We start from the raw sequence: 144,179 nt of genomic DNA on the forward strand, positions 1-144,179 counted from the left end.
TTATGCTTTCCCCTGGGTCTTAGGCTCAAAGCACTGACCATAAGGTTTCTGTAATGAATGTCAATAAATCAGAAGTAGGTTTGCAACTTACACACACACACACACACCTGAACTCAAGATTGCTAAAGCACACACATTGTCTCCGGATTTTGTTATCAGAAATTGTTAAAATATTGCAAAAGTGCTAATCTTTTAAGCATGTTTTATTTTAAGTTTTTTTAAAAAAAAAATTCCTGTGTGTGTGTGTCCTTTATAAAGTTTATATCGCCGCTATGTGATGTTACATTTTATGACACACTTGGCCCAGCCTGACAAGATCTCATTTAGGTCAGATCCAGCCCTTGTAACAAATGAGTTTGACACCCCTACTTTATATCTTATGCAAGTCCAATAAAACAATGTCTTCAAGAGGAGAAAAAGAAACAAGTTCGAGTGATCTGGATCAGGGGTCCGCAACCCCGGGGCCGTGGGCCGGTACTGGTCCTTGGCCTGTTAGCAACCAGGCCGTAAATTGTATCATTATTTCATTATATATTACAATACAATAGAAATCATGTACACAATTGTATCATTCCAAAACCAAGCCCACCCCCCAGTTTGGAGATCCAGTTTGGTGTAGTGGTTAAGTGTGCAGACTCTTATCTGGGAGAACCAGGTTTGATTCCCCACTCCTCCACTTGCACCTGCTGGAATGGCCTTGGGTCAGCCATAGCTCTCTTATCTGGGAGAACCGGGTTTGATTCCCCACTCCTCCACTTGCACCTGCTGGAATGGCCTTGGGTCAGCCATAGCTCTGGCAGAGGTTGTCCTTGAAAGGGCAGCTGCTGTGAGAGCCTTCTCCAGCCCCACCCACCTCACAGGGTGTCTGTTGTGGGGGAGGAAGGTAAAGGAGATTGTGAGCCGCTCTGAGACTCTGTCCTTGAAAGGGCAGCTTCTGGGAGAGCTCTCTCACCCCACCTACCTCACAGGGTGTCTGTTGTGGGGGAGGAAGGGAAAGGAGATTGTGAGCCGCTCTGAGACTCTTCGGAGTGGAGGGCGGGATATAAATCCAATATCTTCATCTACCTCACAGGGTGTCTGTTATGGGGGAGGAAGGGAAAGGAGATTGTGAGCCGCTCTGAGACTCTTCGGAGTGGAGGGCGGGATATAAATCCAATATCATCTTCTTCTTCTTCTTCTTCTTCTTCTTCTTCTTCTTCTTCTTCTTCTTCCCCCCACCCCGGCCAGTGGAAAAATTGTCTTCCACGAAACCAGTCCCTGGAATGACCAACTAAAATACAATGTTCAAACCACTGTTCAATAATGTCTTGAAAGTCCTGACTGACTTCGTCCCAAGTCCAGTGAAAAATAAACAGGAGACAAGACCGACAAGAAAATATAGGTAAAAGTCTCATAGTGAAAGGATTTGCCGATGAGCTTTTTCTTGTAGCAGGAACTCATTTGCATATTAGGCCACACCCCCTGATGTAGCCAGTCCTCCAAGAGCTTACAGTAGGTCCTGTACTAACAGCCCTGTAAGCTCTTGGAGGATTGGCTGCATCGGAGGAGTGTGGCCTAAGATGCAAAGGAGCCCCTGCTGTAAAAAAAGCCCTGTGAGATATATCACTTGGTCGAATGCTATGAACTGAGATGTGTTCTGGAAATGGGAACCAATTTTCCCCCAAAGAAGTAGTTCTGGGATAGATATCAGAAAGGGCAATTTTATCTATGATTTTTCTCCATAATCAGTTGATCCCTGATTTCCGTGAACCATAAGGAAGTCAAGGGCATAATATTGGATTTCCAGAAGTGAAGCTACGGAATCCTTTGGTGCAGTTAATAGAAGATCTCAGGCTTGATTTTATCTAAAAAAGAAAAAAAAGGTAAAGGTACAAGTACCAGCCATTTCCAGCTCTGGGGTGACGTCACATCACAATGTTTTCATGGGAGACTTTTTATGAAGTGGTTTGCCTTTGCCTTCCCCAGTCATCTACACTTTCCCCCCAGCAAGCTGGGGACTCATTTGACCGACCTCGGAAGGATGGGAGGCTGAGTCAACCTTGAGCCAGCTTCCTGAACCCAGCTTCCACCGGGATCGAACTCAGGTCATGAGCAGAGAGCTTGGACTGCAGTACTGTAGCTTTACCATTCTGCGCCATGAGGCTGCTAAATTTAATTTAATCTAAATTGAATTTAATCCAGAACCCAGTTATTTGTCTTTTTGGCAGTCCATGGGATCTACATAACTCTTCTCCGGTAGTGAGGATAAAATGAGGAGCAGGGCTTTTTTTGTAGCAGAAACGCCTTTGCATATTTGGCCACACCTTCCTGATGTAGCCAATCCTCCAAGAGCTTACTGGGCTTTTCGTACAGGGCCTGCTGTAAGCTCCCGGAGGACTGGCTACATCAGGGATATGTGGCCTAATATGCAAAGGAGTTCCTGCTTAAAAAAAAAAAAAGCCCTGATGAGGAGAAAGATTCATACCGTTTTCACACACAGCTTACCTTGCAGTCACAATCCTGTTCCCTCCGCAGCGTCTGTTGGATTTCCCACCATCTGTGCCGGAGTTACAGGAAGTGCCGCGGCTTTTGCGTAGCAAACGTAAACTGGGTTTTAGCGGTTTACGTTTGCTACACAAAAGCTGCAGGACTTCCTGTAACTTCGGCGCAGATGGTGGGAAACCAGACCAGACGCTGCGGAGGGAACAGGATTGTGACTGCGAGGTAAGCAGTGTGCGAAAATGGTCATAAGCTGCCTTGGCTCCCCATTGAGAAGAAAGGTGAGATAAAAATGAAGTGACTAATACATAATATGCCAAAAATACTCTCCAAACAGCTTCAAGGCAAAAGTTAGAATAATTGGTCGGATCAATGAGAATCTAAATACCTGCATCCAAACCATCAAACCTGGCAGTTAAAAAGGATCTTGGAAATCCTCCCCCCCCCACCCCTTTAAAACTCACATCTTAAACCACAAGCCAATCCAAAGGAGCAGAAGACTGTCATCACAGGGGAAGGACAAAAGAAACAGAAAAAAAATATCAAGGGGAAAGTGGTGAAGATCAATCAAACAAAGGAGAGAGGATAAAATGAACAACTGGCATATTTTAAAAGGAAAATAAAAATTAGTCATCATCAAGAAGTCTGGGGAAAGAGTCACTTTCGCCTACCTAGTTTGTATTTCAGCTTTTTTTCAAAGAACCCAGGGACATATATGCAGCTCTCACTGCCTCCATGTATTTTTAAAATGTTGTGCATCGCCCACAGCCTGGCACTAGCTGGGATAGGGCGATTCATTATTATTATTATTATTACTATTATTATTATTATTATTATTATTATTATTATTATTATTATTATTATTATTATTATTATTATTATTATTATTATTATATCCCGCCCCCTCTGCAAGCGGACTCAGGGCGGCTAACAGTCAGTTTAAAACAGTTCAAAAATACAATTTAAAACAATTAAAACAGCAATTAAATACAGAAAATACATAAGATACATTTCATAGTGCTGTTAACAACTTCAGTAGGCGGGCTAACTTCAATTGGGAGGGTAAGAACATTTAAGAGCCAGTTTGGTGTAGTGGTTAAGAATGGCAGACTGTAATCTGGAGAACTGGGCTTGACTCCCCACTTGGGTCAGTCACAAGTTCTCTCAGAGCTGTCCTCTCAAGAGCAGTTCTCTCAGAGCTCTCTCAGCCCCATCTGCCTCACAAGGTGTCTATTGACACCCTGTTTGGTGCAGTGATTAAGTGCGTGGACTCTTATCTGGGAGAACTGGGTTTGATTCCCCATGCCTCCACATACTGATGTAACCTTGGGTCAGCCACAAGTTCTCTCAAGGTTGTTCTGCTCTAGAGCAGTTCTGGGAGAACTCTCTCAACCCCACCTGCCTCACAAGGTGTCTGCTGTGGGGAGAGGAAGAGAAGGAGATTGTAAGCCGCTCTGAGCGAAGGGCAGGGTATAAACCCAACTCTCCTCCTCTCCCCTCCTTCTTCAAAATAAGAAATCCCTTTTGGTCAGGTCAGTAATCCATCAAATCCAGCATCCTGACTCACACAATGGACAACCAGTTGCTCTGGAGAACCAACCAAGAGAACATATGGACCTTCCTCTGATGGTGCTCCTAGCTCTGAGGGTTAGAGGTTTTGTGCCTGTGAAGATTGATTTAGAGGTTTAGTGCCTCTGAAGACTGGCATTTGTTTTTTTTTAACCACTGTGTGACACAGAGTGTTGCACTGGATGGGCCATTGGCCTGATACAACATGGCTTCTCTTATGTTCTTATGTGACACAGAGTGTTGGACTGGATGGGCTATTGGCCTGATACAACATGGCTTCTCTTATGTTCTTATGTGACACAGAGTGTTGGATTGGAGGGGCCACTGGCCTGATCCAACATGGCTTCTCTTATGCTCTTATGTGACTCAGAGTGTTGGACTGGATGGGCCATTGGCCTGATCCAACATGGCTTCTCTTATGCTCTTATGTGACTCAGAGTGTTGGACTGGATGGGCCATTGGCCTGATCCAACATGGCTTCTCTTATGCTCTTATGTGACTCAGAGTGTTGGACTGGATGGGCCACTGGCCTGATCCAACATGACTTCTCTTATGCTCTTATGTGACTCAGAGTGTTGGACTGGATGGGCCATTGGCCTGATCCAACATGGCTTCTCTTATGTTCTTATGTGACTCAGAGTGTTGGACTGGATGGGCCACTGGCCTGATCCAACATGGCTTCTCTTATGCTCTTATGTGACTCAGAGTGTTGGACTGGATGGGCCACTGGCCTGATCCAACATGGCTTCTCTTATGTTCTTATGTGACACAGAGTGTTGGACTGGATGGGCCATTGGCCTGATCCAACATGGCTTCTCTTATGTTCTTATGTGACTCAGAGTGTTGGACTGGATGGGTCATTGGCCTGATCCAACATGGCTTCTCTTATGTTTTTAAGATTCCACCAGGGAAGTCTAGGGTCACTACTTTAGAGGCAGGCAATGGCAAACCACCTCCGTTCATCTGACCTGACCTAGCTAGACCATGGAAGCTAAGTAGGGTCGGCCTTGGTCAGTAGCTGGGTGAAAGACCACCAAGGAGGTCCAGATTCCAGCAATAGCAAACTCACTTCTATCCATTTCTTGCCTTGAAAATGCTACAGGGTCACCAGAATTCGGCTACCACCAGACTGCTGAAAATTCAGAAGGCTGAGCCCCAGCTGAAATCGATGCAGCAAAAGTATTCTACAAGGGAGCCACTGCAACAAAACAGGTCTTGCTTATGAGTTTTACAACAAAAGGGAAGCATCCACCATCACCTGCAGATCTTGACTAATGCGCACTGTAGTCATTTGGTTGTTGAGGCAATATACTTCACACTTGCATACAAATAGTTTAATTAATTCCTCTGCAATAAAGTCTGGGCACTTGCGAACAGAGCCCCCAATCAATATAGAAGAAGAAGAATTGCAGATTTATACCCCGCCCTTCTCTCTGAATCAGAGACTGAGAGCGGCTTACAATCTCCTATATCTTCTCCCCACACAGCAGACACCCTGTGAAGTGGGTGGGGCTGAGAGGGCTCTCACAGCAGCTGCCCTTTCAAGAACAACCTCTGCCAGAGCTCTGGCTGACCCAAGGCCATTCCAGCAGGTGCAAGTGGAGGAGTGGGGAATCAAACCCGGCTCTCCCAGATAAGAGTCCTCACACTTAACCACTACACCAAACTGGGTCTCTAAATATAAACATAATTAGAGCCCTTCTGGATCTGAACAGTGCTCTGTCCTTTCGAAGACACTGTTCCATGCAGCAGCCAACCAATTTGCTCTGGATGCCAAACGAATAGGGCATTAGAGTATGACATTTCGACCATGTTGGTCTCTATGTGATGATCGTTTCACTTCCATGCATAAGGAAAGCCATGGAACGTCTACTCAGAGGAGGGGCTGTGGCCCAGCAGTGGAGTATCTGCTTTGCATGCAGAAGATCCCAAGTTCAACCCACCGCTTCTCCAGTTAAACAGACGCTGGGGTCGGAGATGCAGAAGACCTAAGCCCTAGGAAATCAGTGCTATTCAGAGCAGACAAGACCGGCCTTCATTGACCAACGGTCGGGGGTGGTTTTGTAGAAAAATAGGTGGTGGAGATCATTAGCATAACTCATTAGCATATGATGCCCCCCCCACCAGCCCAAAGCAAGCTTACACAAGAAAGGAGAGCCCTGGGCGAGCGAGGCCTGCTTGGACTGGCTAGAGATTCAGCCAGCCCAAGCAGGCCTCTCTCACCTGGGGCTCTCCTTGGTCGCCACCCCCCACAGTGAAAAAGCCAGCAAGCCACCTGCTGTCCAAAATCACATACAAAGTGGAGAAAGGGGGGTGGGGGCTTCTCCAGGGGTCAATGGGGGCTGCTGGGGTGTGTGGCAAAGTTACTGGTGGCTGGCTGCTCTCCTAATCCAGGGATTGTTATGCAGCTTCACCTACTATTCGATGGACAAGGTAGGTGGGGAGGAGGCAGGCCTGTAGCTACAGTAGAGCCCCAGAGGGGCCAGGCCCTTCCTTTCAAGCCCTCTTCCAACTCTATGACCCCTCCATTGGAGGGCCCCCAAGCTGTCCCCTTTGCTCACTGTCACTCTGAACAAGTAGTAGTAGCAGCAACAGCAAACAGCAAGCCTTTATTGGCATAAGAAGTAGTAGTATTGCTGCTGGTCTTTTCACTTTTTACTAGGGTTGCCAAGTCCAATTCAAGAAATACCTGGGGACTTTGGGGGTGGGGCCAGGAGACATTGGGGGCGGAGCCAGGAGCACAGGTGTGACAAGCAGAATTGAACTCCAAGGGAGTTCTGGCCATCACATTTAAAGGGACAGGCAGCACACCTCTTAAAATGCCTTCCTTCCATAGAAAATAATGAAGGATAGGGGCACCTTCTTTTGGGGCTCGTAGAATTGGACCCCCTGGTCCAATATTTTTGAAACTTGGGGGGCATTTTGGGAAGAGGCACTAGATGCTATATTCAAAATTTGGCACCTCTACCTCAAAAAACAGCCCCCCCCGAGCCCCTGATACCCGCGGATCAATTCCCCATCATTCCTTATGGGAATTGTTCATGGAGGTGCATAATGGCTGTGGGGGTGGGGCTTCCCCTGCCGGCCAGCTGGCTGGGGGAGGGGGGAAGCCTGTAAAACCGGGGGATCCCCTGCTGGGACCTGGGGATTGGGAAGCCTACTTTTTACTCTCCCCTTTCCTAGCACAACATGCAAAGTGGGCGGGGGGGGGGGAGCTTCTTGCTACTGGCCTTCCAAGCGCCCAACTTCAGTTCCAGAGGTCGCTGTGTCTCCGAGAGAGGGACGCATAATAAAGGGTTGGGGGGAGCAGAGCTGCTGTGACTCCCCAAATGAAGGGGAGGGGTTAGCTTGTGGAACTCAAGACAGCTTACAGCAAGAGCCCAGGGCCACCAAACTGGGTGCGCCCCGGCCCCTCAAACGAAAAAAGATCGTACAGTGGGCCCCACCAAACATGAAATTCTGGCTATGGCCCTGGGAGGAGGAGGGGGAACCCTCAGAAATAGGGTTGCCAAGTCCAATTTAAGAAATATCTGGGGACTTTGGGGGTGGAGCCAGGAGACATTGGGGGTGGAGCTGAGAGCCAGGGTGTGACAAGCATCATTGAACTTCAAGGGAGTTCTGGCCATCACGTTGAAAGGGACTGCACAAATTTTTAAACGCCTTCCTTCCATAGGAAATAATGAAGGATAGGGGCACCTTCTTTTGGGGCTCATAGAATTGGACCCCCTGGTCCAATCTTTTTGAAACTTGGGAGGTATTTTGGGGAGAGGCACTAGATGCTATGCTGAAAATATGGTGCCTCTATCTCAAAAAACAGGCCCCCCCAGAGCCCCCGATACCCGTGGATCAATTCCCCATCATTCCCTATGGGAATCGTTCATGGAGGTGCATGATGGCTGTGGGGGCGGGGCTTCCCCCGCCGGCCAGCTGGCTGGGGGAGGGGGGAAGCCTGTAAAACCGGGGGATCCCCCTCTGGGACCTGGGGATTGGGAAGCCTACTCAGAAAGGTTCAGGAGCTGTGCTCCTGGGAGCTCCTGCTGGATTCAAGGCCTGGGCCTGTCTAAGGTAGCTTCATGTACGTCAAGCAATCGCGTTGAGATCTGCACATCTGTTAACATCACACGGTTGTCACCCATTACAGATCAGAGAAGGGAAGGCACCTTCTTGCTCCGGTGTCAAGCCATTACATAGAAAGACATATCTGACTGTTAAAGAGTTAAAGTCAGGAGGAACGAATCAAGTGTGTGTGTGTGTGTGGGGGGGGGAGGCAATGTCAGGCCATCCTTAATGTCTCTTCATTGCTATAATGATATCAGCGGCAACAAGTCCAGTCGCTGACCTCATTACAAGGGTTTAATTGCATTGTTACACTGTTTCCCTTCTTCTCTCTGGCCTCTTTCTCTTTATGACAGCTTTCGAGAAGAAATTCAGCTGGAGGTCAAACAAAATTAATTACTGCTTTCTTAATCTGGGCTCATCTACATTTGGAAAAACTTGGGAGGGGCTTTCAACTTTTAAGGGTATTTGCATCTTCGGGTTTGTGTTTCCCCCCCCCCCCTCAAGACCCGAAGTTATTAATAAGGAAGGCTTTTTCTCAAGGAAATGTAACCCCAGTTGCAATGAAAAGGCAGATGAGTTTGTCTGGGTCTAGGGAAAGAAAAGAGAATAAAAGAGTGAAGGAGGGAAAAGGAGTAATCCCAGTACATCCAATCTGAATTACTTTAGGAAGCGATGTACCATAAAGGGGCCAGACACTATATTTCTTGTAAGCACTGTGCCAGTAGAGCCAGCCCCAAGTTTGTGTGTGTGTGTGTGTGTGTGATTTTTTAAAAAATAAATTTTATTTTATTAAATCTAATCCAATACAAAGGGAGAATAGGGAAAATAAATAATAAAAATATAAATCTAACATACAAGGATCCAATTTATACCATTGGATGCATATAACAAACAATTTGATGATGATGATATTGGATTTATACCCTGCCCTCCACTCTGAATCTCAGCGTCTCAGAGCAGCTCACAATTGCCTTTATCTTCCATCCCCACAACAGACACCCTGTGAGAGGGATGGGGCCAAGAGGGCTCTCACAGCAGCTGCCCTTTCAAGGACAACTCCTACGCGAGCTATGGCTGACCCTAGGCCATTCCAGCAGCTGCAAGTGGAGGAGTGGGGAATCAAACCCAGTTCTACCAGATAAGAGTCTGCACACTTAACCACTGCACCAAACTGGCTCAATTTACAAAAACAGTACATAATATGCTAGGTATTAAGAACTGAAAAATAGCCTATAATACTTCTATTAGACAAAAAAAGATTTTTTCCCAAAGAATTAAAAAACCAGGGCCTAAAGCAAATCATAATCTATAGCCAAATCAGTATCATTACTGAAGAAAGGGTTATCCATTGTCTTTCCCATTATATAACGGCCCCATAATTTATCATACCACATTTCAATCATGGAGGTATGCGGGGGTTTCCAATTTTTAGCAATCATCAAGAGAGATATTGCCAGCATTGTCAAGATTAAAGATTTCTGATCTTTACTCACCAATTTATCAGGCCAGATATCAAATAAAGGAAGTTTAAAATCTACTGGAATGGTTAGATCAAATATAAGTTGGATTTGCTCTACTACTTTATTCCAAAAATTTGACGCCGTTGGACATTCCCACTACGTATGATATGGGGAGCCTTTCGTTTTACAATTCCTCCAACAATCTGGACTTGAGACCCTAGAGATTTTACTCATCTTGTGTGTGTGTTTAAGGTGTTTTTTTTTTTTAATTTTCTAATTTAAAAAGTCAGATGCAGAAGGGGGAAAGGAGAGAGAAGAAAATATAAATCCATAAAAAAGTATCAAGTATTACAAATGGTTACATACAACAAGTGAAATCAGCTATATTAGCACGAATATATGCTTCAGATATAGAAACAGATAATGAAACATCATTATTAGTGTTCAGGAATAAGTTTTCTCTTTAAAAAAATACACAAAAAGTTCCCTAATATCAGCAATAATTGATATCACCCCAGAGTCGGAAACGAGTGGTGCTTGCAATGGGGGACTACCTTTACCTTTAACAATGAAGAGGTTATATATTTAACCATCAGACACACTTCCCACCCCCCCGTTGTAGGCAAAATGCAATAGATTATCATGGGCCCCAAGATTTCAATTCCCCCCCTCCATGTGGAAAAAAAAATGTTTTCTTCAACCCTAAAAGTTCATTTTCTTCTTCTAATTTTAAAAGAAATTAATATATTTTTGTGGTCCCCTAAAAATATTGTGCACTCTTGGCACGGTGTTTGCTGTGCCTTATAAGGATGTCATTCCCCAGCTAGGAGCGCGGGAATTCCCCGTTGTTGAAGAAATCTTGCCCCAGATGCAACATGCTAATGTCACACAGAAATGACAATATCATGTTGTCAATGTCATGTAGCCACACTCTGCTTTTTTAGGCAAGACTCTATCATCCGAGGGCAATTTTACCATAGAGTTTTGCCAAAAAGTGTTGCCACATAAGAAAATAAGAGAAACCATGAGAGCCAGTGTGGGGTAGTGGTTAAGTGTGTGAACTCTTATCCGAGAGAACCAGGTTTGATTCCCCTCTCCTCCACTTGCAGCTGCTGAAATGGCCTTGGGTTAGCCAAAGCTCTCGCAGGAGTTGTCCTTGAAAGGGCAGCTGCTGTGAGAGCCCTCTCAGCCCCACCCCCCACTTCACAGGGTGTCTGTTATGGGGGGAGAAGATATAGGAGATTGTAAGTCGCTCTAAGTCTCTGATTCAGAGAGAAGAGCAAGGTATAAATCTGCAGTCTTCTTCTTCTTCATGTTGGAACAGGCCAATGGCCCATCCAGTCCAACCCTCTGTGTCGCACATCATAGCCAAAAAGAAAACAAGTGCCATCAGGAGGTCCACCAGTGGGGCCAGGACACTAGAAAGTTTCACGCTGTGGCTAATAGCCACTGATGGACCTCTGCTCCATATGCTTATCCAATCCCCTCTTGAAACTGTAGCCGCCATTACCTCCTGTGGCAGTGAATTCCACGTGTTAATCACCCTTTGGGTGAAGAAGAAGTACTTCCTTTTATCAGTTTGGTGTAGTGGTTAAGTGTGCGGACTCTTATCTGGGAGAACTAGGTTTGATTCCCCACTCCTCCACTTGCACCTGCTGGAATGGCCTTGGGTCAGCCAGAGCTCTCTTTTCTGGGAGAACTGGGCTTAATTCCCCACTCCTCCACTTGCACCTGCTGGAATGGCCTTGGGTCAGTCATAGCCCTGGCAGAGGTTATCCTTGAAAGCGCAGCTGCTGTGAGAGCCCTCTTCAGCCCCACCCACCTCGCAGGGTGTCTGTTGTGGGGGAGGAAGGTAAAGGAGATTGTGAGCCGCTCTGAGAATCTTTGGAGTGGAGGGCGGGATATAAATCCAATATCTTCTTCTTCTTCTTCTTCTTCTTCTTCTTCTTCTTCTTCTTCTTCTTCTTCTTCTTCTTCTTCTTCTTCTTCTTCTTCTTCTTCTTCATCATCATCATCATCATCATCATCAGTTCTAACCTGACTGCTCAGCAATTTCATCAAATATCCACGAGTTCTCATATTGTGACAAAGGGAGAAAAGGACTTCTTTCTCTACTTTCTCCATCCCATGCATAATCTTGTAAACCTCTATCATGTCAACCCTCAGTCAGCATTTCTCCAAGCTAAAGAGCCCCAAGCGTTTTAACCTTTCTTCATAGGGAAAGTGTTCCAACACATGACATGCCTGACTTAATGCCATCACTTTCGTGCCACATCAACACATTGCGGCATGCTTTCCCACTTCCAGAAAGTCCCTCGACCTCCCCGCCAGCTCTATCATCGTACCTGACAATGGATAAGATGGCCTAGCAGGCTGTATGTGCAGGAACAATGAAGACTCAAACCTCACTCCCTCAAGATTCAAGTCCACTGCTCTTAGCCAAAATACTGCTGGTTTGAGTAGTGGAAGAAAAAGTAAAAAAAAAAAAAAGAAATGGTGTTGCTATGTTACTTCCAGGGGAAACCCAAAAGTGACATGGGATGCCTCTAGGAAACACCAGAAATGCTATGGTTTTACTATAAGAAGCTTGGCTCAGTCACTCTGCTGTGTGATTGAGAGAACCTGGCAAAGCAAGCTCTGTCTCCCCCCCCTTCCTCCCCAAGGGAGGAGTCTCAGCCAATGGAGAAAATAGATGTTTTGCTCTGTAGCTCCTGTGCAATTGTGCAAGCCTTGCAAAGCAAGCTGTGATGCAGAAAGAAGCAAGAGAGAGGGAGAAGGAAGCAGATGACAGCCAGTTGCTCAGGGGCCTGATAGGAGCTACAAGCATAGACAGCTTCAAGAAGGGAATGGATAAGCATATGGAGCAGAGGTCCATCAATGGCTATTAGCCACAGCTTATTGTTGGAACTCTCTGTCTGGGGCAGTGATGCTCCGTATTCTTGAGCTGGGGGGGGGGGGGGGACAGTGGAAGGGCTTTTAGCCCCACTGGTGAACCTCTTGATGGCACTTGGGTTTTTTGGCCACTGTGTGACGCAGAGTGTTGGACTGGATGGGCCATTGGCCTGGTCCAACATGGTTTCTCTTATGTTCTTATGAGCCCTTCAGGAGCCTGATTCGGCCCCTGGGCCACATGTTTGACACCCCTGCTATAAGCAGCAAATGTTGTTTCTCTTGCTGCAGCCAACGACTTTTCATGTAAATGCACTGAAACATTGTGGCATCCGAAACCCAGTCGAGTCTGGGCAACATGTTTTGATTCACTAAAACTAATTTGGGGGCTTTAAGAATGAAATTCCAGCTGTATCTTCATGCATGAAAATGGTGTTAAATTAAATCAGCTACCCCCCCCCCAAAAAAAAAAATTAGATAGCATATTACAAAGCTGAAGAAACTGACAACAATATTTAGGAGGCTTAGTGGGGGCAGAAGGGTAGGCAAAATTGATCTGGCTCACTTTCTCACTGGTATCTTGTAAGCTGCTTTGAGACTCTGAGTGAAGGGAGGGGTATAAGTCCAACTCCTCCTCCTTTTTTTCTCTTGCAGCCCCTTCCTTCCTTCCTTCCTTCCTTCCTTCCTTCCTTCCTTCCTTCCTTCCTTCCTTCCTTCCTTCCTTCCTTCCTTCCTTCCTTCCTCCCTCCCTCCCTCCTTCCTTTCTTCCTTGCATCCCCAAATCAAACATGGAACTCCATGCAAAGGAACAAAAAAAATAAGCTGAATTTCCCATGATTTCCTCATCTCCATAAGCCAGTGGTTCTAGCTCAGCATGTGTTGCTACAATGCAAAAAAAGAGAAAAAAGAGATGGATTTCAACAGCATCATTGGCACCAGGGGCAAAATTAAGAGCTAATGATATATGACAAAATATTATTACATGGGGAAAAAAAGATCCTTTTCATAGTATTGGAGGGTTGTGTGTGTGTGTTTTTCTCCTCCCCTAAGTTCATCTGAAAAAGCTAGTAGGAATTAAAAACAACAACAACAACCAACTGTTCTTCAATTAGATGCATGGCCAGGTCAGACACATTTGGTCAAGCGATGGAGTTCTTCCATGTACCTGCTCTATAATTTATTGTAAAATTAATGTTTTAACACGCAGGGCCATTGCCAAATAAATGCAACTGTTAACCCAGGGAAGGAATGGGAGAGAAATGAGACTTGACTCTCTTCTTTTGTGCACGCGGTAACCCATAGAGATTAAAATCTTTTTAAAAGTGAGGTTTGCAAAAAACGATTCATTCGGAAAGGCTTAAAAATAGACGGATGGCACTGACCAATGTGGTCATGATCTGCTTCATAATAAATGAATTAACTTGGAAGGGAAAATATGTAATTTGGCAAAGGGAAGCCTCTTCAGCCATGGTTTTTGTGAACTGGCCATCTCCCCATGATTTAGCAAATCTTTAAGCAGGAAAGGAGGAAACTCAAACGGCTTAAAACGAACACAACGTTTGCTTGTGGCGCAGAGAGCTTTGCTGAGGAATACAACAGCCCCACAAAGTAGGACAATGATCCTGCAGAGAGCAACAACAAATTCAATTACTGACTCACTATCTGTTTGGGGTGCCACCAGCTCTCCAAAGTTCTCTCAGAGCTGTTCTCTCGAGAGCAGTTCTCTCAGAGCTCTCTCAGCTCCACCTAACTCACAGGGTGTCTTGTCGTGGGGAGGGGAAGGGAAAGGAGATTGTAAGCCACTCTGAGACTCCTTTGGGGAATGAAGGATGGGGTATAAATCCAGTCTGCTCCTCCTCCTCCTCTTCTTCTTCTTCAGCTTTGAACAGCATTCTGACGACTATACCCAACATGAAGATTTCCCCCAAGCATTATGTCTACTTTGAGTCTTAGTTGAAAACAACCTAAAAAATTTGCCACTCTCTTTTCCTGCTCAGGGACTCTTAAAGTGACAATTTTTTTTGGGGGGGGGGGGGACAGGGCTTTTTTGTAGCAGGAACTCCTTTGCATATTAGGCTGCACCCCCCTGATGTAGCCAATCCTCCTGGAGCTTGCAGTAGGCCCTGTACTAACAGCTCTATAAGCTCCTGGAGGATTGGCTGCATCAGGGGGTGCGGCCTAATACGCAAAGGCGTTACTGCTACAAAAAAAGCCCGAGGGGTATAGTGCTGGGGGGAATGATTGCTTCCTCCAAGGCACTCTCTGCATTCTGTGGCTATTTTGAAGGGAATTTAAAGCGGAGAGATTTCACATCCTCATCTTTGATCCCTTCTTGTATTTTAGTAACTCTGCTGACTGGAACACACCCCTGTCTTCAGAGTCAGCCATTGACCTTTATGATCTCAAACTTAGATGGTTCCAGATTCATGGCCAGATGCAAACATTTCCAAGTATTACTGATAGAGATTATCCCCCCCCCCCAATCTAGAAGAGACGTTTTTAAAAAATAGAGGATTTCCATTTAGGTTACTTTTTAAATACCCAAATAAAGATCTCTAGGGGATTTATTTATTGATTATTATTTATTTATTACCTTAAATTTCTATTCCGCCCTCTCCGCTAGCGGACTCAGGTTGGCTCACAGTCAGTTCAAATCAATTCAGACATTATATTTACAATTAAAATCAATAAAGTACCTCCCAGGGTGTCTGTTGTGGGGGGAAGAAGATAGGAGATTGTAAGCTGCTCTGAGTCTCTGATTCAGAGAGAAGGGCGGAATATAAATCTGCAATACTTCTTCTTGAGCCGGCCCTGGCTGCCGTGGCAACTTCTTCGTGTGATCGCACCCGTTGTTTATCGAAGCAGTCTTTAGTGGCGCTCGTGCTTGCCAATCAGTTTGAAAGGGCAGACTTTTTTATTATTACTTTCAGTCTTGGAAGAAGACACAAACCTGTTTGGTGGGTGTTCCAGTCCTTCCATACCAAACCAGACAGCCCTGGTGATGGATTCCCATCTGATGACCATCGCAGCTGACCCTCTGGAGGTGCTTCTGCTGCTGGAACCACCATGGACTTTAGGCTGCCAACCTTCAGGTGGGTCCTGGAGTTCCCCAGAATTACAACTACGAAGCTGCCTTATACTGAACCAGACCATTAAGGACAATATTGTCTACTCAGGCAGGCAGCAGCTCTCCAGGGCCTCAGGAAGAGGTCATTCATATCACCTCCCACATGGTCCTTTCAATTGGAGGTGGTTGGGATTGAACCCTGGGACCTTCTACATGCCAAGCAGATGCTCCACCAGTGAGCCACTGTGTCTCCCCAGGCGACCAAGATCCATTCCCCTGGAGAAAATGGCAGTGAAGGGTAGACTCTATGGACCCTAACTCACCCCAAACTCAGTCCTCCCTAGGCTCCACTCCCTAATCTCAAGAATTTCCCAACCTGGAGATGGTAGCTCTATGTGGACTCAGGGCCAGCTAGGCAACGTTAACCTTTGGTGCCCCCCCCACACACACTGATATAGGGTTCCCAAGTCCCCCACTGCCTCTGGCAGGGGACTTTTTTCACGCACAGAACGCATGCACGGTGATGTCATCAAACCATCGCTTGCTGGCCGCTCTAGGCATTTCTGGGAAAATTCTATGGTTTCCCTGACCACTTTAGCAATTTGGGAAGGAAAAACTCTACTGTACCTTTTGTACCATAGAGTTTCCCCTCCCAAATCGCTAGAGTGTCCAGGAAAACCATCGTTTTCCTGGACATGCCTAGAGCGGTCAGCGAGCAATGGAGCAGGTGTGATGATGTCACTTATGGGTGACATCATTGCGCCGGTGATGTTGGGGGAAATTCCCCCCACCACCCCAATGTGGGCTTGCAGGTTGGGAACCTCCAGGACAGGAGAACCCCCTTCCGGCCCAGGATCTTGACAGCCGTACACTGATAACATCACTGAGTCACATGGGGGCACCCAATTGGATGCTCCCAGAAGGCCAACACCCTAGGCTATCACCCTAGTGGCAGAGCCGGCCCTGTGTGGACTCCACTGGTAATGGCAAGTGTTTGGGAGGTGAGGACAAGGGTCACATTCTCCTATGCCACCACCAGCGAGGCCTAGGTAAATTTCAGCACTGTGTCAGCCCTCTTTGTGAGTCGTGGCACATCCCCTTCCCAGCTGTAGCTTGGTCTGGGTACCGTTTGACCCCCTCATTCTACAGCCTGTATAGGCCAGGTCAAAGCAAGACACAGGCTCCGTACAGCCAATTTGAGCGGTTCTGTTTTGCCCTCTCAGAACTCCCGACAACCCCCCCCCCCAGCAATTTCTCCATTCAAGATGTCTCTCTAGGAGACGGCAGAAACAAGCACGGCGCTGCCCCCAACAGGTGGCAAATGGAACAGGCCGCAGAAATACCTTTCCTTTTTTCATGTCGCCGCCAGGCATCGGACAAAGCTTAGCCTTTGTCCACGTTTCTGCCACCCATTCTCATTATGTCGCAAAGTAAGCCCCAACTTTGAAGAAACGCCTGATTCCCTCTCTGTTGTGGGCGGTGGAGGGAGGGGGGGGGAGTCCAAGAAAGGAATAAAAGAAGAAGGACTTATTCACATATCCGTGTAAAACCTCACAGTCTGAGCCGGAGGGGGGGCAGTCCCCCTTATTCAGGAGAGGCGCAGCACTTCTTAAGGTTTTAGAAACCTCTCTCTATAAAAAAAATTGGCTCCTCAAATGGTCATTTCTTCCTTCTCTCGGCTCTCCCATCAGAACGTTCGAGCCAAGCTTCTTGCAAGCTAAATAACTCTCAGAAAATAAGTGGAAATTTGCTGCAAATCAGTCCCTTTTGTGCATGGCTGCAGGAGCATGTTGAAATGTTTGGACACTAATACCCATTCATTTTCTTGGCTCCATAAATAAAAGCCGCCAGCTATGTGGCGGCCGTGAAATGGTCTTCTTCGGGGCCCAGCGGGGAACCCTATCCTTATTACCACTGCAGGGGGCAGGACAAGCCCGAAATAGCACGACAACTAAATCAAGACATTTTCAATGTCTAACAAAATGACTGTGGTTTAGACCGAAGCAAAAGGTGGGGGAGGTGGGGGGGGGGAGGAAACAACAAAAAAAATTGGACGGCTTTTCTACTCGGTGTAATACCTTTGTTAAAAGAGTTCGGGGGTGGAAAATAAGGTTTGGCGAACAACAAAAATTGCAAACGCAGCTTTCTGGATATGATTTCCCCCCCCCTTTAAAAAAGGACGGGGGGGGGGGTCTTCATCTGGTGCTACTATGCGCCAAGGAAGGTCACCTGGTCGAAAGGTTACAAGGAGAGGACAACTGATGTAGGGACTTGTTGCCCATTTATTACAAAGTTCAGTAGACCTCTGGATACCAGTTCTGAGAGACAACATCAGGGGAAGGGCTCTGTGTCCTGTTTGCTGGTCTTCCAGGGCAACTGGTTGGCCATTATATGAAATGGGATGTTGGATAAGATCAGGGGTGTCAAACTCATTTGTTATGCAGGCCAGATCTGACATAAATGAGACCTTGTTGGGCCGAGACGTGTCGGGCCGGGCCGTGCGTGTGCCTATTTAAGATTAGGCAGCAGAGATATAAACTTTATAAAGGACACAAACACAATTTAAAAAAAAAAAAAAAAAAAACTTAAAACACACTTAAATCATTAGCACTCGTTGGCCTTAAAGGTGCTTTCTTTGTATCTCTCCCATGGGATCCAGGGAACTGGGCAAAGGAAACTCTGGCTCTTTCCTTCCTTCCCCAGAGGACCAGGAGGGGGAGGAGCCTCAGCCAGTAAAAGAGACAGAGGCTTGACTCAGAAGCGCTGCTGTGCAACTGAGAGCCTGGCAAAGCAAGCTCTCCCTCCCCCGTCCCTCCCCAAAGGAGCCTCAGCCAGTGGAGAAAATAGCTGTGCGATTGAGCAAGCCTTGCAAAGCAAGCTGTTATGCAGAAGGAAGCAAACGACAGCCAGTCGCTCGGGGGCCTGATAGGAGCCCTCTGGGGGGGGGTCTGATTTGGCCTCTGGGCCGCATGTCTGACACCCCTGGACTAGATGGACCACTGGTTTAACCCAGCAAGGTAACACTGATGTTTGAAAGTTTACTATAAGCAAAAGTGGTTGGAAACGCAGAGCAGGAGCACCTAGAAGAGACTGTAAAAGGAGCCAAAGGGAACAAAATAACTTTCCAGTTGTTGTGCCAAGGACTAAACAAAAGCAGTGGGCAGAAAACCACCAATGGACATTTTGCACATTCGTATTTCAAACAAGAAGAGGGCTGGGCGCAGAATGTGGGTCATCTCCACACAGCCATTGGACCACAGTTGAAAAGATGCTCTCAGCCAGACCACTGGCTACACCAGTTGATCTTGCCTTGGCTCAGATATGACACATAGAACCCAATATATATATATTTAAAGTGGAGATGGGAAGGATTGAATCAGGGAGCTTCAGCATGCAAAGAATATGCTCTGCCCAGCCCTTCCAAACCATATACAATCAACAACTGCCCATACACGTTCCTTCCCAGTTGTGATTCCTGCCTTGTGGAATGGCCTGCCCAAGAAAGAAGAAGAAGAAGAAGAAGAAGAAGAAGAAGAAGAAGAAGAAGAAGAAGAAGAAGAAGAAGAAGACGACGACTAGATCAGGGCCAGCCCTAGGGCCCACAGTGCCCCAGGCAGCCTTCCCCCCCCGCCCCCCCATCCCCACTCTCCCTGCTGCCCCTTCACAACCCAGCAGCAGGGAGACGTGATGGCAAAGGGGAAGACAGAAACAATTTGGGTGGGGAAGGAGGCGGGAAGAATTGGCAGCAATGGGGGGAAGAAACAGCGATCGGGGCAGGGAGGGAGGTGGGGAGAAGTGATAGGAAGGCAATGGGGAATACAGCAGCAATTCAGGGAGGGAGGAGAAGAGGAAGAGCCGGCCCTGAAGTACCCTGCCCTTCTCTCTGAATCAGAGTCTCAGAGTGGCTTACAATCTCCTGTATCTTCTCCCTCCACAACAGAGACCCTATGAGTTGGGTAGGACTGAGAGAGCTCTCACAGCAGCTGCCCTTTCAAGGACAACTCTGTGAGAGCTATGGCCGGCCCAAGGCCATTCCAGCAGCTGCAAGTGGAGGAGTGGGGAATCAAATCTGGTTCTTCCAGATAGGAGACCACAAACTTAACGACTACACCAAACTGGCTCTCCCACTCTCATGGCTTTCAACAAACTATGCAAATCTGAACCATCCAAGAGGGTTTTTCTGTACCCAGGACAGAATCAAGACCAAACAGACGCCCTAAGTAAAGTCCAATGATGGTGCCTCTCAGCCCTTCTGTTGCTTAACTGACAAGACATTAAGACTCAATAAGTGTTGAAGGTGAAATAACAGTGTCCTAACATCCCTCTTAATGTATGTAAATGCTGCCACCAAGAATTTAATTCCAAACACTTTATTTAACATTCCCTACTGAGCTGTGCCCAAGCTCCAAGGTTTCTTCATTGGACTAGGTAGCCCTAGGGATGAGACTCTTGTATTTTAAAATCGTAGGACTCCAGGTTAATACAAAACAAAATAAAACTTTATTAGTGTATCAGTTTCAAGATGTTTATAGCTTAATTCTTCAGAGAATAACAATAACCTCTGATTGAGGTGTCACTCTTTCACTTCACACACTCCTCTCATCCCCCTTTCTCTTCCTAACTCAACTTTCTGACAGCTTCTGTCTCTCACACTCCTGTAATATTCTGACAATATTAGGTTTTGGCTCACTATCCCCTAATATCCCCTCTAAAGCAAGGATGTCAGTCTCTGTTTTGAGGGCTGGATCTGACATAAATGCGACTTTGTTGACCAGGCCATGTGTGTCATAAAATGTCACGTCAGGTAGCAGAGATATAAACTTTATAAAGAACACAGACAAACACAATTAAAGATTTTTAAAAACTTAATACATTAGCACTTGTTGGTCTCATTGGTGCTTTTTTTGTATCTCTCCTGTAGGATTGAGGGAACTGGGCAAAGGAAGCTCTGGCTCTTTCCTTCCTTCCCCATGGGACAAAGAGGGAGGGCAGAGTCTCAGCCGATAGAAGGAAGAGAGGCTTGGCTCAGTAGCTCTGCTGTGCAATTGAGAGAGCCTGGCAAAGCAAGTTATTCCTCTCCCTCCTTCCGCCCCAAGGGAGGAGCCTCAGTTAATGGAGCAAATAGAGGCATTGCTCTATAGCTCCTGTGCGATTGAGCAAGCATGGAAATGCAAGCTGTGATATAGAAGGAAGCAAGAAAGAGGGAGAAGGAACCAGATCATAGCCAGATGCTTGAGGGCCTGATAGGAGCCCTCTGGGGGCCTGATTCAGCCCCTGGGCCACATGTTTGACACCCCTAAAGCATTCTACTTTTCTTCCCTAGAATCCTAATGCCTTTCACAGCACTAGATGGGATTCTAAACCAAAAACAGCTTCTCAGACTCTGCAAACTGCTGACTGACCACAACTGACTGTTAACTGCTGTCCCTCTGCTGAGAGTTCGCTGCTGACTAATTTCTCTCTCTCTGGCTGATTCTACTTTCATGTTTGAGTCTGATTTTCTGAGCACTGAAATTGCCTTCTGGAAATCCAAATTATTTTGTTCCATCTGTGTCTCTCTGTCTATCTTTCTCTTGCTCTGTCTCTGTCTGTCTGTTTCTGTCTCTGTCTCCCTCCACACACACTTCTTAGCTCCGCCCACACTCTCTCAGTCACCAACCAATCACCTCCCTCACTTGTTCCCCCTTTTTCACCCACCTTTCTCTACTGCAACTTACCAACAATTAAAGGAACACACAGATATAAATTCAAGTCATTACAAATAGATTCAACAGTATTCTTCCAGGTCATCCCCCGGGGCCAGACCCCACAACTGTATCACATATAAACTTTAAAAAAAAAAAATTAAAATAATATTAAATAGCAGTAAGCAATATAAATAATATAATCCCCTCTGTGGTGCCCCTTTTCCGTTCACACCCTAAAAACATGCTTATTTTGCTTAATGGCTAATCCAAGTCAAGCTGTACAAAATGGTTCACAAACTTACTTGGAAAAACGATCAGGAGCTGTGGTAAAACTTACCGCAAATTGTACAGAACTTACTGTAAGAAGGATCCGATTGTGCAATTTTTGTCCCTCTTAACATGTTGTGTTAATACTCCAGTTCTTTCCGAGAGTTCTAGACTTCTGAAATCCTAATGCGCTGGCTGCTGAATGTCTTGTTTTGTTGATTCCGTGACTCACTCTGTATTATCCACCTTGAGTTCCTCTGAGAAAGGCATGCCATAAAAGTAATTTAAAAATAACATAAAATGACCTCATAGGGGCACCTTCTTTGGGGGTTCATAGAATTGGACCCCTTGGTCCAATCTTTTTGAAACTTAGGGCGTATTTTGGGGGAACCACTGGATACTATACTGAAATTTTGGTGCCTCTACCTCAAAAAACAGGGCCCCCACAGCCCCAGATACCCATGGATAAATTCTCCATTATTTTCGATGGGAATAAGTCTCCATAGGGAATCATGAGCATCCAGGAGACATTTCCCACCCTCCCCCCGCTTTCTGATGACCCTGAAGCGGGGGAAGGGCCTCCAAACCGGGGGATCCCCTTCCCCCGCCTGGGAATTGGCAACCCTATCATAGGGTGGTTTCAGACTGGGAAATTGACGCGCTAGTATCTCGAGGCAAAAAAACCGGATCCAGTCAGGTCTGTTTGAGATCAGGCAGCTGCCATTGAAGCAGAAGGATCCTGGCAGCCATTGGTAGCTGCGCATTCACACAGCTAGCGCGGCTCAAGTACTCACTGCTGCAGAAAGGGTGGTTTTTCTTCAAAAGTCCCCCATGTGTGCAATCACGAGGGGAAGCACAGAAGTGCACCTCTGAGAGGGCCTCGTAAAGAAAATCAACTCGGTGGCGCCGAAACGGCTTGGCGCAATCACACAGCTCTTCCACCCATGAGTTGCACCGGGCGATCGTGTGAGCTCTCTGCAACATTATGGCTGCATTCATATAGCTCAACATTAGGAAGAACTTTCTGACCGTTACAGCATTTCCTCAGTGGAACAGGCTTCCTCAGGAGGTGGTGGGCTCTCCTTCCTTGGTTTTTAAACAGAGGCTAGATGGCCATCTGACAGCGATGAAGATCCTGTGAATTTAGGGGGAGGTGGTTGTGAGATCAAATCAGTCAGTCCTAAGGGAAATCAACTCAGACTGTTCCCTGGAAGGTCAGATGCTGAAGCTGAAACTCAAATACTTTGGTCACCCAATGAGAAGGGAGCACTCCCTGGAGAAGATCCTGATGCTGGGAAAGACCAAAGGCAAAAGAAGAAGGGGACAGCAAAAGATGAGATGGCTGGACAACGTTACTGATGTAACAAACATGAATTTGAGCAGACTTCGGAGGATGGTGGAAGACAGGAGGGCCTGGCGTGACTTTGTCCTTGGGGTCGCAAAGAGTTGAACTCCACTGTGCGACTGAACAACAACAGTTGTGAGTTTCCTGCGTTGTGCAGGGGGTTCGACTAGATGACCCCGGAGGTCCCTTCCATGATTCTATGATTCACACCCACTAAATAATGTGCTTTGCAACTGGATTCTGTGTAAGAATAACAAGATCCACTTGCCGTCTCCACATGAAAGCACACATTGTTCCTGCAAACTAGGAGCCCGTCTAGGCATTTGATAGTATCATCTCATTTTGGGAACAGGGCAACATGTAGGTCTTATATGGATGCATGGGAAGGAGGCTGAGTTAAAATGATCTGCACATGGAGACCAGTGTCCCCTCTGCATTGAGTTAGCATGATCCAGCCCACAACTTTTTAGCCTCCGGCTCACACATTTTTGTCTTCGCTCAGAAAAAAAATGGCCCCAGAGCAAACTATTTTGTGCAGTAGCTCACAACTTCGACGCCAGCAGCTCACAAGGCAGAATTCTTGCTCGCAAGACTTCGCAGCTTAGAGGAAGCATTGATGGAGACTCATACATCTGATTGGATGCCAGAATGTTTTGTGGGAGTTTAGAATCTCAAACATGTGCTCTGTTGTGGCTGCAGTGGGAATTGGAACGTAAAGTTTTTAAAGCTGCCAGCAAGGTTTAGATGTGATCTATTAGGTCAGATGCTGAAGCTGAAGCTCAAATACTTTGGTCACCCAATGAGAAGGGAGCACTCCCTGGAGAAGATCCTGATGCTGGGAAAGACAGAAGGCAAAAGAAGAAGGGGACGGCAAAAGATGAGATGGCTGGACAGCGTTACTGATGTAACAAACATGAATTTGAGCAGACTTTGGAGGATGGTGGAAGACAGGAGGGCCTGGCCTCTTGGCTTACCTTGGAGTTGAGTGATCGGAACAGAACTGGGAAATATGGAGCTAGGGTTGCCAATCCCCAGGTGGGGGCAGGGGATCCCCTGGTTTGGAGGCCCTCCACCTGCTTCGGTGTCATCCGAAAGAGAGGGGAGGGATGTCTGCTGGGAACTCTATTATTCCCTATGGAGACTTATTCCCATAGAAAATAATGGAGAATTGATCTGCAGGTATCTGGGGTTATGATGGTTGTCTTTTGAGGTGGAGGCACCAAATTGTCAGTATAGCATCCAGTGCCTCTCCCCAAAATACCCCCAAGTTTTAAAAAAAAAAATGGACCAGGGGGTTCAATTCTTTGAGCCCCAAAATAAGGTGCCCCTATGCTTCATTATTTCCTATGGAAGGAAGACATTTAAAAAGGCGTGCAGCCCTTGAAATGTGATGGCCAGAACTCCCTTTGGAGTTCAATTATGCTTGTCACACCCTTGTTCCTGGCTCCGCCCCCAATGTCTCCTGGCTCCACCCCCAAAGTCCCCCGATATTTCTTGAATTGGACTTGGCAACCCTATGCGAAGCTGATAGAAAATTTGCACAGAATCTGACAGAACATGGTATGAAAGTCTTTGGAAGGTCTATGAAGCAGTGGTGACAGAGTCAAAGTAATGCTACTTCCCTGCTACTCTTTTACAGCCAGTTCATGACCATCCCAGTCGTTTAAGATATCGCAGTATCTAATGACTAAATCAGAGCTTTCATTGTCTCAGGAGCAAACAATTAGTTATGATACTTTTGCCAAGTTTCTTGCTGATAAAATATGCTGGTGGTATAGGTCATAGACAGAGGGACAAATGCCTAATAGATCACATATAAAATATATTTATGGAACATTCTGACAGTTTCCCTGATGGATGTTGGCGGGAACCTGGGATATTTGAAGGCTACTACTTGTGCCATGGATCCTTTCCCATCCTGGCTACTAAAATCATCTAAGAACTACATCAATGAGTCCTCAGTGTCTATCATAAAGCAATCACTAACTCAAGACACCTTCCCTTGGCCGCTTAAAGAGATGGTTATCCATCCAGTGTACCCTACAAACATTGATATGGTCAGTTATCACCTGGTCTCTAATCTACTGTCTGTATGTGAAGTGATTGAGAGCAGTAGTGGTCTAGTTCCAGGTCTCCTTAGATAACTCAGCTGCTCTAGACTTTTAAGAACATAAGAACATAAGAGAAGCCATGTTGGATCAGGCCAACGGCCCATCAAGTCCAACACTCTGTGTCACACAGTGGCAAAAAATTTTTTATATACACACATACACTGTGGCTAATAGCCACTGATGGACCTGTGCTCCATATTTTTATCTAAACCCCTCTTGAAGGTGGCTATACTTGTGGCCGTCACCACCTCCTGTGGCAGTGAATTCCACATGTTAATCACCCTTTGGGTGAAGAAGTACTTCCTTTTATCCGTTTTAACCTTTCTGCTTCAGGCTGGACTTCGAGACAGTAAAGGCTTTAGTTGATTATCCCCATCTGAATGTAGACAAAAGCAATGTCTCTCTTGTGGTTCCTACTGGATTTGTCTGCAGTCTTTGATGTAATGGACCATGCCATCTTGTTGAGGCATTTGGAGACAGAAGAGGGTATCAGGGGATCTGTGTTGGACTAGTTCAAATAATTCCTCATAGACTGGAGTAAGATGGTTTCTGCTGAAGACCAATTGTTGAAATTGTGGGACCTGTCCTGTGGGGTTCTGCAGTCTTATCTCCTACGCTTTCAAGATATATTTTTGTTGTTTAGAAAACAAAGTAGAGATATGAAGGGTATACAGAAATGAAAAAGGGGTTGCATATCACAAATATGTATATAAATAATATAACACAGGGTGCATGAAACAACAAGCATTTCTTCCCGTTCATTATACTTTTTAAAGCACTATCTATAAAATACAATAATACTTCTGTTGGGGTACATTTATATTCAATATTTTGGATCTCAGATTCCATAACAAATCTACATCATTGATTTCATCTTTACTACATGTTTGGTATATTTTTGCCAAATCTACCTACTTAGTGTAACTTTTAATAAGTAATCTATTAGAGTACAGAAAGAAATCTCATAAGAGATTTCAGAAAGAAAGTTATCTCATAATAAGAAGGCAGAGGATATTTCTGCTCAGAATCCACTTCTTTATAAATTTATATCTAAGATGTTACATTTAAAACTCATCCTCATTCTGCTTCGACATATCAATACAATAATTTGTGTTTTTTTTTAAGTTGGTCAAAAGTGTTGTACATTTTGTATGAGAGTTTATTCCATTAAGATTTACTGATACTATTTTTTAGTTTTGTGGGAGAGTTCAGTCCAATAATACTTACTGATACTATTTTCAATTTATCCATTTTCTCCCAATGTTGATGCCACCACCATTTCTACTTCTGAGTGCTTCAGTTCCTCTATTTAAATGTTCTACTGGACCATAGGAACACAAAAAGAAGCCTGCTGGGTCAGACCAATGGTTCATCTAGTGCAGCATCCTGTCTCACACTGCGGTCAACCAGTTCCTCTGGACAGCCAGAAACACGGCAAAGAGGCTGAGGCCTTCCCCTGATAAAAACATCAGAAGAGCCCTGCTGGATTAGACCAGTGGTCCATCACGTCCAGCATCCTGTCTCACATTGTAGCCAGCCAGTTCCTCTGCATGACCAACAACAGGGCACAGATGTCAAAGCTTTCCTTCTGATGTTCCCTCCTGGCTCTGGGATTTAGAGGCTTGGTGTCACTGGATTTGGAGGTTACTGCTGGAGGAAACAATAAATGCAGTGTGTGTGTGGGGTGTGTGTGTGTGTGTGTGTGTGTGTTTTCTTTCAGCTCTGTTTAGTTCAGAAGATGCCTCCCTATCATGACATGGCTGATCTGGCGTGTTGTGGGCAGGCCTCATTTGGACAGAAGCTCACAGGAGCAGAACTCCAGAACCTTGAAATTTTATTGTGCTCTTTTTTACCCACCCACCCACCCTCCAAATACCTGCTTCTGGGCTCCATAGTTCAAACCCCCTGGGAGAATTTTGCTGAACGCTAAGACTTGACAACCTTTCTAATATCTTTTTTTCCCCACAAAAAAGGGGGGAAATAACCAAAACATATAAAGCAGACAGATGGAAAGCTTCATCATGCCACTGTGGCCACACAGGAGAAAGTCATTTAAAAAGTATGATGGGAGTAAGGTTTTGCGATGAAAATTATAGCTCAAGAAGCATTTGAAGGTAGATTCTGAGCTGATATAATTTAGTATACCTTCAGGTGATGTCAGGGGTGTGTGGCATATGCAAATGAGTTGTGCAAATGAGCTCTGGCACCTCTTTTTCTACACAATGACCCCTGGTTGTGGGGATCATGTACTCCCAATATTCACGATAGGCAGCCCCCCTAGTTCACACAATATCTGCAGAGAGCTATAGATTGTGTGCAATTTATGAGAAACCCTGATGTATTTTAAAGAATATGACTAAGCTTCCCCCCCCCCCTTTTTTACATCTTAAGGTTTAACGAGAGCAATAAACATTTGCTTATCTGCTAATAATAAGAGAGAGAGAACCTCAGTGATTCCAAGCTGGCACACGGCTCTGCTAACGGCATGTGGTGTCAACTGGAGCTAATTAATATTTTTATAGGTGTCTCCTCTCCGCTGTCATTTAAGCAGAAACGGTTCCAGGGTGCTTACATCAAAGCCCACTGGCAATTCAAAGCTGTTGCTTGCGCCTCAGCTCTGACTGATAACAAGGAAGCCATTTTTATAAGATTGTAAAAGCTAAATGCAGAAGTGGCTCACGCAGAGACACACTGTTCCAACCCCCCCCCCCTCCCTGTGTCGCTCTCACAGTTCATGCCTAATGTTCAGAGGCTTGTCTCTAGCAGCAAGGTAGCCAGAGAGAACGGGCCGGGTGGAGAGAGGGGCAACGCAGACAGATAAACTGGAACACCGCTCTGCTTATAACCAGACAAAGCACACAGTGACCCAGACATACTATGCTTTTTTTCATTCCTCTCTCTTTCAAAGGCTTTTTAAAAAGGCTCTATCAAGCATTAGCTCATAGCGCAGATAAGGATTTCCCCCCTTAAAGAAGACCAGAGTGAAATTTTAAAAAGGGAGCCGGCTAGAGAGAAAGAGAGAGAGAGATGAAATAGCCCAAGTGGTGCTAATATGTGTTTTGAAGCATATCGAGCGGCCTAGTGCAGTGCCGAAGCCTTGGGCTATATTTGCAGGTGGTCTGGAATCTCCTTTTTGAAAGGTTAACCTATAAAGAGCGCGCAAGGCGTTCTCTCTGAATATGGGCAAACACCCAGGGAGAGCGTCGACAATACGAAAATAATGACATCAACCTGACCGTGCTTAAGTACATAACATGCCAAAAAGGTTCACGGGTGTGTGGCCCGGAACAATGACGAGGGTGGGGGCGGAGGAAAAAAGACAAGAAAAGAACTGGGGGTTGTAGGCCTCCGTCTGTTAATAGCCAGGCCGTGAGATCAAGAGAAGGTATGATATGGGTTGTCATTTCAATTCGGGGCCAGGTTAATCTCTCAATTTGTGGAAAAGAGTGGATGGGGTGGGGGAACTACCAAAAAAAAAAGGTCTGTATTTGGGGAAGGGCAAGCCTCAGAGAATAATGAAATGCCGTGATCTGTCAGCGAGAACTTTATTTATGCCGGGCACGATCCACAGGGAAGTTAAATGTGATTGGTGGGGGAGTCTGACAACAGATTTCAGCTCTGGTTAGAGCCTGGTTAGAACATACCTGTTAGGGATGATAGTTTGTAACTTTATCTGCTCTTCAGATACTCCACTTTTGCGTGTATGCGTGTCTTCTACATAACGTTTCTTCCACTTGTGATATATAATCTCCGTGTTTATTTTTGTACACTCAGTTCCTCATCTCACAAAACTGTGCATGCCCCTAGTCATTTTTAGTAGGGAAAAAAAATCCCCAATGTAAATGGTAAAAAAGATGCAACCTCTGTATATTCTTTAGATTGTACAGTTTATTCCAGCTTCTTTCTATTGTGGATGGGGGGCATAGAAGTCCTACTTCAGGACCACTAAAAGAACACCCCTCTTTGGGTTTTGGAGATGAACCCAAGACTCTTTAAAACTTTCTTTTGCACCCATAAAATCCAGAGATTCTTTTTTTTTTTTTTTAATTACTGCATCCCAAAACTCTTCAAATGCAGAACTCACTGCTGATACCAAATGTCGCTACTCGCCCGTTACTGCGCCATTTCATATTTAAGGCACACAAAGAAGGAAAGTTAAAAATAGGATTATGTGATGTCTGATTTTGAAGCAACTGCAATAAGTGGGATGTGCCAAGGTGTCCTCTGTGATAACTTTGGCATTCTGTTTCTCTTTTGGCCCAAATTAATGACAGTTACATAGAATGTTCTACGCTAAATTTGGATTGTGAAGCTGTTGATGGAACCTAGACTGAGGCAAGAATAAGTTTTGAGGGATTTTTTTTTTACAGGAAAGAAAGAAAGAGAGAGAGAGAAAGAAAGAGAGAACGAGAGAAAGAAAGAAAGAAAGAAAGAAAGAAAGAAAGAAAGAAAGAAAGAAAGAAAGAAAGAAAGAAAGAAAGAAAGAAAGAAAGAAAGAAAGAAAGAAAGAAAGAAAGAAAGAAAGAAAGAAAGAAAGAAAGAAAGACCTTCCCCCTCTCTCTCAGTTACCGGAATTTCTCTCAGATTCTGATTTTATTTTTCCCCCTTCACCACAAACCAGAAGTTCTGTCCCAAGGCAGCTGTGCCTAACAGCTTCTGTTCCATTGTCTGTCCACCTCAGCTGGTATTTAATTGGTCAGCAATAGGGGGAAAGCCTCCTTTGAGGCCCATGAATATTGACTGTTTATGTTGAAATGTCACCATGAAAGGAAAAGTCCAGCACCAAAGAGACAGAACTCAGTGTGAGGGTTTCAGACACAAAGGCGACACCAGCCGAGAGTCCACATTGAAAAGCAAATGCCGCTGGGATTCAAAGGGAAGAGAAAATGGAGGGTGCCTGTAAGTGTGGGAATTTCAGAGCTTGCAGCTGACGGGGAGGAGAAGTCATTATTCTACCTGCTTAGACCCAAATGTAATTGTTTGTTTTGGCTGAACGAGCATGGGAGCCGCGGCTTGTTCTGGATTCTCCTAGAGGATGCCGCCCAAGTGTGTTGCTTTGTGAACAGCCTTAAGGTTACAAATATGAGGTGGGTTAAAGAGTTGGGCTCTGGCAAGGCAGGAAAGACAGAACTTGCTGCCTTTAGAAGGACAGCTTCAGCGTCTTAAATGACAGGCAGGTGATATTGGTATGTCACCAATTTGCCAAGTCACAAAGGAGTAGGGCTTTGGCAAAGAAACGTCACTAAAGGGAAAAAGCATAGCTTCAACCAGGCCTCAGATTCAGTGGGAGCTCACAGGAGTGCAGCTCCTGAACCTTTCTGAGAGTTCCACCTCCTCCTTCGGAGAGTTCCACCTCTTTGTCCATCGAATAGTAGGTGCAGCTGCATAACAATCCCTGGATGAGCGCCACCACCTATTTTTCTACAAAATGACTCCTGGCCCCAACACTTTTGGAAATAAGAGTCTAAACATAGTGTCTAGTATAGTGTCTAAGAGTCTAAACATAGTGTTGTAGCAGGAACTCCTTTGCATATTAGGCCACACCCCTCTTATGTAGCCATTCCTCCAAGAGCTTATAGGGCTCTTGGTACAGAGCCTACTGTAAGCTGCAGGAGGATTGGCTATATCAGGGGTGTGTGGCCTAATATGCAAAGGAGTTCCTGCTAGAAGAAGAAGAAGAAGATATTGGATTTATATCTCGCCCTCCACTCCGAAGAGTCTCAGAGCGGCTCACAATCTCCTTTACCTCCCCCTGCCCCAACAGACACCCTGTGAGGTGAGTGGGGCTGGAGAGGGCTCTCACAGCAGCTGCCCTTTCAAGGACAACCTCTGCCAGAGCTATGGCTGACCCAAGGCCATTCCAGCAGGTGCAAGTGGAGGAGTGGGGAATCAAACCCGGTTCTCCCAGATAAGAGTCCGCGCACTTAACCACTACACCAAACTTTGGTCTGGTGTCTAAGTTCTTTTATGGACCACACAAGACAAGTCTTTGAGGTTAAACTAAGGAGTGCCATGTTTAATTTCCATGTGAGCTCTACAAACCACTTAGTGGATCTTATCCCAGAGTGATATTGTGCTTTAGTCACGTTATGAGAAGACAAGGTAAAAGTAAAGACAGTCCTCGGTGCGAGCAGAGTTACAGACCCATCAAGATGTTTTCATGAAAGACTTTTACGAGGTGGTTTGCCATTGCCTTCCCCAGTCATCTACACTCCCTCCCCCCACCCCAGCAAGCTGGGTATTCATTTTACCGACCTCAGAAGGATGGAAGGCTGAGTCAGCCTTGAGCCGGCTATCTGAACCCAGCTTCTGCTGGGATCAAACTCAGGTCGTGAGCAGAGCTTGGACCGCAGCATTACAGCCTCCCACTCTGTGCCACGAGGCTCCTTGAGAAGACAAGGGTTCCTGGGAAAACCAATAATGTTGGGGAAAGCTGAAGGCAGCGGGAAACGAGAAAAACCCAACATGAGATGGATGGACTCGGTCAAGGAAGTCATGGCCCCCAGTTTGTAAGACTTGGGCAAGGCTGTTAACGATAGGACATTCTGGAGGTCATTGATTCATACAATTGCCATAATTCAAGAGGGACTTGAGATGGCACTTAACGCACACACATACACATATCACCGTGTCTATCAGGCTCAGAACTACAACTCCAGATGCTCCTTGATTAACTTTATCCTATATTCGTTCCTCGGATCAAGTACTATAATGGGAACCAGTTTTGTGTAGTGGTGAAGTGTGCGGACTCTTATCTGGGAGAACCGGGTTTGATTCCCCACTCCTCCACTTGCACCTGCTGGCATGGCCTTGGGTCAGCCATAGCTCTGGCAGAGGTTGTCCTTGAAAGGGCAGCTGCTGTGAGAGCCCTCTCCAGCCCCACCCACCTCACAGGGTGTCTGTTGTGGGGGAGGGAGACAAAGGAGATTGTGAGCCGCTCTGAGACTCTTGAGTGGAGGGCGGAATATAAATCCAATGTCTTCTTAAGTGTGCAGAAACTTATCTGGGGGAAACCGAGCTTGATTCCCCACTCCTCCACCTGCAGCTGCTGGAATGGCCTTGGGTCAGCCATTGTTCTTGCATGAGTTGTCCTTGAAAGGGCAGCTTCTGGGAGAGCCCTCTCAGCCCTACCCACCGCACAGGGTGTCTGTTGTAGGGGAAGAAGATAAAGGAGATTGTAAGCCACTCTGAGACTCTGATTCAGCGAGAAGGGCAGGGTATAAATCTACTGTCTCCTCCTCCTCCTCCTCCTGCTCCTTTGACCGCTCTCCTTGAAAAGCAGTAATTAAAACAAATACCCCAGAGTTGCAGTAGAGGGGTCATGGGCACTGGTCAGGAAATGACTGGTCAAATAGATTGGTCTTAATCTGGTCTTCAAAAGATCTGAAGTTCATCATCAATTGAAAGGGGACAAAGAAGGGATTCCTTTGTATACACATGAAACGGCCTTATACTGTATCGGAGCCTTGATCCATCAAGGCCATTACTGACTACTCAGGTAGAGGTCTTTTGCATCACCTCCTGCCTTGTGCTTTTAAGCGGAGATGCTGAAGACTTAACATGGGACCTTCCGTATGCCAAGCAGATACTCTCCCACTGAGCCCCAACCTCTTCAAAGATGTGGCACCGCCAAAGAGAAAGCCAGTCTTTAATAACAACCTTAGTCATTCCTGAAGATAGGAGACACACAAAGTCAAGTGTGTGAGGCCACCAGGCAAGTGTATGGGTTGGCTAACTTAGTGATACATTTTAAGAGGGGTAGAATTCTAGCAGGAGCTCTTTTGCATATTAGGCCACACACCCCTGATGTAGCCAATCCTTCCAAGAGCGTACAAGGCTCTTGGGGGATTGGCTACATCTGAGGTGTGTGGCCTAATATGCAAAGGAGCTCCTGCTAGAATTCCACCCCTCCATATTAATAAAGTGCCATTGTATACAATTTGCAAATGGGGCAAGTATTTATAAATTATCTTAGTTCTTTATAAGTTAGGGGCCAGAGGTCTAGAAGGCGGGGATTTCTCTCACTGAGCAACCAAGCAGAATAACGCTTGATTATTTTTTTTTTCATAATGTGCCTACAACTAGCAGATCTTCTGTCTCTCACTTTTTAAATTAAAAAAAGCTGAAAATTCAGGAAAGGGTTCTGCAACCTTCATGGAGAGACCCATTCAAATACAAGAGGGTTCTTTTCATTAGAGAAATATTGAAAGGTAAGATTGTTTCTAGTAAGCTTAAAATGTGCAAATCCCCACCCCCCACTCTCTATCACTCATGCTCATTCAAGAAGGCAGAGGGAGACAAATGGGGAGGGGGGAGGTTTGGGGATGATGTGACATCACTTCTGGCAATCCCCAGGAAGCGACACCACAGTGTGCCCAATGGAAACCGCAACCGATGACATAGATGCCTGTTTGTTTTATTGTATTTTATGGTTTGAGATTCTGGTTTCTGTTTTAACTTTTGTTGTTATCCGCACTGAACCCGTTTGTGGGAAAGGATGGAATACAAATGAACAACAAAAAAAGATTAATTAATTAATTCAGAGTCAGGTAAACACAGTTATTTCCCCTAATCTCTTTTACCATAGAGTTTGGCAGAATTCCTCCAGAGCTGCAGAAAGCTGTGGTGTCACTCCCAGGTGATCAGTGTCTATGATGCTCCCTCTTCCTCACCCCTCCCCCCGCACAAAGCTAGCAGTCCTAGTTCCTGGCTAATCTAGGGGAGGGACGGTGGCTCAGTGGCAGATAGGCTTCCCAAATCCCCCACCCTGCCGGGGGACCCCTGGGTTAGCAGCCTTTTCCCCCGCTCTCCCAAAATGGGGGGGTGGGGGGGTGGGGAAACGGCGCGGCCTCCCTTCGCGAGGTGCATTCTGGGACTCGTAGTCCTTGCATCCTCTCCGGCTGCTACAGGCATCTCCTCAGGGAGTCTGGCCGGCAGAGGGGGGGGGAGCTCCGCCCCCAGAGGACCATGTGCGTTTCTACCTCCGGAGGCTTCAGTCGCTGATTGAAAGGCTTCCTCTTGGGATGGGGTGTCTGTGTTACTTTGAAGAAGTTGGCAGCAATTCGTGAGTAGAGAGGCCAGTCCCCCTTCAGTGTTGCCAGAAATTGGGGGGGGGGGGGAAGTCTGCTGAGTACTTCATTATTCTCTATGTGGAGATCGATTCTCATAGGGTATAATGGGAAATTGATCTGGAGGTTTCGGGGGCTCTGGGGGCGCTGTTTTTTGAGGTAAAGGCACCAAATTTTCAGTATAGTATCTAGTGACTCTCCCCAAAGTATCCCCCAAGTTTCAAAACGATTGGACCATGGGGTCCAATTCTATGAGCCCCAAAAGAAGGTGCCCCTATCCTTCATTATTTCCTATGGAAGGAAGACACTTAAAAAGATGTGCGGTCCCTTTAAATGTGATGGCCAGAACTCCCTTGGAGTTCAATTATGCTTGTCACAGCCTTGTTCTTGGCTCCGCCCCAATGTATCCTGGCTCCACCCCCAAAGTCCCCAGATATTTCTTGAATTGGACTTGGCAACCCTAGTGGCAGAGCATCTGCGTGGTAAGCAGGAGGTCCCAGGTTCAGTCCCCAGTATCTCCAACTAAAAAGGGTCCAGGCAAATAGGCATGAAAAACCTCAGCTTTGAGACTCTGGAGAGCCGCTGCCAGTCTGAGTAGACAAGACTGACTTTGATAGCCGAGGGTCTGATTCAGTAGAAGGCAGCTTCAGATGTCCATATATATAATCTGACCCTCAAACCCAAGATTAAATATCTATCTATCTATATCTATCTATCTATCTATCTATCTATCTATCTATCTATCTATCTATCTATCTATCTATCTATCTATCTATCTATCTATCTATCTATCTATCTATCTATCTATCTATCTATCTATCATCTATCTATCTATCTATCTATCTATCTATCTATCTATCTATCTATCTATCTATCTTTCTTTACCTTAGATTTATATGCCGCTCACTCCACAAGCAGACTCAGGGCAGCTAACAGTCATGTTAAAACACCCATTTCAGATACAATTTTAAAACAATGAAACTTAATAATAACTATTTAAAACTCAATATTTGGTGATATACAAGAATTTTGACAAAGGTGGATCGGATTATGTTTGATGTCACGGTTCTTTTGGTCATCTGTTAGTGGCCCTTTTGATGGTATCGCTCAGCATAGAGTGGCAGCCTTCTCCCACGTAGTTATTATAGGCCTGTCGGAAAAGTTCAATTTTACAGGCCCTGTGGAATTGGGAGAGATCCCGCAGGGCTCTTATGGCCTCTTGGAGAGCATTCCACAGCACTGGTGCTGCCACTGAGAAGGCCCTGGCCCGTGAAGAGCTTAGTCTGGCCACCCTTGGTCAGGGGATGGATAGCAGATTTTGAGCTCCTGAACCCAGTGCTCTCATGGGAACATATGGAGAAAGGCAGTCCCGTAGATAGGCAGTCCCGTTAATAGGTCTAGAGAGGTAACTCAGACGTTGCTGCTTGCTGAGATCTTTTAGCTGGTAAAGATATTGACTAGAGGCTTTTCTGGCTGCAATCACACACACTAAGACAGGGGTATCAAACTCATTTGTTATGAGAACCGGATCGGACATAAATTAGACCTTGTCGGGCCAGGCCATGTGCATACCTATTTAAGATTAGGTAGCAGAGATATATTTTATAAAGAACAAAGATAAACACAAGTACATATATTTTTAACTTAAAACATGCCTAAAACATTAGTGCTCACTGGTCTTAAAGGTGCTTTTTTGTATTTCTCCCATAGGATCCAGGGAACTGGGCAAAGGAAGCTCTGGCTCTTTCCTTCCTTCCCCAGGGGAGGGGGTGGCACCTCAGCAAATAGAAGGAAGAGAGGCTTGACTCAGTAGCTCCGCTGTGCAATTGAGAAAGCCTGGAAAAACAAGCTCTGCCTTCCCCCCTCCCTCCCCAAGGGAGGGGCCTCAGCCAATGGAGAAAATAGAGGTTTTCCTCTGTAGCTCCTGTGTGATTGAGCAAGCCTTGCAAAGCAAGTTGTTATTCAGAAGGAAGCAAGAGAGGGAGAAGGAAGCAGATGGCAGCCAGTTGCTTGGGGGCCTGATAGGAGCCCTCTGGGGCCTGATTTGGCCCCCAGGCCGCACGTTTGACACTCCTGCATTAAGTAGTGTACTTTTCAACTGGATTTTACAGTATGGGTGTATCACAGTAGGAAATTGACGTGATATTATCTCAGCCACTTGAGTTCGGTCCATTTCCGGGCTATCAGACAGCCTCTGCTGAAGCGGCAGGATCACAACAGTGGTCCGCAGATGTCCTTTCACACTACTAGCGCGCCTCAACTATGAACCCAAATGACTCGGCATGATCACACTGCTCTTCCACTTAGAATCATAGAGTTGGAAGGGACCTCCAGGGTCATCTAGTCCAACCCCCTGCACAATGCAGGAAACTCACAAACACCTCCCCCTAAATTCACAGGATCCTCATTGCTGTCAGATGGCCATCTAGCCTCTGTTTAAAAGCCTCCAAGGAAGGAGAGCCCACCACCTCCTGAGGAAGCCTGTTCCACTGAGGAATTGCTCTAACGGTCAGGAAGTTCCTTCTAATGTTGAGCCAGAAACTCTTTTGATTTAATTTTAACCCATCCGTTCTGGTCCTACTTTCTGGGGTCACAGAAAACAATTCCACATCATCCTTTATATGACAGCCCTTCAAGTACTTGAAGATAGTGATCATATCACCTCTCAGCCACCTCCTCTCCAGGTTAAACATCCCCAGCTCCTTCAACCTTTCTTCATAGGACTTGGTTTCCAGACTCTTCACCATCTTCGTTGCCCTCCTCTGGACCCGTTCCAGCTTGTCCATATCCTCCTTAAAATGTGGTGCCCAAAACTGAACACAGTACTCCAGGTGAGGTCTTACCAGAGCAGAGTAAAATGATACCATCACATCATGTGATCTGGACACTATACTTCTGTTGATACAGCCCACTTATGAGTCGCCCCTGGATGTTCAGACGGCCAGCAAATTTGCAAACTAAATGCAATACAGGAGGAAACTATGGGAAGATCCAGGTGGCTTTTTAATCCGGAGAGGAGGCGTCTGGAGACAGGTGTGAATGTGCGTGGCTCAAAGGGCAGATGTGTTCATGTATGTTTAATCCAGATGGGAGACGTGGCTAGGTCAGGTCAAATCTCGTGTGTGAAAGCACAAAAGCCGCTTGGAAAGTGCCTTGAAAGCAGATTGTAAGTGCATTATTTAGTGTGTGTGACTGCAGCCTTCCTCTGCAAATGACCAACATGTATTCATGTCACTTTCACATGTGTTGAAAAATGCGTCTTGAATCCACTTCCAACATATTTTGCAACTGGGTTTTACTGTGTCAAATGGCAAAATACACTAGCAAACAATTCCTAAAGTACATTGGAGGTGTATTGAAAGTGCATTATTCAGCATGTGTGAAAGCATATGAGAGGACACATGATGGTCTTTTGCAAGGGTGAAATTCTAGCAGCAGCTCCTTTGCATATTAGGCCACACCTCCTGATGCAGCCAATCTTCCAAGAGCTTGCAAGGATCTTTTTTGTAAGCTCTTGGGGGACTAGCTACATCAGGAGTGTGTGGCCTAATATGCAAAGGAGCCCCTGCTAGAATTCCACTCCTGGTCTTTTGCAGAAGAAGAGAGAGGTCTCATGCCCACCATCCTGTCGAGGCCTTTCCTGGTGTATCTTGCTCCCCACCCCACCCCATCCCATTAACCTTCATTTTATTGGAAGACTTGCAAGCCAGCAAAACCAAGGATGTTTGAAAGCAATTCTTTTTTTTTCCCCCCGATGGCAAAGTTGCATTTTGTTTTGTTTTGTTTACTTCTTTGTCTCCGCTAAATAGGTTCCTAAATTCAACGAAGCACCTGGAGGTAGGATTCCTTGTTGGTAATTGCTGGGAAAGTGTTTTCAAGCTCATGTGTGTATTTAAACCTGGACCCATTCATATATTTGTTTACAAGGTGCACCCAACATTTCTTAAAATAGTGGGCTATTTAAAATGGCGATGTCTTGCCAGGAATTAGATGGTAAACAAAAGTGATTCTGAATGATTTAAGAACAGAGAAACATCTGCGCTCTTGGTAGATGCATGCTATCCTTTCCCCAGTGATAATACTTTCCAACAAAGATTGGATCAGGTCCACAGGGGGTTTTTTTGAGCAGGAATGCACAAGAATGAAGTTCTGGCTGTCTTGGCATCAGGGGGTGTGGCCTAACATGCAAATGTGTTCCTGCTGGGCTTTTTTTACAAAGAAAGTCTCGTGTGAAACAACGGTGGCATCAGGGGGTGTGGCCTAATATGGAAATGAACTCCTTCCGGGCTCTCTGTGAAACAATGGGGACATCGGGGGTGTGGCCTAATATGCAAATGAGCTCCTGCTGGGCTTTTTCTACCCCCAAAAGCTCTGATAAGGTCATATCAGGCTGCTGAAAAGGATGATCCTCTCTCCTCCCCAAAGGAATAAGGACAAGAAATAGATACAGGTCAGACTGAATACAAACTGCAAACGCAAATCTTGTTCTGCCATCTTGAATTACGGGGTTTTACATTTGATTATTGCTGTACCGGTTAGAATGTTTTTTTGTGGACCTTGTGTCGAGCCACCCTGAGCCAGCTTGCAGGGGAGGGCGAGATATAAGTGCAATGAGATAAACATGGCTTGTTTTGTAGAAAAAGCTCAGCGGTGTCAAGAGTCTACCCCAACCTGTATCCTCTTGTCATGTAACAACAGACCATTGTTTTGGGAATGAGTATGAGTCTCTGTAACTGTTGGATGAGACAGCCTGCTTTCTTATCTGAACTATGTAGCCGCTGCTTTGCTTTTGACACTTTTGCTTTAGTAGAAGGAACATCCCCAACATTATCTCCCTGGCTTGTTAGCATGGTAACCAACGTTGGGCTGGAGGATATCAGAGGAATTAATAGCTTTGCACCAGAACTATAGTAGAAGTGGGGAAGGGAGACGTAGAATGCCCGCCAATTGTGCCCGCCAAGAGTGCCGTGCTTTGTTTGAAATGGTAACGGTCCACAGAGGGTATATAAGTGACGCCTTAGGCTTGCACAGTTTCAGCAACTTCATTGGGCAGACTGGACTCATTTGCATATCAGGCCACACCCCCTGATATCACCATTGTTTCATACAGAGCTTTTTTTGTAGAAAAAGCTCAGCAGGGACTCATTTGCATATCAGGTCACATCCCCTGACATCACCATTGTTTCATACAGGGTTTTTTGTAGGGAAAGCCCAGCAGGAACTCATTTGTATATCAGGCCACACCCCCTGACACTAAGCCAGTCAGAACTGCATTCCTGCTTTTAAAAAAAGTCTAGATTTGTTTAAATATATATATGGCTCTTGTCTTGGGACACAGGGTGCTTCAGGGAACCATTTATGGGCACGAAATTAAATGACCTGAGGTGTTCCCATGGTCTTTCCATGGTTCTGGGTGTGAAAGTTCAAAATTAAAGACTGAAAAGCTTCCTGGTTGATGTGTGATGTGGACATAACGGAGTGGGTGCAGAGGAGAGTTGAGTCCCCAGGTCCAAGCAGGGGATCCTGCAGTTTTGCAGCCTCCTCTCCACTGTCAGTCAGCTGACTGGTGGGGGGAAGCTCTGCCTCAGCAGCCTCGATGCACCTTTCTACCTCCAAAGGCCTAGAAGAAGCTTGAAAGCTGAGAGGAAGCTTGGAAACATGGGTGGTGTGTGTGGGCCTTTAAATCTCAGTAGGAGCAAGGCTGAATGGGGGTGAGGCGAGTCGGCAGAGTCACGAGACTGTTCCTGGTGAGTCTGAGAAGCTGTGAGAAAGGAAGAGAGTCCAGTCCTTCCTCTTGTTTTAAATTCCTTTCAGAAGTACTTTGCATAGTTTATTTATTTTATTTATTTAATCAAATTTATATCCCACTCTCCCCTTATGGGCTCAAGGCGGCTAACAACAAATAAAAACAACACGAAATGTTAAAAACAAATATACAATAAAATAAAAGAGTAAACAAGAACCTTTTGTTTCCTGTGTTAGTCTGAAGAATTTGGTGGAAATACAGCAGATGGTTACATTCAGCAGCTCCTATGAGTAAATTGCCCCAGGTGTCAAGCATGGTAGAATTCCACTGGTAATTGATTGTTTTAGGGTCCTCCATAAAGCTGGCCTGTGAAATATCATGGAGGACCAAGGTCTATTAACCCTGTTATTCTTTCCCCCTCACCCTTCTTGCTTTATTGCTTGCGAAGTAGAAGTAGAGAGAAACGAAACTAACTTGAGAAAGAGTAATCAGCACCTTCCCATACATTCCTGTTAGGGAGTGTGGCACATCTGGGGAAAGCAAGGACAGAGTCCTGATAACGCTATGAGAATGTAGACATTTATGAGAGTTTATGTGTGAGAGCGCATCCCTCGCCCCCACCTTTTGGAATCCTTTTGAAGTATGCCTTAAAAGTATTGTATCAATGTATCTTTAGCATCACTCTCAAGAATCTGTTACACAGAAAGTATCGGTCTATCAATAAACGTAGTTTTGTATCAAACCTGACTCGTCATTGAAAACCGCATGCTTGACACCAGGGAGATCACAAAAGTGAGGGCTTGCAGAATGGATTTATTTTAGCTGCTTTTTGAGTGTGTGTGTGTTCACTTTCATTTAGTGGAAGTGCAGCCATCTGCTGGGGGATGAGGAAATGAAAATTTCATTTAGGGGAACTACACTAGTGCATTTTATTTATTTATTTATTTTAGGGAATGGGAAAGTCTTCTGGCTCCACCCCTAAAGTCCCCAGGTATTTTCTGAGTTGGACCTGGCAACTGTAGCGACGGGAATGATCCAGGGCCTAAAGACCAAGTCCTACAGCGAAAGGATGAAGGACTTGGGAATGTTCAGTCTGGAGAAGAGGGGGTTGAGGGAGGACGTGATTGCTGTCTTGAAGTGTTTGAAAGGTTATCATTTTGAGGGAGAAAGGGAGCTGTTGGCAGCAGAGAAGACTCCCAATAATGGGTTTAAATTACACATAGAAAAGTACCAGCTGGATATTGCGGTGGGGGGGATTATTTTTACAGTAGGAATAATTCAGCAGTGGAATTGGCTGCCTAGGGAGGTGGTGAGCTCCCCTTCACTGGCAGTCTTCAAGCAACAACTGGACAACAAAACTTGCCAGGGACACTTTAGTCTGATCCTGCATTGGGCAGATAGAACCGGATGGCCTATATGGCCCCTTCTATGATTCAGTTATTTCATTTGGACTCCATTAGGTTACTGAAATGTTGAACAAATGATTGGTGGAGATGGGGCTTAGGTCTTTCTTGTGTCTGTAGTTGTGTCCAAATTCTCAGTTTTGTCTACTTCTAGGTGTGAATAGGTGTAAAAGCCCCATGGCGCAGAGGGGTAAAGCTGCAGTACTGCAGTCTGAACTCTCTGTTCATGACCTGAGCTTGATCCCGGCAGAAGCTGGTTGCAGGTAGCCAGCTCAGGTTGACTCAGCCTTCCATCCTTCTAAGGTTGGTAAAATGAGTCCCCAGCTTGCTGGGGGGAAAGTGTAGATGACTGGGGAAGGCAATGGCAAACCTCCTCTTAAAAAAAGTCTGCCATGAAAACGTGAAAGCAGCGTTACCCCAGAGTCAGAAATGACTGGTGCTTACCTTTACCTTTACTTTTTAGGTGTGAATATCATGAAGTTTTCATATGCACTTCACACAATCTTAAGGAGTGGGCAAACTATTTAAAAAATCTTAAGTGCACTGAAAGAGAAGGGAGGGTTTTGTTTTGTTTTGTTTTACATTAACACATTACAATATTTACCTATCAACAGTGCTTGAGGGCTCTTATAAGCAAACTTGTTGAGATCATCATTCTTGTCCTTCTGGTGAAGAGGTGATAGAGACCTTCATGGGCTGATATTTGTGATTACTATAAAGATGGAGACCGCAACCAACAAATCAGGAGGAGACTGAAACTTGGAAGGGCAGCCAGGAAGGAACTAGAAAAAGATCTTTAAGGAAGTGTCTCCGTGGATCATTCATACTATAGTATTTCTCATTACTGTATGAATGTGAAAGATGGACAAAGAAGAAAGCTGTCACAGGAAGAAAACTGCTTCATTTGAAATGTAGTGTTGGAGGAGGGTTTTATGATTGAACTGAGTATCTTTTTCCAAGACACTGTAATTCGGGACAACACATCCAATTACCATGTCAGATTACACAGGGAAGCCATCGAAATCCACAAACACAATTTCAACAGGAAAGAAGAGCGTTAAAAAATGAATAGGGCATGGTTTCCAGTCCTGAAAAACACAACATGCTCTACAGTTTACAACAGCATTACAGATAAGATTAGAATTCCAACAGCCATTCCATATGCAAAGAACCTCCTCAGGAAAGCTCCACACACCTTCAGCATCGGCAGTCTCACTGAACTAATATAATGGAAATCAGAAGCTTGCCATCTTGGATTTTTAATATGTATGGAAATATTTTTATACGTTTAATTTTAATATGTTTGTAAATTGCTAATGTTTTTGAACTGTTGTTAGCCGCCCTGGGCCTGTCGCGGGAGGGCGGGATATAAATCTGATAAATAAATGCAAAAGAACCTCAGGAAAGCTCCTCCATTAACATGTCACAGCCTGTGAAATTCCTACAAGATAATGACTCAACCCTACTCCACCTTCCTGAGTAGATATAAATTCCTACCATTTTCTTTTTCTTTCCTCTCACTTTGACACAGAGAGATCTCGATCTTTCTGTGTTATACCTCTAAAGATGTCAGTCGCAGCTACTGGCAAAATGTCCGGTACTACTATGCCAAAACCACGGCCATACAGCCTGGAAAATCTACAACTAATGAACTGAGGCTGTTTGTACTTTGGTCACACTATGAGAAGACAAGATATGAGAAGACGAGTAATTGGAAAAGACAATATTGCTAGGAAAAGTAGATGTCTACAGGAAAATATGTAGATCCAACATGAGATGGATGACCTGGGTCAAGGAAACCATGGCCCTCAGTTGGCAAGACCTGAACAAGGTTCTTATTGAGAGGCCATTTTGTAGGTCATTGATTCATAGGGCCACAATAAATCAGAAATGATTTGATGGAACACAACGCCAGGGCTTTTTTTTTTTCTTTTAGCAGGAACACACAGGAACACAGTTCTGGCTGGCTTGGCACCAGGGGGTGTGGCCTAATATGCAAATGAGTTCCCGTTGGGCCATTCCAGCAGCTGCAAGTGGCGTGAGGGATCAAACCCAGTTCTCCCAGATAAGAGTCCACATACTTAACCACTGCACCAAACTGGTACAGTGGGAACCATCCCCTTTGACCAGGGTCACAAGTGCTGTCTGAAAAAGCGTCCTTCCTTCTGAGCTTGTGTGTGTGTATGTATGTATATGTATATATGTGTGTATGTATATATATATGGCTTCTCTTATGTTCTTATGAGCTTGCTTTTTATCTTCATAGAACAAGGATCTCCAATGTAATGTAAAGTTCAGCCTTCATTGGGATCTGATTATTTTTTTTTAAAGAAATATGCATGTTCTATGTATGACAAATCCATGTATATCTAATCCACAGGATATCTTGTGGTTTGGTGGTTTGGCTGGATCTGGGAGACCCGGATGTAAATCTCCCCTCCCTCCTTGCCATGAAGCTAACTGGAAGTCTTTGGACCAGTAACACTCTGACAGAGTGAGAATTCTACCCTTTTTTTCTTGGAAGAAGGATGGGATTTGGAGAAGTAAGAGGGTAAATGACTGATCTCACTTAACACATAACATGCCAGGTGAAGAAGAAGAAGAAGAAGAAGAAGAAGAAGAAGAAGAAGAAGAAGATGATGATGATGATGATGATGATGATGATGATGATGATGACGACGACGATGACGACGATGACGACGATGACAATGATATTGGATTTATATTCCACCCTATACTCTGAATCTCAGAGTGGTCTCAATCGCCTTTACCTCCCCCGCCCACAACAGGCACCCTGTGAGGTAGGTGGGGCTGAGAGAGCTCTTACAGCAGCTGCACTTTCAAGGACAACTTCTACAAAAGTTATGGCTGACCCAAGGCCATTCCAGCAGGTGCAGGTGGAGGAGTGGGGTATCAAACCCGGTTCTCCAAAATAAGAGTCCGCACCCTTAACCACCACACCAAACTGGCTCTGATTCTGATACGTGGGTGTGTTAAGTGCCACAAACTCGCCTCCGATGCATGGCGACCCTATGAATCAGTCCTCAAAAATATCCTATCCCTGAAAGCCATGCTTGGGTCTTGCCACTGATTTTGATAAGAAAGCTTAATTGGAGGGGAAAGGAAATCTGACTTCTCTCCCGCATTCCGCTCCAAGAAATGAAAGTAGGCATCGAATGACATATTGGTTGTGACAGCTTTTGAAAAACCTTCCCGTTGCAATTTTAATTTTTCTAAAAAAACAATATACCTGTTTAGTTGCAAGGAGTGGATTTAAAGAGCGAATCCTGGGGGGGGGGGGGGGGGGGAGGAGAGGTTGGCCCTCTTCCTGTCCGGAGCCTTTCCAAATCCTCTCTGTTGAGACGTACACCAGTCTTTCCTTTGTTTTGACTAAAACATTTATATCGATAAAAGAGAAAACCTTTCATCACACCACCGTGTTATGCTTGACCTTTCCCCTATGACATCAACCCGTCCGCCTCTAACGAGGTTTGTCCGCATGAAGTATGATATTTCTTCATTAACAAGATCGGTTTCACCTTTAAACCACTCACGCTCTCTCTCCTTCGCTCTCTTTCTCTCGCTGTCCTTTATAGGCTCCCCTCCCTTGCATTAAGCCCGATTGAGACATCTTGGGCCATAATGACATTTCAGGAGTACTCAGAGGCGGAGAGAAGGAAGGGGGGGGGGGAGGAAGAAAGAGGAAATCATTACATCGTTGATTCACCTGCAAGGGAGATGTCATTAGCAGAGGAAGCAAAATGAACCACTGTCAACTCTTTAGGGCCCCCTAAAGGTAATTCTGCCGTCCGATATGGACTGGGGGGGGGGCGGTGGTCGGTGGTGGGGGGGGGAATGATACATAATCCTATTATTACTGACACCAACTAACTTGCTGATGTCAAAGGTGCCCTCTTCCAGAAAAGTTCAGGTGTTGCTAAATTCATTAACCTGTCAATTTGCAGAGATGCGGCGTCACTTCTGTTGTCGGCGTGGGGTGCGAACGGGAGTCTTCTTGCTCCTGTCAACGTGCTTTCATCTAAATTCCTTTGATGAGGGCACCTTATTGTCTGTCGGCAGGAAAGGAGGAGTGAAGGGTGAGGGGGAAGTGCCCCAGGTTTTACCCCCTTTCCCAGGGTGATTAGCAGGGGTGGAATTCTAGCAGGAGCTCCTTTGTATATTAGGCCACACGCCCCTGATGTAGCCAATCCTCCAAAAGTTTACAATTGGACCAGGGGGTCAAATTCTATGAGTTCCAAACGAAGATACCCCCATCCTCTATTTTTTTCAATGAAGGAAAGCATTTAAAAGGAGCAAAGTCCCTTTAAACGGGATGGCGAAAGCTCCCTTCAGAGTTCAGTCATGTTTCTCACAACCTTGCTACAGTTTGGTGTAGTGGTTAAGTGTGCAGACTCTTATCTGGGAGCACTAGGTTTGATTCCCCACTCCTCCACTTGCACCTGCTGGAATGGCCTTGGGTCAGCCAGAGCTCTGGCAGAGCTGTCCTTGTGAGAGCCGGTTTGGTGTAGTGGTTAAGTGTGCAGACTCTTATCTGGGAGAACTAGGTTTGATTCCCCACTCCTCCACATGCGCCTGCTGATGTGAGCTTGGTTCAGCCACAAGTTCTCTGAAGGCTGTTCTGCTCAAGAGCAGTTCTTGGAGAGCTCTCTCAGCCTCAACTACCTCACAGGAAAGGAGATTTGTAAGCTGCTCTGAGACTCTGAGTGAAGGATGGGGTATAAATCCAATCTCTTCTTCTCCTGGCTCCAAATGGTGGGCCCAGATTAAGATCTGCCACCATGAGGAACCTATGTAAATTTCTCTTTTTTTAATTTAGCAACTAGGGCTCCCAAGTTCCCGCTGAGGGCGGGGGTTCTCTTGGTTTGGCGGGCCCCAGCCTACTGGCAGGTAGGAGACTGTCGGTGGATCCCTGCCACCCCAAAGTGCCCATCGCCATGCAGCGTGATGGTATCACCCATAAGCGATGTATTGTGCTGGGCACATAGTGTGGTACACTCTAGGAATTAGCTTGAAACTTTATGGGTTCACGTGGGGATGCTCTAGCAATTTGGGGAGAAAATCTATGGTACCATAGAGTTCTCCCCTAAATTGCTTGAGTGTCCCCATGTGAAACCATAGAGTTTCAAGTGAATTCCTACAGCATCCTGTGCAATGTGCCCAGCAGGATACGTCACTTCTGGGTGATGTCATTGCACTGTGTGCGCCGTGCGCACATGAGAAAAAGTCCCTCACCGGCAGCTATGGAGGACTTGGCAACTCTATTAGCAACCAGTCAAGAAGTCAGAGCTAAGACATGAAAGGTTTATAATATGGTGCAGGTGGTGGAGAAAATGGATAAAAATAATTTTCCCCCTTTCTCATAATACTAGAGCCAGTTTGGGGTAGTGGTTAAGTGTGCGGACTCTTATCTGGGAAAACTGGGTTTAATTCCCCACTCCTCCACTTGCACCTGCTGGAATGGCCTTGGGTTACCATAGCTATCACAGAAGTTGTCCTTGAAAGGGCAGCTGCTGTGAGAGCTCTCTCAGCCCCACCCACCTCATAGGGTGTGGGGGGAGGAGATACAGGAGATTGTAAGCTGCTCTAAGACTCTAATTCAGAGAGAAGGGCAGGATATAAATCTGCAGTGGCCTTCTTCTTCTTTGAGAGTTGATGAGGAATATGGCAAAACAAAGTAGTACTTCAGTTAGTACTTCAGCCAATGAGTAATTAAACAGTGGCATGTGCTGCCATGGTAAGTCAAAATGACCACAATTATCTTTGGCTTGAAAAGGGGATTTCATATTCATGGAAAACACCCATTGTGACTAAAGAGAGCCTCCACATCCAGGGGCAATGAACACCAGTGCTAGGAGTCAACAACACATAAGAGGGCCTTGGTTTCTATGCCCCGTTTGTTGGCCCTTTAAGGCCACTGGTTGGCCACTGCGCGAGACAGGGTCCTGGACTAGATGGACCTCTGCTCTGATCCAACGGGGCTCATCTTATGCTGTTAAATATCAGCGGGAAGGGCCATCGTCTCAGCCCCAAAGCTCGTCGGTGGGCAACTTTTGGAGGTGCGGGGGGATATAGTCTTTGCTGATCAAAACGTATCCTCTCAACATAGCAAAACTCACCCAGGTCTACAAACAATCTGCAAAGAATTCCTTTCCAACTGTCTAAAATGTGATCAACTTGCCTATCGAGTGGGAAGCATTCCTCTGGTACCTGCCAAGCCCCCCGGGGTATGGCAGAGACCCTCCTGAGTCACAGAACAGCCTCCAACTCTGCCTGCCTCATTACCAGCTGCCCGAACGCCTCAGATCCCCGGACCTGCATTACCGCTGCCTGCCAGTCCCCGATATTAATCAGCGTTTGAACCTCCTTAATATTTCCAGATTTGAACTTGGCATGCTTGAATTGATGACTGGAGCCTTTCACAATTGCCTTTCGTTTGCATGTTTATTGCTCCAGGGGCCTTGATTGATAGCTGATAATGAAGGAAGCACCTGGGAAATGATAAGGAACTTACTAATTTCTTCTCAGGTCAGCCACTTCACATTTGTACAAACGAGGGAACTTTTAAAGGAGGGCACGGAGCCATCTGCCAAACAACGGGAAATGAGCTGTAATCATCGCACGGCTTACCCAACTTCATGGAAGTGCCATAAGGTGGGGGGGAAGCTTTAAGCCAGGTACTTGGAGAAGGAAGGAGCTGGAGGAAGAAATAGCTCATCGTGCCAGTCTCTCAGCAGGATGGGAGACCGGCCCTTTCTCTCCCTCCTGTCTCCTGCTGGGGGGAAAGGCATAACAAGAGGAAGGAAAGCAGAACAGTGCCACTGGTTGAGGCTGGTTGTCTTCGTTTCTCGCCAAGCTCCACCCACAGGGGAAGGGCTTGGCATGTGCCCACAGAGGCTAATTCTGACTTGATATTTTAAAAAACTTGATACTGATTTCTTTAAAAAAAAGAAAAAGAAAATAAATGCCGATATTCCTTCCATCAGTAATGACACATACCCATCTGAAAGCCCTGGTTTTCCAGTAGTAGATGGAGAAGCAGGGCTCAAAGAAGACCTGGGCATCCGCTTACAGGTTTCGTATGGATCAAATCCAGCTGGAGGTATTGGTTATGTCTCTTGCCATTTCAAATGGAGGCGATTCGTGTTTGACAGGATCTGTCAAGACATCCGCCATCTTTTTTTTTTTTTTAAAGTGCTGAGGAAACAGGAAAGGCACAGCAAGGATAAAACCATGCACCAACAAACGCTGGTGCCATCTAGTGACAACGTCGCAGAATTCTCGCTCTCTCTTTTCTCTGCGTAGATCTATCTTGTACCCGAGTTCAACGTGAAAAGGCTGAATCGGCCTCTACTGGGAGCCATGGCCAACCTCACTGAGAGCAGCGTGATGCTACAGGGATGTCTCCAGGGCTAAACCATGGTTGCGTTAGGGGTTTAAAGCAGCCAATGCAAGAATTGTGTAGGGCAGAAGCGGAGCTGGCCGTAGACTGTCTGGTATTCTAGGCGACGCTAACTTCTTGCGCCACCACCACCCCCCGACCTGTCTAATAACATCACCCTATATGGCCTAGGACCTGCCTACCTGAGGGACCGTCTCTCCCCATGTGTTCCCCAGAGAGTACTGAGATCGGGAACTCAAAATCTCCTTGTTGTCCCCGGGCCAAAGGAAGCCCGTTTGAAATCTACTAGGGATAGGGCCTTCTCCGTAATGGAGAGGTAAGGGTAAACTGTGTGGAATGTTTAAATTTTTATATTCCTATGTTAGTTTTTATATTCTGTAAGCCGCCCTGAGCCACCTGGTGGGAAGGGCGGGATACAAATTTCAAATAAACTCAACTAAACTAAACATGGGGGGATGCCCAATTCTGTGGCCCCAGAAGGCTGGCGCCCTAGGCACTCATCTAGCTTGCCTAGTGGCAGGGCCAGCGCTGTTGGTTATGGGTTGTACCCGCCCAGCAAGACTCCAATGGATGTCAAAGGGCACATAACCTTTGCCCTTACTTCAGAGGCTAGCCACAAGATCGCCGCATGAAATGAGCTAGAGCAGTGAGGCAAATTAAGAGGTTTCAGCTCAGCTGCAAACTGGAGAAGATGCTGAAAAAAGGCATGATGGACTCTTCCCAGGGTTTTTATAACGGCCATCGCAGCCGTAGGGGGGAAGGGGCAGGAATCAATTGGGATGTGGTCCCGCCATTTTGCTAATCGAAACTGCCCCACACCAAGGTTTTTGTTAGCCCTGGAAGAAAGTAACGTCAGAAAGTAAGAGAAGTCATGAAGGATCAGGCCAGTTGGCCCATCCAGTCCAACCCTCTGTGTCACATAAGAACATAAGAGAAGCCATGTTGGATCAGGCCAATGGCCCATCCAGTCCAACCCTCTGTGTCACATAAGAACATAAGAGAAGCCATGTTGGATCAGGCCAATGGCCCATCCAGTCCAACACTCTGTGTCACATAAGAACATAAGAGAAGCAATGTTGGATCAGGCCAATGGCCCATCCAGTCCAACACTCTGTGTCACATAAGAACATAAGAGAAGCCATGTTGGATCAGGCCAATGGCCCCTCCAGTCCAACCCTCTGTGTCACAGAAGAACATAAGAGAAGCCATGTTGGATCAGGCCAATGGTCCCTCCAGTCCAACCCTCTATGTCACAGAAGAACATAAGAGAAGGCATGTTGGATCAGGCCAATGGCCCCTCCAGTCCAACCCTCTGTGTCACAGAAGAACATAAGAGAAGCCATGTTGGATCAGGCCAATGGCCCCTCCAGTCCAACCCTCTGTGTCACAGAAGAACATAAGAGAAGCCATGTTGGATCAGGCCAATGGCCCATCCAGTCCAACAATCTGCCACACAGTGGCTCATCTGGCTCCGAATATATTGCTGGACATGATTCAAGGTGCTGCTGCTAACCTTTGAAGCCCTATATGGTCTGGGACCAACACACTTAAAACCAGGGCTTATTTTGTAGCAGAAACTCCTTTGAATATTAAGCCACACACCCCGATGTAGCCAATCCTCCAGGAGCTTAGAGGGCTCTTGTACAGGGCCTACTGTAAGCTCCAAGAGGATTGGCTATATCAGCGGTGTGTTGTCTAATATGCAAAGGAGTTCCTGCTACAAAAAAAAACTTTGGAAGAAACACCTACCCCTTATGAACCTATCTGACCACTATGGTCATTTTCTGAATCCCTACTTTGGATTTCCTCATCTTCTGAGATACAATGGGTGGCAATCTGAGAGTAAACTTTCTCAGAATTACCGCAAAAACTCTGGAATTCTCTCTTTAGGAAGATTCTTTTGTCTTCCGTTGCTGTCTTCCACCAGCAACAGAATATTTCATTTTGTTAGACGTTTCCTCAGTGATTCCTCCTTCCCGCTTTAATGGATGCTTTTGTTTTTGTATGTTTCTTTGTTTTATGGTTTTAATGATGTGCTTTTATTGGTTTTAGTGGTTTTTAGATGTAATTTTATCATGTATGTTTAATTTAAGAACATAAGAGAAGCCATGTTGGATCAGGCCAATGGCCCATCCGGTCCAACACTGTGTCACACAAAAAAACCCAAGTGCTATCAGGAGGTTCACCAGTGGGGCTAGAAGCCCTCCCACTGTGCCCCCCCCCACAAAGCACCAAGATTTGTTAGCTGTTTTGGTGGCCCTTATAAGGGCAGAAAGGTGGGATAATATTTTTTTGCAAAATAATTACACGGAAAACTTGTAGAATGGTACAGAATGGACACTGTGATAAGGAATACTGTTTCATACAGTAACATAAAAATAAGTGAGAGCCCTGCCCTGAGGAGCTTACAGTCTTACAGTGAGAGAAACAGTGTCAGACCAGGAACTTCAAACAGATGCGGATCATAGCATTTCAAAATTAATCCATTTATTTGAGAACAATCAGTCTAGCAAAGAAGCAAGTTGAGTTTGATAACTTTCAAGGCCGGGCCTTGCCTTTTTGTACATTTCAAAGGAAGGAAACAATACAGCATTTTCACACCCTCAGAGACAGTCAGCGCTTCCCATACCTCCCTTATCTTGCTCCCAGGAAGCTGCCCACCGGTTGACTTGGGCATGCTAACTTCAAAGGGCCAGATGGCTTCTAGGCCGGGTGTGAAATTCCTCTCCCTGCGGTTTGGGATTGCTGTGGGGAAAGCTACAGGTTGCTGTTCTCATGGTTAGTAAAAAAGCAGGGTCACAGCAGAGTACAATATGGCGTTAGTCATGTCAAGCAGCATATTACATATATCATGATACTACAGCTAAGTTACACGTCTGACACATAGAACTGCCTATTCTGGGTTGAAAAACTTTTGGAGACTTGGGGGTGGAGCCTGGTTGGGGTGGATTTTGTAGAAGGGAAGGAGCTCAGCATGGACATGCCATGTCTACCTTCAGAGGTTGCCCCGATCCCTGTAGTCCAGAGATCACTTATAAGTTGGGGAGATCTCGAGACCTCTCCAGGAGCTCAGCAACTCTACAGAAATGCCATGGGGATGGAAGAAGGATTGAGACCCAAAAAACAAAGGCTGAAATGCAATTCTATGTCACTTTTGGGCTTTGTCAGTTGAGGAGGAGAATTTAAGGGCCGAAGGTTTAATTTAATTTTTAGATTTATATCCCACCCTATCCCACAAGCAAGCTCAGGAAGGCTTAGAACAATAAAGAATACCAGGTCTTTTCCTTGACCATATGCCTTAGATTAGAGCCAGTTTGGTGTAGAGGTTAAGTGCACAGACCCTTATCTGGAGAACTGGGTTTGATTCCTTGCTCCTCCACTTGCAGCTGCTGGAATGGCCTTGGGTCAGCCATAGCTCTTGCAGGAGTTGTCCTTGAAAGGGCAGCTGCTGTGAGAGCCCTCTCAGCCCCACCCACCTCACAGGGTGTCTGTTGTGGGGGGTGGGGAAGGTAAAGGAGATTGTAAGCCGCTCTGAGGGTGGGGTATAAATTCAATTTCTTCTTCTTCTTCTTCTTCTTCTTCTTCTTCTTCTTCTTCTTCTTCTTCTTCTTCTTCTTCTTCTTCTTCCTCTTCTTCTTCTGAAAGCTGTTACCTTCCAAATAAGTGTCAGGTATGGCAAGAAATGTCTGCCGAAATCCACGTTCCACAGTTATGCTGAAACAGAGAATGGTTTTGAAGGCCTTGTAGTAAGATGGAGGAGGGGGGCATGATTTATTTTAATTTTTTTTTTTTTTGGAAACACAAGTGTTGCTCCTCTTGACGAGAAAAGAAGAAAAGCGTTTGGGTTGTTTTCACCAAAATACGTCTCCATGTTCTAAAAATATTTTGACATGTTATTTTACTTTCAGCTCCTTTCAAAGGGATATCTGTTGCTCATCTTCCCATTGTGTGCCTTGTTCTGGTGGAATTATTTTTAATTGGGGAGGAAAAGGACTAGGCATGCTACAATGGATTATTCCAGCACCCCAAAATACCCTCATTGTGCGGGATATCAAAACAAACAGGTGTGTGCAGCTTCCCGCATGATGCAGTAGGCAAACGGAACAATAAGGGCTTTGCATAAACATTGCTTGTTGGCTTCAACCACGCAAGTCCAAGAGATCAAAAACAGGAGCCGCAATTCTTCAGGGTTTGTTGGTCCCAGGCCATATCTTTTGATTTGCTAGATCCCTCTCACAATATAGAGTTAGCCTGGAAACGACGCAGAGCCAGTTTGGTGTAGAGGTTAAGTGTGCAGACTCTTATCTGGGAGAACAGGGTTTGATTCCCCACTCCTCCACTTGCAGCTGCTGGAATGGTCTCTGGCCAGCCATAGCTCTGGTAGAGGTTGTCCTTGAAAGGGCAGTTTCTGGGAGAGCTCTCTCAGCCCCACCCACCTCTGTTGTTGTAGGGGGAGGTAAAAGGAGATTGTGACCGTACTGAGATGCTGAGATTCAGAATATGGGGCAGGATATAAACCTAATATCATCATCATCTTCTTCTTCTTCTCCAAGAGAAGAGCCGGTTTGGTGTAGTGGTTAAGTGTGCGGACTCTTATCTGGGAGAACCGGGTTTGATTCCCCACGCCTCCACTTGCACCTGCTAGCATGGCCTTGGGTCAGCCATAGCTTTGGCAGAGGTTGTCCTTGAAAGGGCAGCTGCTGTGAGAGCCCTCTCCAGCCCCACCCACCTCACAGGGTGCCTGTTGTGGGGGAGGAAGGGAAAGGAGATTGTGAGCCGCTCTGAGACTCTTCGGAGTGGAGGGCGGGATATAAATCCAATATCTTCTTCTTCTTCATTTTAATACTCAGCATTCCATTTGCCTTTAAAACATCATCATCATCATCATCATCATCATCATCATCATCATCATCATCATCATCATCATTATTTCACCCAATCCTGGCTCTGGGCGATGTACATCAAATGGAATAATACATAGGTTAAAACAGTTTAACAATACAGATTAAAACTACTAAACCCAACATAAAGATTTCCCCCAAACAACATCCGTTATGTCTATTTTGAGCCTTAGTTTAAAAAAACTGAAAAAGTTTGCCTCTCCCTTTTCCTGCCCAAGGGCTCTTAATGTGACAATTTTGGGGCAAGAGGGGGGGGGCAGGACTTTTTTTGTAGCAGAAACTCCTTTGCATATTAGGCCATATGTCCCTTTTGTAGCCCATACTCCTGAAGCTTACAGTAGGCCCTGTACAAAGAGCCCTGTAAGCTCTTGGAGGATTGCTTCACCAGAGGGGTGTGGCCTAATATGCAAAGGAGTTCCTGCTACAAAAAACCCCCCTGCCTCCCTTTAATTTCACAGGATCTTCATTGCTGTCAGATGGCCATCTCGCCTTTGTTTAAAAACCTCCAAGGGAGGAGAGCCCACCACCTCTGGAGCTTAGCCTTTATGCCCTGTTTGATGGCCCTGCAAGGAAAATGATTGGCCATTGTGTGAACAGGATGCTGGACTAGATGGACCATTGGTCAAACTTTTCTTATGTTCTTAATCTATTCTTTAAACCACCAGCTCCTTGTGGTGATGACATCGTCTGTCATCCTCCTCTATACCTCCTGCTGTGGCCAGGATTACCACCCATTACTTGCGATGCCCAGCTCATAATGCCCAGGTTTTTTTCATCCTCTGTTCATGTCTGATGAAAAGTCCCTCACATGGTGGGGTGGCTATTAAAATTGGTACTGCAAGGAAGATTGATACTGCGATCATGGTACCTTAGGAAGAAAAAAATCAACCCTCCTTCATATGTGAATAGGAGCAACTGTCTACCAATGCATGCAGAAGAAGAAAACTGCAGATTTATATCCCGCCTTCTCTCTGAATCAGTCTCAAAGTGGCTTACAATCTCCTTTATCTGGAGATCCAGTTTGGTGTAGTGGTGAAGTGTGCGGACTCTTATCTGGGAGAACCGGGTTTGATTCCCCACTCCTCCACTTGCACCTGCTGGAATGGCCTTGGGTCAGCCATAGCTCTGGCAGAGGTTGTCCTTGAAAGGGCAGCTGCTGTGAGAGCCCTCTCCAGCCCCACCCACCTCACAGGGTGTCTGTTGTGGGGGAGGAAGGTAAAGGAGATTGTGAGCCACTCTGAGACTCTTCGGAGTGGAGGGCGGGATATAAATCCAATATCTTCTTCTTCTTTCCCCCACAACAGACACCTTGTGAGGTGGGTGGGGCTGAGAGGGCCCTTTCAAGGACAACTCCTGTGAGAGTTATGGCTGACCCAAGGCCATCCCAGCAGCTGCAAGTGGAGAAGTGGGGAATCAAATCCGGTTCTCCCAGATAAGAGTCCGTACACTTAAAACACTACACCAAACTAGCTCAAGAAGAAGAAGACTGCAGATTTATACCCAGCCCTTCTCTCTGAATCAGTCTCAGAGTGGCTTACAATCTCCTTTATCTCTTTTCCCCACAACAGACACCCGGTGAGGTGGGTGGGCTGAGAGAGCTCTCCCCGAAGCTGCCCTTTCAAGAACAGCTCTGTAAGAGCTATGGCTGACCCAAGGCCATCCCAGCAGCTGCAAGTGGAGGAGCGGGGAATCAAACCGCGCATTTAACCACTACACCAAACTGGCTCTCTGGAAGGGTTAGATCTCACTCTGTATATTGCTGGTATACCTATTTGTCTATACATGTGTGTGCCGTCAAGTTGCAACCAATTTATGGGGACCCCAGCAAATGACTTTCGAGTTCAAAGCAGAGGTGGTTTGCCATTGATTTCCTATGCAGATCTCCCATCCAAGTACTGATCCTTCTTAGCTTCCAAGATTGGATGAGAGCAGGCCATACCGTCCCATCTCCCCCCTTTGTCTTGTCTAGAGAGACACGAATAACCCCAAACCTTTACTTGAGAGGTTGTAACAACAGCTTGCCCGCTTTATCATACGCATTTAATCCTGCACGGACAACGGGCGAATAATTCTCCCTAGGCCGACAGGATCCTTCTGGGTCCTTGCTTTTACCTCCAGCTCCCCCAGCATTAATAGGGTTAAAGGTGCCGCCACGGTGAATTTATGGCTGACATATCTCAGTCAGTTACAGCAGGATCACTAATGGGTGACCTTGAGGTTCGACCATTCCAGACACGGGAAGATCAAGTCTCAACCCCCCTCCCGAAAGTGCTGTGACCCCTTCCATTCTCCTTCCCCGTGGCCTAACCTTTAACTCACTGATCTTTGACCAAATTATTAAGCAAACACCTGTTTAGGCTGTGACCAAAAGCTCCAGACCTGGAGAGCTACCATAATTTCATGTGAATTAGCTGTAATCATCATGAGGCTGGCTAGAAAGGAGATGATGGGAGGGTCAGTTTACCGTAAATAAGCGAGGCCTGAGCTTTTTAACAGTCTGTCGTCAAATCAAGCTTCTTTCCAGTGCCTGGGTTGCCAACTAGGTGATTTTTTTAAATTTATTTCTTATTGTTAGCGGAGACAAAGACACTGGCTAATCCTCCAATGCTGAGAATTTGCCATTATATTTGCAGTGATGCTTTATCAGCATCGAACAGCACTCAAATAAGAAGAGAAGGCAGCAGGAGGGGGGTGGAATGCCCAAATATAGATGGTTGAAAGAGGTGGTAGAATCCTGAACAGAATGGTAGAATCCTAACCAATGTTCCCTTTAAGCCAGGGGTGGCCAAACTGTGGCTCGGGAGCCACATGTGACTCTTTCACACATATTCTGTGGCTCTTGAAGCTCCCACAACCCTGTCAGCTGGTTTGTGCAGAAGGCATTTGTCTTTTAAAATCACTTCTCCAAGCCGAGCCAGTCAGAGGCTTGGAGAATGCATTTAAGGATGCTTTCTTTCCACCTCTCCCTCCCCATTTCCCTCCCTCCCTTCCTTCCTGTCTTGTGGCTCTCAGACTCTGACATCTTCTGGCTCTCAACCATCTGACGTTTATTCTCTGCAGCTCTTATGTTAAGCAAGATTGGCCACCCCTGCTCTAAGCTGTGGAGTCTTGCGAGCAAAAATTCTACTTCATGAGCTACTGGCATTAAAGTTGTGAGCTGCTGCATCGATTAGTTTGCTCTGGGGCCATCCTTCCTCAGCTAAGGTCAGCCATAGCTATTGCAAGAGTTGTCCTTGAAAGGGCAGCTGCTGTGAGAGCCCTCTCAGCCCCACCCACCTCACAGGGTGTCTGTTGTGGAGGAGGAAGATAAAGGAGATTGCGAGTCGCTCTGAGACTCTGAAATTTGAAGTGGAGGGCGGGATATAAATCCAATATCATGATCTTCTTCTTCTTCTTCTGGAGAGCCAGTTTGGTAGTGGTTAAGTGCGAAGACTCTTATCTGGGAGAACCGGGTTTGATTCCCCACTCTTCCACTTGCACCTGCTAGCATGGCCTTGGGTCAGCCATAGCTCTGGCAGAGGTTTTCCTTAAAAGGGCAGCTGCTGTGAGAGCCCTCTCCAGCCCCACCCACCTCACAGGGTGTCTGTTGTGGGGGAGGAAGGTAAAGGAGATTGTGAGCCGCTTTGAGACTCTTCGGAGTGGAGGGCGGGATATAAATCCAATATCTTCATCTACCTCACAGGGTGTCTGTTGTGGGGGAGGAAGGTAAAGGAGATTGTGAGCCGCTCTGAGACTCTTCGGAGTGGAGGGCGGGATATAAATCCAATATCTTCATCTACCTCACAGGGTGTCTGTTGTGGGGGGAGGAAGGGAAAGGACATTGTGAGCCACTCTGAGACTCTTCGGAGTGGAGGGCGGGATATAAATCCAATATCTTCTTCTTCTGGTGTGTGTGGGGGGGAAGGTATTCATAAATTTCCTCCATTGTGTAGAGGTTTAGACTAGATCAGGGGTAGCTCTCCAGATGTTTTTTGCCTACAACTCCCAACAGCCCCAGCCAGCATGGCCAATGGCTGGGGCTGATGGGAGTTGGAGGCAAAAAACATCTGGAGAGCTACCGTTGGCCACCCCTGGACTAGATTACCTTGGAGTTCCCTTTCCTCAACGAATTTCCTGAAGAATACCTTCTTCACCCAAAGGGTGATTAACACATGAAATTCACTGCCACAGGACGTGGTCGAGGCTACAAGCACAGACAGTTTCAAGAGGGGATTGGACCAACATATGGAGCAGAGGTCCATCAGTGGCTATTAGCCACAGGGTATTGATGGAGCTCTCTGTCTGGGGCAGTGATGCTCTGTATTCTGGGTGCTTGGGTGGGGGGGAACAGTGGGAGGGCTTCTAGTGTCCTGGCCGCACTGATGGAACTTCTGATGGCACCTGGTTTTTTTGGTCACTGTGTACGGAGTGTTCGACTGGATGGGCCATTGGCCTGATCCAACATAGCTTCTCTTACGTTATTATGTTCTTTCAGTTCTATGATTCTATGAATGGAACTGCTTTGCCAGTGGGATGTACCAATGTTTTGGGTTTCTCTGTTCAGGGAGATTCTAATCTAGGGGAACATCCCAAAAATATGATCCTAGTATCTGCATTTTAAAGCGTTCCAGTCCATTCTGCAGCCGGTTGAAGAGCCAGTTTGATGTAGTGGTGTAGTAAGTGTGTGGACTCTCTAGGAGAACCAGGTTTAATTCCCCACTCCTCCACTTGCAGCTGCTGGAATGGGCTTGGGTCAGCTATAGTTCTCACAGAGTTGTCCTTGAAAGGGCAGCTTCTGTGAGAGCTCTCTTAGCCCCACCTACCTTACAGGATGTGAGGGAAGAAGATAAAGGAGAGTGTAAGCCGCTCAGAGAGAAGGGCAGGGTATAAATCTACAGTCTTCTTCTTCTTCTTCTGGTATAGACCCAACCTTAGAGAGAATCTTGTTGTGGCATAACAACTGCCACAAATTTAAAGTAATAAATAAATAACAACTGTGATTGACAAAACTGTGTTTTCATTACAAAAATCATTACTACCCAGCCACGGTGAGAATGAAATCAACAACCATTTAGTACAAAAGGAGGCTGGATCCTCTTTCACCAACTATTAAATTTAATTATTAAATTGCTCTTTGATCAATATCCCCAGTTTCCTGTTTGCAGTATTATACAGGCATCCTGTCCAAGCCTAACCATGTTTATATAGATCTGATAGAACACTGGGCTGGTGAAGAGGAGAAGAAACTATCTGAACTGATGTTGTATGCTTAGTTGTGGGCAGGCCTTGAATTCAGCAGGAGCTCACAGAAGCACAGCTCCCGAACCTTTCTGAGGGTACCCCCTCTTCCTCCCCACCTACCTTGTCCATTGAATAGGGGGTGCAGCTGCATAACAATCCCTGGATTAGGAGAGCGGGCAGCCAGCCAGCCACCAGTGGCTTTGCCAACCCCCCCAGGAGCTCTCATTAACCCCCTGGAGAAGCCCACACCACCCTTTCTCCACTTCTGATGTGATTGTGGGCGGTGGGTGGCTTGCTAGCGTTTTGACTGGGAGGGGCGGCCAGGGAGAGCCCCAGGCAAGAGAGACCTGCTTGGGCTGGCTGGATCTCTAGTCAGCCCAAGCAGGCCTCATTTGCCCAGGGCTCTCCTTTCTTGTATCGGGTTGCTTTTGGCTGGGAGGGGCAGCATTTGCTAATGAGTTATGCTAATGAGCTCCACCACCTATTTTTCTACAAAACAACCCATGGTTATGGATGGGGGGAGATTCACATAACTGAGTTGTTCCCAGGGCTTTTTTTTTTTTTTGGTAGAAAAAGCCCAGCTGAAACTTATTTGCAAATTAGGCCACACCCCTTGGTGCTAAATCAGCCAGAACTGCGTTCCTGGGCATTCCTGCTAAAAAAAAAAAAAAAAAACCTGGACAAATTAACAAGAATTTTAAGAGACTATGATTTTTTTTTTAAGATGGAGTGGAAAAAGTTCAGAAGGTATGTCGAAAAAGAGTGGATAATAAAAGGACATTGGACAATTTTTGATAATGATTAAGTCTTAGAAAAAAGAATATTAATTTTTGTTTTTATTAGTTAAGGGTACCTTTAAACATTAGTACTTTAAGTAAATAACACCGGCAGCGGTCAAGTAACGGGGGGAGGGGTGGGTAGAAAGTAATATATGGCATAGATAAAAGAAGTTATTAATGATGCAAGAAATATAATTTGTTACCATATGTTACCAAATAAAATTGTTTTAACACACAGCCCCCCCAAAAAAACCCTGATAGTTCTATCAAAATGTTATCTCATGATATATTATTTATTTATTCATTGGATTTTCGGAGCTGCCCATCCTGAAAGCTCTAAGGAGGTCAATGTTTGCTAAGTGAACACAAACACACGTGCATAAACTTGGAGAGCCAGTATGGTGTCGTGGTTAAGTGTGCCAACTTCTCCACTTGCAGCTGTTGGAATGGCCTCGGGTCAGACAACTCGTAGGAGTTGTTCCTGAAAGGGCAGCTGCTGTGAGAGCCCTCTCAGCCCCACCCACCTCACAGGGTGTCTGTTGTGGGGGAGGAAGGTAAAGGAGAAGGGGGGGAATATAAATCCATCATCATCATCATCTTCTTTTTCTTCTTCTTCTCCTTCATAAAGTGGATTTAGAATCATCGAAGCCTCCTTAGCAAAGATAGATAGGGGAATTTAGAAGCCAGACAGATTTTCTGGGAGTCCAGTTTGGAGGGATGGAGGGATAAAGACCTGAATACACAAGTGAGGAGGGCAGTTTCCGGCTGTGGCACAGCAGTGAAGCTTTTGTGGGGATGGCAGCCATTCCAATCTCATCTCAAGTCTCACAAACTCATTAGTCCCCCCTTCCCCATCAAGTCACAGGCACTTATGGTGACCTGTAGAATTTTCAAGACAAGAGATGGTGGGTTCATCATTGCCTAGGTTTCCCAATTCCCCGGTGGGGGCAGTGGATCCCCCAATTTGGAGGCCTTCCCCTCCACTTCAGGGTTATCAGAAAGCGGGGGGGGGGTGAGGGAAATATCTGCTGGGCACTCCGTTATTCCCTATGGAGACCGATTCTCACAGGGTATAATAGAGAATTGCTCAGTAGGAATCTAGGGCTCTGGGGGCCTGCTTTTTGAGGTAGATGCACCACATTTTCAGCATAGTATCCACTTCCTCTCCTCAAAACACTCTCCAAGTTTCAAAAGGATTGGACAAGGGGGTCCAGTTCTATGAGCCCCCAAAGAAGGTCCCCCTATCCTTCATTATTTCCAATGGAGGGAAGATATTTAAAAGATGTGTGGTCCCTTTAATTGTGATGGCCAGAACTCTCTTTGGAGTTCAGTTATGCTTGTCCCAACCTTGCTCCTGGCTCCACCCCCAAAGTCTCCTGGCTGCACCCCAAAGTCTCCTGGCTCCGCCCCCAAAGGCTCCAAATATTTCTTGAATTGGACTTGGCAACCCTACCATTGCCTGCCTCCACAGAGCAACCCTGGACTTCCTTGATGGCCTCCCAATCAAGTAGTTACCAAGGCCAGCCATGCTTAGCTTCTGAGAACTGATGAGATCAGGCTGGCCTGCGTCACCCACGTCGAGGTTCAGTAGGTCTAAGGATGCTGAAAGACCCACCAGTTCCACTCATGTTCTTCTCACCAGTTTTTCAACAGGGTGTTCAGCTGTTTGTGAGTAGGGATCGGCATGAACCGGCTCACAAACTAAAGTCCATGAGGTATTTGGGCTGGTTCACAAATTGAAGTTCATGGCAGGTCAACCAACATGAATTTCCCACCAATTTTCAAGTTGTTCATGGAGGTTCAGGCTGGGTTCGTGAGCAGAGAAATTTCCAGACAGACTGACTGAGGGGGGTCGTGATAGAGCAGGGGTGTCAAACATGCAGTTCAGGGGCTGAATCAGGCCCCCGTAGGGCTCCTATCAGGCCCCTGAGCAACTGGCTGACATCTGCTTCCTTCTCCCTCTCTCTTGCTTCATTCTGCATAACAGCTTGCTTTGAAAGGCTTGCTCAATCGCACAGGAGCTACAGAGCAAAACCTCTATTTTTCCCATCGGATAAGGCTTCTCCCTTTGAGATAAGAGAGAGAGGGAGAGCTTGCTTTGCCAGGCTCTCTCAATTGCACAGCAGAACTACTGAGCCAAGCCTCTCTTCCTTCTATTGGCTGAGGCGCCTCCCCCCAGTCCCCTGGGGAAGGAAGGAAAGAGCCAAAGCTTCCTTTGCCCAGTTCCCTAGATCCCATGGGAGAAATACAAAGAAAGCATCTTTAAGACCAATGAGTGCTAATGTTTTAAGCAAGTTTTATTTTTTAAAAAATATATATATTTGTGTTTGTCTGTGTTATATATATATATATATATATATATATGCTACCTGATCTTAAATAGGTACACACCTGGCTCGGCCAAAAATGGCTTGGCCCAACCTGACATGACTCAGCCCAACAAAGTATCATTTATGTCGGATCCAGCCCTCATAACAAATGAGTTTGACACCCCTGTGATAGAGGTTTACAAGATTATACATGGGATAGAGAAGGTAGAGAAATAAGTCCTTTTCTCTCTTTTTCATAATACAAGAACTTGTGGGCACTTCATGAAATTGCTGAGCAGTCAGGTTAGAACTGATGAAAGAAAGTACTTCTTCACCCAAAAGGTGATTAAAACATGGAATTCACTGCCACAGGAGATGGTGGTGGCTACAAGCATAGACAGTTTCAAGAGGGGATTGGATAAACATCTGGAGCAGAGGTCCATCAGTGACTATTAGCCACAGTGTATTGATGGAACTCTCTTTCTGGGGAAGTGATGCTCTGTATTATTGGTGCTGGGGGGGGCACAGTGGGAGGGCTTCTAATATCTTAGCCCCACTGATGGACCTCCTGATGGTGCCTTGTTTTTTTTGGCCACTGTGTGACACAGAGTGTTGGACTGGATGGGCCATTGGCCTGATCCAACACGGCTTCTCTTAAATGACTTTTTGCAAATAGCAAGCCTTTATTGGCATAAAACAGATTTAGCAGTAAAATAGCAATATAAATAATATAAAATCCTAGATTATAGGGTACATAGGGAGCTAAAATACATAAAATAAGTAAAATATATATGAGTTGAGTTTACCCAAATTAAATAATTAAAACAAATAAAATGTGGTCATTCCAGAACCATTCTCTGTCGTATTTCCATGGCCTGTTGGAGAAATCTAGCCACCATTAAAGTTACCTCAGCGCAAGTGTCATTTTAAAAGTTTGTGGACTTTGCCTGAATCAGCACAGCCCAACATATCTGCTAAGATATATATCATCATAAAGAGGACAGTTCAGTAATACATGGGGAATAGTTTCAATACACTTGGAATTACAAAGACAGTGTCTATTAGAGTACTCAATCCTGTTTACTCTACCAAATAGGATAGCAGATGTTCATATGCTCTTATCCACTCAACAAGAACAACAGCAACCTTTATTGGCATAGCAACGATATTAATAAACAGAAAAAGAAGGGACAATTCAAACAGTCATGGCCCAGTGTATTAATGCATTACTCACCTCATAGATGCAAGGTGCAAGAATTTAGCCACAGTTTCGATCACCATTTGATTCCCAGAAGATAATAAAAGAATGGTTTTGTATTCATCAGGTTTCCCTACTTGCTCTCTCAACAAGGGTTCAATAAGTATGGAGCATATATCAAAATACTAAGTGCAATGCAAAACAAAAACAAAAAAAAACATGTTCAAGGTTTTCTGTGTTCTGCTGAATACAGGTGTATAGACTATTAGCGTACAATATCTCTTGTAGAGTACCGCATGAGGTAACACATTAAAGCAAGCTAGTGAATAGGCTCTATGATAGTACAGGGCAATAAAAAAAGGTAACTTTCTCCACTTAATCAAAACGTTGACATAACTTCAAAGCAGCAACATGGAGGGCACGTAGAAGAGCATCCTGTGACTTAGATGTCTCTGGCTTGTACAAGATCCATTCTATACACTCTTGAATGTCCTGAACCAGCTCCTATCTAAATGACAATAATGATCATTTCTCTAGAAACACTTTTTTCTGGGGGCACCTTTTGGGGGGCACAATTCTGAACCCAAAATTCTGATTTCCCCCCAAACTTGGAGGGCAGGTAGAAAAGAGCCAGCCAAAGAGTCCCAGAGAGTTTGGTGTCTCAAGCATGCTTGGGGCGGACGGTGGTCTACCACCTCATGTACCGTAGTTCATGTGGCAGCTAAAAATTCATGATGGTCCATTGTTCGCGAACAAGGCACACCGCAAACATGAACCAAACTGCATTTTTTCCCCCAGTTCATGCCCATCCAACACCCCTGCTCTAGGACTTCCCCAAACACTATAGTAAAACCCACAGAGACCAGGGGAGTTCCTAGAGTGTTACGTGATACAGTGACATCACTTCAGGTGCACAGCTTTTGCAGCGTTGTGTTTAGCTATTCCCCCCCCACCACCAGCCCAGTTTTTTTTCCTGCTTCCCTAACAAGCAGCGGCAGCAGGGAATGGAACTCCAGGATAGGAGGCTGCCGCAGCTGGCAACTGAGTCACACTAGTTACTGTGTCAGTGGGGAAAACTGTATGGGAAAAGAATGATACTGCCAGGTTTTACACATAATGCTGGACGAACAGCATCACAAAAATAAAATGACTCTTTTTTAAACTAGGAACTGTTTCAGTCCAGTAAACCAGGGGTGGAATTCTAGCAGGAGCTCCTTTGCATATTAGGACACACGCACCCCTGATATAACCAATCCTCCAAGAGCTTACAAAAAAAGAGCCTTGTAAGCTCTTGAAGGGTTGGCTACATTGGGGTGTGTGGCCTAATATGCAAAGGAACTCCTGTTACAATTCCACCCCCCGCCAGTAACACCTTTAAGACCAACCAAGTTTTATTCAGAATGTAAGCTTTTGTTTAGGGCCAAAGGCCATTACAATCTGACACAGTTATAACAGAACATAATTACAAACATCAGCATTAAAACAATCTAACCAAAAAGCACAATCAAATAAAAGCATTGACCTCTTTAGATTCTGCTCAAGCCTGTATTTTCTTGGCTGCTAAAGCAGAGACAAATAAGAGACAAATGGTTTACAAGATGATGCATGGGATAGAGAAGGTAGAGAAAGAAGTACTTTTCTCCCTTTCTCACAATACAAGGACTTGTGGACATTCAATGAAATTGATGAGCAGTCAAGCTAGAACTGATAAAAGGAAGTACTTCTTCACCCAAAGGGTGATTAACACATGGAATTCACTGCCACAGGAGGTGGTGGCAGCTGCAAGCATAGCTAGCTTCAAGAGGGGTTTGGATCAACATATGGAGCAGAGGTCCATCAGTGGCTATTAGCCATAGCATATTGTTGGAAAGCTCTGTCTGGGGCAGTGATGCTCTGTATTCTTGGTGCTTGGGGGGGAGAAACAGTGGGAGGGCTTCTGGTGTCCTGGTCCCACTGATGGACCTCCTGATGGTGGCTGGTTTTTTGACCACTGTGTGACGAAGTGTTGAACTGGATGGGCCATTGGCTTGATTCAGCATGGGTTCTCTTATGGTCATTTTGTTCTTACCATTTGAAAGAAGAAAAAAAGCAGTTTCTCAGAATACAAAACTTAAGTCCATTAAAACTGTAGTGAGAAATTTGGCTCTGGGTTTTGTTTAGAGAGGACAGGATAAAAAGTAGTGTGATAGGCCCTCTGGAACAGAAACTCCACAAATGCAAAGTTGTGAAACCAGTGGAACTTGGGTGTATAAAAATGGTACACTGTGCATACATTATTTTTCAAAATCTGCAAAGCAAACAGCAAAACAAAAAATTAGAGTAATGGAATCCATGGCTCAAATAGAAATAGATATAAAAGAAAGGAACAAAACAGTGAACTTTTGTCATCTCTTTTAATCCGCAACCACAGCAAAGACTTATCTGAAAACCTCTGGCCCAGATAATGAAAAGCAAAGGGTTTCATCTGCAAAAGGGGAACAAATCAAAAGAAAGAAAGATTAAATTGAAAAAATCAAAACATTTAAAACTATCGGGAAAGTGCTGTGTACTTTTACTATAATTCCTTAAAACACTCTCTGTTTTCATCTGTCTTTTCTGAGGGTGGAAACGTGTTCCTTTTGGCCATTTTGAAAAAAATAAAAATCCAGTGTTTTCATTTGTCTGTTGGGAAAAAAGAGCAGACCCCTCCCACCCCATGAAAAAATATACATCAGTCAAAAGCATCAATAAATAAAGCTCTTTTTTCATATGCAAATAGGAGGTTCCAGGCGCAAAGAGGCATTGTTTTATAAATACCGAGATAATATTCTTGAGAAAGGTTATGAGTGATTACATAAGTTATCTCCGTCATAGGGAAATGTAGAACTCACAGTTGCTCTTTTCATTAAATAGCTGGTGTTGTGGCGGGGGGTGGGGGGGGAGAGAAGCTTTTCACCAGGCCATACACACAAAGCCAAATCCTGAATTTTAATTAGAGAATGTAAATATGAATTAAGGAACTTCCGGGCTTGCTGAGACGTCAAACTGCACTGTCAGCTGGGAGGGCTAGAATGATTAAAGGGTTAAGAACATAAGAAGAGTCATGTTGGATCAGGCCAATGGCCCATCCAGTCCAACACTTTGTGTCACACAGTGGCCAAAAAACCCAGGTGCCATCAGGAGGTCCACCAGTGGGGCTAGAAGCCCCCCCAAGCACCACGAGTGTTGGAACACTTTTCCCTATGAAGAAAGGTTAAAATGCTTGGGGCTCTTTCACTTAGAGAAATGTTGACTGGGTGACATAATAGAGGTTTACAAGATTATGCATGGGATAGAGAAGGCAGAGAAAGAAGTCCTTTTCTCCATTTCTCACAATACAAGAACTCATGGACACTCAATGAAATTGCAGAGCAGTTGGGTTAGGATGGATAAAAAAGGAAGTACGTCTTCACTCAAAGGGTAAAGCTGCCAGCATAGTGGACTGGATAAACATATGGAGCAGAGGTCCATCAGTGTCTATTAGCCACAGCGTATTGTTGGAACTCTCTATCCGGGGCAGTGATGCTCTGTATTCTTGGTGCTAGGGAGGGGAGGGAGGACAGTGTGAGGACTTCCAGTGTCCTGGCCCCACTGATGGACCTCCTGATGGCGGTTTTTTGGGGGGGGGCCACTGTGTGGCACAGAGTGTTGGACTGGATGGGCCACTGGCCTGATCCAACATGGCTTCTCTTATGTTCTTACGTGCCACAGAGTGTTGGACTAGATGGGCCATTGGCCTGATCCAGCATGGCTTCTCTTATGTTCTTATGTGACACAGAGTGTTGGACTGGATGGGCCATTGGCCTGATCCAACATGGCTTCTCTTATGTTCTTAGTATGTTCATGGGAGAATGAGGTCTTGGAAATAGGGTTGCCATGTCTCCCTGGCCACCGGTGGGGGGTGGGGAGCAGTAGGGTTGCCAGATCAAGGTTGGGAAACACCTAGAGATTTGGGGGATGGAGCCTGAGCAGGGAGGGACCTCAGCAGGGTCAAATGTCACAGAGTCCCTCCTCCAAAGTGTCCATTTCCTCCAGGGGACCTGTTAAGGTTGCCAAGTCCAATTTAAGAAACATCTGGGGACTTTGGGGGTGGAGCCAGGAGACTTTGGGAGTGGAACCAGGAGGAAGGGCATGACAAGCATGATTGAACTCTGAAGGGAGCTCTGGCCATCACATTTACAGGCCTTTTAAATGCCTTCCTTCCATTTGGAAATCATGGATAGGGGCACCTTCTTCTGGGGCTCATAGAATTGGACCCCCTGGATCAATCATTTTGAAACTTGGAGGGTCTTTTGAGGAGAGACATTGGATGTTATTTTCCAAATCTGGTGCCTCTACCTCAAGAAACAGGCTCCCTAGAGCCCCAGATACCCATGGATCAATTCTCCATTATACCCTATGGGAATCGGTGCCCATAGGGCACCCAAAAGACATTTCCCTCCCCCCCCTCTGTCTGATAACTTTGAAGCAGGGGGAGAGCCTCCAAACCGGGAGATCCCCTGTCCGCACCTGGAGATTGGCAACTCTAGGACCTGATCTCTGTAGTCTGGAGATGAGCAGGCTGTAGGATCAATCCTGCCACTAGGCAAACTAGGTGATTTGGGAAGGACTTCAACAAGGTACAATTCCATGGAGTCCACCTTAGAAAGCAGCGATTTTCTCTGGGGGAATCAATCCAGGAGATCTGTTATAAAAGCAGGTGATCTCCAGGCCCCACCTGGAGGCTGGCAACCCTAGGCCTGAAGAAGAATGTTTCTCTAGTCCATCAAGGACATTGTTTGATGCCATGCACCAACATTGACCTATTGGCTCTTATCTGGCTTCATGCCCGTAGTGTCTCATATATAGATACAGGCAGAGTCCCTTGGACTGCCGGAAGATCCAATCAGTCAGTCCGAAGGGAAAATAATCCAGACTGTTCCCTGGAAGGTCAGATGAAGCTGAAGCTCAAATACTTTGGCCACCCAATGAGAAGCGAGCACTCCCTGGAGAAGACCCTGATGCTGGGAAAGATAGAGGCATAAGAAGAAGAGGACGGCAAAAGAGGAGATGGCTGGACAGAGTTACTGATGTAACTAATATGAATTTGAGCAGACTTTGGAGGACGGTGGAAGACAGGAGGGCCTGGCGCGACTTTGTCCATGGGGTCGCAAAGAGTCGGACTCCACTGTGCACCTGAACAACAACATTAATCGCAAAATCATTACACGTCCTCCAGATAGAAGGAAACTTGGATTGCCCATTGTACCTTTTTCATGACTTTTGCAACTTTGCAATTGCATGGCACTCACTTCCTGCATCCACTCCTCTCTCCCATTACCACCTATATGTCTCTGGCCAGTTTCCGCATACCCTCCATGCAGGCCTCAGATTCAGCAGGAGCTCACAGGACAAAGCTCCTGGACCTTTCTGACAGTTCCCCCTCCTCCTTCCCACCTTGTCCATTGAATAGTAGGCGCAGCTGAATAACAATTTCTGGATGAGCTCCACCACCTCTTTTTCAGAATAGATGCTTTTGAGATGTGGTGCTGGAGAAGAATCTTGAGAGTCCCTTGGACTGCAAGAAGATCCAATCAGTCAGTCCTAAGGGAAATCAACCCAGACTGTTCCCTGGAAGGTCAGATGCTGAAGCTGAAGCTCGAATACTTTGGCCACCCAATGAGAAGGGAGCACTCCCTGGAGAAGACCCTGATGCTGGCAAAAGAAGAAGGGGATGGCAAAAGATGAGATGGCTGGACAGCATTACTGATGTAACAAACACGAATTTGAGCAGACTTCGGAGGATGGTGGAAGACAGGAGGGCCTGGCGTGACTTTGTCTGTGGGGTCGCAAAGAGTCGGACTCGACTGTGCGACTGAACAACAAAGGGCTTTTTTGGTAGAAAAAGCCCAGCAGGAACTTATTTGTATTTTAGGCCACACCCCCTGAGATCACCAAAGTGCTTCTTTCTCTACTTTCTGCATGGGATGGAGAAAGTAGAGAAAGAAGTACTTTTCTCCCTTTCTCACAATACAAGAACTCGTGGGCATTCGATGAAATTGCTGAGCAGACAGGTTAAAACGGATAAAAGGAAGTACTTCTTCACCCAAAGGGTGATTAACATGTGGAATTCACTGCCACAGGAGGTGGTGGCGGCCACAAGCATGGCCTCCTTCACGAGGGGGTTAGATAAAAATATGGAGCAGAGGTCCATCAGTGGCTATTAGCCACAGTGTGTGTGTGTGTGTGTATATATATTTGGCCGCTGTGTGACACAGAATGTTGGACTGGATGGGCCATTGGCCTGATCTAACATGGCTTCTCTTATGTTCTTATGTGACACAGAATGTTGGACTGGATGGGCCATTGGCCTGATCTAACATGGCTTCTCTTATGTTCTTATGTGACACAGAGTGTTGGACTGGATGGGCCATTGGCCTGATCTAACATGGCTTCTCTTATGTTCTTATGTGACACAGAGTGTTGGACTGGATGGGCCATTGGCCTGATCTAACATGGCTTCTCTTATGTTCTTATGTGACTCAGAGTGTTGGACTGGGTGGGCCATTGGCCTGATCTAACATGGCTTCTCTTATGTTCTTATGTTCATTGTTTCTCACAGGGCTTTTGTTTCATATTAGGCCACACCCCCTGACACCAAGCCAGCCGGAACTGCGTTCCTGCTTAAAAAAAAAGCCCTGAGTACAGGGCTTCAGAAAGTCTATAAAAGTTTCAGACTTCAAGAATCCCTGATTTCCAGCCTGTCTGAAAGTTTGCAACATTGTCTTCTCACGAGGAAACCTCTTATGAAATATGAGGTATTTGCAGATGTTTTATTTTATAAGAAATGCCTGACACCTTTCATATGCGATCAGAAATTTTAGCAGCTCTAAGTTGTGATTTGTAATATTCGTTATATTTGCATCACTGAAGATCATGAAAGCTGAAACCCATTTAGTATTTTCTATTCCCTGAGTATGTCATGAATATGTGTAGGTTGTTCTTGATGTACCCGTTAAGTGATGAACACTTGCCATATTGTTGGTTTTACAGAATATTTATAGTATATATTGGTTTATTGGTGACTCAGCGTCAAAGGAACTATTTTTAGCATGCTGTGTTGCTTACTGTCAAGCAGGGCTTTTTTTGCAGCAGGAACTCCTTTACATATTAGGCCACACCTCCCTGTTGTAGCCAATCCTCCAGGAGCTTACAGTAAGCCCTGTACTAAGAGCCCTGTAAGCTCTTGGAGGATTGGCTACATCAGGGAGGTGTGGCCTAATATGCTAAGGAGTTCCTGCTACAAAAAAGCCCCGCATGATCTTGTCAGATCTCAGAAAGTAAGCATGGTGGGCTCTGGCTAGTCATGGAGATGGAGACCACCAAGGAAGTCCAAGGTCTCCATGCAGAAGTAGGCAATGTCCAACCACTTCTGTTAGTCTCATCTGGAACATTCTATGGGGTCCATGTGATGGCACTTCGCACACACATTGAAGTACACTTTTATTTAGGGTTCTACCTTTTCCATCTTGGCTCTGGCTCTATGGAATGGGCTCCCAAAAGAGGTTTGCGGGGGGTTAATGAAAATGGTTTTAACTAGTATAGTAAGTCCTTTTGAGCAAAGAGGAAATGTGGAACAGAAAGATGACAGACAGACAGACAGACAGACAGACAGATATAGATAGATAGATAGATAGATAGATAGATAGATAGATAGATAGATAGATAGATAGATAGATAGATAGATAGATAGATAGATAGATAGATAGATAGATGGGTGGGTGGGTGGGTGGGTGGGTGGGTAGATAGATAGATAGATAGATAGATAGATAGATAGATAGATAGATAGATAGATAGATAGATAGATAGATAGATAGATAGATAGATAGATAGATAGATAGATAGATAGATAGATAGATAGATGATGGATAGATAGATAGATAGATAGATAGATAGATAGATAGATAGATAGATAGATAGATAGATAGATAGATAGATAGATAGATAGATAGATAGATAGATAGATATGGAAGTTTGGCCATTCAACGTTTTTGGTCACCCAACCTGTTTCTTCAGGTAGGTTTCATTATTGTCCACAACCACCACTCCTCTTTTTCATTTAACATGCTTTGCTGTTAACCTAAAAGTTGTCATTTCTTCAGCGAAGCCTGCAAAGGCTGACCGTGTGAGGTAGATTTTTTTCAAGCAGTCTAATTAGGCCTCAGTGGTGACAATCCTTTCCTCTCACACTCCAGGCATTACATTCGTTTAGCAAGTCTAAGCTATCCTTGGCTGCTGGAAGTTACTTCTGTGCTTAAGGTGCACACAGTGGGGCTTTGCGTAGAAATGTCACAGACTTCCTCTCTCACATTTCTTTCCTGCTTACAGTTTTCCTTCTTGATTCTTATTTGGATATTTGTTTTCTCCTCTGCATTCACTCATAAATATGCCACCTGAAGACATATCACATCCATATGATGGACCAATCCAGAAAAAGCTTCTGTTATAAAACAGGGTTGCCAACCTTAAGGTGGTGGCTGGAGATTTCCTGGAATTACAGCCTAAAGAGGCCAGTTTCCCTCACAAAAATGGCTGCTTCGGAGGGTAGACTCTGTGGTATTAAACCCCACTGAAGTTGGCCCTTCCCAAACTTTTCCCTTTCCCAGACTTCACCCCCCAAATCTCCAGGAATTTCTCAGCCTAGAGGTGGCAATAGGGTTGCCAATTTGGGGTGGGGATCCCTTACCCTGGAGGTCACCAACCCACTGGCAGAGAGCAGGTTGCTGGGGGGATCTCCATCCCCAAAGATCGACATCGGTGTGTGCTGTCCTTGGTGCAATGATCTCACCCATAAGTGATGCCATTGCACTGCAGACATTGTGCTAGGGACGCTCTAGGGTTTGTGCTTAAAACTCTATGGTACCATAGAGTTTTACTGTGAATCCTACAGCATTTCTGGTGTGCCGCTCTAGGAATCATGACAAAACTTTATGGTACCATACAGTTTTATCACGAGTCCTAGAGCATCCCTGGCATGACGTCCCCAGTGTGATAGTGTCACTTCCAGATGATGTCATCATGCAGCGCATGCAAGCGAAGGAGGATTTGGCAGCAAGATGTGGGAAGCAACCCTAGCCATAATCCACGTGAAAGCATCTAAGATGCCACAAAACTACCCCCCACACATACACACAAAATTAAACATTCACGAGGTCCAATTTGCTTGGCAGCAAAAGTCAGTTTTGAAACCTTTCGACATAGACATTCTCCTCCGAAGAAACCCACGAGCTAAACTCAGCAAAGGACACCTTGATGTGGACCAGGGGTGGCCAAACTGTGGCTCAGGAGCACACGTGGCTCTTTCACACAGATTGTGTGGCTCTTGAAGCTCCTGCTGCCCCACTGGCTGGTTTGGAGAAGGCATTCATCTCTTCAAATCACTTCTCCAAGCCAAGCCAGCCAGCAGCTTGGAGAATGCATTTAAAGTTAAAGTTGCTTTCTTTAAAGTTAAAGTTGCTTTCTTTCCACCTCCCTCTCCTCCCTCCCCATCTTCCTTCCTTCCTTCCTTCCTTCCTTCCTTCCTTCCTTCCTTCCTTCCTTCCTTCCTTCCTTCCTTCCTTCCTTCCTTCCTTCCTTCTTTCCTCCCTTCCCTCCCTCCCTCCCTCCCTCCCTTCCTTCCTTCCTTCCTTCCTTCCTTCCTTCCTTCCTTCCTTCCTTCCTTCCTTCCTTCCTTCCTTCCTTCCTTCCTTCCTGTCTTGCAGCTCTCAAACACCTACCGTTTATTCTATGTGGCTCTTACATTAAGCGTCATGGGCCACTCTGGTGTAGGCCTTCTCTGCCATGATTCCATAACCAGAGGCCTCTTCTTTACAGGAAATTACTGCACCAGAGTCAAGGGCAGGGTGAGGGCGGGTGGGGGGGGGGGAGGAGAGAGAGACAGACTTCCTCAGATGCTTCTCCCACAAGGGACCGGCTGACATTGAAAGAGCAGAGAAGTGGGCCATTAAGGTACATCGTAAGATTGACACTGACCTCGATCTCTCCCCCCCCACCCCATTTTTCTCTGCCGCCATCTGCACAGCCATGAACTTTGCCTTTCAAACTTGGCTTCTCAATTAATGCCTCCAGCTGGGAAAGGACTCCCTCGCTGGCCTAATAGCCCCGTGGCCACCGTGCCAACGTCAATGTTAGCATTTTAAAAGGAGACTCGATTCGCCCCTCAACGGGAGCAGAATGAGGAGAGTGTGCCCCAAACGGGGGGGAGGGCACCCTTTCAGGTTCCGCTGAAGGGGGAAGCAAAGAAAAATGGAGGAAGAACGACACCTCAATGAAATTTCAAGGCTTGCACTTGGATAAAAAGAGAGACGGGGAAAAGCTGTGTGTTTCTCAGGAGCTAACAGGGGGTCACCTTTACCTTTCGTTATCTTAATATCGCTGCCTTAATGTCACAAATCTTTTTAAGTTCATAACACTGAAATTGAGTAAGTCACCTTAAGAGAATGAACTAGGGTTGCCAAGTCCAATTCAAGAAATATCTGGGGACTTTGGGGGTGGAGCCAGGAGACTATGGGGGTGGAGCCAGGAGACATTAGGGGTGGAGCCAAGATCAAGGCTGTGACAAGCATCATTGAACTCCAAAGGGAGTTCTGGCCATCACATTTAAAGGGCCATCACCTTTTCCATTCTTCCCTTCCATAGGAAATAATGAAGGAGCCCTGTAAGCTCTTGGAGGATTGGCTACATCAGGGGGGTGTGGCCTAGTATGCAAAGCTCCTGCTAGAATACCACCCTTTGCTTTGCGTATTGGTGGCTGCGGCTGAAAAAAAAAGATCCAGCTGGCCTTGGTGTGGAACTGTGGAGTGGGCTATCAGCCTGGAGCACCTCGACTCTGGCTTCAAAAGGAAAGAAGGAGGAGCAAGTGCCAATGTGGGACCCTTGAACCATTAGGGTTAGGGTTGCCAAGTCCAATTAAGAAATATCTGGGGACTTTGGGGATGGAGCCAGGAGTCTTTGGGGGTGGAGCCAGGAGACATTGGGGCGGAGCTGAGAGCAAGGGTGTGACAAGCATAATTGAACTTCAAGGGAGTTCTGGCCATCACATTTAAAGGGACTGCACAAATTTTTAAATGCCTTCCTTCCATAGGAAATAATGAAGGATAGGGGCACCTTCTTTTGGGGCTCATAGAATTGGATCCCCTGGTCCAATCTTTTTGAAACTTGGGAGGCATTTTGGGGAGAGGCACTAGATGCTATACTGAAAATTTGGTGCCTCTATCTCAAAAAAACAGCCCCCCCCAGAGCCCCCCGATACCCGCAGATCAATTCCCCATCATTCCCTATGGGAATCGTTCATGGAGGTGCATGATGGCTCTGGGGGCGGGGCTTCCCCCGCTGGCCAGCTGGCTGGGGGAGGGGGGAAGCCTGTAAAACCGGGGGATCCCCCTCTGGGACCTGGGGATTGGGAAGCCTAATTAGGGTTGCTGGCCGGCTGGCTTTTTCCTATACAGGCCAGCTTATCATTCACTCATGAGAGGCCAAGAGGCCAGGAGAGAGCCAGTTTGGCATAGTGCTTAAGTGCGTGGACTCTTATCTGGGAGAAGCGGGTCAGCCGCAGCTCTTGCAGAGCTGTCCTCGAAAGGGCAGCTTCTCTGTGCGACCTCTCTCAGCCCCACCTACCTCACAGGGTATCTGTTGTGGGGGGAGGAAGGGAAAGGAGATTGTAAGTTGCTCTGAGATTCAGAGTGGAGGGCAGGGGTATAAAACCAATATCATTATCATCTTCATCATCAACATCTTCTTCTTCCTGTGACAGGATGGGGAGTGGCTGCTGTGTTGCTGTTTTGCCAACTGTGCCAGGTTCGCCCCAGCCCAGCCACAGGAACCCATGCAATGGTCACCAAGAGGATAGACCACTGTCATTCACTCTATGCGGGCCTACCCTTGCACCTGACCTGGAATTTCAAACTAGGGTTGCCAATCCCCAGGTGGGGGCAGGGGATTCCCCGGTTTGGAGGCCCTCCCCCCGCTTCAGGGTCGTCAGAAAGCGGGGGGAGGGGAGGGGAATGTGTGCTGGGAACTCTATTATTCCCTGTGCAGACTTATTCCCATAGAAAATAATGGAGAATTGATCCAGGGGTATCTGGGGCTCTGGGGGGGGCTGTTTTTTGGGGTAGTGGCACCAGATTTTCAGTATAGCATCTAGTGCCTCTCCTCAAAATATCCCCCAGGTTTCAAAAATATTAGACCAGGGGGTCCAATTCTATGAACCCCAAAAGAAAGTGCCCCTATCCTTCATTATTTCCTATGGAAGGAAGGCATTGAAAAGGTGTGCCGTCCCTTTAAATGTGATGGCCAGAACGCCCTTTGGAGTTCAATTATGCTTGTCACAGCCTTGATCTTGGCTCCACCCCTAATGTCTCCTGGCTCCACCCCCAAAGTCTCCTGGCTCCACCCCCAAAGTCCCCAGATATTTCTTTAATTGGACTTGGCAACCCTATTTCAAACTGATCCAGAAGGCAGCTGTGTGGGTCCACATGGGGACCCCCCCAGAAGGCACACATCCAACCTGTGTATATATATTTTTAGAAGCGCCCTTGCCCATGCTCCCTCTAAGCTGTGGAGCCCTGTGAGCAAAAATTCTACTTTGTGAGCTACTGGCATTCAAGTTGGGAGCTGCTGCATCGATTAGTTTGCTCCGGGGTCATCCTTCCTGAGCGAAGACAAAAATGGGGGAGCCGAAGGCTAAAAAAAAAAAAAAAATGAGCTAGCTAGGGCTGCCAGCCTCCAGGTGGGGCCTGGAGATCTCCCACTTTTACAACTGATCTCCAGCTGGCAGAGATCAGCTCCCCTGGAGGAAATGGCTGCTTTGGAGGGTGGACTCAATTGCCTTGGACCCCACTGAAGCCCCTCCCCAAACCTCCCTCCCCAAATCTTGCCCTCTCCTGGACCCGCCTCCAAAATCTCCAGGAATTTTCCAATGCAGACCTGGCAACCCTAGAGCGAGCTCATTAGGGCTGCCAAGTCCCCCACGGCCTCCAGCAGGGGACTGTTTTTGCACATGTGAAGTGCGCGTGGTGTGATGATGTCACTCGGCAGTGACGCCATTGCGCCAGCGATGTCACGCCAGCCCCTCTAGGAGCGTTCGGGGAAACTCTATGGTTTTCCCAGATGCTCTAGCAATCTGGGAAAGAAAACTCTATGGTACCAAATTGCTAGAGTGTCTGGGGAAACCATAGAGTTTTCCCAGATGCTCCTAGAGTGGCTGGCGCGCAACGTCACCGGCACAATGACATCACTGCTGAGCGACATCAACGCACCGCCGATGTCTGGGGAGGATCCCCCCACAGGCCCAATGTGGGCCAGTGGGTTGGGAACCTCCAGACTAGGAATGTGGCAGCCCCATAACTCCTACTAACTCAGCTTAGAGGGAACACTGCTTGCTTCATGTCTGCAGCGCATCTTGAAAACAAACCACAGGAGCTGGACTCGTTTAAAAAGCTGGCAACTCTTTTTCACCTCTTACGGGCCCCCCAGTTTCCAGTTTGCACATTCTTCACAACAACATGACCAATGCAGCTGTTCACTTTGGGCCTTTACTTTCTAGAGGTTTTCATTTCTTCTTGCAAGCTTTGCCTTCCCCTCTTGTCAAACGTGTCTTATCTTCCGGACGCATCTGACAATATATATTTTTTTACCCAGAAGAGCCATCTTAACAGGAGTGAAATGATATCCTCTAGTGATGCTTTAGCTACAATTACTGCCTGTCTTCTCCAGTACCAAAGGGGGGGGGGGGAGAGGAATTAACACTTGTGTAGTTGTTCTGTTGTGCCAAAGACCTCCTTGGAAACCTGTTCCCTCTCAGAGACATTTGGTGTCATGCTTCAAAGGTCAGCAAGGAGATGATGGAGGGCACTGGCTCTCGAATGTCGCCAACTCCAGGACAGCAATTTCCAAATGACGTGCTGGGAAAGAACTGCCTGCGTGCCTGGAGAAATAAACTAAAAGCTCTTTGGGAGCTCCAGCCAAAGCAAACATCCACAGGGCGGGTGCCTGTCGTGCCTCAGTGTGAGTATCTGCTCTGGGAGTATCACCTCTCAATCAATCCCCTCCTACCTAAGCGATAGATATAGCTTCAAAAACAATATTTATATAGCTATCAAGTTGCAGCCAGCTTATGGCAACCCCACTGGGTTTTCAAGGCAAGAGATGACATGGTCTGCCACTGTGTGCTTCAACGTAGCAACCCTGGACTTCCATGGTGATCTCCCATCCAGGAAGAAGAAGAAGAATATATTGGATTTATATTCCGCCCTCCACTCTGAATCTCAGAGTCTCAGACTGGTTTACAATCTCCTTTCCACCCCCGCAACAGACATCCTGTGAGGAAGGTAGGGCTGAGAGAGCTCTCACAAAAGCTGCCCTTTCAAGGACAGCTCTGTGAGAACTATGGCTGACCCAAGCCCATTTCAGCTGCTGAAGTTTATTGTGAAGAATTTTGAAGCTTAGTTCTCATATGAAAATTGTATAATGGCATTTCGAAGCTTGTAGAAACAGGATGATGATGATGATGATGATGATGATGATGATGATGATGATGATGATGATATTGGATTTATATCCCGCCTTCCACTCCGAAGAGTCTCAGAGCGGCTCACAATCTCCCTTCCTCCCCCACAACAGACACCCTGTGAGGTAGATGAAGATATTGGATTTATATCCCGCCCTCCACTCCGAAGAGTCTCAGAGCGGCTCACAATCTCTTTACCTTCCTCCCCCACAACAGACACCCTATGAGGTAGATGAAGAAACTGGATTTATATCCTGCCCTCCACTCCGAAGAGTCTCAGAGCAGCTCACAATCCCCCACAACAGACACCCTGTGAGGTGGGTGGGGCTGGAGAGGGCTCTCACAGCAGCTGCCCTTTCAAGGACAACCTCTGCCAGAGCTATGGCTGACCCAAGGCCATTCCAGCAGCTGCAAGTGGAGGAGTGGGGAATCAAACCCGGTTCTCCCAGATAAGAGAGCTCTGGCTGACCCAAGGCCATTCCAGCAGCTGCAAGTGGAGGAGTGGGGAATCCAACCCGGTTCTCCCAGATAAGAGAGCTCTGGCTGACCCAAGGCCATTCTAGCAGGTGCAAGTGGAGGAGTGGGTAATCAAACCTGGTTCTCCCAGATAAGAGTCCACACACTTAACCACTACACCAAACTGGCTCTCCAGGGCATCACGTACAAGCCCGCCACATTTGGATTGTGCCTTGCTGGATCGGATATTTCACCTGTCAATTGATATTAGCACCAGACTCTTTCCCCTGTTTTAATTGTTTATTTTAATGTATAATGCGATGTATATGAACTGTTCTGATTTTGCTGATGGTGAGCTGCCCTCAGCCTGCTCCGGCGGGGAGGGCAGGATATACGTCTAACAAACTTAAACTTGAACCTATCACGTTCATAAGGAGGCTCTGGAGCATTGGACTCCTCATAAGAAATGACTTCTATACCACAGGCTGGACCTTCAGTTGTCAAAGTGATCGGCATTGATTGCGGTCTGTTGGCTGTGGGCGTGGTCAGCGTTCCATTCTTTGCATAGGCTTAATTTCATCATGAGTTTGTACATTCGCTATAATTTTTATAAATCTTTGACAAGCATTTTGTATTGATTGAGGCTGGTTTTTCACGAAGGCCTGGGTGCTTTTCTTCTCCTACTCTACCTCCTAGGGGCTGGCCACCCTAAGTGCATGGCTTTTTTGAGCAGGAACACAGTTTCGGCTGGCTTGGTGTCAGGGGGTGTGGCCTGATATGTAAATGAGCCCTTCTGTGCGAAAACAATAGTGCTGTCAGAGGGTGTGGCCTAATATGCAAATGAGTTCCCGCTGGGCTATTTCTACCAAAAAAAAGCCCTTCCTAGGTGAAACCCAGTAGCAGCTACAACCTCTCAGCCAAGGCACATCCCAAAATATTAACCAGCTCCAACGAACAATGAGGATGACATTAGAAAAGAAAAGATAGCCTGACCAGTTTGGAAACATGTAGATAATGCGTGTCACTTGAAATTCACATACATTTAGGGCCAGCCAAGGAGGAAAAAAAAGTAATATACACGGCAATGATATCTTTGATCATTGCAAAAACGGAGAAACACAGCCACTGTGTCGAGAGTAGTTATCATCAAGCCATTTTCTATTCCCCATATACGAATCATTTCATGCATTCCATAACCCAAGCTCCGATGCCTAGGCTTCAAAAGCAATTTCGGCAGCAAAATAAGGTGCTTTTCTTCAATTTTCAAGCCATTTGTACAAGGTTAGTGTTGTTTACCCACCTGGTACACTGATATTTACATACCCCTTTAAAGAAAATTGGTAGGTATGATTTATGGACTACTGTAAGAGCACAATTTTCCATGTACTGCACCTAATCTGAAAGGGCTCCCACAAAGGTCACGCTGGGCATACAAACAGCAAGACTCCTCTTTGGAATAAGTTAGGATATTCATTTTTCTTGGGGAAAATGTCAGCTCGGCCCGACTCCAGGGGTTAGTTTATGCAGATAAATGCGTAAGCCTTTAATCCGAAAGGGAAAAAAGAGAGAGAGAAATACCCTACGCCAATAGCAGCAAAGTCCATCTATCACTGTTAAGACCTGTAAATTGTATTTTATTTAAATCCCCAAACCAGGGCAGGTCTGGGTAACCCAAATTGTTAACATGGTAGCACAAGCCTTGAGCTGAGATTAAAGCCCAGGAACACGGATCGGCTTTCAACCTGGCGGCGTCGTATCTTCCGAGGGGGGCTGCGGACCTAATCTGGATTGGAAGATTCTTCCGTATCGGCGTTTGTTGGCCTAGTAGGGACTGTTGCGCCTGACCCCGGCGATGTTCAGCCACCCAATAAGAGCACTGCACAGTGCCGGCATTTTATCTTTTGATGAACAGCAGTGACAAATGGACTTTGAGAACCTAAACAGCAAGAAGAGATGTATTCGCCATCTCTGCATGTAGAAAAGATAAAGGCCGAGAGTCTATGAAATATGGCTTTTCTGTTACAGAAAGCATTATCCATTTTTTTTTTTTTTTTGCGGGGGAGGTGGTTGAGATTCTTTCATGCTGAAGAATTCTCATCTGCCAGGAAACATTCAGTCTTCAATAAGACTAGCAACGTTAAACAACTGAAGTCGTTTAATCTGCATTGAGCCTGGCTAATGAAATGATTTTTTTTTGTTCCTTATTTTATTTCAGAGTATCTTTTAATGATGGCAGGATTTTTTTCCCCCCCTGTCTCAAGAAAGGCCTAGTGCTTGGCATGCAACTAGGGTTGCCAAGTCCAATTCAAGAAATATCTGGGGACTTTGGGGGTGGAGCCAGGAGACATTAGGGGTGGAGCCAAGATCAAGGCTGTGACAAGCATCATTGAACTCCAAAGGGAGTTCTGGCCATCACATTTCAAGGGACGGCACACCTTTTCAATTCCTTCCTTCCATAGGAAATCATGAAGGATAGGGGCACCTTCTTTTGGGGCTCATAGAATTCGACTCCCTGATCCAATTGTTTTGAAACTTGGGGGGTACTTTGGGGAGAGGCACTAGATGCTATACTGAAAATTTGGTGCCTCTACCCCAAAACGCAGCCGCCCCAGAGCCCCAGATACCCGCAGATCAATTCTCCATGATTTTCTATGGGAATAAATCTCCATAGGGAATAACAGAGTTCCCAGCAGACATTTCCCTCCCCTGCCCCCGCTTTCTGACGACCCTGAAGCGGGGGGAGGGCCTCCAAACCGGGGGATCCCCTGCCCCCACCTGGGGATTGGCAACCCTACATGCAACTGGCACCATCCAGCCAAAATTGCCAGGCCTGGGCTGGAAAATACCTGGAAAATAGCTCGAGATCTCCAGGACTCACCTGGACGCCTAGTAACCCTAAAATAACACAGTAAAAGATTGAACTGGGAACGCACACACACAAAAGGTGGGAAAATAACGAAACAATATTATAAAACCAAAATCAAACCAATAACACAATATAAGTGGGAAAATATATATTCGACTACAATTCATTTTGTTGTTGTTCAGTCGCACAGTCGACTCCAACTCTTTGCGACCCCATCCTCCGAAGTCTGCTCAAATTCATGCTAGTTACATCAGTAACACTGTCCATCCATCTCACCTTTTGCCCTCCCTTTCTTCTTCTGCCTTCTGTCTTTCCCAGAATCAGGGTCTTCTCCAGGGAGTGCTCCCTTCTCATTGGGTGGTCAAAGTCTTTGAGCTTCTGCTTCAGCATCTGACCTTCCAGGGAACAGTCAGGGTTGATTTCCCTTCGAACTGACTGATTGGATCTTCTTGCAGCCCAAGGGACTCTCAAGAGTCTTCTCCAGCACCACAACTCAAAAGCATCTATTCTTCTGCACTCGGCCTTTCTTATGGTCCAGCTCTCACAGCCATATATTACTACTGGGAATACCATCACTTCGACTATACGGACTTTTGTTGGCAGGCTGATGTCTCTACTTTTTATTATATATATAATAACAATAAATATAATAATATAATAAAAATAAAATAAAATAAAATCACCCTGCCAACAAAAGTCCGTATAGTCAGAGTGATGGTATTCCCAGGAGTAATGTATGGCTGTGAGAGCTGGCCATGATGGAGGCCGAGCGCAGTAGAATAGATGCTTTTGAGCTGTGGTGCTGGAGAAGAACAGAATACTAATTGGAAGGTATTACAAAATGCAACTTCTGGTTGCCCCCCCCAAGTTGGAATAAAGAGGTGGACACAATTAGATTGGTAAAACTATGGGCCACTTTATTAAATAACACTGCAACGGCAAGGGTAACTGAACTGTGGCCAGGTCAGGGCCAGGGGTCTCCTCAGACCGCTCCCCTGCCTTTTTCAGCGGGTGAGAGACCTGGCCCCCCGGCCGGAGCTGTGTGTCACAGCTCCCGTCAGGCAGGCCCAGCAGGGAGGCTTGCACCGGAGGGCCCAGACATCAGACGCAAGTCTCAGCGAAAGGCACCCATCCAATTGAGTCTCCAGGACAGTCTGCATTCACACACCTTGGGCCACACCCAAAGGTTGGTCCTGCCAGACCCCTAACTCCCCAAAAGGGGAAGGCTAACCGGTCCTCCCCAGGCCGCATGGTGCCATAAACCCCGTAAAACCTGCCACAACTAAGGCCAAGTCTCTACTTAGGACTTAGCACCCACCGAAAGACCTAAAGCCAACACAGGCCCTTGCCGAAGATCCCCCTGGAAAAGCATATTACCCTTTTCCGAGAGATGCACCCCATCCCCTCTGTAGAGGTCGGGACATTCCCTAGAAATATCTGGATGGGGCAAATAGTGGCCCAAACCACCCTCCAAAACCTTGCGAATCTCCTTATTCGCTCTGTAACGAGCCCTCTCTATCCCAGCTGGATTCCAAGCACTGCGCCACACCAAGCGCGGAATCATGGCCGACCACACTATAATGGTACCAGGCCATCTGTTCCTTACGTACTTTAATCAGCCCGAGATCATTCCCTCCCAGGTGAACAATTAATACCTGCGGAGGAGGGCCCACACACCCATGAAATAAAAGGGGGAGCAAGCCAGGCCACTGAAGATGCCGGTGCCCCCGCCATTCAGCTGTAATATATTTGCTGAGCCCCAGCTGAGAGCCAACAGCAGTTCTCCGAGCTTGATGTGCCGCCCAAAACACATAACTGTGCCCGCAGATGAGAACTCGGCTCCTCCAGCCAGGAACAACAGCATCTAAAAAGAGAAAGAAACGAGTTATAAAACCAACCTTAACCCTCCCCAGCTCCCTCAAACACAACTAAGAGTGGAGCAAAGGCTGAACATAACCCTTAAAAGCCTGAGACCGCCAACGGCCCAGTCGCTGGATGGACGCTGAAGAGTAACCCAAGGCCGCGGCAGTAGAGGCCGCTCTGGTTCTGAAAGAGTGAGTACCAAACCTCACCCCCGACAACCCCAATAAACCTAAAGCCCTGGACGTCACCGCCCAAAACTGATGCTTTTGGAGGGCTGCCTCCAAAATGACAAAACAACAACCCTTCGCAACCTCCCCGCACAGCCAAGTAATCGGCCAATGCTGAAACTGGGCAAAGCTTCACCTCTGAACATGGTCCCAACTCCACCACGGTCCCCATGCCCAGTTGATCCGTCTTGGATCGACGGATGGTAAGAACTGCCATACCCCCCTGCAACCTAACGTCCCTTAGTGACAAGGCTCTACCTAGGGTTGCCAAGTCCAATTCAAGAAATATCTGGGGACTTTGGGGGTGGAGCCAGGAGACATTAGGGGTGGAGCCAAGATCAAGGCTGTGACAAGCATAATTGAACTCCAAAGGGAGTTCTGGCCCTCACATTTAAAGGGATGGCAGACCTTTTCAATTCCTTCCTTCCATGGGAAATAATGAAGGATAGGGGCACCTTCTTTTGGGGCTCATAGAACTGGACCCCCTGGTCCAATCTTTTTGAAACTTGGGGGGTATTTTGGGGAAAGGCACTAGATGCTATGCTGAAAATTTGGTGCCTCTACCCCCAAAAACAGCCCCCCCAGAGCCCCAGATACCCGCGGATCAATTCTCCCTGATTTTCTATGGGAATAAATCTCTATAGGGAATAATAGAGTTCCCAGCAGACATTTCCCTCCCCTCCCCCTGCTTTCTGACGACCCTGAAGCGAGGGGAGGGTCTCCAAACCGGGGGATCCCCTGCCCCCACCTGGGGATTGGCAACCCTAGCTCTACCAGAAACATCAGTCCTGGAGCTTGCCACCAATTCACTAATCCTCAATGCCCCAAAGAAGGCCACTAAAGAGGCTGCGTGAAACAAAACAGCCTCAAAATGAGATGCACAGACTGCGCTCCACACGCCTTTCAAACCCCTAAGAATCTCTGGAGACATAGGGGTCCTAGAATCAGGCATAGGCCCCACCTCTCTGGACCACCCTTCCAGCATCTTTCGAATACGAAAATCTGCTGTTTCCTCCTTATACCCTAAGGCTTTGCTAGCAAAGGCCAGCGCAGACAAGCGTCCCCTGATCGATCGCACGGCCAGTCCCTTACCTCTTAAGGAAACACAATAATGGAGCAACTGCTCTACTGGTAGGGGCCAAACAATGCAATACCCTACCTCAGCCCTAAAGTCTTCAAACTGCCGTACAGCACGTTCGTAAGACTTCCCGGTGCTAGGCGCAATGGCTAGGCCCATCGCTCTGCAGGCCTCGGCTCTCCAATCAGCCATAGCTCCTGGGGCATTGGCGCCGCTTCCAGATCAGCGTCCGGGGCCAGCTGACGAAACCTCTCCATCTGTTTACGAGAGAGAGCGTCAGCCACCCCGTTATTCACCCCAGGAACATGCTTGGCCAAAAACAAAATGTTAAGCTGCAGGCAACGCAGAGTGAAGGCCCTCACCAACCTCATAACCCACTGCGATTTGGATGAAAGGGAATTAATCACATGAACAACGGCCACGTTGCCGCACCAAAAATGAACAGTGCGATCGACCATATCTCTTCCCCACAGCCAAACCGCAACCAAAATAGGAAAAAATTCCAAAAACGTGAAATCCCGGCTCAAACCAGCCTGGACCCATGACTCTGGCCACACCTCCATGCACCAATGTCCACGGAAGTAGACCCCGAAACCTAATGACCCAGCAGCATCGGACATGACCTGAAGCTCCACCTCAAGCCTCATGTCCTCTCTCCAAAACGAAATCCCATTGAAGGATTCCAAAAATTCTTGCCATACTCGCAGATCCTCCCTCATGCTGTTAGTAACCCTGGTCCTGTGTTGGGGCAGGCGAAGGCTCGCCATCGCATCACAGAACCTACGGAGAAAGGCCCTACCCGGGGCAACCATTTTGCAGGCAAAGTTAAGATGCCCCACCAACTGTTGCAGCTCAAGAAGCGTAACCTTCTTCTTGAGGAGGAAAGAACCAATCCTTTCCTTCAAATCCACCAGCTTCTGGCAAGCAATCCTGAAAGACTGAGCTAACGTATCCAGCTTGATCCCCAAAAACACAAGGCACTGAGCAGGGCCTTCGGTTTTCTCCTCAGCCAAAGGCACGCCTAACTCCGTGGCCAACTCAACAAATCCAGACAGCAACTGAGTGCAGCGTCCAGAACCAGCAGGGCCCACAAACAGTAGTCATCCAAATAATGAACGACATCCTGCAAACCCACACAAACAGGTAGTCATCCACATAATGAACGACATCCTGCAAACCCACTTTCTCAAGCACAGCCCATTCAAGAAAAGTGCTGAAACGCTCGAAAGCCGCACACGATACAGAGCAGCCCATCGGCAATGCCCTGTCCATGTAAAATTGCCCTGCAAAAGAAAAACCCAAAAGCTCAAAATCATCTGGGTGGACAGGGAGAAGGCAAAAGGCCGATTTGATATCGCATTTAGCCAACTCAGCCCCCTGACCACAGCGTCGAACGACGCCCACGGCCTGATCAAATGTGGTGTACCTAACAGAGCATAGCTCCTCAGGTATACCATCATTAACAGAGGAACCCCTAGGGTAAGAAAGATGGTGAATCAAACGAAATTCACCCGGCGCCTTCTTTGGCACCACACCTAACGGGGAAACCCTAAGATTAACCACTGGAGGACTAGCAAATGGGCCTAAAATCCTGCCCTCCGCCAGCTCCTTGGCGATCTTAGCCTCTACAACATGTTCTAAACCCATAACTGAACTGAGGTTCCGAGACCAAGTTGGCACCCGAGAACCCTGAAAGGGAGTTCTAAAACCCAACGTAAAACCGTTCAACAAGTATAAACTGTCCTCCTTACGTGGGTACCTATGAAGCCATTGCTCAAGAGGTCCCACCCTTATCGGGCTGGGGCCCTTTTCCAGTTTGAGAGGGCCCCCCCCCACAGTTTTTTCTGACCCTTGCGTGGCCAAACTCTCGGACAGCTATTGAACGAGTGTGGACCAGCACACAAGGGGCATTCGTGCTTGAACTGGCAAGCTTTACAACTGCACGCCCCTTGCGACCCAAACTCCCAGCAAAGCAAACGGGGTTGAACTGCCTGCCCCGCATAACCGCGGGAGGAGGATGACGCACTAGAAGGAAAAGAGGAAGCCCTAGTTACTAGGTGACCACTGTCCGATGGGTCCCCCAAATTGGGCCGCGCAGGTGACATCACCTGCAGCCACAACTGTTGGTGAATCTGATCCCAAGAGAGTGAATGGTATAAAGCGGCCCTCATCCTGAACTCCTGGTCATATTGGATCCAGGCTGGACCGCTGAACATCGTATACCCCTTGTATATGATGTCCATGTATTGGATCAACGCAGCAGCCCGCCAGGGCTGTGCACGCACAATCACTCCCGCATATATAAAAAAACCCCGGAAGCCAATTGTCCCAGGTCCTATCAACCTTCCTCTTCTTCAGCTTTTCCTTCTCTTTATCATCCAGTTCCTCCTTATCCTTCTTTTCCAATTCCCTAAATAAGAGGGAGAATATGTCAACATATTCCCCTTTTAGGATTTTGTCCCTCGTGGCAGGCAGCAGGTGATCCCCCAAAGGTAAGACAACCTCACCAAAAGGCATAGCGCCAAAGGGGACCGCCCCGTAAGGAGATGGGAAACCCCATCCACCCGACAGAGCCGCCCCTGCCCCCTGCTGCCCCGCCCCAGGCCAATTTCCAAATGGACCAAACTGGCCCTGTGGCCACATCCAATTGTTCTGCTGCCCCAAACTCAAAGTTGAGGGAGCCCCTAAACCACCCAATGTAGCCCAGGCCCCATTAGGAGCAGCGGATCCCAAGCCCCCCAGAGCCACACAGGCCCAGCGAAAGGCAGCGAACCATCCCTCGACTTACCAGGAAGTAGAGCTGGCACCAGCGAAGACCCGACACCGAGCACACTGGATGACGGGCCCGCTCCCAGATCCGAGCCAACAAGCCCTAAAGCTCCTCCGGTCGAAGACGCAGCAGACCTGCCCTCCAAAATAGACAAACGGGTCAGTATATCCGCCTGCAAAGCTCGCTTAGGAATCCGCCCCTTCTTAGGCATCTGGGAAGGTGGAAACCCCGATGCCTGCTCCAGGGCCTGCAGCCTCTGAAAAATGGCTGCGTTCACCTCTCCTCCACCTCATCATCAGAAGACGAAGGGGGCGGAGGACGCTTCGGGGGCGGCTTAGGAGCCTTAGGGGCAGGCTGTTTCCCCTTTGATTTTCCACTACCTTTACGCCCAGACATGCTCACTAAAGAGCACAGCCCAAATCAAATTAAGGGGACAGCTGTAACGCCGGTAACCACTCTGAGCCAAAAAAGATGAGTCACAGAAACCTACCAAACCCTTCAATTATCCTAACAGAAAAAAGAGGGGGGGGGGAGAGGGCCAAAGCCTACACCTAAAACGGCCGCCACCTCACTCAGTCTTAAAATGGCCGCCGCCTCTCCAGACCTAAGATGGCCACCAAGAAGAAGGGAGAAGAACCCAACAAAAATGGCCTCCTAGCCCCAGGCAAAAGAGCAACCACTCAGGCTCCTACAAGATAGCCGCCTAGCCTCAGGCAAAAGAACAACCACCCAGGCTCCTACAAGATGGCCGAACTGCTCTCCCACTAATAACCACCTCAGTGTCACTTAAAATGGCTAACAATGCCACTGCAAGGGAGCTCCCCAACCCCCCAAAAGCAGAAGTCGCAGGGAGAAATGATTGCCCTCACCAACAAGGCAACCTCTCCCACCCCGCTGCCCCACAACCGCACTCAGCCCCAATCCACCCCGCTGGGCTAAAGCACGAGGCCAGCAGCCCTTATACCACTCTGCAGCAAAACAATACTATGCACGACAAACCTAACGGATCCCACGACACATGCTCCCTGCTGGCCAAGCACCCGAAGAGGACTAACATCCACAGAGCGTAGGCTTCCGAGCAGGCGCGGAAGCCCCGCCCCCTCAAGACGTGCCGAAAGCGAGCTGAAAAGTCCGCTCTCCCTCTGGGGGGGGGGGCAAAATCTCCCCGGGAGCCACGCCGCGATGCAGCGGGCTGCTGGAGGCTCCGTTGTGTGAATACAAATTTTCAAAGTTCTAAACAGCCATGTCAAATTTTGACTTCGAATGCTAAAGAGCAATTCAACCACTCCTGTGGGTAAATTAAAGTGCCAGAGCTCGCAGTGATGCCGTGCAAAAGCGTCTTCTTATATTCCAAGCCACACATTTAAAGGCTTCAGTTACTCATACAGAGAGCCAGTTTGGTGTAGTGGTTAAGTGTGCGGACTCTTATCTGGAGGAACTGGGTTTGATTCCCCACTCCTCCACTTGCAGCTGCTGGAATGGCCTTGGGTCAGCCAGAGCTCTCTTAGGAGTTGTCCTTGAAAGGGCAGCTGCAGTGAGAGCTCTCTCAGCCCCACCCACCTCACAGGGTGTCTGTTGTGGGGGAAGAAGAAACAGGAGATTGTAAGCCGCTCTGAGACTCTAATTCAGAGAGAAGGGTGGGGTATAAATATGCAGTCTTCTTCTTCTTCTTCTTCTTCTTCTTCTTCTTCTCTTGTAATGCTTCTTTTCGTGTCCCTCCTTGCTCAGCCTGTTCCTCTCTTGCCCAGTCCTTCCCCTTATACAAATTTTCAAGTTCCATGGATTTTGACAGGGAAATCCAGCTCTTTAAAATCTCTCTCGGTTGCCAGAGTCTTATCTGGCTACCGACAGGAGGAGTTTTTACCCCAATTGCTAGAGTGTCCCTTGTGTAACATGACTGGCATTATGATGTCACTTCTGGGTGATGAGATCACGCCAGACACATTGGGCATGACGGAGGAGTTTGGGGGTGGAAATCTCCGTGCCAGCAGGTTGGGGGCCCCAAAATGGGGGAAAACCCACCCCCGGTGGAAGGTTGGGAACCCTAGATGGGACTTGATGTATAGCATTTCTAGACCGATACACATTATAGACAACATCCCCCCCCCCCCTCCATATGCTCAAGACTTTTCACATGCATCATAATTCCAATAGTATTTCACACAACAGCCCTTTTAGGCAGACTATGCTTGTCATCTTTTCATTTATTTAGTATCCCGCCTTCCCCGCCGAAGCAGGCCCGGGACAGCTCACAGTATAAAAACCACAACAAACAATTTGAAATCGATACATATTATAAAAAAAATTACACATTCAATAGTTAAAACAATCAGAAATAATTTGGTGCTCAACTCTTGATATTATATGTTTTCAGCGGCGACGGTATTTCTTCAGGCTCCATGTCAGTTGAAAGCCAACTGGAAGAGAACAGTCTTACAGGCCTTGTGGATTTACAGAGAGTGAGGCTGAGCAGCAGATGAACATATGAAGCTGCCTTATACTGAATCAAACCCATGGCCCATCAAAGTCAGTATTGTCTCCTCAGACTGGCAGCGGCTCTCCATGGTCTCAAGCTGAGGTTTTTCATGCCTACTTGCCTGGACCCTTTTCAGTTGGAGATTTATTTATTTATTTATTACTTTACATTTATATCCCGCCCTCTCCGCAAGCGGACTCAGGGCGGCTTACAGTATCATAAAAACAGTCAATTCCATAAAACATATAAAACCATAAAACATTTATCAAGTTAGAAACTAGTACGCTATGCCGGGGATTGAACCTGGGACCTTCTGTTTACCAAGCAGGTGCTCTACCACGGAGCCACTGTCCCTCCCCTGTAGGTCAACAGTCTAGATGGATGTAGGTCAACTGTCTAGACGGTACTGGGAACACTTTGCATCCTCTGCTTCCCATCCTCCCTTCCAAGATGCGATCATGACAGGCTGGAGTAGGTCAACTGAGTAGCTCCCTACTGTTCCTCCACCGCCCTGAACATTCCAGGGCCCTCAATATTCCATTGCACCTCGAGGGCAGTGAGCATGCTCAGTAGGGACACCAGCCTCCAGGTGAAGTTCCTCCAGAATTAAGGTTTATCTACTACAGAGATCAGTTCTCCTGGAGAGAATGGCTGCTTTGGAGGGTGGGATCTATGGCATTGTCCACCACTGAAGTCCCTGGCCTCCCCAGGCCCCATCCACAAATCTCCAGGAGTTGTCCAACTTGAATGTGGTAACCCTACTGTGAGGAAAAGCCCCCTACTTTTCATACACATGGACATCATGATCACCAGTATGGTTGCCAGGGTGCCTGGAGTTTTGACTCTCACACATCTGCTCTAAGAAGTGGACTTTGCTTGCAGTTTCTAAGGCTTATGTGGATACCATAAGCCTCAGCTTTGCATTCTACATCTCTGAAGAGTGTTAGCCAGAACTACAGACATGCTCCAGCTGCTCCTTGTGTGCCCAGTCTTGGCCACTGCAGTGGAAGAAGCCAGGCCACCATGTTTCCAGCCTGCCTCCATGGACCTAAGGCTAACAACAGCAGAATCCATCTTGCTTTCCTGACCCAAGTATACCCTGCCAGGCTGAACTCATTCCTTCTTAGTGGGAAAGTCACACGTACACACCCTAGCCTGCAAGCAACCCATTTACCTCATGAATGGATTAATAGCTCCACTGTTGATCCTAATTGCTCAGCAATACCAGAACAATAACTCTTGCCCAGGAAGAAGATAAGGAAGAGGAAAACCATCTCCTGTCTCAACCAAGTGTTTTGTCTAACCCGGGTGATACCTAGGCCAGTATTTGATTCCCTATTGTCACCTTTCCAGATAATCCCATTTAACCTTAAGTATCCAGCCATTCCCATTCTCTCCCTAGTCTAATACCTTGGAGCCGCCCCAGGCAGCATTGCAGCTTGGAAATTTCCAGGTTCACCGGACTAAGGTGAAGTTCATTGGCCCAAACTGGCATCCAATTAGGTGTCAGCAAGGAACTCACCATTGGCTCTGCTAATGTCCTGCCTCCTTGGTCATCATAGAGCCTCCCCCTGCTCCTCCCCAAGACCTCCCAGCACCTAAGGGGTCTAAGAGAGTCTATTTAACCTCTGACCCAACTCCACTCATGTGTGCATCTAACAGTATCCCAGTTCTACTGTCTAAATCCATCCCCAATTCTGGCCACAGTTTTGGGTCCACCTCCCCTGTCCTCTTATGTCGCCATTGGAAACCTTTCCTGAAGACGACGATGGTAAATATGACCCTGTTTGTCTACCCGTATATGTTACCCCTATCAATCTATCTGTATTTCCTTAGACCTGTGTGAATGTGTGAGTGTTTTGTATTTTTACCTTGTATGAAAGAACTATTATTCTAAATAAATTACAATTGGTTTTATTAAATTAGAGTCCATTTTATTGAGCATCACTCTCTGAATGGTTGAGCCTGGTATACATTGATAAAAAGATTCCTATTAAAGCCAGGTGTCCATTAAACTAATCCCCCAACCTCGTTTTGAGGGCATTTTGGCTTACACTACCCACCCACCCACCCCTCCATACCCTGCTGGTGTCCAGGAGGGACCTGCCAATCCTGGTTTCTAGACAAGAATATGTAGAAAGCCCAGCCTGGAGCCAATCCTCTTATGTAGCCAGGCCTCCAAGAGTTTATGTAGCCCATCCTGAAGCCACGTCCCTCTTATGTAGCCAGTTTGGTGTAGTGGTTAAGTGTGCAGACTCTTATCTGGGAGAACCGGGTTTGATTCCCCACTCCTCCACTTGCACCTGCTGGCATGGCCTTGGGTCAGCCATAGCTCTGGCAGAGGTTGTCCTTGAAAGGGCAGCTGCTGTGAGAGCCCTCTCCAGCTCCACCCACCTCACAGGGTGTCTGTTGTGGGGGAGGAAGGTAGAGGAGATTGTGAGCCGCTCTGAGACTCTTCGGAGTGGAGGGCGGGATATAAATCCAATATCTTCTTCTTCTTCTTCAATCCTCCAAGAGTTTACAGGGCTCTTATTGCAGGGCCTTCTATAAACTCTTGGAGGATTGGTTACATGGGGAGTGTGGCGTAATATGCAAAGGGGTTCCTGCTACAAACCAAAAAAGCCTTGATCGTTGGTCTCTAAGGTTCTACTGGATCTTGCTACTCAAATGATGAAGAGAAGAAGAACAGCAACGATTGTAAGACAACTCTGTTTTGACTCGCCTTCAACTGATGGTATATGAGGATGCCCAATGAGGGCTGAAGACACTGGAAGTAACACTAGCAGCAAATTGTTTTTAAAATGTTTGAATTGCTTATTGTTTAATTTGTTTAATGTTTTAAACTGTTAAAGTTCAGAACTGTAAATGTTTTATTGTGGTGAGTCGCCCTGAGCTTGCTTCGTCAGGAAGGGCGGGATACAAATCCAATTAAATAAATAAATAGAACAAGATAGACGATATTGGATTTATATCCCACCCCTATACTTTGAATCTAAGAGTGGTCACAATCTCCTTTACCTCCCCGCCACCCACAACAGACACACTGTGAGGTAGGTGGGGCTGAGAGAGCTCTCCCAGAAGCTGCCCTTTCAAGGACAACTCTGTGAGAGCTGTGGCTGACCCAAGGCCGTTTCAGCAGCTGCAAGTGGAGGAGTGGGGAATCAAACCCAGTTCTCCCAGGTATGAGTCTGCATGCTTAACCACTTCACCAAACTGGCTCTCAACACAGCTACCTAACCCACCTGAAACTGTCCCTGAATTAATATCTTTCCTTCCTCCCCTCCCCTCCTAGTTAAGGTAAATGAGAGACCATGAAATTCTTGTGGGATCAGGGATATGAGATCAGTCCAACAAGGAGTAGCCAATGTTTCAGTCTTCACGTGATGGGTATAAATGGCTTTCCCAGTTATTTTGGGGTGGGGGCGGGCACTAGATTAGCTATTTGTACTTGTCACATGTGGAGAATTCGCTTGTTATAATGGACTGAACAGTCGCCTGTTTGCCGAAGAAAGGTTGTTGTGTTGGATGTCATAACATTAATCATGGAATAAACTTCTCCGAGTTTCAATATGAACGCAGCATATATAATTCTGCAGAAATCCCATCGAGGCTTGCTATTAATATCCACTGATTTTAATGTTGGGGTGACATTAAGAAATGCCAGTGTAAAAATTGTAGCCGGTCTCTTTTGAATACCAGCACGTATCCAGTCTCTGCGTGTAACTTTCGCTTTCTTTCCAGAAGAGTCGCATCACCCGTTCTTGAAGGAACCACAGTCTTGGGGGTGTTATCAAACACCAACAGGAAGTGAAAGGATGAGTCATCTTGAGGGCGACACTCAAAAGAACGAGATCCCTCAAAGGTCAGGTTCCCTTGCTCATCAATGGTTGACATTTCGACATTTAATTCTGACGTTCCACGATAATGGCTTCGGAGATAGCGGGGAAAAGGACGCCGGGACTGGTATGCAATTATGGGCATAATGAGATGCACAAATGCAAATGAGGTGAGACATGCCAGATCTTTGGAGTGCCTTTTGTCAGAACTGAAGGCGCCACTAGACTTTGATAGATACCGTGTTGGTGTTCATTCGTTAGCACTCTAATAGCTTTTTAAAGCCGCCTCTGTGTGGCGTGCAATTTGTGGAGGCTGATTTGAAATAACCTTTGAAGATGAAAAAAGTCCAGAGGTCAGTTCTGTCGGGGGGGGGGGGGAGAAGGAGCCTTCTTAAACTGTCTCTGATCCAACAATGTTAGTTTGCCTCAGAAGTCGCTAGTACTTCTTAATAAAAATGTTGTGTGCCTCTAAGGAGCTCTGCGTGACTGCTCAAAGCACTACACACATATGCAGTTTGAAATATAATAACTCGCGAACAAAACTGAAAGATACAACATGTAGAAGTATTATGAATGCTCCGGATCTGAAAATAATTATTGTCCAGGAGACGTTAGAAAACATCGGATCTCAAAGTTGTTCAAGTCCCTTGCTGTTCGGTTTCATTCTCCCAGTGGGAGGGATAGGAAGGGTGACCCTGTAGATATGTGTCTGAAAGGGACAGCATCCAACTAAAACAGTTAGCTCATATTCCAACCAAACACGGTTGCCCCTAACTGTTGTTTCTTCTACAACATTCTCCCTTGCCACCAACTGTTACACTAGCTTTCAGGAAGGCTTTCACACTCTCTATGAACATTGTTTTATGGGATGAGATGATATGCTCTCTGGATACATACATTGTTAACAGTAAAGAGCCAGTTTGGTGTAGTGGTTAAGTGCGGACTGGGAGAACCGGGATTGATTCCCTACTCCTCCGCTTGCAGCTGCTGGAACGGCCTTGGGTCAGTCATAGCTCTTGCAGGAGTTGTCCTTAAAAGGGCAGCTGCTGCGAGAGCCTTCTCAGCCCCACCCACCTCACAGGGTGTCTGTTGTGGGGGGAGAAGATATAGGAGATTGTGAGCCACGCTGAGTTTCTGATTCAGAGAGAACGGCAGGTTACAAATCTGCAGTCTTCTTCTTCTTTGAAAGAAGCTTTTCTCGCATATCATGGCAGAGAGGCCAATGCTTTCCCAATGATAGAGAATAATTCCAGATGGGATATCTGTGGGACCAAAATAAAGCAGATGTGCAGTGGTAATGCTAACAACATATATTTCAGCAGAACTTATTTCCTTTGATGAGAGAGAGATCAGAGATTTGGCATTAAGACTCTGTTCCTTTTTAACCCCCCTCCTGTTTCAATGGCCATGATTTAATGAATATCAGGTTGCAGATGGTCAGCTAAATGTCATCATTGAGGCAGCTGAGTCACTCATGGAAGTTCAGAAGCAGATGTGGGATGGAGTTCCTGACTTCCAGACGGGGCCTGGAGTTCTCTTTGAGTTGCAACTCATCTCTAGCCTGCAGAGATCAGTTGAAAAACATAAGAGAAGCCATGTTGGATCAGGACAATGGCCCATCAATCCAACACTCTGTGTCACATAAGAGAAGCCATGTTGGATCAGGCCAATGGCCCATCCAGTCCAACACTCTGTGTCACATTTGTTGTTCAGTCGCACAGTTGAGTCTGACTCTTTGCGACCGCATGGACCAAGTCACGCCAGGCCCTCCTGTCTTCCACCATCCTTCAAAGTCTGCTCAAATTCGTGTTAGTTACATCAGTACCACTGTCCAGCCATCTCATCTTTTGTTGTCCCCTTCTTCTTTTGCCTTCTGTCTTTCCCAGCAACAGGATCTTCTCCAGTAAGTGCTGCTGTCTCATTTGGTGGCCAAAGTATTTGAGCTTCAGCTTCAGTATCTGACCTTCCAGGGAACAGACTGGGTTGATTTCCCTTAGGACTGACTGGTTTGATCTTCTTGCAGTCCAAGAGACTCTCAAGATTCTTCTCCAGCACCACAGCTCAAAAACATCTATTCTTCTGCGCTTAGCCTTCCTAATGTCACATAGGGGCCAAAAAAACCAGGTGCCATTGGGAGGCCTGTCAGTGGGGCCAGGACACTAGAAGTCCTCCCACTGTTCCTCTCCCCCAAGAACCAAGAATACAGAGCATCACTGCCCCAGACATAAGAACATAAGAGAAGCCATGTTGGATCAGGCCAATGGCCCATCAGTCCAGCACTCTGTGTCACATAGGGGCCAAAAAAAAAAAAAACAGGTGCCTTCAGGAGGTCCATCAGTGGGGCCAGGACACTAGAAGCCCTCCCACTGTTGCCCCTTTCAAGCACCAAGAAAACAGAGCATCACTGCCCCAGACAGAGAGTTCCAACAATACACTGTGGCTAATAGCCACTGATGGACCTCTGCTCCAATGCTATATCTTTTTTTGAGGTGTGGTGACCAGAATTGTATACAGTACTTCAAATGACATTCTGCTTGTATCTGAGAAAGGGAACTTTGCCTCTAAAAACCTGTTTCTTCAAAATCTTGTTGGTCTCTCAGGTGATACTGGATTTGAATCTATCTTAAAAAGAAATTAATTGATCACTTGAGCACTAGACAAGATGCACAGGTCCCTTTGGCTGCTGAGCGGAGAGGGAAAGAGTGCAAAAGGGTTCCGTAAAGGGTTTGGGGACTGGGGGAAAAAACGTTTAGAAAGAACAGAGGAATAGGTGGGAAAATAGCAGGGCAGCTTTGAGATTAAATGACCGGAATAGTTTCATCTGCCACTCCTGCACTTTTCTTTGTAGAGAGTGATGATGCATTTGGGTTTTGTATTTTTGACACGGAAGTCTTAAGACAATTAGAATAATTTACATCTGTATAAGGGGGGCACTTTGCATAAAAGATGAATCGACTTTGATGCTACCTCACTGGGGAACTGCCTGTCAATCTGGGGTGCTGTCCGCGCCTCCCCCGCCTCCACTTTGTGTGTATGTGCGCACGTGTGTGTGCGTGCACGTTTTGTTATGTGGCTCCATTTTTATGTGGCTCCCATCTTCATATATTCCAGGAGTGGCCAAACTTGCTTAACATAAGAGCCATATAGAATAAACATCAGATGTTTGAAAGCAGGGAGGGAGGGAGGGAGGAAGGAAGGAAGGAAGGAAGGAAGGAAGGAAGGAAGGAAGGAGGGAGGGAGGGAGGGAGGGAGGGAGGGAGGAAGGAAGGAAGGAAGGAAGGAAGGAAGGAGGGAGGGAGGGAGGGAGGGAGGAAGGAAGGAAGGAAGGAAGGAAGGAAGGAAGGAAGGAAGGAAGGAAGGAAGGAAGGAAGGAAGGAAGGAAGGAAGGGAGGGAGGGAGGGAGGGAGGGAGGGAGGAAGGAGAGGTAGAGATAGAAAGAAAGCAACTTTAACTTTAAATACATTCTCCAAGCCACTGGCTGGCTTGGCTTAGAGAAGTGATTTAAAGAGACAAATGCCTTCTCCATGCTGGCTGACAGAGTGGTGGGGGCTTCAAGAGTCACACAGTATGTTGAAAAAGCCACGTGTGGCTCCTGAGCCACAGTTTGGCCACCCCTGATATATTCCTGTTATGTATGTGAATCCAGGTGTTATCAAATGGTGTTCCTGCCTGACTCATTGGAGCCTGAAGGACTGAGCTTGGGGACTCGGGAACAATGCGCAGGAGGAACCAAATCCCAACTGCCCTGCTCCAATCGCAGGCCTTCTGTTGGCTTGAATGGCCCAATCACGTGCTTGTGCAGGAACCCAGTGTTGTATATAGTTGGCCCAGCGGGCCCCATTCCTCAGTCTTGTTAGTGCAGCCACCCACCATGCTGTACTCAATGAAGAGCTTGTTATCACTACCACCTCGCCTCTTCAATGTTTTTTGTTGTTGTTCAGTCACACAGTGGAGCTCAACTCTTTGTGACCCCCTGGACAAAGTCACGCCAGGCCCTCCTGTCTTCCACCATCCTCCGAAGTCTGCTCAAATTCGTGTTTGTTACATCAGTAACGCTGTCCAGCCATCTCATCTTTTGCCGTCCCCTTCTTCTTTTGCCTTCTGTCTTTGCCAGTGTGGAGAAACGCCATTTTAGGCTATGGTTATCTGTGAGTTGTCAGGAAGAGGCTGTCAAACTCAAAGAAGGTAGTCTCTTCCTCTGGCCCCCTCCCCTCCTGTTTAAAAGCAGCAATTCAGAGGAGGCCTCCTAGAGAGACAGAAAGTCTTTCAGTCTGGTCTCCCAGAATGCTGCAGGAGGGAAAACCAGTTCCTGGGCAGGAACTGGGTTTTATATTAGTGATTTTTGGCGGGAAGCCTTCAGTTTGAGCTGGGCTTTGAGTCCAGCCAGTTGGGTTGGTGAGTCTGTCTGTTCTGGATGGTATGGCCAGGGCAAGTATGGTATAATAGGGAAAGAAGGAGCGTTTTTCCCTAGTTTGATTTATTTCTTCTGTTCAGTATTTTAAAATGCCTGTATATACTTGTAAATTTTAAATAAATATTTTGTCTTTTTAAAAGGTAGTCCTCCTGTATCACATAGTTTCCCCAACCGCCTTAGACCACACTATTGCAAGAGGAGAGTCCCGGGAAGGGGGAAGGCATACAGTTGGCAAGGGTGTCAATCCTCCAGGGGTCTCCCAAAGAAGGACTTTGGTCTCTGTCATAACCAGGTCTGAAGGCAGAATCGGGCTGGTTTCGTCACACCCAGCATCAGGGTCTTCTCCAGTGAGTGCTCCTTTCTCATTTGGTGGCCAGAGTATTTGAGCTTCAGCCTCTGACCTTCCAGGGAACAGTCAGGGTTGATTTCCCTTAGGACTGACTGATTGGATCTTCTTGCAGTCCAAGGGACTCTCCAGCACCATAGCTCAAAGGCATCTATTCTTCTGTGCTCGCCCTTCCTTATGGTCCAGCTCTCACAGTCATACATTACTACTGGGGATACCATCGCTTTGACTACACGGACTTTTGTTGGCAGGGTAATGTCTCTACTTTTTATTATACTGCCCAGGTTCGCCATAGCTGTCCTCCCAAGGAGCAAACCTCTTTTAATTTCATGGCTACAGTCACCATCTGCAGTGATCTTGGATCCCAGAACTGTGAAGTTTGTCACTACTTCCATGTCTTCCCCTTCTATTTGCCAAGGTGTGATGGGGCCAGATGCCATGATCTTAGTTTTTTTGATGTTGAGTTTCAAGCCTACTTTTGTGCTCTTCAATGCCTAAGAACCGACTATATTATAGTTCCCTTCTAGGATTCTCGGCAACCCATATAATGTCCCCATTATGATGACACTCAATGCACCAATAACCTCTGTGTACTGAACACCTCTGTGGGATAGGGTTCATATAGGAAGTCAAGGCACCCTAAGCAAGGCCAACTTCTGGCACTCCCCCACCCCTGCACTGATAACATCACTGAGTCACATGCCCCCCCCAATTCATCGCCCCCAGAAGGCCAGCGCCCTAGGCAGTCACCTAGTTTGCCCTATGGAAGGGCCAGCCCTGTAGAAGAAGAAGAAGATATTGGATTTATATCCCGCCCTCCACTCCGAAGAGTCTCAGAGCGGCTCACAATCTCCTTTCCCTTCCTCCCCCACAACAGACACCCTGTGAGGTAGATGAAGATATTGGATTTATATCCTGCCCTCCACTCCAAAGAGTCTCAGAGCGGCTCACAATCTCCTTTACCTTCCTCCCCCACAACAGACACCCTGTGAGGTAGATGAAGATATTGGATTTATATCCCGCCCTCCACTCCGAAGAGTCTCAGAGCGGCTCACAATCTCCTTTACCTTCCTCCACCACAACAGACACCCTGTGAGGTAGATGAAGATATTGGATTTATATCCCGCCCTCCACTCCGAAGAGTCTCAGAGCGGCTCACAATCTCCTTTACCTTCCTCCCCCACAACAGACACCCTGTGAGGTGGGTGGGGCTGGAGAGGGCTCTCACAGCAGCTGCCCTTTCAAGGACAACCTCTGCCAGAGCTATAGCGGACCCAAGGCCATGCTAGCAGGTGCAAGTGGAGGAGTGGGGAATCAAACCCGGTTCTCCCAGATAAGAGTCCGCACACTTAACCATTACACCAAACTGGCTCTCTGTAAGGAGTGAGGGTCATTGAAGGCAGCTGATGAAGACCTGGACGGAATATGGCCCTCCCTTTCTGCAAGCAATCTGATGAAGAGAGCTGTGTTTCTCGAAAGCTTACGCTACAATAACATTTGTCAGTCTTAAAGGCAGGGGTCATTTCATAGGAAAAGAGGTGCCGGAGCTCATTAGCACCACTCATTTGCCTCTGCCACACACCTCTGACATCACCGGAAGGTGTACCAATTACATCAGCTCTGCATCTACCTTCAGATGCTTCTGGAATTAGAATTGTCATCATAAAACCTGACTCCCATCATACTTTTCAAATGACTTTCTCCTCCATGGCCACAGTGGCAAGAGGAAGATTTCCATCTGTCTGCTTGATACGTTTTGGTTATTTTCCCCTTTTTTTGGGGGGGGGGGGGGGAAATATTAGAAAGTTTGTCAAATCTTAGAGTTCAGTAAAATTATCCCGGGGGGGTTGAACAATGGAGCCCAGAAGCAAGTATTTGGGAGGGGGGAGGGGAGTAAGAAAGAAAGAGCACAACAAAATTTAGAGGTTCTGGAACTCCACTCCTGGGAGCTCCTGCCCAAAATGAGGCCAACAGCCATGGTGTGAACATCTCTGTTTTACAGGCCCTGAGGAAACAAATAGTGCACAGAACCTTTCCTCATGTAGATCAGGTGTCCCCAACCCCCAGGCTGTGGACCGGGATCGGTCTGTGGCCTGTTAGCAACCAGGCCACGGAGTAAGGCAGAGACCTTCACCTACTCCTCATTTAAAGACCCCCATGGGGGCAGGGGCAAGGTGTGGGGGCAGCAAAAACCCCAGCACTCCCATCAGTCTGTAGAAAAATTGTCTTCCACAAAACAGGTCCTTGGTGCCAAAAAGGTTGGGGGCCGCTGGTACAGATGATTGCCTTGAGAAAGCCAATGGTGTGAGGCAGTTCTTCAGTCTTTCTCACAGAACACTGATTCCTCGTTCATGACCAATGAGCCTTCCTGACCACAGGCGACCATCACCCTAGTGTGCACAAACCATGTGTGTCCAGTCATCAAGAGAAGAGTTGGCATCTCTGGCTTTGAGAGCCAGTTTGGTGTAGTGGTGAAGTGTGTGGACTCTTATCTGGGAGAACCAGGTGTGATTCCCCACTCCTCTACTTGCACCTGCTGGAATGGCCTTGGGTTAGCCATAGTTCTTGTAGGAGTTGTCCCTGAAATGGCAGCTGCTGTAAGAGCTCTCTCAGTCCCATCTACCTCACAGGGTGTCTGTTGTGGGGGGGGGGGAGGTAAAGGAGATTGTGACTGCTCTGAGACTCTGAGATTTGGAGTACAGGGCAGAATATAAATCCAATATCATCATCATCTTCTTCTCCTCCTCCTCTTTCTTCTCCTTCTCCTTCTTCTTCAGCCTTGAGGACAAAACGGAGTCTCATTGTTCAGAGGCAGCATATCCATGAGTACGAGGCGCTAAAGACAAACAGAGAAGAATGGTGGACTTTATGTCCCTTCTTCCTAGAAGCATTTGGCCGGTCTTGAATGGTCTTTCTTGCTTCAGAAAAGCAGGATTCTTGGAACTTCCCTAGTCCTCACTTGTCTGTTCTATAAGTTAACCTGTAGCCAGTTTGGTGCAGTGGCTAAGAGTGGCTGACTCTGTACTGGAGAAACAGGTTTGGTCCCCCACTCCTCCACATGCAGCCTGCTGGGTGACCTTCGGTCAGTCACAGTTCCCATAGGAGCAGTTTTCTTGGCGCTCCCTTGACCCCACCTACCTCACAGCGCGTCTGTTGTGTGGGGAGAGAAAGGGAAGGAGATTGTAAGCCACTCTGAGACTCTGTGTGAAGGGCGGGGTATAAATCCAATCTCCTCTTCCTCTTCCCTCTTCTTCCTCTTCCTCCTCCTTCTTTGTGGACCTGATAGAGTTGCCGAGTTTCCAGTAGGTGGGATGTCCCACACCAGCGCCTGTTGCCCACAAAAAAATAAAAATTGACAGTCTCATGCCGTAGCTCTCATGCCGTAGCTCTATTCTGGTCAAACCTGGAAGTCTCATACTGTAACTCTAGGAATCACCAGAAGCTCTATGTGGGTGTCGAACTCATTTGCTATGAGGGCCAGATCTGACATAAATGAGACCTTGTTGGGCCAGGCCATTCTGGGCTGGGCCCTGTGTGTACCTATTTAAGATTAGGTAGCAAAGATATAAACTTTATAAAGAACACAGACAAACACAACTATTTAAAAAAACTTAAAACAAGCTTAAAATGTTAGCACTCATTGGTTTTAAAGGTGCTTTCTTTGTGTTTCTCCCATGGGATCCAGGGAACTGGGCTCTTTCCTTCCTTCCCCAGGGACTGAGGGTGAGGGGGAGCCTCAGTCAATAGAAGGAAGAGAGGCTTGGCTCAGTAGCTCTGCTGGGTGATTGAGAGAGCCTGGCAAAGCAAGCTATTCCTCCCCCCTGCCTCCCCAAGGGAGGAACCTCAGCCAATGGAGAAAATAGAGGTTTTGCTCTGTAGCTCCTGTGAGATTGAGCAAGCCTGGCAAAGCAAGCTGCGATGCAGAAGGAAGCAAGAGAGAGCGAGAAGGAAGCAGACCACAGCCAGTTGCTTGGGGGCCTGATAGGAGCCCTCCGGGGGCCTGATTCGGCCCCCAAACTGCATGTTTGACACCCCTGCTCTATGGTTTTACCTAGTGTTATCCTATGCTCCTTCTGGGTTTTCCCCAAAAGTGATGTAATGCCACAGCTGGCCTCAGGCCCTCCGTTATGTCCCTGCCCCCTTGCCTGGCAACCTTAGGCCCAGATGAAAGCAGAAAAGCAGGGTATAAATATTCGAAACGAATACGTGCTGACCTTGGCAACACCCATCTCGGATCGGCTGCCCCTCCCTCCGCTCAACCTGAGGGCCACCTCCAAGCCGGCTAATGGCCTCACAGGATACGACTTCCCCTCCCTCCTCCCGGCTTCCTTCCCTTTTATGTTAATGCGGCACAGTGAACCTAAAATAAAACCCTCATTAATAAAATTCAGGCCCGCTGTGCAGCTCTGTGATGCCTGAAATGCTTCATCTCTCTATTAGCCCGCTTAGAGTCACTTGCCAGAGCTCTGGCTGTTCAGCGGCACTGCCAGGAGTGAAGGATAATTAGTTCTCCAGGCTGGTTGCGCCTTGGGCCTCTTTGGAGTGGAGGCTGACGGCCCCACGTGGAGACACACACACACACCCCCTCGCCGGATCCTGATTACTAGGGAGGGAACTGGAATGACCTCCCGGGTTTTTTGTCCGTGACCTTCAGGCCAGAACTGCAGTTCCCAAGTTGTTTTTGTTTTGTTTTAAACCTGAGCGCCATGTATTTAAACCCAAATCTGTTTTGGAAAGAAAGGAAGAGACAGCAGGGCTGAATTCAGGATGCTGCAAATAGAAGAAGAAGATATTAGATTTGTTTTCCACCCTCCACTCTGAGTCTCAGAGCGGCTCACAATCTCCTTTACCTCCCCCCCCCCCCCCACAACAGCCACCCTGTGAAGTAGATGAAGATATTGGATTTATATCCCGCCCTCCACTCCGAAGAGTCTCAGAGCGGCTCACAATCTCCTTTCCTTTCCTCCCCCACAACAGACACCCTGTGAGGTAGATGAAGATATTGGATTTATATCCCGCCCTCCACTCCAAAGAGTCTCAGAGCGGCTCACAATCTCCTTTACCTTCCTCCCCCACAACAGACACCCTGTGAGGTAGATGAAGATATTGGATTTATATCCCGCCCTCCACTCCGAAGAGTCTCAGAGCGGCTCACAATCTCCTTTCCCTTCCTCCCCCACAACAGACACCCTGTGAGGTAGATGAAGATATTGGATTTATATCCCGCCCTCCACTCCGAAGAGTCTCAGAGCGGCTCACAATCTCCTTTATCTTCCCTCCCCCACAACAGACACCCTGTGAGGTGGGTAATAATAATAATAATAAACTTTTATTTATATCCCGCCCTCCCCGCCGAGACAGGCTCAGGGCAGCTCACAAGACATGGTGTATACCATGATTACAATAAAATACTGTTCCTATCATAAAATGCAGTTAATACAATACAGCTAAAAGGCAGTTACATAAAGAATTTAAAAACCACAATAAATTAGAGGTGCTACAGTACAGTAATATATATATATTAAGATGGCCAGATGTCACTTTCAGGGTTCCACCTTGTAGGCTTGTTGAAAGAGGACAGTTTTACAAGCCCAGTGGAACAGGTTAAAGTCCCGCAGGGCTCGCACTTCCTCCGGTAGCTGATTCCACCAGTTGGGAGCCATTATTGAGAAGGCCTGCTCCCTCGTTGTTTTGAGTTTGGCCTCCCTTGGTCCAGGGATTTTTAAGAGATTTTGGGAACTAGATCTCTGCTAGGGTGGCCATAATGTCTGAAGGCTAGCCAGGGACACCTTGGGGGGGGGAAGGTAGGGGAAACAGGAAGTGACGTCGGAAACAGGAAGTGACGTCACTTCCGGTGACGTCACTTCCGGTGATGTCATGCCACCGCCGGAAACAGGAAGTGACAGCACTTCCTGTGACATCATTTCCCCCGCACCACCTGCCGGAAACGGGAAGTGACATCACTTCCTGTGACATCATTTCCCCGCGCCGCCTGCCGGAAGCAGGAAGTGACATCACTTCCTGTGACATCATTTCCCCCAAATGACATCATTTCCCCCAAATGCCACTGCCGGAAACAGGAAGTGACTTCACAGCACTTCCTGTGACGTCCCCAAAAATCCCCCAAATATCACCGCCGGAAACAATTTTGTTCTCAAATCCTGTATATACACTTCATCAGTATATGGGATAAGGCACTTTCTCAACTGTGCTGCATAATGCAGCCTATTTCTTTTGTCCTGTTGGCTCTGTTGGCTCTACCTGCGCCACCTTCATCACTTTCGGGGTGTGGATCCCCCAGTGGGGTGGGCTCCCGACTCCCTCCGCCGGCTGTTTCTGATAGCCCTGCGCCCCCTCTTTCATTTGATATGTGTCCCGTGCGGGTGCCACCCTCCTGCCGGGAGATGCCGCAAAATGAGCCCCCTTGAGGCTTATGGCGGCAGGGCTCGGGGGAAGCAAGCTAGACTGCTGTTCTTTTGAGGGGTTATAGAGTGTTTCGAGCCCCTCCCTGTGGCATCGGTCCCATCATTGTGGGACCCAGGGGGCCGGCGCAGCGGCTCGCTGAAGCAGCCTGTCAGTCACTTCCGCATCTCGACCTGTGTTATTAGTGACAGGCTGCTTCGGCAGGCCGCTGCGCCGGCCCCCTGGGTCCCACAACGATGGGACGGATGCCACAGGGAGGGGCTCGAAACACTCTATAACCCCTCAAAAGAACAGCAGTCTAGCTCGCTTCCCCCGAGCCCTGCCGCCATAAGCCTCAAGGGGGCTCATTTTGCGGCATCTCCCGGCGGGAGGGTGGCACCCGCACGGGACACATATCAAATGAAAGAGGGGGCGCAGGGCTATAAGAGACAGCCGGCGGAGGGAGTCGGGAGACCACCCCACTGGGGGATCCACACCCCGAAAGTGATGAAGGTGGCGCAGATAGAGCCAACAGAGCAAACAGGACAAAATAAATAGGCTGCATTATGCAGCACAGTTGAGAAAGTGCCTTATCCCATATACTGATGAAGTAAATACAGGATCTGAGAACAAAATTGCACCAGAAGACACAAACACAAAGCTCCCTTACACTGAATCAGTGCTTGGGTCCACCAAAGTCAGTATTGTCACATAAGAACATAAGAGAAGCCATGTTGGATCAGGCCAATGGCCCATCCAGTCCAACACTCTGCGTCACATAAGAACATAACAGAAGCCCTGTTGGATCAGGCCAGTGGCCCATCCAGTCCAACACTCTGCGTCACATAAGAACATAACAGAAGCCCTGTTGCATCAGGCCAGTGGCCCCTCCAGTCCAACACTCTGTGTCACATAAGAACATAAAAGAAGCCCTGTTGCATCAGGCCAGTGGCCCCTCCAGTCCAACACTCTGTGCCACATAAAAATATAAGAGAAGCCCTGTTGCATCAGACCAATGGCTCATCCAGTCCACCACTCTGGTCACATAAGAACATAAGAGAAGCCCTGTTAGATCAGGCCAGTGGCCCCTCCAGTCCAACACTCTGTGTCACATAAGAACATAAGAGAAGCCCTGTTGGATCAGGCCAGTGGCCCCTCCAGTCCAACACTCTGTGTTACATAAGAACATAAGGAGGGAAGGAAGGGAGGAGGGAGGGAGGGAGGGAGGGAAGGAAGGGAGGAGGGAGGGAAGGAAGGAAGGAAGGAAGGAAGGAAGGAAGGAAGGAAGGAAGGAAGGAAGGAAGGAAGGAAGGAAGGAAGGAAGGAAGGAAGGAAGGAAGGAAGGAAGGAAGGAAGGAAGGAAGGAAGGGGGAGGGAGGGAAGGAAGGGGGGAGGGAAGGAAGGAAGGAAGGAAGGAAGGAAGGAAGGAAGGAAGGAAGGAAGGAAGGGGGAGGGAGGGAAGGAAGGAAGAAAGAAAGGAAGGAAGGGAGGAGGGAGGGAAGGAAGGAAGGGAAGGGAGTGAGGGAAGGAAGGAAGGAAGGGAGGGAGGAGGGAGGGAAGGAAGGAAGGAAGGAGGGAGGAAGAAAGGAGGGAGGGAGGGAAGGAAGGAGGGAGGGAAGGAAGGAAGGAAGGAAGGAAGGAGGAAGAAAGGAGGGAGGGAAGGAAGGAGGGAGGGAAGGAAGGCCGCCCCCTCCCGCCAGCCGCCCCCCCCCCCCGCTTTCGGCCCCCTCCCTCCCTGCCCTGCTTACCTGATACCAGGGCTGGTCCGGAGGCCGGGGAGGCGGCGGAGAGGCCGGCGCTGGTCGCTGGAGGCCTCCCGGCGGGTCGGGGAGGGAAGGGAAGGGAAATGGAGGCCGCCGCCGGGCCGCAGCGCGGCCTGGGCAGCCTCCCGGTGAGTCGGGGAGGGAAGGGGAGGGCAAGGGAGGCCGCCGCCGGGCCGCGCTGCGGCCCGGGCGGCCTCCCGGTGAGTAGGGAAGGGAAGGGGGGGGGAAGGGGAAGGTAAGGGAGGCCAGCGCCGGGCCGCGCTGCGGCCCGGGCGGCCTCCCGGTGAGTAGGGAAGGGAAGGGGGGGGGAAGGGGAAGGTAAGGGAGGCCGGCGCCGGGCCGCGCTGCGGCCCGGGCGGCCTCCCGGTGAGTAGGGAAGGGAAGGGGGGGGGAAGGGGAAGGTAAGGGAGGCCGGCGCCGGGCCGCGCTGCGGCCCGGGCGGCCTCCCGGTGAGTAGGGAAGGGAAGGGGGGGGAAGGGGAAGGTAAGGGAGGCCAGCGCCGGGCCGCGCTGCGGCCCGGGCGGCCTCCCGGTGAGTAGGGAAGGGAAGGGGGGGAAGGGGAAGGTAAGGGAGGCCAGCGCCGGGCCGCGCTGCGGCCCGGGCGGCCTCCCGGTGAGTAGGGAAGGGAAGGGGGGGGAAGGGGAAGGTAAGGGAGGCCACCGCCGGGCCGCGCTGCGGCCCGGGCGGCCTCCCGGTGAGTAGGGAAGGGAAGGGGGGGGGAAGGGGAAGGCAAGGGAGGACGGGGGGTGGGGGAAGCGAGCCCCGGGAAGCGTCGGAAAGGCCCGCGGGGGTCGCTGGAGGCCCTCCAGCGACCCCCGCGGGCCTTTCCGACGCCCTCCCGGGCCTCCGCCGCCACCGCTGGGCCCCGTGCGCCGGCGGGGAAGGCGGCGAGTGAGGGAGGGAGCGTCCCTGCGCGTGCGCAGGGCGATCTGCGCACGCGCAGGGTCGCTCCCTCCCTCCCTCGCCGCCTTCCCCACCCGGGCGCGCGGCCCCCGGCTCTCTGGCTGGCTAAACCGGGACCTCAAAATGGTCCCGGTATACCCAGCCCGGGAGCCGGGAATTGGGGGCCAGATCCGGGAAAGTCCCGGGAGACCGGGACGGTCTGGCCACCCTAATCTCTGCTCTCTGGGGAACATATGGAGAGAGACGGTCCCTAAGGTAGGCAGGTCCTCGGCCATATAGGGCTTTAAAGGTGATAACCAGCACCTTGTAGCGAACTCGGAACGCAATTGGAAGCCAGTGCAGCTCTCTCAGCCTAGGCTGCACATGTTCCCACCGAGGTAGCCCCACTAACAGCCTGGCTGCCGCATTCTGCACTAGCTGCAGTTTTTGAGTTCAGCACAGGGGCAGCCCCATGTAGAGGGCATTACAGTAGTCTAATCTCGAGGTGACCATTGCATGGATCACTGTTGCCAGGTCGCTACGTTCCAGGAAAGGGGCCAACTGCCTTGCCCTTCTGAGATGGAAAAAGGCGGATTTAGCAGTGGCTGCTATCTGTGCCTCCATTGTCAAGGAAGGCTCCAGTAGCACTCCCAAGCTCTTGACCCTGCACACTGGTATCAGTGATGCACCGTCAAAGGCTGGTAGGGAGATCTCCCCTCCCAGTCCGCCACGACCTACGCAAAGGACCTCTGTCTTCGCTGGGTTCAGCTTCAGCCCACTCAGCTTAATCCAACCCGCCACGGCTTGCAACACCCGGTCCAGGGTGGGCTGAGAGGGTTCTCACAGCAGCTACCCTTTCAAGGACAACTCCTGTGGTAGCTATGGCTGACCCAAGGCCATTCCAGCAGCTGCAAGTGGAGGAGAGGGGAATCAAACCTGGTTCTCCCAGATAAGAGTCTGCACATTTAACCACTACACCAAACTGGCTCTCAATAGGGTTGTCCAGGGGTCATTTTGTAGGGGGAACGACTGGTTGGGCCAAGCCAGGTAGCATATCTCATTTGCAGATGCCCCGAGATCTGAGTGCAGTGGGGAGAGAACTCCTCACTGCATGCAGACCCTGGCTGGAGGTTGAGGAGATGCACTCCTGTGAGCTCCTGCTGAATTCAAGCCCTGGGGTTGCCAGACTCCAGGAAGGGCCCAAAGACCTCCCACTTGGACAACTGCTCTCCAGCGAGCAGAGATTAGCTGCCTTGGAGAAAACGAACCTGACAAACGAACTGCTGGGAAATTGGAAGGGCAATAAGGTCCCTGTGTGTGTAAGTCTTATATGGTTCTTAAACCCTTCAGTAGAATAACACTGAGAGTTATTATGAGATCAAAATACAATAATGATAGAAAACAGTCCCATCGCGGGGCTTTTTTTGAGCAGGAATGCAGTTTCAGCTGGCCTGGCGTCAAGAGGCGTGGCCTAATATGCAAATGAATTCCTGCTAGATATTTTCTACAAAAAGTGGGATGCTGGTGATGTCAGGGGCGTGGCCTAATATGCAAATAAGTTCCTGCTGGGCTGTTTCTACAAAACATGGGACACTGGTGAAGTCGGGGTGTGGCATAATATGCAAATGAGTCCCTGCTGAGCTGTTTCTACAAAACATGGGACACTGGTGAAGTCGGGGTGTGGCCTAATATGCAAATGTGTTCTTGCTGGGCATTTCCTACTAAAAAAAAGCCCTGCCCTTACACATATCCTCTTCCTCCTCCTGGAGAAACTGAAACTGGGTGACAAACCCTGGTAACATCCACTGTATCAGAGCTTCACTGATGCTATGTTTGGTCGCTCCTACTGTTCAAGTAGCCTCAACAACTGAATGGTCCCAGAGGTACTGGTAACAATCATTCAACAGTTAAAGTCACTTCCAGTTCGAGAGCCAGTTTGGATAGAAATCCAATATCTTCATCTACCTCACAGGGTGTCTGTTGTGGGGGAGGAAGGTAAAGGAGATTGTGAGCCGCTCTGAGACTCTTCGGAGTGGAGGGCGGGATATATGCAAAGGAGGTCCTGCTAGAATTCCTTACAGGGCTCTTTGTACAGGGCCTACTGTAAGCTCCAGGAGGATCGGCTGCAGCAGGGGTGTGTGGCCTAATATGCAAAGGAGGTCCTGCTAGAATTCCTTACAGGGCTCTTAGTACACGGCCTACTGTAAGTTCCAGGAGGACTGGCTACATCAGGGGTGTGTGGCCTAATATGCAAAGGAGGTCCTGCTAGAATTCCTTACAGGGCTCTTTGTACAGGGCCTACTGTAAGCTCCAGGAGGATCGGCTGCATCAGGGGTGTGTGGCCTAATAGGCAAAGGAGGTCCTGCTAGAATTCCTCACAGGGCTCTTTGTACAGGGCCTACGGGAAGCTCCAGGAGGACTGGCTACATCAGGGGTGTGTGGCCTAATATGCAAAGGAGGTCCTGCTAGAATTCCTTACAGGGCTCTTTGTACAGGGCCTACTGGAAGCTCCAGGAGGATTGGCTACATCAGGGGTGTGTGGCCTAATATGCAAAGGAGGTCCTGCTAGAATTCCTTACAGGGCCTACTGGAAGCTCCAGGAGGATTGGCTGCATCAGGGGGGTGTGGCCTAATAGGCAAAGGAGGTCCTGCTAGAATTCCTTACAGGGCTCTTTGTACAGGACCTACTGGAAGCTCCTGGAGGATTGGCTGCATCAGGGGTGTGTGGCCTAATAGGCAAAGGAGGTCCTGCTAGAATTCCTTACAGGGCTCTTAGTACACGGCCTACTGTAAGCTCCAGGAGGACTGGCTGCATCAGGGGTGTGTGGCCTAATATGCAAAGGAGGTCCTGCTAGAATTCCTTACAGGGCTCTTAGTACACGGCCTACTGTAAGCTCCAGGAGGATTGGCTGCATCAGGGGTGTGTGGCCTAATATGCAAAGGAGGTCCTGCTAGAATTCCTTACAGGGCTCTTTGTACAGGGCCTACTGGAAGCTCCAGGAGGATCGGCTACACCAGGGGTGTGTGGCCTAATATGCAAAGGAGGTCCTGCTACAAAAAAAAAAGCCCTGCCCAGAATTAAACTTTGTTGGTCTTAAAGGTGCCACTGGATTCAAAACTTTGTCCTAAGGCTTCATTATAATTGATTAAGTAAAAAGTAAAAGATTAATTTAAAAAAAAAAATCTATAATTGGCCCAAACACACACACTTGTGCAATGGGTGACAAATCGTCGCAAATTATGGCAAATATACATATTGTCAAGCTCAAGAACTTTTAATGGCACCGATATATTTATATATGTGTGTGTGTATATACACGTATGTGCAGAGCCCCTTCCCGTACTTAATTAGCTGACGCTGATTGCATTCTTCTTCGTGGCATTCCTGGATTTCCTAGCTGGGCCTATTTCACCACAATCCAGCACTTTATTTAACAGCTGCCTGCCTCTTTCTGCTGGTAGGTAACGCTGTGATATGTAGCTTGCAAGCAGCCCTGCTGTTTGTTACTGGCAATTAATTTCTCCGGTGCCTTTCTTCCATTCAGGCCGGTCCTTTATGCATCAAATCCAGCTATTCTAATACTCCCTACTTCTGTGCCGGAGAAAAAGGCTCAGACTGACAGATTATCACAGGGCAGTTAAGCATGTAATTGCTCAAATGACTTAAAATCCCTTCAAATATCTGTCTTTGTACCTCATCACACCACTTCATGGACTCAAATATTTGACAATTGATGAAGATCAACTAAAGGGATCTTCATTAGCTACCAACCACCGTGACAAGCTCCTTTTCAGAGCCGGGCTGGTGAATTTGGGGGACTTATTATCTACTTTAAAAAACTGCAGGAAAGCGGAAAGGGGGGAGGGAGAAATACTTTAGCACACTTTAGACGAGAGAAGGGATGGGGGGAGAGAAAAGAGACGCTTCCATGGGAGATCGGGTCAAACGCAAGCGGGGTTTTGCTTAAATCAAGGCTGAAGCTTGTCAAAATTGGGTGGCGAAGGAAGCCGGGGATCAAAAACAAAGAGGAACATCTCGATGTACTGATAGGAAGAAAGCTTACCGGATGATGGGGGATCGTTGTCTTCGTTTAGGAAAAATGGATGGAGAAGAAATCCAATTGAGAGAGCTGATGTGGCAGGTATGTTCGAAGGAGCAATAGGCCCACAGGGAAATGTAAAGATCCCTACAGAAGGATGCTTGGCCCAGAAAAGACGTTCACATGGGCACCTCTCCCCTTCCTCCCAATCCTCTGTGTATTCCCTAGCATTCCCTGGAGACCTGCTGGCCAACTTCTTTCCCTTCATCTACACTGGATTCAGTAATGAACAAAAGAAGCTCTCGAAACAGCTGTTGGTGAGAGTAAATTGAAACCCCCCCCCCCCCATCTAAACAAGTTTTTGATGTATAAAATATGGTGCTGAGAATTTTAACCCTCCTTCCATTTATTCACTTTTTCATCTGTAGAGCCAAGTGATGTCAGATATTAGGAGGAGGAACAGGAGGAGGAGAAGGAAGAAGAAGAAGAAGAAGAAGAAGAAGAAGAAGAAGAAGAAGAAGAAGAAGAAGAAGAAGAAGAAGAAATTGGATTTATATCTCGCCCTCCACTGCGAATTTCAGAGTCTCAGAGCGGCTCACAATCTCCTTTATCTTCCTCGCCCCACAACAGACACCCTGTGAGGTGGGTGGGGCTGAGAGGGCTCTCACAGCAGCTGCCCTTTCAAGGACAACCTCTGCCAGAGCTATGGCTGACCCAAGGCCATTCCAGAAGCTGCAAGTGGAGGAGTGGGGAATCAAACCCGGTTCTCCCAGATAAGAGTCTGCACACTTGACCACTACACCAAATTCTTTTTTAGCCAATCTTCCAAGAGCTTACAGGGTTTTTAGTACAGGACCTACATAAGGGGTGTGTGGCCTAATATGCAAAGGAGTTCCTGCTACAAAAGAATAAGCCCTGTTTACCCCACCCTTCATTTGGAGTCTCAGAGCTACTTACTATCTCCTTCTCTTCCTTTCCCCACAACAGACACCCTGTGAGGTAGGTGGGACTGAGAGAGGTCTAGAGAAGTGTTCTTGAGAGAACAGCTCTCTGAGAACTGTGGCTGACCAAAGGTCAGCCAGCAGATGCATGTGGAGGAGAAGTGGGGAATCGAACCCGTTTCTCCCAGATTACAATCAACCAAAGAGGCCATTCTGAGTAGACCCAGACCTGCACAACAGGTGACCCACCAAACTAAATGCAAGCCACCAGCCAAGGAAAAGATCTTGCCAGGAGATAAGAACATAAGAGAAGCCCTGTTGGATCAGGCCAGTGGCCCATCCAGTCCAACACTCTGTGTCACATCAGAACATAAGAGAAGCCCTGTTGGATCAGGCCAATGGCCCATCCAGTCCAACACTCTGTGTCATAGAAGAACATAAGAGAAGCCATGTTGGATCCGGCCAATGGCCCATCCAGTCCAACACTCTGTGGCCGTTTTCCCACTCACGTTTTACTGGCGCCACGACCATCCTGACGCCGGCGAATCTGCCTGGATTTCGCATCAGAAGCTCCGGCGCTCCCAGAAGCGCCGGCTACTTCCGTCGCTAAGCCAGCGCAAACGGAAATCGCAAGGATGCAGGAAAACATTTGCGCTGGCTTAGCGACGGAAAGCGCCGGCGCTTCTGTTGCGAAATCCAGGCAGATTCGCCGGCGTCAGGATGGTCGTGGCGCCAGTAAAACGTGAGTGGGAAAACGGCCTGTGTCACATCAGAACATAAGAGAAGCCCTGTTGGATCAGGCCAATGGCCCATCCAGTCCAACACTCTGTGTCATAGAAGAACATAAGAGAAGCCCTGTTGGATCAGGCCAATGGCCCATCCAGTCCAACACTCTGTGTCACACAGTGGCCAAAAAAATCTAGGTGCCATCAGGAGGTCCATCAGTGGGGCCAGATGATCTTCTCCATAGTCCTGCAAATCTAGACAGGCAAGAGAATCTGGAATTGTATGTAGCTCCCAGTCAATCACCATTTTTGTCTGCTGGCAGATAACTAGTTTTTTACATCCATAATAGACAGTGCACACCATGAGAGATTGCTGGAGATCCAGATGGACTTAGATGGTCAGACCCAACATGTTGTGTATTGCAAAGCGAGTTCAGCTAGCTCTGAATCAACCAAGAACACTTTATTGCAAGAAGAAACAGTCACAAACAGCACAGGCACTTCACTCATTATATACCCTGGGGCTGAGTTAAACACCCCCTCCCCTTTAGTCAATGGCAATCCCTCCTATTGGTCTCTCCAGAATCCTTCATTTGCATTTCTAAGAGAACGGCCAATCAAAATGCAAGCATCGGGATCCTGGAGAGTAATGGAAGCATGCTTCAAGCTCAGGCCTACTAACATAGCAAATACATAACAGGCCTATTATCAAGGAACATAGCAAATACATAACACAGCAAATACATAACAAATTAGGTCCAATTCAAGAAAAATCTGGGGACTTTGGGGGTGGAGCCAGGAGACTTTGCGGGGGAGCTAGGAGACATTGGGGTGGACCCAGGAACAAGGTTGTGACAAGCATGATTGAACTCCAAAGGGAGTTCTGGCCATCACATTTAAAGGGCCCGCACAATGCCTTCTCTCCATTGGATATAATGAAGGATAGGGGCACCTTCTTTGGGGGCTCATAGAATTGGGCCCCCTGGCACAATCTTTCTGAAGCTTTAGAGGGTGTTTTGAGGAGACGCACCAGATGATATGCTGAAAATTTGATGCCTCTACTGCCTCAAAAAACAGCCTCCCGAGCCCTGCAGATCAATTCTCCATTATACCCTATGGGAATCAGTATCCATAGGGAATAATGGAGTGCCCAGTAGACATTTCCCTCCCTCCCTCCCACTTTCTGATGATCCTGAAGCGGGGGGAGGACTTCCAAACAGAGGGATCCCCTGCTCCTACCTGGGGATTTGTAAGCCATAAGAGAAGAACACAGGAAGTTGCAAACCAAGAAAAATGTGTTCTTTGAACATTATTCACAGCACTTGAAGAAGACTTTCAAATTCACTGAACTTATTTATGAAATGAAAATTACTTAGAGAACTAAACCACTCTTTCAATAGAGCACTTAAAGTCATTCACAAAACAACTATATTTATATCAACAACAATAAAGAATTCAGTATGAGGTAGAAAAGCCCATCACATAAGAGTCCATAAGGATCCACTACTCAAAAGTAGTTTTTTGTCTACACTCAGATTTCTCCTTGCAAAAATAGATAGGATATGCAATGATGCTATGATGCAATGATGCTTCAATAATCTGGAACCAATGCTCAGAGGTAATTTACATGCAGTAAGTCAATTTCTTACAGTGAACTGCTAATGAAAAGGAGAACTGCTAATGCCATTGTAAGAAATTGACTTACTGCATGTAAATTACCTCTGAGCATTGGTTCCAGATTATTGCAGTATATTGATCAGAAGACGTTATTAATCAAAACACGAATTTTTACCTGGGAATCGTGTTATCAATAGTACTTCTCTTCGATATCTGAATCCTTTCTACAGAACATTCATAGCATCATTGAATATCCTATCTATTTTTTTGCAAGGAGAAGTCTGCGTGTCAACAAAAAACTACTTTTGTGTAGTGCATCCTTATGGATTCTTATGTGATGGACTTTTCCACCCCATACTGAATTCTTTATTGTTGTTTTGTTGATATAAATATAGTTGTTCTATGAATGACTTTAAGTGCTCTATTGAAAGAGTGGTTTAGCTCTCTAAGTAATTTTCATTTCACAAATAAGATCAGTGAATTTGAAAGTCTTCTTTAAGTGTTGTGATTAATTTTCAAAGAACACATTTTTCTTGGTTTGCACCCACCTGGGGATTGGCAACCCTTCAGCAAATACATAACATTGTGAATCTCAGGAACACATAAACACATAGACACTGACCGTTTTCGCACACAGCTTACCACGCAGTCACATTCCTGTTCTCTCTACAGCATCCGTTGGATTTCCCACTATCTGCACTGGAGTTACAGGAAGTGCCATGGCTTTTGTGTAACAAACGTAAACTGGGTTTTAGCGGTTTACGTTTGCTACACAAAAGCTGCGGCGCTTCCAGTAACTTCGGCACAGATAATGGGGAATCCGACGTATGCTGCAGAGAGAACAGGAACGTGACCGCATGGTAAGCTGTGTGCAAAAACAGTCACTGCCTTATACTGAGTGAAACCATTGATCTATCACACTCAGTATTGTCTATTCTGGCTGGCAGCGTCTCTCCAAGGTTTCAGGCTGAGGTGTTTCCCATTACCTATTGGAGATGCTGGGGATTGAACCTGGGACCTTCTTAATTCTAAGCAGGTACTCATCCACTGAGCCATGGCCCATCCCTACTCAAAAGGTATTCCATGGACATCTGCCTTCTGTCAATTCTGACCTTTGGTCTCCAGAGTAAGTGTCAAGCATGATATTTCTGGTATTGATTGAGTATGCATTTGGTGTTCATACTCCCCCCCTCTCTTTCTTCACTATTGCCCTTTCCTGAATAAAGATTTCTTTTCACAGCTTTCCCCACCTGTGGCCTCTCAAGGATGCAGGATATGTAAGTAATATCCATAATGTAAAGTAGGAGTACCTCCCTCGAGTTCCCATACATAACAGCAAGCCAGGAATGTGTGGGAACCAAGGGGTGTTGTAGTATCCAAATGGCTAGTTGATAGTATGCTTTGAACTTTCTATGCAATTCACATCTGTATGTTATGTCTTGAAGCTATCTGAACTTGGTATTTGAAGTAGCCTTTAAGAAGCCATGCTATGTAACTTACTGTATCACTTCCAAGGTATCATACCTTGGGCAAGTATTGGATTATCAATAAAGTAAGTCTTTGATTTAAACAATACCTTGATTATTCGAAATACCGATGCTTGACATTTTGGAAGTGATCCTTCTGGGATTCTAACCGAACTGGCAACTTTCTAACCGTATGATGGAAAGAACACCAGACAACGGAAGACTCCCTACATCCCCTGAGAAAAGACGAGGAGAACGCAGAGAGGAGGACACCGGAGAACGGACCCCTCCTTGGCATATCCTAGACGCTCAGAGAGTAATGGGGAGAGGGTCCCCCCTGCACATCCAGCAACTCCTCATCACCCCCCGAGACTGGGCGCCCAGAACCTCCACCACCCTCATGGACGAGGCACCCACGCAGAAAGAGGCGTTTGTGGTGATTTTTGCCTTAAAAACCTGGAGGTCATGGTTGGAGGGAGCACGCATGCCGTTTGAAATCTGAACAGATCATAAAAATATAGAGGCTCTCACGGGTCGTAGGAAGTTAATGGAAAAGCAGATTCGCTGGGTGGGCTTCTTTGCCAAGTTCGACTTTACCCTGAAACACATCCCGGATTCAAGGAATTTTTTAGCTGATGCCTTGTCTCGCCTCCCCCAACATAATAGTCAAAAGGAAGATGTCATTGACTCTGTTATCTTGCTGAGCCACTTAGGAGGGGCCGTGATTACCCGTTCCCAGGCAAAGCGAGAAAACTTAGGAAAAAAATGGGGGGAGAAAGACTGATCACAGAGGTAGAGAAAGAAGATGATCAGAAGCCTGATGGAATTACCAAAGGAGAAGGGGGGTTCTGGTACCGAGAAGGAAAGCTCTATGTACCTGAGAGCCTACGGCAGGAAGTATTACAATTTTGCCATAACAGCAAATTGTCTGGACATTTTGGGTATGTGAAAACATTGCATTTAGTGAATCGACAGTTCTGATGGCCATCTATGAAAAAAGACATTTCTAACTATGTGGCTTCTTGACCAGTATGCATAATGGCCAAGAAAAGAGGTGGGAAACCTCCAGGGTTATTGCAGCCTCTGGAAACCGCTACCAGACCATAGGCAGTGGTATCAATGGGCTTTATAGTAGAGCTCCCACCATCTCAGTGAAAACGGTCATTTTGGTGGCGGTGGACACATTCTCAAAACAGGCACACTTCATCCCATGTGCCCAGCTTCCCACCGCAAAAAGACTAGCTCACTTGTTTTTCCAACATGTGGTCAAACTACACTCATTCCCAGATAAGATTATTAGTGACTGAGGATCTCAGTTCATTGCCAACTTTTGGCGGGAATTCTGCAAGTTGACAAGGATAGAACAAGGTCTAAGCTCAGCGTATCACCTTCAGACCGACGGACAAATGGAGAGGGTGAATGCACTCCTAGAATGGTATTTATGGTGTTTTGTCAACCACCAAGAATCAAACTGGGTGGAACTCTTACCTTTTGCAGAATATAGATATAATAACAGTGTGCATAGCTCCACCAAACCTCTCCCTTTTCGGTAGTAAATGGATACGAGGGGAAACCCTTCCCATTATTACCAGGTGGAACAGTATCAGAATTACCTTCTTCTTTCGAGCATTGGTGGGGGAATTTGGGGAAAACATGGAAAGTAATAAAAGAGAATCTAGAAGCAGCTAAGGACAGCTACAAGAGGCATTATGACAAAAAACATGCTCCTGTATGGGACTTTAAAATAAAAGAAACAGTCTTTGTATTCACTAAGAATTTACCGTTGCCTCAACCATCCAAAAAACTGGCATACAAATTCCTTGGTCCGTTCAAGATAAAAAGGATAATCACCCAAGTGACAGTAGAATTGGAATTGCCAAAGATGTTTAGTAAAATACACCCTGTTTTTCATTGCAGTCTCCTCCGCAGAGATCCTGGAGCTACATCCTGGTACCCTCGGCTGCCAGCTCCACAACCTATCCAAATTGGGGGTCAGGGTCATCACAAAGTTAAAGAAATCTTGGATGCTAAGTTAAAGCGAGGGATGTTATATTTTTTAATTAGATGGAAGTATTTCTCACCTAGCCACAGTGAATGGGTAGAGAGCTCAAATGTGCAAGCAAAAGAATTAATAAAGAAGTTTTATAAGTTGCACCCCTCAAAGCCCCGAGCAAGATCTTAAGGGGGGGCAGTATGTCAAGCATGATATTTCTGGTATTGATTGAGTATGCATTTGGTGTTCATACTCCCCCCCTCTCTTTCTTCACTATTTCCTGAATAAAGATTTCTTTTTAAAGCTTTCCCCACCTGTGGCCTCTCAAGGATGCAGGATATGCAAGTAATCTCCACAATGCAAAATTGGAGTACCTCCCCTGAGTTGCCATACATAACAGCAAGCCAGGAATGTGTGGGAACCAAGGGGTGTTGTAGTATCCAAATGGCTAGTTGATAGTATGCTTTGAACTTTCTATGCAATTCACATCTGTATGTTATGTCTTGAAGCTATCTGAACTTTGTCTTTGAAGTAGCCTTTAAGATGCCATGCTATGTAACTTACTGTATCACTTCCAAGGTATCGTACCTTGGGCAAGTATTGGATTAACAATAAAGTAAGTCTTTGATTTAAACAATAGCTTGATTATTCGAAATACTGATGCTTGAGCGGAAGAAATTCAAAGGATATATGGAGAAAGAGTGGAACGTAAAAAGACATTGGACAATTTTTTAGTATTACTCAAAAGTATTATATTCTGATAGATTAGTGGTACCTTTAGAATTAAATGCAAATTTATAACTTCGGGGAAGTCAATATTGGAGGGAGGGGGGGTGAAATATCATATGGTTTAGTATAAGAAAATGATAATTAAATATTGTAACCATGTGTTGTTAATAAATTGTTAAAACGAAATACTGATGCTTGATAGTAAGTATTGTCTTCTTTGACCAGCCTGTTTAGAAACTGAAGCAGAGGACTTTCCCATCCCTCCCTCACTCACTGAGCCTTTTGACTAATGATGGCACCAGGGATTGAATCCGGGACCTTCTGTATGCAAAGCGGGCACTTGAGCATTTGAGATACAGACTCTCTGCTGAATTTATGATCCAGCCTGGTGTTCTACAGGTGATGCTATGTATAGTGCTGCCAGTGGATATTAGACATGAAACCTGGAGGAACCAGCATTGCTTTGACTTGATCATAGAATCATAGAGTTGGAAGGGACCTCCAGGGTCATCTAGTCCAACCCCCTGGACAATGCAGGAAACTCATAAATACCTCCCCCTAAATTCACAGGATCTTCATTGCTGTCAGATGGCCATCTAGCTTCTATTTAAAAACCTCCAAGGAAAGAGAGCCCACCACTTCCCAAGGAAGCCTGTTCCACTGAAGAACCGCTCTAACAGTCAGGAAGTTCTTCCTAATGTTCAGCTGGAAACTCTTTTGATTTAATTTCAACCCATTGGTTCTGGTCCTACCTTCTGGGGCCACAGAAAACAATTCCACCCCATCCTCTATATGGCAGTCCTTCAAGTACTTGAAGATGGTGATCGTATCACCTCTCAGCTGCCTCCTCTCCAGGCTAAACATGCCCAGCTCCTTCGACCATTCTTCATAGGACTTGGTCTCCAGACCCCTCACCATCTTCGTCGCCCTCCTCTGGACCCGTTCCAGTTTGTCTATATCCTTATTAAAATGTGGTGCCCAAAACTGAACGCAGGACTCCAGGTGAGGTCTTACCATCGTTTGCATCAACAGTTTCAGAGATAATATTTGTTGAGAGCCCCCAATCTGAAGCCCAATGAAGCGATCAGTGAAACGGCTGTCCCAGCTAGCAGCCCTGTTGCCCGGGGACCAGGGGACACATTGGCCTATTTATAAGAACACTGAAGGAAGGAGCAGGTCTCCGTAAGAAATTTTGAAGAATTTCTCTAAGCGCTTATGTATGACATCTTCTGCAGCATCAACTTCGGTTCCGTGACTCTAACGTTTAGTACATGGACATCGATCTGCTTTATATTACCTTCTGCTGTTGTTTCAGCCCAGTTAACACGAACTAACAAACACCAGACCGCAATTTATGATTCTTTTAATCTGCTAAAAAAGATTTCTATGACTCTGCATACTAACTCACTGCCCACTTTCTCTATATTTAGGACTGCTTGCCATTCCTTACTATTGCCTGATGGAAGTGTGCTTAGAGCGCACGGAAGTTTGCATTCTGAATAAAACTTTGTTGGTCTTAAAGGTGCGACTTGACTTCTGCTTTGTTCTACTGGTGGTTTTGTTGAGTCAAGAGTTTAAAGACTTTAACTGGGTTAGCGCATATGCCTATTGAACTGGGAAAAAAAATCGCATGATTGTAATCGCCTTATGAATTTTTGTTTGCATGTTTTGTGAATTGTTATTTGTAGTCAAAGTCAAAGTATTTCATTGTTGTAGACATAGACCATTACAACCCAGCAAAGCCCCTAAAGTTTACATTGGCAGGTATCATGCCTAATATCCACCGACCGATACAGAGGAAACCGTGGAAAAAGGTCCGTCAATAACAAAAAAGCTCACGGTCCAAATCGTTATAACAAAGTATCAAAATTAAGAAGACGACTGCAGATTTATACCCCACCCTTCTCTCTGAATCATAAACTCAGAGCAGTTTACAATCTCCTATAGAAAGTATAGGATTCTCACTTGAAAACCTCTTGACGCAAAATAATGCCAAAGCAAAAAGTATTATCAAACAAAGAATCTGTGATATAGAGAGACAAAGGGATCTAGAACAGGCCCCTTCTTTTTTGGCGTCTACTGAGACTAAATATGTTATGAGGATGGCCAAGTACTTTTCTTATTTGGAGGTATCAGCTCACAGAAGAGCCTTTACGTTGGCTCGATGCGCACCCATGCCCTCAAAAGTGTTAGAAGGGAAATATAGAAAAGTTCCGTACGAAGATCGTACTTTAGGGGCTTTGCTGGGTTGTAATGGTCTATCTCTACAACAATAAAATACCTTGACTTTGACTACAAATAACAATTCACAAAACATGCAAACAAAAATTCATAAGGCAATTACAATCATGCAATTTTTTTTCAGTTCAATAGGCATATGCGCTAATCCAGTTTACTTCGAGCCATAAAAATTAAAACATAAAAATACATAGCAAAATACAGTACTATGAACAAGATTTAAAACATATGTAATAAAACAACGTGACAGAATGAGACCAAAACTTGGCCAAAATTCTTATATGGGTGACTGTAGTTATCTTCTTCTTTATTTTTGTTGCTAAAAAGATGAAAGTGGTCACCTTAAGGGTAACGTCTGGAATGGTATCGGGCAATAAAAATTGAATACATTCCTCTCCTGATTTAAACTTTGTGAGAAATTGATTCAGCAGTTTATTTTGAATGGGCCCATAAAATGGACAGGATAGAATACAATGAACGATACCTGATTGGTTCCACAGGAACAAAGACGCTGGTCTACAGGTATTTTTTGAAATCTACCCTGAAGGTACAAGGAAGGCATGGTTTGGAAATGGGTTTGGGTAAATGCCTTTCTTAAAGGGGCATTTGAGAGGTCAGCTAGATAGCGGGAAAAGGATTTATTTTTCTTGTTATTTGTATATTTCGGTATGTTTTTTAGAATTCAATTCCATACATTTTGATGCTTTGTTATAACAATTTGGGTTTCTTTGCTATTGGTGGACTTTATTCACGGCTTCCTCCATATCAGTCAGTGAATATTACACACGATACCTGCCAATGTGTAGAAGTTGCATACCTGTTGAATACAAGCCGTATTTGTAAGCGGCTCAGAGTAGATCAACCGTTGCTGGATGAGGTGGATGAGAGCCAGTTTGGTGTAGTGGTTAAGTGTGCGGACTCTTATCTGGGAGAACCGGGTTTTATCCCCCACTCCTCTACATGCATCTGCTGGAATGGCCTTGAGTTAGCCATGGCTATTGCAGTTGTTGTCCTTGAAAGGGCAGCTGCTGTGAGAGCCCTCTCAGCCCCACCCACCTCACGGGGTGTCTGTTGTGGGGGGAGAAGATATAGGAGATTGAACTTGAACTTTTTTATTATGGTCATAGACCAATATAAAAACTATAACATCATATAAAAACCCTCCTAAAATACATAAAATACAATAAAATACATAAAACTTTCCGCCCCTATAGAGGTCAAAGATAACTAAAATATAGTTTAACCAATTATAAAATCCAGAATCAGTTCAAATTAATATAAAATCCTTTAAATCAGAATATATAAAATCGTTTAAAACCTAAAATTCAAACAGATCATACAAAACATGCAATTTCTTGTCTCTTAGTATGGAACTTCACAAGGTAATGGCAGAATTTAGCTATCTGTCTAGAGAGAGATGGACTTGCATCCACCAAAAGTTTCTCCAAACACGCCCCGTCCGCATCTGCTATTGGTTTAACTACAAACGGGGAAACAAACCTGTCCCTATATACTTGGTGAAATGGGCATCGAAAAAACATGCGTCATCGACTTCACCTCTCCCGTAGCACAAGATCAGCGTCGATCTTCGTACGGAACTTTTCTATATTTCCCTTCTAACACTTTTGAGGGCATGGCTGCGCATCGAGCCAACGTAAAGGCTCTTCTGTGAGCTGATACCTCCAAATAAGAAAAGTACTTGGCCATCCTCATAACATATTTAGTCTCAGTAGACGCCAAAAAAGAAGGGGCCTGTTCTAGATCCCTTTGTCTCTCTAAATCACAGATTCTTTGTTTGATAATACTTTTTGCTTTGGCATTATTTTGCGTCAAGAGGTTTTCAAGTGAGAATCCTATACTTTTCTATAGGAGATTGTAAACTGCTCTGAGTCTATGATTCAGAGAGAAGGGTGGGGTATAAATCTGCAGTCGTCTTCTTAATTTTGATACTTTGTTCTAACGATCTGGACCGTGAGCTTTTTTGTTATTGACGGACCTTTTTTCCACGGTTTCCTCTGTATCGGTCGGTGGATATTAGGCATGATACCTGCCAATGTGTAGAAGTTGCATACTTGTTGAACACGGGCCGTATTTGTAAGCGGCTCAGAGTGGATCAACCGTAGCGGGATGAGGTGGACCTTTGGTCTTACCCCGAAAGGCTTATCTTGCGTTTTCAAGAAATGAAGCTTCCCTAGCCCCCATCAGATCAATGCCACTCTTGAATTAGTAGACTTGGTGTTTGACAAGGCATTTGACATTTGCTCTACTTAAGCAATCTACATAGGCCTTGATGCCAGGAGGGGAAGGAGGGGGCAGGGAGAAATGGAAGAGACTTCGGACGTCAGCGAATGAGGAGGTAAGCGATGTCGGCAAAAAAAAAAATGTATTGCAATCTTCAATCTCTCACCTCTTGTCAGGTCCCCTTTTTGCGGGAGTCCTTCTTGCTGTTATTATCGTCCTCCTGTTCCTTGACAGGTGAGGTTGAGCAGTGGCCTAGTCAATAAAGTCCCTCATGTATATTTCAAAGAACGGTAGTCAATTAACCTTGAGAGAGGTAGACATTGTCTTGTCGACAGCAATTGCCCAGCACGCTAGATGTGGCAGGATGAGTGTGGCTGATGGGCAAAAGGGCCGTAGGATTCTGAAAAGGTTTTATTGGAGTCTCGAGAGTCCCCCCCCTCCACACTATATACCTGTTTTGAAAGGGATAGGGTCAGGACCGGGGTGAAAGGAACAGCTGCCATGCAAATGTGTTATTTTGGTGTAGCGGCTAAGTGCGCGAACTCTTATCTGAGAGAACCAGGGTCGATTCCCCACTCCTCCACTGGCAGCTGCTGGGATGGCCTTGGGTCAGTCATGGCTCTTGTAGGATTTGTCCTTGAAAGCGCAGCTGCTGCGAGAGCCCTCTTAGCCCCACCCACCTCACAGGGTGTCTGTTGCGGGGGGGGGGAGAAGATATGGGAGATTGTAAGCCTCTCGGAGTCTCTGATTCAGGGAGAAGAGCGGGGTATAAATCTGGGGTCGTCTTCTTCTCTTGTAATGCTTCTTTTCGTGTCCCTCCTTGCTCAGCTTGTTCCTCTCTTGCCCGTTCCAATATCTTCTTCTTCTTCTTCTTCTTCTTCTTCTTCTTCTTCTTCTTCTTCTTCTTCTTCTTCTTCTTCTTCTTCTTCTCTTACTGGAAATATTGGTGTGGCAGAACCTGCCTGCTCTGGTCTGCAGGCTCTATTCCTCCTTGCCCTGTTTTTCTCAACACCTGGAGAGGCCTTTCTTTCTTTTTCAGGTAACCTGTCACTGTCTACTGACCTTTGTATGGAACTGCCCACTGAGAGGATCAGGCAGGGCCGGTGCCAGAATTCCTGGTGCCCTAGACCCTGGCCCCCCACCCTGGGCAGAACCAGGAAGGCGAGAGCTGAGGGGCAGCATGTGCAGAATATTCCATGTCACCTTCTTCTGTTAACCACTGCTACAGGATCGTAACCCTATCCTATCTTGGCCAAAAAAATATTTATTTGTTTTGCAGGGGTCATTTTGTAGAAAAATAGGGAGCGGAGCTCATTAACATAACTCATTAGCATATGCTGCTGCCCCCAGTCAAAAGCAACCCAATGCAAGAAAGGAGAGCCCTGGGAAGAAGAAGAAGAAGAATTGCAGATTTATACCCCGCCCTTCTCTTTGAATCAGAGACTCAGAGCGGCTCACAATCTCCTATATCTTCCTCCCCCCACAACAGACACCCTGTGAGGTGGGTAGGGCTGAGAGGGCTCTCACAGCAGCTGTCCTTTCAAGGACAACCTCTGCCAGAGCTCTGGCTGACCCAAGGCCATTCCAGCAGCTGCAAGTGGAGGACTGGGGAATCAAACCCGGTTCTCCCAGATATGAGTCCGCACACTTCACCACTACACCAAACCGGCTCTCAAACTGGGCAAGTGTGGCCTGCTTGGGCTGGCTAGAGATCCAGCCAGCCCAAGCAGGCCTTGCTTGCCTGGGGCTCTCCTAGGGCAACCCCCCCAGTCAAAAGGCCAGCAAGCCACCCACCACCCAGAAGAAGAAGAAGAATTGCAGATTTATCCCCCGTCCTTCTCTCTGAATCAGATACTCAGAGTGGCTTACAATCTCCTATATCTTCTCCCCCCAACCACAGAATCACAGAAGAAGAGGAGAAAGGGTGGTACGGACTTCTCCGGGGGTTAATGAGGGTCGTGGCAAAGCCCCTGGTGGCTGGCTCTCACTCTCCTAATCCAGGGATTGTTATGCAGCTGCACCTGCTATTCAATGGACACGGTAGGTGGGGAGGTGGAGGGGGAACCCTTAGAAAGGTTCAGGAGCTGTGCTCCTGTGAGCTCCTGCTGAATCTGAGGCATGTTTGTTTGTATAGGATCATAGGATCACAGAATGGGAAGGGGTCGTAGAGGCCATCTAGTCCAACCCCCTGCTCAGTGCCGGATCAGAGCATTCCTGACAAGTGTTTATCCAGCCATTGCTTAAAGACGGCCAGAGAGGGGGGAGCTCAACACCTCCCTTGGTAGCTGATTCCACACTTGAACGACTCTTGCTGTAAAAAAGTTTACCCTGATATCCGATCGACACCCTCCCACCCTTAATTTAAACCCATTAGTACAAGTCCTCTCCTCTCCTGCCAACAGGAACAATTCCCTGCCCTCCTCTAAACGGCAGCCCCTCAAAAACTTCTCAAGAGAACTATCCTGCCCCCCCCCCACCCCCTCAACCTCCTCCTCTTCAGACAGAACATTCCCAAGTCCCTCAACCTTTCCTCATGGGACTTGGTCTCCAGGCCACTGATCATCCTTGTCGCTCTCCTCTGCACCCGCTGCATACATCTTGCCTTCCTTGCCATTGGGACACCATGCAGATTGCCGTACAAAAGAAACAAAGAGAAACAGCAGAATGAATCTGAAAGAAGAGCAGGTCTTTCTCTTTGTCCACCAGACCTTCCTCCTAGTTCTAGATTATGACCGTCACTGGAAACTGTCTTGTTCTGTAACTTTCTCTGCTGCATTCATTCGTGCTATCATAAAGATTGACTAGGGCACCAGCCTCCTGTGGGTGCCATGGGTGCCAAATTGGGTGCCCCCCCATGTGACTCAGTGATGTTATCAGTGCGGGGGGGGGTGCCAGATGTTACCCTTGCCTATGGTGCCAGACAGTCTAGGGGACTGTGACCTAAGGAGGGAGGTGGGTGCAGGTCAGCAGAGCAAAGTCTAATAGCTTATTAAAGTTGTCTTCACATACAGGAAGATGCTCTCAAAAGCACAACAGATGCTCAGCGTACGAGTTGCGTGAGGTCATCGTCACCCAAAGCCCACCCGTGTTCACTGAGTGATCTGAATTGAACTGAAAACACTCAACACATTTTCGCACTGCCACATGGGAACTGCAGAAGAAGAAGAAGAAGAAGATGATGATGCCGACGATAATGATATTGGATTTATGGAAGGAAAGGTACCCCATGCAAGCGCTAGTCATTTCCGACTCTGGGGTGACGTCGCATCACGACGTTTTCGCGGCAGACTTTTTACGGGGTGGTTTGCCGTTGCCTTTATACCCCACCCTATACTCTGAATCTTAGAGCAGCTCACAATCTCCTTTACCTTCCTCCCCCACAACAAACACCCTGTGAGGCAGGTGTGGCTGAGAGAGCTCTGACAGAAACTGCCCTTTCAAGGACAGCTGTGCAAGAGCTGTGGCTGATCCAAGTCTATTCCAGCAGCTGCAAGTGGAGGAGTGGGGAATCAAACCCGGTGTTCCCAGATAAGAATCCGCGCACTTAACCACTACACCAAACTGTAGTTCAATCTGGGTACTTCTGGGTATGCACCAACATGATTAATTGTACCACCAGTGATGAAGGCGAGATAATAGCACATGCCCGCGAGAGGCAGCTCATTTTCAATGATGTAAGAACTGTCCACAAAAAAAAGCATACACTGCTTTTTTTTTTTTTTGAGCAGGAATGCACAGGAACGCAATTCCAGCTGGCTTGGCATCAGGGGGTGTGGCCTATTATGCAAATAAGTTTCTGCTGGACTTTTTCTACAAAAAAGCCCTGTGCGAAACAATGGTGACATCGGGGAGGGGTGGCCTAATAGGCAAATGAGCTCCTGCTGAGCCTTTTCTACAAAAGCTCAGCGCAAAACAATGGTTACATCAGGGGTGTGGCCTGATATGCAAATGAGCTCCTGCTGAGCCTTTTCTACAAAAGCTCAGTGTGAAACAATGGTGACAGCAGGGGGTGTGGCCTAATATACAAATGAGCTCCTGCTGAGCCTTTTCTACAAAAGCTCAGTGCAAAACAATGGTGACATTGGGGTGTGTGGCCTAATGTGCAAATGAGCTCCTGCTGAGCCTTTTCTACAAAAGCTCAGTGAGAAACAATGGTTACAGCAGGGGGTGTGGCCTAATATGCAAATGAGTTCCTGCTAGGCTTATTCGGCAAAAAAGCCCTGTGTGAAACAATGGTGACATCAGGAAGTGTGGCCGGATATGCCAATGAATTCCTGCTGGGCTTTTTCTACATAAAATGGTCTGGGCATAAGTAACCGCGGCAAAGTAGGAAAACTGCACACGTGTGCCAACAACAGTGACCTGAGCCAGTTCTATGCCAATGGCTGCACAGATGCAAAAGCACCCCAAAAGACTAATTCTTTTCAATTATGAACCAGCCATCAACACAAGACCAGGTGGTGTTCAGATGAAGAGAAAACAGGCATTGCAAGCAAGATAAATTTAATTTTAGAGGCATCTTTTTTTTTTCTTTTCTTTCTGTCATGTCGCAGCTGACGTGGGGTTTTCAAGGCCAGCGACATTGTCCGGCTCTGTGTCGCAATCCTGGTATCCATGGGCAGTGTTCCATCCAAACAGGTCTTTTTTTATAGCAGGAACTCCTCAGCATATTAGGCCACACACCCCTGATGTAGCCAATCGTCTAAGAGTTTACAGTACTCTTCTCACAGGGCCTTCTGTAAGCTCCAGGAGGACTGGCTGCATCAGGGGTGTGTGGCCTAATATGCAAAGGAGGTCCTGCTAGAATTCCTTACAGGGCTCTTAGTACAGGGCCTGCTGGAAGTTCCAGGAGGATTGGCTGCATCAGGGGTGTGTGGCCTAATAGGCAAAGGAGCTTCTGCTAGAATTCCTTACAGGGCTCTTTGTACAGGGCCTACTGGAAGCTCCAGGAGGACTGGCTGCATCAGGGGTGTGTGGCCTAATATGCAAAGGAGGTCCTGCTAGAATTCCTTACAGGGCTCTTTGTACAGGGCCTACTGGAAGCTCCAGGAGGACTGGCTGCATCAGGGGTGTGTGGCCTAATATGCAAAGGAGTTCCTGCTACAAAAAAAAGCCCTGGCCAGAAGATGCAGTTACCTTGATCCTTTCAGGGCCTTGAGCACATGTGATGCTGCCTTATATTGAATCAGAACCCCTTGGTCCACCAGCATTGTCTCCTCAGACTGGTGGTGGCTCTCCAGTGCTTTTTTTTTTTGTAGCAGGAGCTCCTTTGCCTATTAGGCCACACACCCCAATGTAGCCAATCCTCCTAGAGCTTACAGGGCTCTTAGTACAGGGCCTTCTGTAAGCTCCAGGAGGATTGGCTACAGCAGGGGAGCATGGCCTAATATACAAAGGAGTTTCTACTACAAAAAAAAAAAAAAGCACTGCATCCAAATACCAGCCAAAGCCAACCAACTTAGGTCAAGCTATCCTGGGCTATTCTGGTCAGGGCTTAGAACAGCGGTGGCCAAACTGCAGCCCAAGAGCCACATGTGGCTCTTTCACACATATTGTGCAGCTCTCAAAGCCCCTACCGCCCTGCCGGCCGGCTTGGAAAAGGCATTTAAAGTTAAAGTTGCTTTCTTTCCACCTCTCCCAGAGAGCCAGTTTGGTGTGGTGGTTAAGTGTGCAGACTCTTATCTGGGAGAACCGGGTTTGATTCCCCACTCCTCCACTTGCACCTGCTGGAATGGCCTTGGGTCAGCCATAGCTCTCTTATCTGGGAGGACCGGGTTTGATTCCCCACTCTTTCACTTGCATCTGCTGGAATGGCCTTGGGTCAGCCAGAGCTCTCTTATCTGGGAGGACCGGGTTTGATTCCCCACTCCTCCACTTGCAGCTGCTGAGATGGCCTTGGGTCAGCCATAGCTCTCTTATCTGGGAGAACCGGGTTTGATTCCCCACTCTTTCACTTGCATCTGCTGGAATGGCCTTGGGTCAGCCAGAGCTCTCTTATCTGGGAGAACCGGGTTTGATTCCCCACTCCTCCACTTGCAGCTGCTGAGATGGCCTTGGGTCAGCCATAGCTCTGGCAGAGGTTGCCCTTGAAAGGGCAGCTGCTGTGAGAGCCTTCTCAGCCCCACCCACCTCACAGGGTGTCTGTTATGGGGAGGGGGGAGGTAAAGGAGATTGTAAGGGCGGGGTATAAATCTACAGTCTTCTTCTTCCCTTACTCTTCTCTTACCCATATATTTGCCCGCCTTCCTTCCTTCCTTCCTTCCTTCCTTCCTTCCTTCCTTCCTTCCTTCCTTCCTTCCTTCCTTCCTTCCTTCCTTCCTTCCTTCCTTCCTTCCTTCCTTCCTTCCTTCCTTCCTTCCTTCCTTCCTTCCTTCCTTCCTTCCTTCCTTCCTTCCTTCCTTCCTTCCTTCCTTCCTTCCTTCCTTCCTTCCTGTTCTCAAACATCTGACATTCATGTCTTGTGGCTCCCAAGCATCTGACATTTATTCTATGTGGCTCTTATGTTAAGCAAGTTTGGCCTCCCCTGACTTAGAGGCATTTCCTGCCTTTGAAGAAGAAGGTTGTACTTTGGTTAATAAGTCTGTGACACACCTGCCCTCTCCTGGAATTCTCATATTGTTTCTTTGGGTCCGTTCCTCCCAAGACAGTCCACAAGATATAAAGGTGGGATAAAGCTTGCTTTTCTGTAGCTCATGGAGACAAATATGGCATGCTCATTTTTTGGAAATATTTATCTCATCAAGCAAAGGGAATTTTTTTCTTTCTGTCCAACCACATTTCATATGCAAAAGGGATCACTCAAAAGTGGCAGAACGAAAATTACTTTTTTCGGTATCTGTTTGGCGGAAACCCCTGTAGATGCCGTTCTCGTCCCAAGGACTTGCGCTCACCTCCTGCAAGGACTCTGCTCATCTCGTTATTTTAAATTGATTGCAAAATACAATTATACATAAAGAAACACCGTAAAAGAGCTCCATCAAATGCACTAGAGCAGTAAATACTGTTTTCAATTAAACTTTAATCTAAAGGATATTATTCCAGTGTCTGGAACTTCAACTGAGGTATTTTTAAGCAAACAGACTTTAATTACTAGATTTCATTTCCCCAGCTCTGAAAGTTGGTTCTTTTAATGAAGTGCTCGTGTAAAAAAGAAATGCTCATTGTAAGATTTCAGGTTGTGATCTGAAATTCCATCAAACGACCTAAAGTCACCTTTGAAGAGACTCTTGTTGCAAAGAGTAAGAGAGAGAGAGAGATCTATATCTATAGATAGATCGATCTATAGCTATAGGCAGACAGACAGATAGAGAGACGATGATAGATAGACAGACAGGCAGACAGACGATGAAAGATAGGTAGACAGACAATGATAGATAGATAGATAGATAGATAGATAGATAGATAGATAGATAGATAGATAGATAGATAGATGATAGACAGATAGATAGATAGATAGATGATAGACAGACAGACAGATAGATAGATAGATAGATGATAGACAGACAGATAGAAAGACAGACAGACAGACAGACAGACAGACAGATAGATAGATAGATAGATAGATAGATAGACAGACAGACAGACAGACAGACAGACAGACAGACAGACAGACGGATGATGACGGACACACAGATGATGACAGACAGATGATAGATAGATAGATAGATAGATAGATAGATAGATAGATAGATAGATAGATAGATAGATAGATAGATAGATAGATAGATAGATAGATAGATAGATAGATATGCCACGCATTAGAGCAGGGCTACTAGAATGGGCCTTCCTGGTTTTCAGGGCTTCTGTCCACCACCAACCAGCTGGCCGGGGGGGGGGGGGAGGAGGAGACCCTGCCCCAAAGAGTGACATTGGGATGAGATGCCCCAATGTAATGACATCACCCAGAAGTGATTTATTTATTTCGTTCAACTTATATCCCATGCTTCCCACAGTAAAGTTGCCAATCCCCAAGTGAGGACAGGGGGTCCCCTGGTTTGGACCCCGCCCCCCCCCCCCCCCGCAGTTCAGAGTTAGCAGAAAGTGGGGGAGGGAAAATGTCTGCTAGGCACTCCATTATATCCTATGCAGATATCCATGGAAATTCAATCCATGGATATCTGAGGCTCGGGAGGGGGAGCTATTTTCAAGGTAGAGGCACCAAATTTTCAGCATAGTATCTGGTGCCTCTCCTCAAAACACCTCCCAAGTCTCAAATGAGCCCCAAGTTTTTATGAGCCCCTAAAGAAGATGCCCTTATCTCCCAGTATTTCCAAATGGAGGGAAGGCACTTAAAAGGTGTGCGGTCCCTTTAAATGTGATGGGCAGAACTCCCTTTGGAGTTCAGACATGTTTGCCACAACTTTGCTCCTGGCTCCACCCCCAAAGTTCCCAGATATTTCTTGTCGGACCAGCCGACCCTATCCTACAGGCAGTTTACATCAAAGAATCAAACAGTTAAAACAATTAAAAGCACATTAAAAACATAGTATAAATCAAAAATGCAAACTCAACTGGAAATAACTCTGCCTCTACAGTCATGACCAATGTTCCCTCTAAGAGTCTTGTGAGCAAAAATTCTACTTTGTGAGCTCCTGGCATTAAAGTTGTGAGCTACTGCAATGAATTAGTGTGCTCTGGGGGTCATTCTTCCTGAGCTAAGATGAAAATGTGTGAGCTGGAGGCTAAAAATCTGTGAGCTAGCTCACCCTCACTCAGCTTAAAAGGAACACTGGTCATGACCTATCGGTCCAAAAGCCCATTGTATCCTAGATTGTTGGAAAGGGGGTGGGGGGAGGCCTACAACAGGTGACATCTGCCATCTCAACTAAAGGCCTGGTGGAAGAGGTCTGTTTTGCAGGCCCTGGGGAAGTGAAGCAGGTCCTGCAGGGCCAGATCTCCAAGGGGAGCTTATTTCACCAGGAAGGAGCCAGGGTCAAAAAGATCTTGGCCCTAGTCAAGGCAAGTTGGACGTCTTTGGGGTCAGGGACCACTAGAATGTGTTGAATAGCTGATCTTGGAGAGCTACGGGGCTCAAATCGGGAGAGGCAGTCCTGGAAGAATGCTGGCCCATGGCCATATAGAGCTTTGAAGGTAAGCATCAACACCTCAAACAGGATCCAGTTCTTAACAGGATCCAGTACCCAAGAAGTCTTGGGTGTGTGCTCGATGCAAGGAGCTCCTGGTACTCAGGGAATGAGTTCGTACCCTTGAGGCCGAGGTGACTGACCGGGAGAAGCAGAGACAGTGAGTTAGGCACTTGGAGAAGACTCTCGGGAACGTATTAGATGAGCCCCACTCTGAACATGGCAGCCCCGTTGCTGCCAGGGAGCATGAGGGTCGAGAGGGAACAGGGTACCATGCTGAGGATAAGAGGAATGTGCTCTCAGAAGGGACCTCTTCTTCAGTTGGTGAGCGGGTATCCTTTCGTGCCAAGGGCAGGGAGAGAGGGGTGGGTGGGTCTTGGTAGTTGGTGATTTAATCCTTAGGCAAGTAGACAGCTGGGTGGAAAAACCGCATACTGACCGTATGGTGACTTGCCTGCCTGGTGCAAAGGTAGTGGACATTACGCGTGTTGTAGATAGGCTGATAGACAGTGCTGGGGAGAAGCCAGTGGTTGTGGTGCATGTTGGCACCAATGATGTGGGGAAATGCAATTGTGAGGTCCTGGAAAAAAAAAATTAGGCTGCTTGGTGGGAGACTTAAAGCGAGGACCTCCAAGGTAGCCTTCTCAGAAGTGCTACCTGTTCCATGTGCAGGGCTGGAGAAACAGGCACAAATTAGAAATCTCAATGTGTGGATGAGATGATGGCGTAGGGAGGAAGGGTTTAAGTTTGTTAAACACTGGGATGCTTTTTGGAACAAGCGGGAGCTGTACAAAAGAGATGGTCTCCACTTGTTCCCAGATGGAACCAAGCTGCTGGCGCTTAAAATCAAAAAGGTGGCAGAGCAGTTTTTAAACTAAATCTTGGGGGAAAGCTGACAGGAGATGAAATGTCTCTGGTTTGGGAGGACTCATCTCAATGAGATGAAGGGTTAGCTGTTACTTCTCTACCAGGTAATGGATCAGAGTTGTCCACTGAGATGGTGACAAACAGTATAGAGTGTTTGCCAAAGTCTCGAGACAGCAGGAGGAAGGTTACGGGCCTAACTTGCCTGGGAAATTATAGATGTTTGTATACAAATGCTAGAAGTGTTCGAAGTAAAATTGGTGAGTTGGAATGTTTAGTGTTGGGGGAAAACAGACATTGTGGGAATTTCAGAAACTTGGTGGAATGAGGAGAATCAGTGGGACACAGTAATTCCTGGATATAAATTATATCGGAAGGATAGGGAGGGAAGGGTTGGAGGTGGGTTGGCTCTGTATGTCAGAGAGGGTATACAGTCCAGTAAGACTGAGGTAAAAAAATTTAAATATGCAATTATGTTTTATATGTTTTATTGGTTTTTAATGGAAGTAATGTGATGTTGTGAGCCGCCCTGAGTCCACTTGCGGAGAGGGCGGGATATAAGCTTAACGAAATAAATAAATAAATAAATAAATAAATAAATAAATAAATAAATAAATAAGTAAGTAAGTATTTTTTTTATTTATTTATTTGGGATTTATATCCCGCCCTTCCCACAAGTGGGAAGTAAATAAATAAATAAAGGGCCCAAAATGAAATTTACCTATGGGAGTTTGTTATCGCCCACCAAATCAAAAGATAGAGGATGATTATAATATGATGGAAGGATTAAAGACAGCTACTAAACATAAAAACTGTGTTGTAATAGGTGATTTTAACTACCCGCAGATTGATTGGGTCAATATGTGTTCAGGTCGAGAGAAAGAGATTGAGTTTCTAGTTGCTCTCAATGACCGTGCTATGGAGCAGATGGTCACAGAACCTACCAGGGGTGGGATGATCCTGGATTTGGTCCTAAGTAATGCCCAAGACTTGGTGAGAGATGTAAAAGTGATCACACCGCTTGGGAGCAGTGACCATAAAATTATTGATTTCATCATTTGTATAAATAGAGAGTTGCCCCAAAAGTCCAGCACAACCATGTTTAACTTTAAAAGGGGTAAATTCTCTAAGATGAGTAGGCATGTGAAGAGGAAACTGAAAGGAAAGGTAAATACAGTCAAAACCCTTGGGGAAGTTTGGAGGCTATTTAAAACTACAATCCTAGAAGCTCAGATAAAATATATACCACAAGTTAAGAAAAGCACAAACAGGTATTAGAAAAGGCCTGCATGGTTAACAAACAAAGTAATGGAAGCTGTAAAAGGTAAGAAGTACTTCTTTAAGCAGTGGAAAGCTAGTCCAAGTGAGATTAATAAACGGGAACAAAGGCTGTGGCAAAACAAATGCAAGACTGTGATCAGGCAGGCAAAAAGGGACTATGAGGAGCATATTGCAAAAAACATAAAGACCAACAATAAAAATTTCTTCAAATATATTAGAAGCAGGAAACCAGCCAGGGAGGCAGTGGGGCCCTTGGATGACCAAGGGGTAAAAGGATTACTGAAGGAGGATAGGGAAATGGCTGAGAAGCTGAATATATTTTTTGCCTCAGTCTTCACTGTGGAAGAGGAAAAGCATTTGCCCACTCCAGAACCACTAATTTTGGAAGGAGCGTTGAAAGACCTGAGTCAAATTGAGGTGACAAGAGAGGAGGTCCTACAACTGATTAACAAATTAAAAACTAATAAGTCACCAGATCCGGATGGCATATATCCAAGAGTTCTGAAAGAACTCAAAGTTGAATTTGTGGATCTCCTGACAAAAATATGTAATCTTTAATTGAAATCTGCCTCCGTTTCTGAGGACTGGACGGTAGCAAATGTCAACCCCATCTTTAAAAAGGGTTCCAGAGGAGATCCGGGAAATTACAGGCCAGTCAGTCTGACTTCAATATCGGGAAATTTGGTAGAAAGCATTATCAAGGACAGAATTAGTAGGCACATTGATGAACACAAGTTATTGAGGAATACTCAGCATGGGTTCTGTAAGGGAAGATCTTGCCTCACTAACCTGTTACAGTTCTTTGAGGGGTGAACAAACATGTGGACAAAGGGGACCCAATAGATGTTGTTTACCTTGACTTCCAGAAAGCTTTTGATAAAGTTCCTCATCAAAGGCTCCTTAGTAAGCTCGAGAGTCATGGAGTAAAAGGACAGGTCCTCTTGTGGATCAAAAACTGGCTAATTAATAGGAAGCAGAGAGTGAGCATAAATGGGCAGTCTTCACAGTGGAGGATGGTAAGTAGTGGAGTGCCGCAGGGCTCAGTACTGTGTCCCATGCTCTTTAACTTGTTCATAAATGATCTGGAGTTGGGAGTAAGCAGTGAAGTGGCCAAGTTTGCAGATGACAACACTCTGTGTCACACAGTGGCCGATATATGTGTGTGCGCATATATGTCTTGAATGCCCACGAGTTCTTGTATTGTGAGAAAGGGAGAAAAGTACTTCTTTCTCTACTTTCTTCATCCCATTCATAATCTTGTAAACCTCTATCATGTCACCGCACAGTCGATGTTTCTCCAGGCTTTTTTAAGGTTTTTTTTCAAAAAAAAAAAAAAAACTCAGCAGGAACTCATTTGCATATTAGGCCACACCCCTGTGTTCCTGTGCATTCCTGCTCAAAAAAAGCCCTGGTCAGATTCAGTATAAGGCGGCTTCATGATTGTTCATGTTGTTGGCTGATGCTAAAGACTGAATATCTCACTTCAGCTTTTTTCAAGTGGAAAACCTATTTCACTTTTTCTCCTCCCCTCTGCAAGTGCCCGCTTCTTTCTTTTCCGTACCGTTTTCTGTTTCATTCACACCAAATTTCCCCATCGAACGTACGCATTTTTCAGTGCTGTTTCTGCGTCAATAAATCAGCATTAGACATTACGCCCGTGTTCTTCGTATTAAACGACTTGCATTGTACATAAAAATGCCCCATAAATTTTGCATAAAAACCGTGCAACATCCCTAAGCAATAGATTCAGAAAACTTAACAGCAAAGAACAGACAACTGAACAGACAACTGAAGTTGCTGGCAAAAATATGTATGTGTGTGAGTATCAGAACAAACAACATTTGGAGTTCTGTTCATCCCTAAGCAATGCTGTAGAGTTTGTAGACATGATTTGAACTGTATCCTACCTCTCTGCTAAGCAAAGTTCGACACCTTGTCCCATATTGGAGCTCTTCAACCCAGTTTCTGAGTTTGGTTAGGTTCTTAGAAGACAAGCAGACTCTACCACAGTCAGTACTTGGATGAACTGGGCTTTTTTTGAACAGCAACGCCCAGGAAGGCAGTTCTGGCTGGCTTGGCACCAGGGGGTGTGGCTTAACATGCAAATGACTTCCTGCTGGGCTTTTTTTGTAGAAAAAGCCCTGTGTGAAACTATGATGATGTCAGGGGTGCGGACTAATGTGCAACTGAGCTCCTGCTGGGCTTTTTCTACAAAAAAAAAAAAGCCCTGTGGATGAAAAACCACTAAGAAAGACTGGATCTACTATGCACAGGAAAGCAATGGCGAACTAACTCTGCTCATCATGTTTCAGGTAGGTCACTGTGTTTGTCTGAAGAAAATATTGGATTTATATCCCACCCTCCACTCCGAAGAGTCTCAGAGCGGCTCACAATCTCCTTTCCCTTCCTCCCCCACAACAGACACCCTGTGAGGTAGATGAAGATATTGGATTTATATCCCGCCCTACACTCCGAAGAGTATCAGAGCGGCTCACAATCTCCTTTACCTTCCTCCCCCACAACAGACACCCTGTGAGGTAGAAGAAGATATTGGATTTATATCCCGCCCTCCACTCCAAAGAGTCTCAGAGCGGCTCACAATCTCCTTTCCCTTCCTCCCCCACAACAGACACCCTGTGAGGTGGGTGGGGCTGGAGAGGGCTCTCACAGCAGCTGCCCTTTCAAGGACAACCTCTGCCAGAGCTATGGCTGACCCAAGGCCATGCTAGCAGGTGCAAGTGGAGGAGTGGGGAATCAAACCCACTTCTCCCAGATAAGAGTCCGTACACTTAACCACTACACCAAACTTGCTCTCCTGCTGTCTGACATGGTCTGTCAACTAGGATGTTACGTCGACAATTTTCTCTCTGATATTGTAGTTTTATGGGGTGAGAAGCTCTATGGACAGAAGATCCCAGGTTCAATCCCTGGCATCTCCAGTTAAAAAGACCATGCAGTAATTGAAGTGAAAGACCTCTGCCTGAAACCTCTACTGGTAAGAGTAGACATCACTGGTCTCGTTAAACCCAGTGGTCTGACTCAGTGTACAGACATTTGGATGGGTTCATCTCAATCATTCTTCATCTATAGCCTGAATTAAAACGCAGGAAAGCCTTTTCCCAGTTGCTTCTGCTGAACAGGGAGCCAGTGTGACGTAGTGGTTAAGAGCTGCGGACTCTAACCTGAGTTGGTTTTGTATGCCACCATTCACCACCCAAAGGAATCTCAGTGCAGTTTATAATCTCCTTCCCTTCCTCTACCCACAACAGACATCCTGTGAGGTAGTTTTGAGAGAGTTCTGAGAAAATTGTGACTGACCCAAGGCTAATCAGCAGGCTTCATGTGAAGGGGTGGGGGATCAAACTTGGTTCTCCAGGTTAGTGTCTGCTGCTCTTAACCACTACACCAAGATGGCTATCTGGAGAACTGAGTTTGATTCCCCACTCCTGCACATGAAATCAGCTGGGAGGTCTTGGGTCAGTCAGAGCTCTCTCAGCCCAAAAATGTCTAGCTTAACACCTAGTTGTGCATAATGCTAAAAAGAGCTAATACTTCAGGTATCCAGACAATCTTAGGATCTCCTGGTTATATCACACACAATACCATACAATACTTATTATTGTTCTGTTGAACATATACGTTGGTCCTCATGACATATGGATATGCCCTTTTGTATAGATTTGTTGTAAGTGTTTTAGTTCCACTTATTTTCTTGACAAGGTTTCTAATTTCATTCCTCTCTTTGATGGCATTTCTACAATATTTTTACAACACACTGATGTTGTACATCAGGGGTGGCTAAACTTGCTAATGTAAGAGCCGCATGGAATAAATGTCAGATGTTTTAGGGAAGAAAAAAAGGAAGGAAAATAGATGGGAAGGGAGGGAGTGGTGGAAAGAAAACCACTTTAAATGCATTCTCCAAGTCATCTGCTGGGTTGGCCATGTGGGGGTTTCAAAACTCACACAATATGTGTGAAAGAGCCACATGTGGCTTCCGAGCCAGTTTGGTCACCTCTGTTATATGTCATTTGTACACAAAAATAAGCATCAAGTTTAATAGAAGAAGTAGAAGGCAGCTTCATATGTTCATATGTTTGGGGAGGGACGGTGGCTCAGTGGTAGAGCATCTGCTTGGGAAGCAGAAGGTCCCAGGTTCAATCCCCAGCATCTCCAAAAAAAGGGTCCAGGCAAATAGGTTTGAAAAACCTCAGCTTGAGACCCTGGAGAGCCGCTGCCAGTCTGAGAAGACAATACTGACTTTGATGGACCAAGGGTCTGATTCAGTAGAAGGCAGCTTCATATGTTCCTAATAGTCAATTTCATTTTGGGGGGCAGAAAGAAAGAAAAACAACAACTGCCCTTTCACCCAAATGCTGAATCAATCCAGAAAGACACGATGTCTAACAACATCCCAAAAGAGTCCTACCATCACTCACAGTGGACCTTCAAAAACCAGAGAAATATCGTTCTCCCAGGGACCAAACAAAATACATAGACTGTTTTAATGGGCAAGACAGTTCCGTTTGCCTAACCTAATTAGGTCTGAACTTACAGCCGGCCACCCACATTCCAATAATATCTTTCCAGTAATTCAATAACACCTACTGCCTGGGACTTGTGCAATAATTTCAGTTTATTTTCGCCGTACGGGATGATGACCTCTGGAACTCCGACAAGCTCTGACATAAAAGATGACTAGGGTAAAAATTAAAACACGTAAGAAACTTGTTCAATATTGTCAGGGGCTTGCAATTTAAAATGCCTCTGTTATTAGATATTGGGTCCATGCAAAAGGTAACTCTGGAGGAGGCTTTAACCTCTGCCCCTCGATCGACACCAATTAAAATATAATGTGCAATGAAATTTTAATCTCATGTAATTAAACATGGTAGTAATTTTGTAAAACTAGAAAAGGCTCTTTAACCTGTATTCATCAGCCCCTTCAGAGGAAAACATGGATATTCCTTGGAAGTTCTATTCTTCTGTTCAAAGTCGGGGGACACAGGGGGTATCACATTTTAAGTCAGTGTTGTGCCCATTTTTATTTTCTTTTTTATTGTGCCAAATGTCAAATTCCTGGTGTTTCTTATCCTTTTTTGCATCTCACCTTTCTGCTAAACAAATGGAATTTGAGGCAGTTTATGAAATATAAAGAGCCCCATGGCACAGAGTGGTAAAGCTGTAGTACTGGAGTCCTAAGCTCTTTTCACGACCTGAGTTCGATCCCGGTGGAAGCTGGGTTCAGGTAGCCGGCTCAAGGCTGACTCAGCCTTCCATCCTTCCGAGGTCGGTAAAATGAGTACCCAGCTTGCTGGGGGAAAGTGTAGATGACTGGGGAAGGCAATGGCAAACCACCCCGTAAAAAAGTCTGCAGTGAAAACGTTGTGAAAGCAACATCACCTCAGAGCCGGAAACGACTGGTGCTTGCACAGGGAGCTACCTTTACCTTTTTAAAATGAAATATACTATGGACAACAACATTATTCAGAGTTATTTTATTCCTGATGATCTCCTAGGGGCCCAAAATGACAATTCTCAATTTAGGGATTGGATATATTTTTCAGATGCGTTGCTAGATCGTTCTCTAATCCTAAAATCTAAAGTAGCCCCTTGGCTCAGACTAATCAAATCTGATCATCTGAGATCCCCATACTTGGTTAATACCTCCAGATTTAACATCAGAACATCCTTCACAGCTCTCCGCTTTCAGACTATGCAAACAACTCTGTTAACTGGTCGATATTCCCACATCCCAACAGAGCAATGTTTTTTTTTTTCATTTGTGGTTCACCTATGGTAGAAAACCTCCCCCATTATATTCTATCCTGTCCACTCTACAATGCCCCCAGAATTAAATTTCTGTCTGGAGTGCTAACCTCCTTAAAAGCACATTCAGAAACTGAAAAGATTATATTTCTCTTATCTGACAATGATGCTCATGTGTCCTGTACTCTGTTTGCCCTTGCAGCTAAGAAGATGAGCACGAGTGATATCAAATGCTGTAACTTCTTGAGGTTGGCCTTTCTGGGAAACTTTTAAGGTGTTAATTGGAAACTTTGTTGTTTGGGTTCTGTTTTGTAACAGCCAATGGCTATACACAATAAAATTTTTGACTGACTGACTGACTGACTGATAGGAAAGGAAAGGTCCGCTGTGCAAGCACCAGTCGTTTCCGACTCTGGGGTGACATTGCTTTCACAACGTTTTCACGGCAGACTTTTTACGGGGTGGTTTGTACAATGGATATATATAATCGACAGTCAGATGGTATTGTTTTGCTCTGCTCTGGCTAGACCTCACCTGGATTATTGTGTTCAGTTCTGGGCACCACATTTTAAGAAGGATATAGACAAGCTGGAACGGATCCAGAGGAGGGCAACGAAGTTGGTGAGGGGTCTGGAGACCAAGTCCTATGAAGAAAGGTTGAAGGAGCTGGGCATGTTTAGCCTGGAGAGGAGACAACTGAGAGGTGATAGGATCACCATCTTCAAGTAATTGAAGGGCTGTCATCTAGAGGATGGTATGGTTTCCTGTTGCTCCGGAAAGTTGGACCAGAACCAATGGGTTGAAATTAAATCAAAAGAGTTTTTTGGCTGAAAATTAAGAAGAACTTCCTGGCAGAGTGGTTGCTCAATGGAACAGGCTTCCCCAGGAGGTGTGGGCTCTCCTTCTCTGGAGGTTTTCAGTTTCAAAAAGATTGGACCAGGAGTTCTAATTCTATGAGCCCCAAAAGAAGGCGTCCCTATCCTCCAGTATTTCCAAATGGAGGGAAGGCATTTAAAAGGTGTGCTGTCCCTTAAAAATGTGATGGTTAGAACTCCCTTTGGAGTTCAATTATGCTTGTCACAACCTTGCTCCTGGCTCCACCCCCCCTCCCCAAAATCTCTTGGCTTCACCCACCAAGTCCCCAGATATTTCTTGAGTTGGACCTGCCAACGCTATCCCACAGGTGGTTTACATCAAAGAATCAATCCTCCAGTATTTCCAAATGGAGGGAAGACATTTAAAAGGTGTGCGGTCCCTTTAAGTGTGATGGCCAGAACTCCCTTTGGAGTTCAATTATGCTTGTCACAGCCTTGCTCTTGACTCCACCCCTAATGTCTCCTGGCTCCACCCCCAAAGTCCCCAGATATTTCTTGAATTGGACTTGGCAACCCTACTCCAGATATAAACTGTGGATTGCACCTTAGACTCTGTGGATCCCTTGCAATAAGCTTCTCCCCAACAGAGGACTTCCTTCAACAAAGAATGCTTTTTTCTCCAACAGAGGAATTACGTGTTCATCCAAAAAGTCAGTTGGAGCAAATCCTTCTGCCTTTGAGAAAAACTACAGAACAATCCTCAACAGATGTATTCAAAATCCTATGTAGGTCTATTAAACGCAGCTTACTCCCAAGAAAGTGTTAGTAGCAGAATTGCACTGAAATGCACTGAAGCCAGTTTGGTGTATAGTGCTTAAGTGTATGGACTCTTATCTGGGAGCACCGGGTTTGATTCCCCACTCCTTCACTTGCAGCTGCTGGAATGGCCTTGGGTCAGCCATAGCTCTCTCAGGAGTTGTCCTTGAAAGGGCAGCTTCTGTGAGCGCTCTCTCAGCCCCACCCACCTCGCAGGGTGTCTGTTGTGGGGAAAGAAGATAAAGGAGATTGTAAATCACTCTGAATCTCTGATTCAGAGAGAAGGATGGGGTATAAATCTACAATTCTTCTTCACCGTTAGTAGAAGGGAATCATAAGATCCAACTTTGAGGAAAATAAATACACTACTGTTGATTCAAAATCATTGCCTGAATGATTAATTCATCCACGATAATTAGCTGGTGAACAACATACAGGAAAAGCAGGTTATGAGGGAGAGTGAAAGTAAGGATATAATTTGGCTGTATGGAACTGTGCATGGACTGAACACTGCTGATTGTGGGGTACCATGCTGTGCAGGGGAATATGCAAAAAAAGAGAGCAAGAGAGAGCCAAAAACACCAGCTCCCTGTTCGGGATTGATGAACGGACCACAAACCGAATGTTCGTGGTCAAGCATGTTCAAGTAATGGTTAAAAAAAAAAAAAAAGCTCCCAAAAGGATCTGCCACAAGGGAGAGGCGATTCTTCAAGTATGGGAGTCCCAGGACATGGATAGCTTTAAAGGGAAACCAGATTTCTTTGAATTGAACCTGGAAACAAATGGCCTGCCAATGCAGTGTGGGTATGGCGGAGAAGCAGCTTAATCGTATGAGGGAGCATACGAATAGGAAGAACTGAATTCATTCTCTTCTTCTCCTCCTCCTTCTCCACCTCCTTCTTCTCCTCTTCCTCCTTCTCTTCCTCCTCCTCCTCCTTCTCCTTCTCCTCCTTCTCCTCCTCCTCCTCCTCCTCCTTCTCCTCTCTCTCCTCCTCCTTCTCCTCCTTCTCCTCCTCCTCCCTCTCCTCCTCCTTCTCCTCCTCCTCTTTCTCCTTCTCCTCCTCCTTCTCTTCCTCCTCCTCCTCCTCCTCCTTCTCCTTCAGACACATCCAAATACCTTGGTGAATGATCAGTTCCCCAACGGTTACCATTGAGAAAGACATGGGCTGTGAGGAGGAGGAAGTGATTGGATTTTTACCCTGCCCTTCACTCAGAGCGGCTTACAATCTCCTTTCCCTTCCCCGCCCTACAACAGATACCCTGTGAGTTAGGTGGGGCTGAGAGAGCTCTGACAGACACTGCTTTTGAGAAAACAGCTCTGTAAGAACTTGTGACTGACCCAGGCTTGCTCAATCATACAGGAGCTACAGAGCAAAACCTCTATTTTCTCTATTGGCTGAGGCTCCTCCCTTGGGGAGGAAGGGGGGGAGAGGGAGAGCTTGCTTTGCCAGGCTTTCTCAGTCACACAGCAGAACTACTGAGCCAAGTCTCTTCTCTTTCTATTGGCTGAGGCTCCTCCCCCTCCTGATCCCCTGGTGAAGGCAGGAAAGAGCCCTCAGAGCTTCCTTTGCCCAGTTCCCTGGATCCCATGGGAGAGATCCAAAGAAAGCACTTTTAAAACCAACGAATGCTGTTTTAAGTATGTTTTAAGTTTGTTTGTTTTTTTAAATTGTGTTTGTGTCCTTTATAAAGTTTATATCTCTGGTGCCCCTATCCTACACTATGGAAGGAAGGCATTGAAAAGGTGTGCCGTCCCTTTCAATGTGATGGCCAGAACTCCCTTTGGAGTTCAATTATGCTTGTCACAGCCTTGATCTTGGTTCCACCCCTAATGTCTCCTGGCCCCACCCCCAAAGTCTCCTGGCTCCACCCCCCAAAGTCCCCAGATATTTCTTGAATTGGACTTGGCAACCCTACTGCTACCTGGCATGACATTTTATGACACACATGAGCCAGCCCTACAAAGTCTCATTTGTGTTAGATCTGGCCTCATAACAAATGAGATCGACACCCCTGGCCTACACAGTTACCATAAACAGGCTGCAAGAGAAAAAGTGAGATTAGGAATGACTATTTTTTTTCCTTGCAGTTTCTTGCCAGCCATTCTAATAATAATAATAATAATAATAATACTTTTTATTTATATCCTGCCCTCCCCGCCAGGGCAGGCTCAGGGCGGCTCACAACATGTAATATACAATAAAACCATACATAGTAATTACAATTACAATAATAAAATCATCATTAAACCATTAACAACTGTATTAAAACTAACGTTGTGGTGCTATAACTTAGATCTTAATAAAATTCAATGGCTAAAACATGTCCAGCGAAGCTTTCTTAGCTCGGTATTAGGTGAAGGCTATTTTGAAGAGGTAGGTCTTACAGGCCCTGCGAAATTGATCTAAACATCGCAGGGCCCATACCTCCTCCGGGAGTTGATTCCACAGCAGTGGGGCTACAATGGAGAAGGCCCGATCCCGGGTGGTCTTCAATCTGGCCTCTCTTGGCCCAGGGATATTCAGCTGGTTCTTTCCAGCTGACCTCAGTGCTCTCTGGGGTTCATATGGGGAAAGACGGTCCCTCAGGTAGGCAGGTCCTCGGCCATATAGGGCTTTAAAGGTAATAACCAGCACTTTGTAA

The sequence above is a fragment of the Heteronotia binoei genome, chromosome 19 (genome assembly GCF_032191835.1).
Source record: "Heteronotia binoei isolate CCM8104 ecotype False Entrance Well chromosome 19, APGP_CSIRO_Hbin_v1, whole genome shotgun sequence".
NCBI classification, from domain to species: domain Eukaryota; kingdom Metazoa; phylum Chordata; class Lepidosauria; order Squamata; family Gekkonidae; genus Heteronotia; species Heteronotia binoei.